Raw genomic sequence first — 138136 nt, forward strand, 5'->3', positions numbered from 1 at the left:
GTAGCTAGGACCGAACCCTATCTGGCCTTTGCATCAGACACTATCTCTGGCTCCTTGACTCCGGATGAACTCTCACTGATAAGGATTCAGTATGGGGTTCCTCCGGAGTACGAGCTGGAGCTTCCCGAGCCACCTGATCGGGCTAGCGCCCCTCCTCCCGGTCGCTTCTGCCTGTACCAGGAGGCATTCCGTGCCGGACTTCAGCTTCCGCTGCCGTCCTTTGTCGTTGCTCTCTTTTATTTTCTGAATATTTCTCTAGTTTCTGTCGTGCCGAACTCCTTTAGGTTTTTGATAGGGTTTCTTTCTCTTTATAGTTTAGCCAAAGTTCGGCCGACTCTTTCTTTGTTTAGGAACTTTTACACCTTCAAGCGCCATCTCTCGGCAAAAGATTGGTGGTACTTCTCCCCCCAGTTCGGTAGAAAGGGGTTGTTGAAAGGTGCCCCCTCTTCTGTCCATAACTGGAAGGAGAAGTTCTTCTATGTCCGATGCCCGACCTTGGAGCCAGGATTACCCCCTTGGGGCTCCCTGAGAAATTTCGTCCGCTCGGCTTCTACCCTGGAAAGGGACGACCTCGAGGCCTCCAAAAAGCTTGAGGCCTATCAAGCCCCCCTTCTCTCCGACCTTCTGAGGGAACAACTTTTGTTCAACGTCGGCCTGAGCCCCCTTAACCCTGCTGGTACCATTTTTTTTTGGTGCTTCTCCTTCTTCTTATTCCATCTCGAAGCCATGTTGATTTTCTTTTATCGCAGACATGGACGCGAGCGTGGCTCGGAGGTTGGCCCAGGGTCTCAAGACCCACAAGAGAAAAGATGCTTCAGCTTCGGGATCGGTGAAGAAAGCCAGGACAGAAGGGACAAGCTCGGCCGTGCCTACTCCGGGGCCCGTTGTCGTCGAAGCCCCTTTCAACGCCGAACCTGAAGTCCCCCGAGCCCTTTCGCAGAGCCCTCCGACCGAGGGTCTCATTTTGGAGGTTCGTCCCGAGGGGGCACCCGGGGCCGAAGGGAGGAAGAGAAAAAAGACCTTGATCCGGAGGAGTCGCAGTCGCAGGGCTGCCGTCGAGGGGGCCGGCGGCTCCGAGGAAGATCTGGGGGAAAATTCCTTCAACAACAGGGACTTAATAAAGCGGCTGATCGAAGGGTGCATTCTACCTGAGGTAGTTGAGAGGATCGTCCTCGCCGATCCCGAGCTGCAGGTTTGGGATTCTCTGGGATCTTTCCTCGAAGTAGGTTAACTCATCCTTTTCCTTCTTCCTACTTCTTTAATTTATTCTTCAGCCCTTATGTCAACTCCCCGACCTTTCTTGCAGATTGGGCACCAGCTCGTCGCCAACGTCGAGGCGGCGAAGATCGCCAAGAAGGAGGCAGCTCGGGCAGAAGAAAGTCGCCTAGCCGGGGCCGCCCGTCTTGAGGAGAAGATCACCAAGGTCTTAAGCCTCCAAGAGGTGCTGGAAAAGGAGGGACAAACCTCATCCGATCTGAGGACCGCCTTGAAGTAGGAGAGAGGGAAGGCTGAGGCTGAGATCTCCGCATTAAGGGCACAGGTCTCCGAGCTGAAGGAGCAGATTTTCGAGTTGAAAGTGCGGATTCCATCTCTAATCTCGGAGGCAAGGGCTCGAGCAGTGGAGGAGTTCAAAGCCTCCCCCGAGATGGAGGATCTGAAGGTCCAGTTCGGCCAGGACGCCTTCATCAAGGGGTTCAAGCTCTATCAAGAGAAGGTGGCTGGGAGGTTTTCTGAGTTGGATCTTGGCTTCCTGAACGAGACATCCGATGATGAAGCCGGACCATCCAAAGTCGCTGTCGATCCTCTTCCAGTCGGGACCTCGTCGACTGCCGTGGCCGCCGCTGACGATCTTTCGGGGACACCGACCCCCTCTACTTCTACCCTAGAGGTCCGAAACTTCTAATTTTTTATTTTTTCCTTTGTGGTGATTTTTCTCTCATTCTCTTGTACTTGAAATTTATTTGATCAATGAAGTCGGATTCGCCTTTACGGAGGATCCCCCCCTTTTTTTGTATTCTTTTCCTTCTCTTTGTCTTCTTGCATTAATTTGAGTCGTGGCGCTCTTGTCCTCCGATGACAGTATCCTACCGAAATTCTTCCCCTGTCGGAGGGTGTTCCTTTGAAGTCGATGATACGAGATCTCCAAAGAAAAGTTCGTCAGTTGACAAAGAAATTCGAGAAGCTGAAAGACGAACTTCACCAGCTGAAGGAGAGCCACTCAGAGGCCACCGCGGAGGCTACTCGCTTTCGGGACCTCCATAAGAAAAGTTTCATGGAATACACCAAAAGGAAAGCCGACTTCATTATGGAGCTTGAGGAACTCCAGAAACGTGCCAGCGATCGATCTTGGACTCAGACTTCCAAGATCAGCTTCCTTAAAGTCGAGCTGGCGGCCGCACGAGAGAAGATCGATCAGTTGGAAGGGAGCTCGTCCCGGCTCACAGTCCAGACTGACCGCGACCAAGACTGGTCGAAGAGATTCTCCGACCTTCAAAAACAGCTGCAGGATGCCGAGGTGACTTACGACGCCCATCGAGTCGGCTGGAGCAGACAAGTAGAGGACTACCGAAGGAGGCTCCAGACGGTGACTGACGAAGTTGCCTGCCTTCAAAGGCGGCTGTCTGAGAGAGTCCAGCCTGTCCCTGCACAAGGTTCTGATGAGCTTTGCTCCTTGAGAGGGACTATGGCGAAACTATCTGTAGCCCTTGGGCAGGAGGAAGCCAAATTACGGCGGTTGAAAGTTCAGCTGGTCCACGAGCAGCAGGCAGTCAAGGATGCTGAGACGGAGTCCGAGGTCTTGAGGAGGAGGCTTCGAGAGTCAGAGGACGAGCACCGGTGGTTCCACCGGATGCTCCAGGATATGCTGCTAAAAAAGATAGAACTAGAAGAGGAAGTCGAAAATTTAAGGCAATCTATAGCAAGGGCCGAAATCGAGAGCTCGAAGTCGGAAGAAACTGGGCTTCCTTAGAGCCTCTTTGTCTTCTTTCTTTTTTTTTATTTTTTGGCCTTTAAGGCTTTGTAACGTGTACTTCACCAACAAAATAAAAATGAAATTGTCTATTACCTTGCCCATTCTGATATTAAATGGTTGTTTACCAAACTCCATTTGTCTTCCGTCTTGTTTGGCGTCAACGTAGTTTGTAATACCTCATCGGTTCTTGCGTTGAGTCGTTGTTCATCGAACTTCTTTTGTCTTCCATCTTGTTCGTTGTCGACGTAGTTTGAAGGTTCCTGATCATCGTTGTGTCGATTTGCCCTTAGGGACTAGAGATTTTCGACAAGAGTTTTTTCTCTCATCGAGACGAGGTCCCTTGTGCCTTTGATGTAGTTCATTTTTCACCTATCACCGGTGTAGTTCGTCGCTTTTTCTTTTCATCTCCTCTTTTCTTTTGTGTTTGAGTGAGGGTCTTCCCTCTGCTCTTGATGGGGTCGTGAGAGTGTGGAGGAGTCATTGAGGAAGCTTTCCTCCTTGTCGATCAACAGAGTCTTTGTTTGCATCGGGACGAGGTCTTTCCCTTGTTCCCGATAGTCGGTTTCAGCTCGTGTCAGGACGAGGTTCTCCTCCTGTTCTTGACAAGGCTGTGGGGGCACATAAGGGCCATTGTGAGGGCCTCTCCCCCCATCCGGTCTTTAGGAAATTGGGCCTTCGACTTTGCTCATGTTAGGACGAGGTTCTCCTCCTGTTTCTAACAAGGCTGTGGGGGCACATAAGGGCCGTTGTAAGAGCCTCTCCCTCCATTCGATCTTTAAAAAATCGGGCCTTCGACTTTGCTCCTGTTAGGATGAGGTTCTCCTCCTATTCCTAACAAGGCTGTGGGGGCACATCAGGGCCGTTGTGAGGACCTCTCCCCTCATCCGATCTTTAAGAAATCGGGCCTTCGACTTTGCTCGTGTTAGGACAAGGTTCTCCTTCTGTTCCTAACAAGGCTGTGGGGGCACATCAGGGCCATTGTGAGGACCTCTCCCCCCATCCGATCTTTAAGAAATCGGGCCTTCGACTTTGCTCGTGTTAGGACGAGGTTCTCCTCCTATTCCTAACAAGGCTGTGGGGGCACATCAGGGCCGTTGTGAGGACCTCTCCCCCCATCCGATCTTTAAGAAATCGAGCCTTCGACTTTGCTCATGTTAGGACGAGGTTCTCCTCCTATTCCTAACATGCTTAATTTCAATTGCTTGAGAGAGTTATTTCATTCATAGATTTTTCGAACCCTATAACCGCGGAAGGTCTGCTCCCCACCGGGGTCCCCCCGAGATGGAGTTGATAATCCCAATTGGAGGTCGAACTTTTGGCTGCTCCTCCCTCTTTGGCGATTCCGGCTATGGCAGGGTCCTAGGCCGATCTTCCCTTCCTTCAGGTCGGTGTCGAATGAATCTGTCGAGCCGACCTCATCTGAGAGCTCCTCGATCTCATCTCGAAGCTAAATACACTCCTCCGTATCGTGACCGTGGTCACGATGATAGAAGTAGAATTTGTTCGGGTTGCACTTTTCAGGGTGCGAACGCATCCTCTCCGGCCTTGGGAGCTGCTCCTTAATCTTCATCAGCACTTGAGTTTTTGATGCGTTGAGAGGGGCATAGCTATGGAATCTCCCGAGAGGAGAGCCTCGCCGAACTCGACGGTCTGGGCTTCTCTGTTTATGAGCTCGGGGAGGAGTCCGAGCGTGCCTGTGCCCGGGAGGAGTTCGAGAGCGTGGCCGAGCTTCACTCGATTTTTTTTTAACTGCGGGCTTGCTCGAGTCTCCCACCTGTCGCTCTCTCGCGGTCTCCTCGTCCTTCATCTTGAAGGCTTCTTCTGCTCGGGCATATCTTTCAGCCCAAGCCAGCAAATCGACAAAATCTCTGGGGTACTTCTTTTCTAAGGAGAACAGAAGGTTGTTTTTCTGAAGGCCACCTTTCAGAGCGGCCATCACGACCGATTGGTCCAAGTTCCGGACCTCCAACGCAGTGACGTTGAAACGGTTGACGTAAGCCCGGATGGATTCCCCCTCCCTTTGCTTGATGTTGATGAGGGACTCCGAACCTCTCCGGAGATGCCAGCTGCTAACAAAATGAGCCGCAAACTGGTGGCTCATCTGATCGAAGAAATAGATGGTACCCGACTTCAACGTCGAGTACCAGTTCCTTGCTGCTCCCTTCAGGGTGGATGGAAAAGCTCGACACAGAATAGCATCTGGCGCGCCATGGAGCAGCATCATTATCCGGAAGGCCTCCAGGTGGTCGACCGGGTCTGAGGTCCCGTCATAGCTTTCAAATTGGGGGAGCTTGAAGTTTGGCGGGATCGGTTCCTGCATGATCATTTGAGAAAAGGGAGGGTCAGTACAGATGTCCTCACCATAAGCAGGGGGAGCGTGGCGGAGTTCTTCGATCCGTCGGTTCATCTCTTGGAGCCTTCGATCCAGGAAGTCCTCCCGACTGCGGGTCTCGAGGGTCTTCGAGCAGAATGGAGGTAGAGATCCTCCAGGAGTAGAATCGTGATCGAACTGAGGGCTCTCCACCCTCGGATTTGTCCTTCCAGGAAAGACGGGGCGACTGGCCCAAGTGGCCCGCCCTACCACCGGATTTTGGAATTCCGACGACGTTCTCCCCAACCGCACCGACGCCTGTGGCTGTTGTTGCTGTTGCATGGCCTGCACCACTTCAGTGAGGCCTCTGACCTGCTAAACCAGCAGGTCGAATTGCTCTGCGCCGACCACCGTTATCGGAGGAGGAGCTTGGAAAACTGGAGGTGAGGTCGGAGCCTGAGATCTAGCCGCGAAGGCCGTGGATCGTCTGGTGGATGCTTTGTGGGGAGGCATCGGGTGAAGATCTAGTAGAAGAAGGAGAAGAGGATGTCGGAGAAGATGACCGAAATCAGTCCCGTTGAGCACTCCTTTAAGAACAAGGGTACTGCAAAGACACAGCCCCTTCCTCTAGCACCAATTCTGTTGGTGCAGAATTTCATCGAGATCAGAGAAGCTGGAGCTGGGATGACCGCGGCCACCGTCGGGACCTGCAAAGAAAGTCTAAACCGGAGGTGGGGGCGCTCCGGCAAGATCCTCCGATGCTCAAGTCAGTACTCTGCTTCAACAGAAATGGAGTGCTCGAGCAAAAATTTTGGCAGAGTTTCAAGACAGAGTTACCAGCTTAGAGAAGAACGTATCTGGGGGTCCTTATTTATAGACGGAGGGTGTAACTGACCGACAGCGACATCTGTAACTATCTGGTAGTGGACCGCTCAGAGCCGCATGGAGTTTGTTACGGAGAGTAGTGGCTTCAGGGGTCGTTCAGAGCCACGTGGAGCTTGTTGCGGAGAGTAGAGTGGTGTCCGTTGTCGGGACTTTCCAGAGAGTGGTGGAGCTGCATGAAATCCATTGCAGAGAGTGGAGTAGGAGGGCGGCTCTTGTCGTGACTTGTCAGAGAGTGGTGGAGCTGCATGGAATCCGTTGCAGAGAGTGGAGCAAGATGGCGGCTCTTGTCGTGACTTGTCAGAGAGTTTGGATCCGTCGGCTAAAGCTCAGCTGGGATGCCTGATGGAGTAGAATAGCTCTTTACATCATCGTTCTAGGAGAGGCTCGGATGTTCTGAGGTCGCTGACAAATCTACTGTTGTCGGACGCTTCAGATGCTGACATTTCAGGCGGAAGTCATCTGGTGTAGGAGCTCGGACGGAGATCTTTGTTGACGAAGTCCAGAGAAGTCAGTCTGGGATTTATCTGATGCGAAGACTCATCCGAAGATCGTCCGTCGGAGAAGTCCAATTTTATGGGGAGCCTGGTAGGAGGTCGGCCGGCGATGGACTTCGGATAGCACTGGGGAGGCTCGGCAAACATCGGAGGTGATCGGCTATCGCAGGGACCCAGTTGCTGAAGCTCGTCCGTCGTAAAAGCTCGTCTGGAATCCATCTGCTGGAGAAGTTCGGACGGGCTTTGGTTCTCGCGAGAGGTCGAAAGGGGGCCGTTTATTGTAGGAGCTCGGGCAAGGACCAGTTGTCATGGAAGCTCGGAGTAGTGTCTCACTGTTGAAGTTTGTCCAGAGCCCACTCGCTACAGAGTAGCTCTGCTGGAGTCTACCTGCAACAGAAGTTCGGAAGAAATTTGCTTACAGTAGATATCTGGAGTAGACAGCTCGCTGTAGGAGTTCGGAGTAGACCGTTTGTAGCGGAAGTTAGGCTCTCGCTGGAGCTCGATTAAGATCCGAGAGGAGGTCGATCACCGTAGAAATATGGGTGGAGTCTGGTTACTGTAGAAATCTCATTGTCGGAGAAGCTCGGATGCTGACGAAGCCCGAAAGAAGTTCGGAGTAGGGTCGTCCGTGGCCGGAAGAAGTCTGGTAGAGACTCGGGGAATGGTTGGCTGCTGTAGGAGGTCGACTGTCAGTGAGGCCCAGAGGGCCTTTAGGGCGGTCCGGTGGGTGAACGCAGAAGTCCATTGTTGGAGAAGTCCGGACGGCCGAGGGAGTTCGGAGAGGCACCACATACAAGATCGGGAGTCGAAAGAGCCCCGAAGAGATCGGTCTTTTATAAACTTCGGCCGGGGGGTACTTTATACCCAACACTTATGATGTCCAAAGGCCACACATAAACTCAAGAGGAAATCCTCTCCAAAATAATCAAAGTTCAAGTTCCTCAAAAATTTTAACAAATGTTGGAAGAGAGGAGTTGTTCCTGGTCATTAGGAGCTGACCCTTGAATGTCCACAGCCTTAAACAGAAAGCAAACAATTTTTGAAGGTTTAGAAGTTGCCCCTAAGTATCAGTAGTTGATCTCGACACGCTTGGAGCAAATAGCACAACTTATGAGTCAATCTTAGGGACAGCCAAGTTGACCCATGAACGATCTCAAGTTAAAGATAAAAAGAAGTCAAATTTGATTCACTCATGAGTCGACCTTAGTAGGATAAAAGCCGATCCCAAATAAAGAAGAATCGATCCCAAAAATATCTTAGGATGAAGACAGAGAGTAGTGAAAAATATCTTGTTCATGAGTCGACTCCAAGATGAGATCGACTTCAAGATGGGACAAATCGACTCCAAAATAGCCATGGTTAAAAGACAGAGCTGCTTAGAGATATTGTACTTCATGAGTCAATGCATGATAGTAATGAGTTGACCTTTACAAACGACAAGTTGACCCCTAGGGAAGATTAGCCGACCACTCAGTATCTGACAGACTAATAGTTAGTTTTTCTAGAACTTCTCTAATAGGTAAAAAATATGGACAGCGGTCATTTTGAGCTCTCCAACTTTCAGTCATTTTTTATCATATTTAAGCAAGAAATTCAAGTGGGCAAACATCTAAGAACAAAAAAAAAAAGTTTATTTAAGAGAGCATGCATTCAAGTCCAATCTTCAATATATTCATTTCACTCAAAAAGAGAGAACAAAAAGCTTTGATTGTTTGAGCTACCTACTGAGTGATCATTCAAGCAACCATCACTACAATAAAAATAGTTTATAGTGACAGAGTTTTATTAACACTTAGAAAAGAGTACTACTATAAATCATCTTTAGTGATGTTTTAAAAAATATCATAAAGATATATAATATTGTAGCACTTTATCGAGAATGTTACCAAAAATTATTATATAACAATGGTATCTTATATATAATATTGTAGCACTTTATCAAAAATATTATTAAAAGTTATTATACAGCAATGGTATCTTATAAATATCATAAAAAATTATATTTTATTATAACAATTTTAAAAATTATAATAAAAAATTAATAATATTATGATGATTATTTATAGATATTATTAAAATTTATAACGTTATGATGTTATCATGTAAGAATAATATTTATAGTTAACACTACAAGAAAAAAATATTTTTGCAATTGAATTATTTATGATGAAAATAATTTTTATCATCAATAAAAATATTTATGATAAAAAATTAAATTCATCATAAATAATAAAATATTTATGATGAAAATAATTTTTTATTTTAAATAGTTCACTATCGTGATGAAAAATATTTCATCATAAATACTCATTATTTACGATCAATATTTCCATCATAAATAATACATAATTTATTTTAATTTTAAATTTTTAAATATTCATGATAAAAATATTTTTATCATAAATAAATTAAGTATTTATGATGAAAAAATATTTTTCATCGGCAATAACCTTATTTCTAATGAAAATATTTTATCATCAATACTTAAAAAAAAAATTAAAAAAATTTAAAAATTATAGATAATTTATGATAAAAATATTACATCATAAATAATTGAGTATTTACAATGAATAGATCTTTCCATCGTAAATACTCAACTATTTATGATAAAAAATATTTTATCATCAATATTTAAAAAAAATAAAAATTTAAAAAATTCAAAAATTATAGATTATTTATGATGAAAATATAATATCATAAATAATTTAATATTTATCATAAAAAATAATTTTCATCATAAATACTCATTATTTATGGTGAAAATATTTTCATCATCAATATTTTGAAAAATAAAAATTTAAAATTTATAAAAATTATAAATTATTTATGATAAAATTTTTAGTCATAAATAATTGAGTATTCACAATAAAAATTAATTTCTATCATAAATACTTAAATTATTTATGATGAAAATATTTTCATCATCAATAGTTAAAAAAATCAAAAATTTAAAAAAAATTAAAAATTACTCACTATTTATGATGAAAAATTTTCATTGTAAATAATATCTTTTTTTGATAAAAAATTTATCATAAATAATATATTATTTATGATAAAAATAATTTCATCACCAATATTTAAAAAAAGTTAGTAATTTTAAAAAAAGTTACTTATTATTTATGATGAAACTTTTTTTATCATAAATAACTATTATTTATGATGAAACTTTTATTTTCATCGTAAATACTTTATTATTTACGATGAAAATATTTTCATCGCTAATAATTAAATAAAATTAAAAATTTAAAAAAAAATAAAAATTGATTATTATTTAAGATAAAATTTTTTATCATAAATAATAAAGTATTTATGATAAAAATAAAAGTTTCATCGTGAATACTTAATTATTTCTGACAAAAAATTTTCATCATCAATAGTTAAAAAAATCAAAAATTGATTATTATTTGTGAATTAGAATGAATAGATCTTTTTGAATGCAATGAGCTATACGTTTATTTACGATATAAAATTCATCTGTTCATCGCTGTCACTGTTACTAGTGATATCAATGAATCTTTCTGATAGAGTATCTGCCTTAAGCTACATGAAAAGAACCTCCTTTCATGCAGAAACCATATAGTTAAGCAGCGCATTCTAGTATGGCTTTTATGATCTTGAAAGGTACCGCACTTCTCTTATCAATCGATGCTTAAATGTATCTCAGTAGGAGTTCCAATCATAAGAAGACAAATAATGCGAGCACTTATTTTTCTAACAATGCAAAGCATAAATATGAGCTTATGCTTTATAACATAACTGCACTACTCGCATATTTGCTTTGATTCTTGTTAATTGCTAGATCTTTGATGCTCACATAATTTCTGACAAATTTTTCAAGCTCGATACTCACATGCATGTAATATACGAGCTTCTAGACCTCTAACTTTATATTTCTATCATATCCTTCAAATCTCAATCTCGATGGATTTCTCTTACGATCTCATAATCATCACGATATTCTCGTACTTTGACTTTCGAAATGAAGACTCCAAGAAGAAGATGAGCTCTTTGGAGATTGAAGACCTCAAAGCTATGGATCTCCCATAGTGTCCATTCTATAGTGGAAGTAGAAGAGCTGTCCTTATAATAATTATTAGCGACATAAATTAAACTTTTTATCATAATTATATTTTTTATGTACGTAATTCTTTTAGAAGAAAAAAAAATTTTTTGAAGAAAAAAATCATAAATTAACTATTTATATAATTTTTTTATTAATAAAAATTAATTTTTTTGATGAAATTATTTTGAAAAAATTTTTTAGACTAAAAATTTTTTAGATTAAAGAAAACTAATTTTATTTTTCATCATGAATATTTTTTTTAATGTCATTTTTTTTGTTAAATTTTTTGAATAGAAAATTTTCTTGATAAAAAAATTTCAAAAATAATTTTTTTATCAATTTTTCTAAAAAATATGTTTACGACATAAATATATTTTTCATCAATAATCATATTTTAAAAATATTATTTTAATCAATTTTAATGAATCAAAACTTTGTTAAATGAAATAAAATTTTTTATTAGCAATGAAAATAGTTTTTATCAAAAAAATTATTTTAAAAATAATTTTTTTAATTTTTTTGAAGAAAAATTTGTTAAAGAGAAAAAAAAATTTGACAGTATTTATTAGCGATAGAAATAAAATTTTTGTTGTTAATAATTTTATTAACAATGAAATTTTTTTCTTTCATCACTAATAATTTATTTTTGGATGAAATTTTTTTAGAGAAAAAAATTTTTTAGTGAAAAATTTTTTTTAATGAAAATTATTGATGATGAAAATTAAATTTTTGTTGCTAATAAGATTATTAATAATAAATTTTTTTTGGATGCAAATAATTTTTTTTAGAGAAATTTTTTTTAATAAAATTTTTTAATAAAAATAATTGGCGATGAAAATCAAATTTTTATTGCTAATAAAGTTATTAATGATATTTTTTTTTCATCATCAATAATTTTTTTTATAGAAAAAATTTTTTTAGTGAGGAATTTTTTTTGTATGAGAATTATTGGCAATAAAAGTAATTTTTTATCATTAATAAAGTATTAGCAATGAAAATTTATACCGCTAATAGTTCTGTATTCAATGCACGTCAACTCGATATTCCTTTGCAAAAACCTCTTCCTTTTCTCCTCTCCTCTCTCCCTGAGCTTTCCCCTCTCCCCTCTCCTCTCTCCCTCCCTCTCCGAGCTCTCCCCCCGTCTCTTCCCGCCGGCGAGCCCGTCTCCATCGTTGCTGCCGCCATTCGCTATCCGTGCCATTGCCACACCATCATTGCTGTCTGCCATCCGTCGGAGGTAAGGGTTCTTCCAATCTTTTTTTCTTTTGGGTTGATCGGACCGTCGGAGGGCGAAGGGGGTTGCAGGGGGGGCTGTGGGTGGCCGGTGCCGCGACGGGGCTAGGGAGGGGGTCGGCCGACAGAGGGGGTTGCAGGGTGGGGATGGGCGGCCAAGGGCGAGATGGGGGCGGGGATGAGGTCGAGGGTGGAGGGGGTTACGGGGGGGGCCATGGAAAGCCGGCAGCACCACGGGACCGAGGAGGGAGTCGGCCGGCGGAGTGTGTTGCAAGGTGGGGGTGGGTGGTCAGGGGTGAGATGGGGGCGGGGATGGGGTCGAGGGGTGGAGGGGGTTGTAAGGGGGCCGTGGGTAGCCGGCGGCACCATGGGCCCAGGGAGGTGGTCGGCCAACGGAGCGGGTTGCAGGGTGGGGGTGGCCGGCTGAAGGCAACACGGAGTGGAGATGGGGTCGAGGGCGACACGACGGCACCACGGGGCCGGGGAGGGGGTCGGTCGGTGGAGGGGGTCGGTCGGGGAGGGGTGGGTGACGGTTGAGAGAGAGGAAGGGAAGAGAGAAATGAAGGGAGAAAAATAAATAAATAAATAAAAATAAAAAATAAAATATTAATCAAATATTTTATTATTTGATTAATAAAAATAAAATCTGGATCATGATTCGAATTGGACGAGGTCAGGATCCAGGTCGAGATCCCGATTCGGATTGGGATCCAGATTGGGATCTGATCAAGATTCGGATCGCAGGAGGTTGGAGAGGGCAGCGGCGCCGCGGGGGGTGAGTCACAAGGGGTGGGTGATGATGGCAGTGTCGCGGGAGCGGGAGTTGCAGGGGCCGAGTCCAGGCGGTGCAGGGTGGGTGATGGTGTTGGCATCGTGGGAGCAGAGGCCGTGGGCGGCCGAGTCCGAAGCTCGTTTAGAAGAAAAAATATTTTAAAAAAATATTTTTAGGTAAAAAATATTTTAAAAAAAATAAAAAATTATTTATTATTTTTAGATAAAAAATATTTTTAAAAAAATAAAAAATTATCGGGCCCTCGAGATTAGGTTTCGTGTTATTATTTTGTGTTAATATTATTTTGCATGCTCAACTACTTATAGTTTATTTTATATTTATTGCATAAATTTTTTAATGTTACTGTTGAAATTTATAATTTTTTTTATTCCACTAGCACAATGCATATTGCTTTTACTTATTATAATTTAATTATTTTGTGTGCTATTTTGTATACTTTTACTTATTATAATTAAATATAAAAAATATTTTTATTTTAGAAAAAAATTTACTGAATTTTTTGATGGAAAAATTTCAATGCAGAGTTGCTCTTTTTTGATGATTTACAAATTCATCTTTGAATGTACATTCAGAGATGATAGTTAAATTGTATTTGTTAGAAAATATATCCCAAAAGTCAATCGTCAACCTATTGACGGTTGAGCAACCAAGTATTGTAATTGATTTGTTAATAAATAAAATATATTTTTGGTATTTTCATCATAAGTTTTCATCTTCTAATGAATTCCGTTGTTGTGATGAAGTCTTTAGGACTATTTAAGTTCGATAAAGAGAAGATTTATCGATTAGTCCTTAAAACTGTTCACGACCAAATGATGAGCTGTTAATAAGGACGACAGCTTCTATCGAGCATAGATCGTTGTAGGCCATATGGGTTGGTTGTTCTCTTAACCAAAGAGTATAGAGACACTGGTATGACATACAGGTGAGATGTAAGGGTACATCATCATGGAACATGACCAACTCCAGAGCGCTCTGCTGTCGAGAATATCTCTGATGGGATATAGGTATAAGTGTCCCTTAGACCTGAGATCGCCTCAATGACTTGCAAGCAACTCACTGTGCTTTGGTACTGGACTAACTGAATTTTTAATTCAGTGACGGAAGGCTTCTGGGCACAATCAAGTACTTGTGAAGTCAGAGTGTGATCAAGATGGGATTGACCACTCCAAGAGTTGGAGAAGAATGAGTCGCTGTATTTCAATTTAGCAAAATCTTGGTCAGGATAATCTATCAGATGGATTTGATATTTTAAAATACAATGTGGATAACCTGATCAGAGTTGACAGTTGAACTCTGAGGTGTTCTATGAGCATTTTGGTCAAGGAGATGAATTATATGAAAATATTATCCGCATGGGTTCTAAGGATGTTGTTCTACACATTCGACCTATCCGACCGTCGGATAACATTGCTAGATGGTCACTTCGATTGGTACAAGAATTTATTTCTATGCTACCGACTTAGGTTTGGACCTATAAGGTCATACACATTAAAGTTCACGATCTGATCGGATGGTTGATCAACGATTAAGAATCGTTCTAGGGTTAAACGATCAATATGATTGACATTCAACCTAGTGCAAGTGTTGCAGGAGGATCGATTAGCAATTTGATTGTTAATTGGCTTAATTTGATTAAGCCAATGGGTTGAGATTAAGTCTAATTAAATATAATTTAATTAGATTTGGTTTGGATTTGATTGGATCAAGTCCAATTGGTTTATTGGATAAGCCAAGTGCAAGGAAAAACTAGTCGTAGTCCAATTAGGACTTAGGTCAACCTAATTTCTACTTTGATTAAAAAATTAAATCAGATTTAAATATAATTTAATCTAATTAAATAAAGCTCTTAATTTGATTAAGATCTATTTTAATTGGGTTGATTTGATTTTGATTTGATTTGGTTTGAGAAACCAAAAACAAGTCATAGATTGAATCCTAGTAAGACTAGGATTGCATCTTGCACCACCTTAGCCCCCCACGCCCACTCTCTCTTATCCCACGCTCACTCTCTCTCATTTTATGCGACAAAACCCTCTCTCCCAGGTCTTCATGCCTGCCCAAAACTTTTCTCTCTTTTTCTCTTACATGGAATGTGGTTGTGGATCAAGTCAAAACAGGAATTAGTTTGGATTTCAAATTCTATGAGATAGAGTTTTAGGAAATCAAAACTCTTTCCTTATGGCACTGATTTTACCTAAATTTTTTTTAAAATTTTTATGACTTTTATAGCACATAATATGTGCCCTTTGCTGGTGGTCCACGGCAGAAAAAGAAGGAGGGAACACCCAAGAGTTGGGCGCCCCTTGACTTGCCTTGTTTGGATAATCCTTGACTAGGTATTTGACCTAGACAAGGACTCTTCATATCTCTCTATTTAAAATGAATTTCTTCATAAAATTTTTGTGAAATATAGAGCATTGAGAGACCTTTGAGATATCTAAAAATCAAGGAGAAAGAGTCTTGGGGTGTGAAGATCTAATAGACACAAAATTAGGTGTCTGGGTTAGAGCAAAGAGAAGAAGAATAGGGTCTTCTTCTAGAGTTGCTGGGTTCACCTCTTCCCTTCCTCCATCTGTAAGTTTTTTGAGAGTGTCTTATCTAAAACTCCTTCTCATACTTCTCATCTTTAGAATATTCTAAATCAAGAAGAAAAAGGCATCTGATCGACCATCGAAGAAGGATTAGCTAGTACTAGCATACTGTGCTGATTTTTTGGATCAGGACTTCTGATCGTAATTCGTGGGCTTGTGTAGATGACTCCTAGAGGTCGGATGCGTGTGTAATATTATCCTCAAGCCCAGATCAGCAAAGTTAGAATGTCTAACTTGCAAGATAATAGATCTTATCTATTATATTTTACATACATTAGATGTAGTATAGAAATATGTTGATATGATCAACATGTAGTTCTTACTCTTTATATTTTAATTTTTGATTTAATATCATGTAATAATCATGTAGTAGGATATTAGATCTAGGGATTCTCTAATTTTATAAGATAAATTTTTTGATTTATTTTAGTCTTCTACTACCTGATCTTGAAAAAGGTTTCAAGATCTAATCCTGAAATCCTAGATCTGGTTCCATCAATTGGTATCAGAGCCTAGGTTGTTTATTACATGATTATTAATACATGCTTAGATTATTTTTTAGATTAGATCTAATTTATAATCTGATTGTTAAATCTAAAATTTAAATTTTTAGATCAATCACAAACTGTAGGTTGTCCTGCTGTAAGGTTTACCCCTTACATTGCAAAGGTTGTCCTACTTCGTGTAGATCTATCTTTAATCATAAATTTATTAGATGTGATCTAAATTAATTTTATAATTTATTAGATTTAAAAAATATTTAAATCTAAACTAAAATTTTTTTGTTAATAGTTTTCGTGCAAAGAACCATCATATATTTGTCTGAAAAATTTGCTCAATTTAAAGTTAAAATTATTTCAATTACATGAACCTGTTTAGATTAGATCTAAAGTAGTTTCATACTTATTTTACTTACATTTTGATTATGAATCAAACATGCAACTTGGTTGGTAGAACCATGTTGTAAAAATATTTTACAAATATAAAAATTATTTTCAAAAAGTCGAACCCCAACCCTTAGCCCAAAACTTAATTGAGAATTAAGAAGTTGTTTGATTAGGTTCTAGGATTGTGAATAGAAGAACCTAAGACACAAACCATAACACATTGGGTTAATGGGTTAGTGGGAATTAGATCCATTAATTGGGTTAGACCTAAGGTTAGGATAAAGACGGACTTAATTAGAGAATTGACTAAATCTAATCAATTGTTGTCTTAGATTAGGTCAAAGATTCTCTAGATCAATTATAATAGTAGTAGTTGGTCAAGTCCATGCCTTTAACGAGAACCAAATAGACTTGATTCTTGGCTAAGCAGTCTAGCATGAACTGTTAAGTTGATCTAATTGAAACTAATTAAACCAGTTTGTGTCTAAGGTAAACTAGACCAGTGGTTTTTAATTGGAAGCCCGCTTACCTGGCCATTTCTGATGGTGTCTAAGGCAAGCTTTGGCAGATCCTCCCACCGATCGAACTTATCTGGCCTCTTGGTGAAATTATATTTTGATCGGATCACTTGACTATTCGAGCTGACCCATGTCAGCTAGGTAAATCAGTGTGACTGATTTAGGTGCTCCTAGACCAGCTCTTTTAATGGTCTCCCTTAAGCTGACATGGTGAAGCCAGTGGGAGGATCATGATAAGCTGATTCATCTGACCTCCTTCTCTAAATTAATTAAATCTTCTAAAATTATTAGGTTCTTAAAATAAAATAGTTATAGTGATAACTAGATCATAGCCTCCCATTAAGTGGATGATAATGGGTTCATCAGTTGGATAATCATTGGAGGCCCAAAGGCCTGATGCTTATCGGCTGATGGAATTGTCATTCATACTATAATTTTTTAACTGCATCTTTCTAAATGGTGGTTAGGTTAGCCAATCAAAGTTGGATCTAATCATTCATTGGCTAGATGGGCCAAGTATGGTCATGTTAATGGTCGGACCTAACCAGACCTTTTCAGTGGAGGCCAAAGCCTACTGATTAGGGACTAAGGCAAAAATAAAATTACTAAAAATTATTTAGAGAAATAATTGGTTATGAACCTACCTTTAGATGTACATGGGTTGGCCAACCAAAGTTGGGCTTGTGTGCAGTCTAAGTGGATTCTAAAACCCACTAAGGAATTAGGGTAATTCCTCGAATTGGAGGTAGAGGCTACCAATTCGAATAAAATAGTAGGAGAACCTTTTGATTAAAGTCTAAATCTTTAGGTTTAATGAATCAATTACTAATTAGGTTATAATTTTTTTTTGTGCAGATATGGCCACTTCCCTATCGCTCCGATCATTGTTGGACATTGATAAGTTGGTGGGACCCAACTTCGATAGCTGGTACCGAAAGTTGAAGATAGTTCTGGAGCATGAACGGATCCTATATGTGATAACGGATCCTGCACCTGAGGAGTCAGCTGTCAATGCACATGGAACAGTCAAAGACAGTTACCAGAAGTGGCTCAGTGATCGGACCACGGTGCGCTGCATCATGCTGGCTGCCATGAGCGATGAGTTCAATCATAGATTTGAGACGACTCAACCAAAGGACATGCTTCAAGTGTTGGAGGATGCCTTTGGCACACCCGATGATGTGGAGAGGCACAAGACTAGTTGTGCCATCTTCAATGCTAAAATGCAGGATGGTGCCTCTATCACTGATCATGTATTGTGCATGATCGAGCTGATGGAGTGTTTGAGCAAGCTCGGCTTTCCCTTGCATGAGCAGCTTAGGAAAGATGCAATGCTGAACTCGCTGCCCAAGTCTTATCTCCCATTCCTCACTTATTATAAAATGGCAAAGCCTAAAGTAAACTACCATGGGTTACTGGGGTTGCTTCAGAACTTTGAGAAGAATCACCAACTCCATAAGGAGTCGGTGAACTTAGTGGGAGGTTCGTCTTCTGGTTCTCGACTCTTTAAGAAAGGGAAGAAGAACAAGAAGAAGAAAGTGAAGAAGGTGCAAGTTCAGACTGGGACATCAGTGCAGGGCCAGACCAAAAAGATCAAGCCCAATAAGAGTCAAGCTGAATGCTTCTTTTGCAAGAAGGGGGGCACTGGAAGAGGAATTATCCTCAGTACATTGCCTCCCTGGACCCGAACAGGCAGAGAAAGAAGCAAGCTGTTGCTGGACAAGGTATTTATATGATAACTCCTTGTAATTTCTCTATTTGTGATATAACTGACTGGGTATTAGATACCGGTAGTCCTTACCATATTTGTAATTCGTTGCAGGGGTTGCAGGTCAGTAGGAGATTCGAGCAAGGCGAGAGATTCCTGAACGTTGGAGATGGAAGATCAGTTCCAGTTCTAGCATTAGGAATCTTGAAACTTGTATTTGAGTCCCATAACGTTGTTCTTAGTGATTGTCATTTCTGTCCTAGTTTCTTTTTAAATGTCATTTCTATAGGCCTTCTGGCCAAAAATAATTATGAAATTTAAATAAAGAAAAAAGTTTGTAATATCATTACGAATGGTGTTACTATTTTTTGTAGATATTTGAACAATGGTGTGTATATGTTATCACAACCTGTTAACGTAGTCTATTCCACTGGCAAGCACCCTAGATTAGATAGTGTATCAGATATCTACTTATGGCACTATAGGCTAGGTCATATAAACAAGAACAGGATAAACAGGTTGACTCAAGAGGGAATCCTTGAAGTCAATGATTGTGAATTACTTCCAACCTATGAGTCCTGTTTTCTTGGTAAAATGATCAAGTCACCTTTTACTGAAAAAGGTGAGAGAGCTACTGAGCTCTTGGGCCTAATACATACTGATGTATGCAGGCCCATAAGCACAAGTGCTAGAGGTACATATTTCTACTTCATCACTTTCACGGATGATCTATCCAGATATAGATATGTCTATCTGATAAAACATAAATCGGATTCATTTGAAATGTTCAAACGATTCTGAAGTGAAGTAGAAAAATAAACTGGAAAGAGTATTAAAACTCTTCGGTCTGACTGAGGAGAAAAATACCTTTCTGATGAGTTTCTCACATATCTAGGAGAGAATGAGATTCTCTCCCAATGGACTCCTCCAGGAATACCATAGCATAATGGTGTGTCTGAAAGAAAAAATCGGACTCTGTTAGACATGGTCCGATCCATGATGGATTTTGCCAGCTTACCGATATCCTTCCGGGGATATGCACTCAAATCGACTTGTTATCTGTTAAATAGGATTCCAAGTAAATCTATTATTAATACTCCATATAAGATATGGACAGGGCGTAAACCAGCACTTTCATACCTTAGGATCTGGAGATATCCGGCCTATGTCAAACGGTTAGTTACAAATAAAGCGATCCGATAGAGTACCACATCAGCCGGACAGATACTACGGTTTCTTGGTCCGAGACGGTGATCCCATCGAACTCGATGAGAATGATGAGGATCTGATCACCTATATGGATGCAATGCAGAGATCTGATTTTGAGAAATGGTTTAAAGCCATGCAATCCGAAATGGAGTCCATGAAGGTCAACGATGTATGGACATTGGTTGATCCACCTGAAGGGGTTAAACCCATTGGATGTAAATGGGTCTTCAAAAGAAAGAGGAGCGTAGACGGAAAGGTGGAGACCTATAAAGTCCGTCTAGTTGCCAAGGGGTATCATCAACATTATGGTATTGACTATAACAAGACATTCTCCCCTGTGGCAATGCTCAAATCCATTCAGATAATGCTTGTAATAGCTATCCATCAGGATTATGAGATCTGACAGATGGATGTAAAAATAGTTTTTCTGAATGGAGAGCTGACTGAAGAGGTGTATGTGATACAACCTGAGGGGTTTACATCCACAGATGAGTCCAAGGTATGCAAGCTTCAGAGATCCACTTATACATTGAAGCAAGTTTCTCAAAGTTAGAACATGCATTTTGATAAGGTGATCAAAACGTATGGCTTCGTTAAGAACGGAGAAGAGCCCTACATCTATAAATGGGCAAATAATCCAGTTGTGGTATTTTTTGTCTTGTACGTGGATGACATTCTCTTAATCGAGAATAACATCCCCGCACTACAGGGAATAAAAGTTTGGTTGTCATCGCAGTTCTTCATGAAGGACTTGGGTGAAGCATCCTACATCCTAGAGATAAAGATCTATAGGGATAGATCTAAAAGGATGCTTGAGTTATCCCAATCCACGTACATAGACACTGTGCTGAAGAGGTTCAGCATGGAGAATTCCAAAAAGGACTATCTATCGATAGGCCATAAAATTTCTCTCTCTAAGAAGGATTGTCCGACAACTCCTGAAAAGAGAGAGCGTATAAGTAGAGTTTCATATGCTTCAACTGTGGGATCTATCATATACACCATGATATGTATAAGGCCAGATGTGGCATACTCACTAGGAGTAGTGAGTAGATACCAATCTGATCCTGGAGAAAATCACTGGAAAGTGGTTAAAGCCATCCTTAAGTATTTGAGAAATACTAAGGACCAATGGTTGGTTTATGGTGAGTCAGATCTGAAACTTGTGGGGTTCACAGACTTCTGCTTTCAATCTGACTATGATGACAGCAGAAGCGTGTCAGGTTATATCTTTATTCTGAATGGTAGAGCCATCTGCTGGAAGAGTTCCAAACAGCATACTGTGGTAGACTCTGTTTGTGAGGTGGAGTACATCACAGCATCGGATGCTGCAAAGAAAGTTATGTGGCTGAAAAAATTCATCACCGAGCTCGGAGTAGCACCCTCCCACGATGGTTTGGTCCTGCTCTACTATGACAGCACTGGTGCCATAGCTCAGGCAAAGGAACCAAAAGCACACAAGCGGACGAAGCACATTTTGCAACGCTTCCACCTGGTCTGGGAGATCATGGATCGAGGTGATGTCGACCTTCAGAAGATTGACAGAAAGGAGAACCTGACCGACCCCTTCACTAAAGCCCTGGCAATAAAGGAGTTCGACAATCACAAGTCGAAGATGAGTATTAGATACTATACCAAGTGGCTTTAGGACAAGTGAGAGTTGTTGAAAAATATGTCCCAAAAGTCAATCGTCAACCTGTTGACGATTGAGCAACTAAGTATTGTAATTGATTTGTTAATAAATAAAATATATTTTTGATATTTTCATCATAAATTTTCATCTTCTAATGAACTCTGTTATTGTGATGAAGTCCTTAGGACTATTTAAGTTCGATAAAGAGAGAATTTATCGATTAGTCCTTAAAACTGTTCACGACCAAATGATGGGCTATTAATAAGGACGACAGCTTCTATCGAGCATAGGTCGCTGTAGGCCATATGGGTTGGTTGTCCTCTTAACTAAAGAGTGTGGAGACACTGGTATGACATACAAGTGAGATGTAAGGGTACATCATCATTGAACATGACCAACTCTAGAGCGTTCTGCTGTCGAAAATATCTCTGATGGGATATAGATATAAGTATCCCTTAGACCTGAGATCACCTCAGTAACTTGCAAGCAACTCACTGTGCTTTGGTACTGGACTAACTGAATTTCTAATTCAGTGACAGATGGCTTCTGAGCACAGTCAAGTACTTACGAAGTCAGAGTATGATCGAGATGAGATTGACCACTCCAAGAGTTGAAGAAGAATAAGTCACTGTATTTCAATTTAGCAAAATCTTGGCCAGGATAATCCATCAGATGGATTTGATATTTTGAAATACAATGTGGACAACCTGATTAGAGTTGACAGTTAAACTCTGAGGTATCCTATGAGCATTTTGGTCAAGGGGATGAATTATATGGAAACTATATCCGCATGGGTTCTAAGGATGTTGTTCTACACATTCGACCTATCCGACCATCCGGTACCATTGCTAGATGGTCACTTTGATTGGTATAAAAATTTATTTCTGTACTACCGACTTAGGTTCGAACCTATGAGATCACACACATTAGAGTTCACGATCCGATCAGATGGTTGATCAACGATTAAGAAGCGTTCTAGGGTTAAACAATCAATACGATTGATACTTAACCTAGTGCAAGTGTTGCAGGAGGATCGATTAGCAATTTGATTACTAATTAATTTAATTTGATTAAGACAATGGGCTAAGATTAAGTCTAATTAAATATAATTTAATTAGATTTAGTTTGGACTTGATTGGATCAAGTCCAATTGGTTTATTGGATAAGCCAAGTGCAAGAAAAAACTAGTCCTAGTCTAATTAAGACTTGAATCAACCTAATTTTTAATTAGATTAAAAAATTAAATCATATTTAAATCTAATTTAATTTGATTAAATTAGGTTCTTAATTGGGTTAAGACTTATTTTAATTGGGTTGATTTGGTTTTGGTTTGATTTGGTTTGAGAAACCAAATTTGAACAAGTCATAAATTGAATCCTAGTAAGACTAGGATTCCACCTTGCGCCACCTTAGCCCCCCACACCCACTCTCTCTTATTTTGTGTGATAAAATCCTCTCTCCCAGGTCTTCACACATGCCCAAAACTTTCCTCTCTTTCTCTCTTACATGGAATGTGGTTGTGGATCAAGTCAAAGTAAGAATTAGTTTGGATTTCAAATTCTATGAGATAGAGTTTTAAGAAACCAAAAGTCTTTCCTTATGGCACTGATTTTACCCATATTTTTTTTGAAATTTTTATGGTTTTTATGGCACATAATATGCACTCTTGGCTGGTGGTCCATGGTAGAAAAAAAAGGAGGGGACGTCCAAGAGTTGGGCGCCCCTTGACTTGCCTTGTTTGGATAATCCTTGACTAGGTATTTGACCTAGACAAGGACTCTTCATATCTCTCTATTTAAAATGAATTTCTTCATAAAATTTTTGTGAAACACAGAGCATTGAGAGATATTTGGGGCATCCAAAAATCAAGGAGAAAGAATCTTGGGGACATGGAGATCTAATAGACACAATACTAGGTGTCTGGATTAGAGCAAAGAGAAGAAGAAGAGGGTCTTCTTCTAGAGTTGCTGGATTCACCTCTTCCCTTCCTCCATCTATAAGTTTTCTGAGAGTGTCTCATCTAAAACTTCTTCTCCTACTTCTCATCTTTTGAAGAGTCCAAATCAAGAAGAAGGAGGCATCTGATCGACCATCGAAGAAGGATCAGTGCAGTACTAGCATACTGTGTTGATTTTCTGGACCAGGACTTCTGTTCGTGATTCATGGGCTTGTGTGGATGACTCTTAGAGGTCGGATATGTGTGCGGCTCGCAACATCATCCTCAAATCCGGATCAGCAAAGTTAGAACGTCTAACTTGCAAGGTAATAGATCTGATCTATTATATTTTACATACATTAGATGTAGTATAGAAATATATTGATATGATCAACATGTAATTTTTGCTCTTTATATTTTAATTTTTGATTTAATATCATATAATAATCATGTAATAGGATCTTAGATCTATGAATTCTTTAATTTTATAAGATAAATTTTTGATTTATTTTAGTCTTCCGCTGCTTGATCTTGAAAAAATTTCAAAATCTAACCCTGAAACCCTAGATCTGGTTCCATCAGTATTGAGTCATAGATTTCTGTTGAAGAGTCGATCTTGATCGAGATCAACTCTTGGATGTCCCGTATTGAACTTTTTGAAAAAATAATAATCTTATTGTTGTTAATAGTTGATATTTTATTTCATTATGTGGTATAGTTATCTGTTCACTATTCTCCGGATATATGGTGGATAGGGTGCGTAGGCACCATATTCACGTCATATACTTAGAGAATAATGAAAAGATGCTGTCAAAATTTTTTTAATAATAAAATAAAATATTGACTAATAACAATAATAAGATTATTACTTTTCTCAAAGGGATAGGGCCATACCTGTTAGTAATGATTTGAAATGGATAGAACCATGTATTTTTACTTTATTAAATTGATGAAAGGAGATTTTCTGTGTTACTGTTCAGTCTATGTTCTTTAATGCATACTGTTTTGTAAAAAATGATTCGTATCCAGATCTAGGTCAAAATTTGATCCAAAATTCGGATCGAGATTCGATCAGAAATTCAGATCGAGATTCGATTCGGATGAATACCATTGAAAATTTCTTAGTTGTTAATAAGTTTCGTGTTTGTTGATAGATGGATATCAAGAAAAGTTTGATGAATGCTAGAAGCACTTTTTTACTTGAATATCGAAAAGATGTTCGAGATTTTATTGACTTTGCACGGCATAAGGCTGACAATGCTAGTTGGATAAAGTGTCTATGCAAGAGATGTATCAATATGGTATATCATCACATAACACTTGTTGAGGAGCATATGCTATGTTATGATATAGATAAGAAGTATACTTGTTGGATATAGCAAGGAGAGGGTGATCTGAATGAAGTTGTGCGTGACGATGATGATACTAAAGATGATAGTGATGCTGCTAAACCTTTCGAATATAGTGGTATAAGAGAACTATTGTATGATTTACATCAGGATGTTTATTCAAATATACACATGAGTACTAGTGCATCTGAAGGCAATTCTGATCATGAATACAATATCCAGCTTGAGGTAGAAGAGATTTCTGAACAGTTTGTAAAGCTCGTAAGGGATGCACAAGAGCCACTCTATCCAAATTGTGCAAAATTCTTCAAATTAGAACTTTTGATAAAATTACTTCATATTAAAATCGTGAACTGATGGAGTCAAAAGTCATTTGACCAAAATTTGATATTGATTAAAGCAGCTCTATCCAATGGAGAGAGACTTTCGAAATCGTATTCTGAAGTAAAAATATACATACAGGAATTGAGACTTGGCTATATTCCTATACATGCTTGTAAAAATGATTGTATATTATTTTATAAAGATAATGAACAGACAACTGAATGTCCGAAATACAGTGAGCCTAGGTATAAAATCAATAACAGAAAAGGAAAGAAGATACCTCAAAATAATTTGAGGTATTTTTTATTGATTCCAAGACTTCAAAGGCTATATATGTCAACAAAGATAGCAGAAGAAATGAGATAGCATTATGAGTAGAGAGTTTCAGAGGAGAACATACTTAGCCATCCGACCAACTCTGTAGTGTGGAAAGATTTTGATGCAAAGCATCCGTAATTTATGAGTGACCCATGCAATATCCAGCTTGGTCTAGGGATAGATGGATTTAATTTCTTTGGCAATTTGAATACTTCCTACAGCATATGGCCTGTGATGTTAGTTGTATATAATGTGTCACCTTGAAAGTGCATGAAAGAACTATTTATTTTTATGTCACTATTGATTTCAGATTCGAAAGCATCAGATAATAAAATTGATGTATATCTATGACCATTAATTGATGATCTGAAGGAGCTATAGGAAAATAGAGTACAGACATATGATTCTATGAGTCGAAAAAATTTTAAGTTGCATGCTTCAATTTTATGGACCATAAATGATTTTTTTGCATATGAAAACTTATCTGGATGGAGCACCAAAGGATATCTGACATGTTCAATATGTAACAAGGATGCATCTTCCTTACATTTAAAGTATGAATGAAAATTATGCTTCATGGGTCATCAGCGATTTCTATCTGGTAATAATTCTTGGAGGATCTGTTACAATCAATACTTTGATGGTAAGTTCAACCGACGTCCGCCACCTAAGGAGTTAGGTAGAGCAAAAGTTTTAAAACAACTTGAAGTCATTGAAAACATCCAATTTGGAAAAATATTAGGTACTCGCAAGCAGAAGCGTGCTGAAGCTGAGCTGAATTGGATGAAGCGAAGTATTTTTTTCGAACTATCATATTGGAAGTAGCTATACTTCGTCATAATCTAAATGTAATATACATTGAGAAAAATATTTATAATAATATCATCAATACTGTATTGAACATTCCAGAAAAAATAAAAGATAATACAAAAGCTCATCTGAATTTGTAGGAAATAGAAATCTGATCGGAGTTGCATTTAGTTCATCGAGGTGATAGATTTTTTATGCCACCTGCATGTTATTCACTATTTGATGAGGACAAGAAAAGTTTCTGTGGATGGTTCAAAACTATAAAATTTTTTGACGCATACGCTTCAAACATATCACGGTGTGTTGGGAATAACAACGGCAATATCTTTGGCATAAAAACTCATGACTCCCATGTGATGATGCAACGCTTGCTTCCTGTGGTCATGTGTGACTATTTGAGTGGTGATATTCAAACTGCATTAATTGAGTTGGGAGTGTTCTTCCGAAAATTATATTATTGAAAATTGAAGATTAACTTACTTGAAAAGTTTGAGAAGGATATTGTACTCATTCTTTGTCAGTTAGAAAAAAAAAATTTCATCATCATTTTTTGATGTTATAGTGCATTTGACTATTCATCTTCCAAAGGAAGCTCTTTTGGCCAGACTAGTATATTATCGATAGATGTATCCTATTAAAAAGTAAAGAAATTGTATGCACTTTATCATATCAGTTATAAGATATAAATATATTTCTAAAATTTAAATTTATTTTTATTTATAGATTCTTATATATCCTAAAAAAGTATGTGCATAATAAAGCACGATCTGAAGGGTATATAGCGAAAGCATACATAGCTACGGAGTGTGTCACATTCTACTCGATGTATTTTGATGATATCGAAACAAGATTCAATCGTATAGATCATAACGCAGACCATGAACGGGGTGATAATGAACCGATTCTATCTATATTTAAACAAATGGTTCGACCCATTGGTGGAAGGAGAGATAAATTTATGGATGTGAATGAGCTATCCAAGGTATATTTTTATATTCTAAATAATTATGAAGAAATTAAAGATTTCATTGAGTAAGTACCATCTTAGCATATTGTTCAATATTCTAAGTAATTTTTTCATGTCGATGTAAAATTAAAAATTATGATTTGTTGCAGTGAGCATAAAAGTATATTATGCAGAGAGAATAATACGGATGCTGATGATTGATATAGGAGAAAATTTACAAAATAGTTTAGTGATCTTATAAGTTGCACTAGTAATACATTATTTTTAATAATTATAGAATTAATTATTTGAACCAACATAATTTTTTATGTTATGGTGTAGATGAAATATAAGTATTTCAATAAAGAAGAGGGTACGATCGATGAGTTATATGATTTAGCATGTGGTCTCGATAGAAGGATTAACCACTACGCATCATGTATCATTAGAGGAATGAGATTTCGCATAAGAGAGCTTGAGATGCAATGACGGACCTAGAATAATGAGATTGCTACGATAGGATGTGAAGGAGAAGAAAAGATTGAATATTATGGTGTACTGATAGATATCATAGAACTGAAGTATGGATCTAATAATTCTGTATTCTTCTTTTAGTGTAAATGATGGGATATTAGCAATAAAAAGATCAGTATTCATGTCGATCTATACTTTATCAGTATAAATTTTGCATGAACATGATACCAGAATGAGCCGTATATATTAGCAACTCAAGTGAAATAAGTAATATATTTGAAAGATCTAAAGTATCAAGGTAATTGGCATGTCATACAAAAAATAATACCTAGAGGTATATATGACATACCAATCCGATTAAAGATGGATGAAAATTTAGATTTACAAGAAGATGAAGCTTTTCAAGAAGAAGAACAAATATTAGCCGAGCTTCTTATTGATAAAGAACTTGTAACAACTCCTTTGAATAGGGTTGATCTACTACCCAACGAAGTTGAAACTGATTTTGTATTTAATTTTGATGAGCCAGAGGACAACCATCAGTTCATAAATGATGATGAGATAGAAGATGACATATATGTTGATTATTTGATTCGGACGAGGATCTACATATTGAGGAAGATACGAATATTGATGAGTAGATCTAAATTCTTTGTTCAATCTTCTCTTACAATAATGGTATGTGATATAATTCTACTCATTAGAATATAATTTATTTTTTATTATTATTATTCAATATTATATTCATTTATATGTCAAGAATTATAGGTATGGTACTAAGAGATAGATGACGATGTTTGCATGCGCAATCTATCCCAGAGGCTGAGGTGCCTTCACCGATTTCCACTACTGCACCAGCTCCATCGCCAGAGGGTCCTACACTGGCAGGTCCTAGTGAGGCAGATCCGAGTGATGCGGATCCGAGTGATATTATTATATTTTTTATATAATTAAATTTATTTTTTTTTTATTTGGATAGCTATCATACTAATGATTTATTTATTGTTGTTTCAGACTAGTCTCCACCAGTAGTAAAGCGAGGGTGAGGTCCATTGAACAATCACGCTCTAGAGCATTGGAGATGTGCGCATCCGAGACAGCATCTCCGTATCGAGATACCACCCAGCTACACCAGGCCCATTAGAGTATAGTGCGAACTGTGGCAGATCGAGCTAGACATCATATACCGCAGCTATGCCCCTGTGACATTTTTCGATTGATGTCACGTTGTACCGACTCAGAAAGAAATTTTCTATACCCAGTTATATGTAAAATAAATTATACTGTAAATATTTACTTAGCATGATATTCTTCTAATATTTGTTATTGATATGATATATTTGATATTATTGATTTTGAGGAGGATCGCATGCGGCGAGCTGTGGACGCTCATTTATCTTTGCATTTTTAGCAGTATCGCCATCACATCTATCGGCATTGGTATCATGTGATGAAGATCATGGGGTAGAGGCAGCGTGGCAGTAGCTCTATGACAGCATCACTATGGATGATTAGACTTTCATATACCGACATTACGAGGATCTGACATATCAGGTTACATATCCAAATTTTTTTTTAGAGTTTAATAATTGAATTATTTATTTTTAAATTCAATTTATTATCTACTAATTTAACTGCTAACTGTATGGAGAAGATGTGCCCAAAACACCTCGAATCAGACGAGACAGACCGTACCATATTATAAAGATTCGAGGTCGTTCGCTCGTCACATAGAGCAGATGGTAAGTAATTTTTAATTAGTATATTTTAACTTTCTAACTATTTATAAATTTTTTAATTAATTATTCTCAAATTATAAAGAAATGCTGAGAGTGGCAAGTTTCCTGGTAGGATCGATATCTACCAGTGGACCCACCAGCGATGGTCAGGGGAGTGGACGACGGAGAGTCAGGAACTTTTTGTAAGTTTTCTTAATTATTTTTTTCATTCATAATTTGATTTTTAGTACAAAATTAAAATAGCTATAACTTTAATTTTCAGGACCGTATGATGACATCAAATCCCAGCCTACCCTTGAGGGCTCAACTGCACCCATAGATGACGAGATCTGTGATCACAGATGCTTGGTACGAGATCCTGTTATGTTAGAGGTCTAGGGCATGAGATCACTACTCCCTCATCCTCACACTCGTCTAGGGCTGACATCCATACTGCCTGCGATGCTCGGCTGACAGAGGTGTAGAGGCAGACTGAGCAACGAGCTGATGAGTTGACTGCACGCATCGACGAGTACCAGCACTTCAAATCTAGATGATGGAGCGAATAACGCAGATAGAGCAGATGATGCAGCTGATGAAGCAGCAGCAGGCCGATCTGAGCTCATCCGAGTACTCTCCTTCCCCAGCCCGTTTTCCTTTTACAGATGCCGACATTTGACGGTCTATTTGTGTAGTTTTTTATTTTTATTTTAGATATCTGATAATTTTAATTTAATATAATAAAATGATAAATTTTATTTATAAATTTGTTGTATAAATTTTTTATTTTTTTTTTATTTTTAATTTATAAAAATATTATAAATATAAATTATATATATATATATTCATAAATTATTTTTTTCTAAAATATGTGTGAATTATTAGTGATGGAATTATTCATAACAAAATATTGATCGCCAAAAAATATATTAGCAAAGAAAAATTGATGTAAATAATTTTTTTAATAAATTTAAAAATATCAAAATTTTATATTAAATTAATAACGATGAAAATATTTTCATCATAAATAAATAAAAAATTATTATCAATAAAAAATTACTTTAAAAATTGTAATATTTGTGACTTAAAAATTATATCGCTAATATTTTTTTAAATTTGATTTTCATAAAATTTTTTAATTAAATAAATAGTGATGAAAATATTTTTATTATAAATAATTATATTTATGATGAAAATTTACATCACTAATATTTTTTTAATTTAATTTTTATAAAAATTTTTAATTAAATTAATAATGATAAAAAAAATTTCATCACTGTTAATTTATTATTTATTAACGATAAAAATTTACTTCAGAAATTATCATATTTACGATGAAAAATTTACATCACTAATATTTTTTAAATTTAATTTTCATAAAAAATTTTAATGTACTGCTATCAAGATTAGGAGTAATAATTTTTTCCAATCTGATGAATATCTGATCCAATCCAATTAAGAGACAGGATGGGTATCGATTTTAGAAAAAATATGTGAAGTAGATTCGAATTGGATATGGATAATGATATGCTCCACTCCGAATCTACCTTAATTTATCTTTTATTTAAATTTTAACACTCCTTTCCTCTCTCGTTTACATCAAACCCACCCCCACCCCTCTCTCTCCTTTACATCAAACCAGTCTCCAACCCTCTCTCTCTCTCTCTTTCGAGATGACCCCTCTGTTGTCCCTCTAGCCCCCCGCCCCTCCCCTCTCTCTCTCTTGCTCGGTGGATGGCGAGTCCCCACTGTTGCCCAGCTATGCAACCCAAGAGGAGGGGTGAATTGGGTTTTAAAAATTTTAGGCTTAACTAATTACTTGTAAAAATTATATATCAAAAGCTTGATGAATGAGGAGAGAGACTTTAGTTTGAGATTAATTACTTAAAACAAGAATGCAAGGATATAATGAAGAATTAAAGAGAAACAATAAAGCATGCCACAAACACAATGATTTATAGTGGTTCGGTGCCAACCTTGCACCTACATCCACTCCCCAAGCTCCTACTTGGGAATTCCAATCCACTATACTTTGTATTCAACCCGAATACAACCATCGAAAACTCCGACACTAGCTATCCCAAGCTAGTCCACTTGTTTCCCGGGTACAAGCTGACCCAATACACTCCGATTTCAGGTTCGGATCAACCTTTCCTTGTTTTGGAAATCCTCCAAAACAAAAATAATTACTCACAAGATAAAATCAGTTTAGAGCACAAATAAGTACAAGAATAGCTCCTTAAGTGAGCGAATATAACAATAAATATGCTTTACTCAAATGAAGAAGCCCCTCTTGGATTTCCTCAAAGTGGATGAGAGATGAAGTAAATGCTTGAGGAGTTGGTGAGCTTGATTGATGGCTTCTTGAAGGCTTTTAAATGAGCTCTTGTATGATGTTGAGTAGTTGGCTTGAAAAATCTTCTCTTGAATGCACTTGAATGCCCTCTTGAATGCTCTTGATTTTCTCTTTTCAAATCACTTGAATGCCTCTTGGATATTTGGATCTCTCTATTTTGTTTTCCACCTTTTGAAACCTTTTATAGCCTTAAGAGACAAAGGAAAACAAACTAGGCAGAAAAAGAGCCGTTAGAGCACAAAAAGCAGCATTAAAAAGCAACCAAATCTGGCCAAAAACTAGCCGTTACAGGCAAATTCCGTCATATGAGTCGACTCATGAGTCGACTCATGCCTCAGGGGTCGACTCATGAGTCGACCTCTGTTGCAAAGTCCAGAGATTTGGTTTCTGGATTTTCTTGGCCCAAAACAGCAGAAGTCGACTCATGAGTCGACTCATGCCTTGTGGGTTGACTCATGAGTCGACTCACAGGTCGTGCCAAGCCAGAAAACCAGCGTGCCATGGCTAATCTTTGCGTGCCAATCAGCTCATAGTTTCATGAGTTGACTCATGAGTCGACTCATGAACTTCAAACCTTCATAACTCCAAAAATATAAGTCCAAAAACCATGAAACTTTCACCAATAGATTACATATCATTTGTTCTACACGATGATGCTATCAAATCAGAGTTTTGATGAAATTATGATTTTGCCCCTGTAGAGCATAAGGTCTTTTTCAAATAAAAAATATTTGTATCCCTTCAAACTATTTTGTAGTCATCAAAATCAATCTAGGAGCAACAATCTCTCCCTTTTTGATGATGACAAAACATTTGAACAAAAGCATTTTTCTGAATCATGAATTTCAACAGATTGTATTTTAGGTGCATATGCTTGAAAAGAGTATGATTCTTTTGGCATGTGATACAAATGGTTGTATGCATAAATGGTTTGTCCATTTGCTTAAATATTGGAAGATATGCTCATTGGATTATTGTTTTGGTGTTAGAGCAGAAAATTTGATTTTATTATCAGAGCAAGAAAAAAAAAATTTCTCAATTCTCAAAACTAGTCATGTGTGCCAAAGCATATTTAATAGTTGATTTGGAAAGAGTATTAGATCATTTAAGTTTAAGATGTATCAGAGCAAGAGAAATGAAAATCCTACAATGTATCAGTGTAGGAAAAACAATTTTACAAAGTATCAGAGAAAAATTTTGCAAAGTATCAGAGTAATAAAAATAGTTTTTCAATGTATCAGAGTAAAATTGAGTAATGTATCGGAGTAGTAAAAAAAAATTGTCAAAGTATTAGAGCAATGTATTCAATATATCAGAGTGGGTTTAGAATTTGAAAGCCTATCAAAGCATATTCAATGGTTTACAGCAAATCAGAGTATGAGTAATTTTAAAAGGTACTTATTTGCAGTATATTTAGCATTTGTACTTAAAATTGTCAATGTATTAATTTCTCATAATTTGTAGTGTTTGCTTTTGATGGATTTCTTTGTGTTTAATTTCTCCCCCTTTTTGACATCATCAAACAAGGTTAAGTCCTTTTTCTGAAGCATTCTTTAATTTCTCCTCTTGTAGGGTTTGCTCCCCCTTAATGAAGCAACTATTAACAGCAATCATAAAATGATAATACCATAAAGAGAAGACAATATTTCACAAAAGAGAATATATAACCAAAGTAAGATAATCATCATTCCAAAGGTAAAGCCATAATTGTTTCAGTACATAGATTGTAACATAAAAAGTATCATACAAAGTCAACTAGCTCATGTCAATACATGGCCCCAAAAATACAGATCCTAGAGAGGACTAAACACTAAGACCTAGGATCTAGAAATGATCAATGATCAGAATCATCAGAAATGTGATAAGGAGCAGATGGATCTGGATCTGAGATGCGTCCTCGACCCCGTCTGCCTCTGGCACGAGAGGAAGAACTGGCACGAGCAGGCGAACGGGAGGAACTGGGTGGCTGAGAACGCTGAGAAGCTAGGGACTGAACTGAAAGGGTAAGTCTGATGGAGTCAAGTACAGTCAGTGCCCTGGAGACAGCCTGGAGAAGTGCAGTGAACTGAGTAGTAGCTTGCTCACTTGATCTTCTGATCTCCTTCCTCAGTAACTCATAACCGCCCTCAAGAGCTCCTCTGAGTCTGTCGGCCTCTGCAGTGAGATCAGTGACCTCAATCGTAGACTCCTGAGGCTGAGGGTGTGCCAAATCGAAGACCTGCCCCTGTAACTCGAGAACTCTGCCAGTCAGTCTCAGTACAGTGTCCTCAAGCTGCTGAATCCTCATGGACTGATCTGCCATCATCTGATATACTGTGGAGATGTGGGGAGTCAAAGTCTGATCAGTAGAAGTAGCCCCTGGTACAAATGAAGTACTGCTCATCTGACTCGACATCAAAGAGACCATACGCTGTGCAATCCGCTCAATCTGATAATCGGACAGTGTGAACTCTGGCGGAGGTGCTCTGCTCTCTGGCTGATGCACAGGTGTGGGTATCCTGGTAAACTCAGAAGGGCCAGCCTCTGGATCCGGAAAGAACTGTATATCTGGTGAAGCTGCCCTGAAGTCATGAACAGGAGATGATGGACCTTCTTCTTCTTCAGCTCTGACTCCTGCTGTATCCTCAGCTCTTTCTTCTGCTCTCTCTTCTGCTCTTTCTTCTGTTCTTTCCTCAGCTCCCCTGATCCAACCACCACCACTTTTTGTGAACCCCATTCGATGCAAGGTGTGTAGGTTGAAGGTATCAACATGAGACAGTTTGGTGGGAGCCTCCCCCTCACAACTAACTCCAAACCTCCTGAAAACTCTAGTCAGGGCCATACCATAAGGCAAATGTGCCTTAGATCTGTTCAGAGTCTCTCTCATGGCCTCTATCATAAGTGCCGGGAGGTTTAGGGGGGTTTCTGTGATAATGTGAAACATAATGCATATGTCCCTGCCTGACAGAAGATCGTGCCTACCACTCCTAGGGAAGAAAAGTTTTGTGACCATTTGATGTAAGATTCTCATTTCTATAGGTAAAATCTTGGCCTCTAGTTTATTCAAAATCCCTTGGTAGGTTCCTCCAAGTATAACACTTATACCTTCTTCTTTCACGGAGAGTTCCATGTATGCATAACCTTCACTAGGTAAGTGTAAAATCTCCCCTAAAATGACAGGATCCAGACAGATATCAATCCCTTTCACAGTTGAAGTTACTGACCCATTTTCATAAATAAGATTCTGATAAAACTCCCTAACAAGGTCAACAAAGGTGACTTCTTTGAGTGAACAGTAAAAGCTCCATCCCTGATTTTTGATCTTACTTGCTAAAGAAAATCCCTCACTTTCAAAGAACCGGAAGTCAATATTTTTCCCGGTTTCTACTTTTCTATCTGAGAGAGGGTTCTTACTGGGAGTTTGAGAGGACTGTGAAGGACCTTGAACTGAAGCTGGAGCGGGAGCAGAGGAGGACTGTGCCGCTTGCCTTTTCTTTCTGACATTTTCTTCAAGTTCTCGGACAGACTTTCTCCTTTGGAGAAGCTTCATTTTTGGTGCCATACCCTCTTCAATACCAGGCGAGGAGACTTGAGGAGCAAGTGAGAGAGTGGAGGAAGGATCACAAGAGAGTGATTTGAGGTTTTGGATGAGAGAATGAGTGGATTTGAGAGGGACGGTGGAGTGCTAGGGCACGCTCCAACCGTGAAGAACAAGGGAAGAGGTCACAAAAGAACCTTTCTCCGAGTGGCGATTTGCGGTGGAGAGGAGGCGGGAGGAGTTCCACAAGCTTAAGCCTTGGAAATGGAGCAAATGGGAGAAGGGAGAATGGATTTCGGAAGGAGGAAGACGAGCGTGAGGGTCGGCTCACGAACAGTAATTCAAAATATAAACCCTTCAGCCCGTTGGAAGTTGCTGGGAATTACAAGTTTGCCATTGAGTCGACTCATGGGGGTCGACTTATGAAGTTCAGAAAATCAGGAAAAATGTGAATAAATTCCAGAAAAATTTGAAATTTGGGGAGAAGGAGTTTAGCTCTAAGATGAGTTTTTTGAATAAAAAACTTGAGCTTTTGGGACCAAGAAAGGTGTTGGAAATTGAGCTCTTAGGAAATTTTGACCATAAATCATTGAAATTTGAAAATTAATTCAGGCAAATGGATCAAGAATTCCTAGATTTCTCCTAATTTCACAGAATCTATCCTCACTAAGGGCCTTTGTAAAGATATCAGCTAATTGATTTTCGGTGCAAACATATTCAAGAATTATATTTTTGTTTTGAATATGTTCTCTTATGAAGTGATGTCTTATTTCAATATGTTTGGATCTTGAGTGTTGAATAGAATTTTTAGATAGATTTATGGCACTTGTGTTGTCACATCTTATTGGTGTTTCATTAAGTTTAATTCCAAAGTCTTCGAGTTGTTGCTTAATCCACAAGATTTGAGCACAACAACTTCCGGCTGCAATGTATTCGGCCTCAGCCGTAGACAGTGCTACTGAATTTTGTTTCTTGCTAAACCATGAGATTAGGTTAACTCCAAGAAATTGACAAGTTCCACTTGTGCTTTTTCTATCTAGTTTACATCCAGCAAAGTCAACATCAAAATATCCTAATAAATCTATTTGTGAGTCCTTAGAGTACCATAACCCTAAAGTTTGAGTACCATTTAAGTATCTAAGGATTCTTTTAACAGCATTCAAATGAGATTCTTTAGGATTAGATTGATATCTAGCACATAAACAAACACTAAACATGATATCAGGCCTACTTGCAGTTAAATATAATAATGATCCAATCATACCTCTATAGTATTTTAAGTCTACACATTTACCTTCATCGTCCTTGTCAAGCTTACATGAGGGACTCATTGGTGTGCCAATGGGTTTGGAGTTCTCCATTCCAAATCTTTTGAGTAGTTCCTTGGTGTACTTGCTTTGGGTGATGGAGATTCCCTCTTTTGATTGTTTGATCTGGAGTCCGAAGAAGAAGGTGAGTTCTCCCATCATGCTCATCTCGAACTCCCCCTACATAAGCTTAGCAAAGTCTTGACAAAGGGATTCATTAGTAGACCCAAAAATTATGTCATCAACATAAATTTGTATAACTAACATATCATTTTGATTTCTTTTGATAAAGAGGGTTGTATCTACATTACCTCTTGAAAAATCATTATTTAGTAAAAATTTGCTTAGTCTATCATACCATGCTCTAGGTGCTTGTTTTAATCCATATAAAGCCTTATTTAATTTAAAAACATGATTAGGAAAGGCATGATTTTCAAATCCAGGGGGTTGTTCTACATAAACTTCTTCAGCAATAAATTCATTTAAAAATACACTTTTAACATCCATTTGAAACAATTTGAATTTCATAAAGCAAGCATATGCAAGTAGAAGTCTAATGGCTTCTAATCTAGCTACTGGTGCAAAGGTTTCATCAAAATCAATCCCTTCTTCTTGATTATATCCTTTAGCAACCAATCTTGCTTTATTTCTAATTACATTACCATGCTCATCTAATTTGTTTCTAAAGACCCATTTTGTGCCAATTATTGAACAGTTTTTAGGTCTTGAAACCAAAGTCCAAACATTATTTCTTTCAAATTGATTAAGTTCCTCTTGCATTGCATTAATCCAATTATGATCTTTTTCAGCTTCTTCAATAGTTTTAGGTTCAAAATGAGATACAAAAGCACAATGATTAAACACATCTCTAAGTGAGGAGCGAGTTTTTACACCATGCATAGGATCACCAATAATTAACTCCTTAGGGTGGTTGTGAACATACCTCCATTCCTTGGGTAGGTCATTTGTACCTTGAGGTTGTTCTTGAATTTCCTCACCTATCTCATCTTGTTTGTCTTCTTGTTCCTTGTCCTCTGGAGTGGCTGAATCTTTCAGAGTGATCTCCTTCATACCTTCTATTAATGGATCTGCATCATCAACACCCTCATTCTTCTTTGAAAGAAGATCGTTAGATTCATCAAAGACAACATGAATGGACTCCTCAACTACTAAAGTTCTTTTATTAAAAACTCTAAAAGCTTTACTAGTAGAGGAGTAACCCAGAAAGATTGCTTCATCTGATTTTGCATCAAATTTACCAAGTCTTTTCTTGCTATTATTTAATACAAAACATCGGCAGCCAAAAACATGAAAATATGCAATATTTGGTTTTCTTCCTTTCCAAAGTTCATAGGGGGTTTTCTTTAAAAAATGTCTGATCAAAGCACGATTTAAAATGTAACATGCTGTGTTAATAGCTTCCGTCCAAAAATATCTTGGAAGGTTGCTTTCACAAAGCATGGTACGGGCCATTTCTTCTAAGGTTCTGTTTTTCCTTTCAACTACCCCATTTTGTTGGGGTGTTCTAGGAGCAGAGAAGTTATGGCCGATTCCATTCTCATCACAAAATTTTTCAAAGTCTTGATTTTCAAATTCAGTTCCATGGTCACTTCTAATATTTTGAATTGAAAATCCTTTTTCATTAGTGACTTTTCGATGAAGTTTAGTGAAAATATGAAAAGTTTCATCTTTGTGTGCCAAAAAGAAAACCCAAGTAAAACGTGAATAATCATCTATTATTACAAAACCATATCGTTTTCCTCCTAGACTTGTGGTTCTAGTTGGTCCAAATAAATCCATATGCAAAAGCTCTAATGGTCTAGAAGTTGAAACAATATTTTTGGATTTAAATGAAACTCTAGTTTGCTTACCTAGTTGACATGCATCACAAATCCTATCTTTTTCAAAATTCAGTTTAGGCAAGCCATGAACTAATTCTTTCTTAATTAATTTTGAAAGATAATGCATGCTAATGTGAGCAAGTCTACGATGCCAAAGCCAACTAGTCTCATTAACTTTAGCATTTAAGGATACTAGGCATTGCATGTCTAATTTGGCTAAATCATTTAGATCTACCATATAAACATTGCCATGTCTATGTCCTATAAATTTGATGCCATCATTAATAGGACTAGTCACAATACAAACAGATGATTCAAAAACTACTTTATACCCTTTATCACAAAATTGACTAATGCTAAGTAAGTTATGCTTTAAACCTTTAACTAACAAAATATTTTCAATATATTTGGAGGGAGTGATACCAATGTTACCTATCCCGATGATCTTTCCTTTGCCATTATCTCCAAAGGTGACCATCCCTCCATCCTTAGCATCAAGCGTGATGAATTGTGATTCATCACCAATCATGTGTCTCGAGCATCCACTGTCCAGATACCATTTCCTGTTTTCTCCATGGGATGCTAGACACACCTGCAAACAAATATCAAGTTTTTGTTTTAGGTACCCAAGCTTTCTTGGATCCTTTTTGGTTAGTCAAGATGGTTCCTTTTGGAACCCATATTTTCTTTACAGTTATGTTTGCACAAGTGTAAGATTTATGTCCTATTCTACCATATTTAAAATAAGTAGTATTGGTAGGCTTGTTACTTGAATAATTTACATAAATATTTTTCAAAAATTTTTGTTTCTTTAAGGGGTTATAGCCAAGTCCGACCTTATCATATACGGCCTTTTGATTTTCAAGAATCATATTTAGTTTGTTTGAACTTAAGGTGAATTTATCTACTATAGGTTTTAGCTTATTAATATCATTCTTTAGGCTTTGGTTCTCTTGAAGCAAAGTAGATTTTTCAATTGAAAGATTTTCTGCTTGTTTTACTAAAGACTGATTTTTCAATTTTAGTTCTTTGTTTTTCATTCCTAGTTTCTTCAATTCATCAATTAAATCATTGAAGGCTTCATGCAATTCTTCAAAAGTAAATTCACTAGGGGTTTCAGAAATTACCTCATTATCGTGTGCCATAAGGCACAGGTTGGCTTGTTCTGTTGAGGTCTCCTCATCGGAGCTTGAGTCGTCGCTCGCACTCCATGTGGCCATCATTGCCTTCTTTTTGAACTTTTTGGGACCTTTCTTCAATTGTGGACATTCGGATTTGAAATACCCCGGCTTCTTGCACTCATAGCATATAAGGGGTTGATCTTTTTCTTTCTCTTTGCTTTGTTCCCCTTTTGTGAAAGGTCTCTTTCTCATCCCCTGTTTCCTTTTTCTTAGGAACTTCTTGAATCTCCGGGTGATGAGTGCCATCTCTTCATCCTGTTCTTCATCTTCTGTGTCGTCAATTTCTTCATCAGGAGAAGCTGTGGATTTGAGGGCAATGGTTCTTTTCTTTTTGACTTCATCCTCTTGATGTTGCTTCATGCTAAGCTCATGAGTCATCAAGGATCCAAGAAGCTCTTCTAGAGGTAGAGTGTTCAAGTCCTTTGCTTCTTGGATGGCAGTCACCTTGGCTTCCCAAGTTCTTGGCAATGACCTGAGAATTTTTCTTACAAGCTCACTGTTAGTATAAGATTTGCCAAGACTCTTCAAACCATTAATTATATCAGTAAAATGAGTAAACATAGCAGTTATGGACTCATCATGCTCCATTTTAAATAGCTCATATTTATGTACAAGCATGTTTATTTTGGACTCTTTTACTTGATTTGTTTCCTCATGGGTTACTTCTAACCTATCCCATATTTCTTTAGCAGATGCACAGGTAGAAATACGATTAAATTCATTTGCATCAAGTGCACAATAAAGAACATTCATAGCTTTAGCATTTAATTGTGCCAATTTCTTATCAACCTCATCCCATTCTCTTTCGGGTTTGGTTGACTCCTCACCATCTATAATCTTGGTGGGTGTGTGAGGACCATTCACTATGATACTCCACATATCATAGTCTAGTGCTTGTATGAATATCTTCATCCGAGCTTTCCAATAGGTGTAATTAGACCCATTGAAAAGTGGAGGTCGGTTGGTGGATTGCCCCTCGGCTAGAGAAGTGCCGACGTGGGTTGCCATAGATCTTTGGCTCTTTGATTGTTAGATCAAAGAAGGGCTAGAGCACCGGGCTCTGATACCACTTGTTGCCCAGCTATGCAACCCAAGAGGGGGGGTGAATTGGGTTTTAAAAATTTTAGGCTTAACTAATTACTTGTAAAAATTATATATCAAAAGCTTGATGAATGAGGAGAGAGACTTTAGTTTGAGATTAATTACTTAAAACAAGAATGCAAGGATATAATGGAGAATTAAAGAGAAACAATAAAGCATGCCACAAACACAATGATTTATAGTGGTTCGGTGCCAACCTTGCACCTACATCCACTCCCCAAGCTCCTACTTGGGAATTTCAATCCACTATACTTTGTATTCAACCCGAATACAACCGTCGGAAACTCCGACACTAGCTATCCCAAGCTAGTCCACTTGTTTCTCGGGTACAAGCCGACCCAATACACTCCGATTTCAGGTTCGGATCAACCTTTCCTTGTTTTGGAAACCCTCCAAAACAAAAATAATTACTCACAAGATAAAATCAGTTTAGAGCACAAATAAGTACAAGAATAGCTCCTTAAGTGAGCGAATATAACAATAAATACGCTTTACTCAAATGAAGAAGCCCCTCTTGGATTTCCTCAAAGTGGATGAGAGATGAAGTAAATGCTTGAGGAGTTGGTGAGCTTGATTGATGGCTTCTTGAAGGCTTTTAAATGAGCTCTTGTATGATGTTGAGTAGTTGGCTTGAAAAACCTTCTCTTGAATGCACTTGAATGCCCTCTTGAATGCTCTTGATTTTCTCTTTTCAAATCACTTGAATGCCTCTTGGATATTTGGATCTCTCTATTTTGTTTTCCACCTTTTGAAACCTTTTATAGCCTTAAGAGACAAAGGAAAACAAACTAGGCAGAAAAAGAGCCGTTAGAGCACAAAAAGCAGCATTAAAAAGCAACCAAATCTGGCCAAAAACTAGCCGTTACAGGCAAATCCCGTCATATGAGTCGACTCATGAGTCGACTCATGCCTCAGGGGTCGACTCATGAGTCGACCTCTGTTGCAAAGTCCAGAGATTTGGTTTCTGGATTTTCTTGGCCCAAAACAGCAGAAGTCGACTCATGAGTCGACTCATGCCTTGTGGGTCGACTCATGAGTCGACTCACAGGTCGTGCCAAGCCAGAAAACCAGCGTGCCATGGCTAATCTTTGCGTGCCAATCAGCTCATAGTTTCATGAGTTGACTCATGAGTCGACTCATGAACTTCAAACCTTCATAACTCCAAAAATATAAGTCCAAAAACCATGAAACTTTCACCAATAGATTACATATCATTTGTTCTACACGATGATGCTATCAAATCAGAGTTTTGATGAAATTATGATTTTGCCCCTGTAGAGCATAAGGTCTTTTTCAAATAAAAAATATTTGTATCCCTTCAAACTGTTTTGTAGTCATCAAAATCAATCTAGGAGCAACACCCACCATCCCTCCCCCCACCCCTAGTGACGGCTCGATGGTTTGCCACTCCCCTCCCCTACTCTTGGTGGCAGCAACGGCCGATGTTGGACCGTAGTCATCTTCTAAGCTTCCCCCCATTCGGCTGCTCCAAGCCTCCCACCCAATTGAGAGTCCTGAGGATAGAAAAATCAAAGGAAATATGAGAGAACATAGGAAAAATCAATGAATGGGAAAAATTAATAGGTAAGACCTTTTCCCACATAGATTGATCATTTTTTTTTCTTTTTATTTTTTTTATTTTATTTTTTTTTAGATCTATAGAGAAGGAGAGCACCTGAGGGAGATCGAAGGGATTCTTTAGGTTTTAGTTGTGGTTTTTTCTTGGGCATACAGGATTTTGTGCAAGTTGTGGTAGTGTGAGTTGGTCCCTTGAGGTTTTGAGAGCTTAATCTTGATGGAAGCATGATATTTTTCGGGATTTACGAATGGCCAGATGGGGCCACGTATGGTAATGGGTGATAACGGAGATAGGAAAGGAAGAAGAAGAGACCAATTTGAATATACCTGAGATCTTATCTATTTTTGGAGTCCAATCCGAGATGGATATGGGACAGATACGAATATAATTCTTTTATTATTGAAATAACTATGGATATCGATCAATCCAATTCATTGCTATTCCTAATCTAGATGCTAATAAATTTAATTGCATATCTATTTGTTCACTCAAAAAAATATAAGGTAGATTTAGAATGATCCATATAGAAACCATTTAAATTTTAAAAAATATAAAATAAATATGTTTGTATGTAGATTTGGATTATTTAAAATCCAATCATTTGGAATCATGATTGAAAGGTTAAATCAAAAAAAAGAAATGCCATTGTTGGTACTGCAAAATGTTAAGTTATATGATTAATAAATAATAGGTTTTCAAAAGCAAACAAATGAATAGAAGTATGGAAGATAATGGCAAAGCTAGGACTGCAGTTGGCAGCAAAGATGAAGTCATCCTGCACTGTACGTACTCCATTTTCAAATGCATGCGAGTTTAGGACTTAAGTAGTCGTTTTCATTTTACTGGAATTTCTTCTTTATGAGTTTAGTAACTTTAAAAATTCAAGCCTTTAATCAGGGGATTGTCAGAAAATATTGTTATTTTCTTTTGATCAGGTTTAAATTTTTAAACCCGCTATTTAATAATTCCACATTGAATGTGCCAGATGCAAGTAGCCACGCAATTATGGAAGTCTAAAAGCTTCGGATCTAGTCGTACCTAATGTGTTTGGACTAGCAACAACAAGCATTCTTGCTTTCTCGGCTTGCCGTTCCATGCCATGCCATGCTGATAGTGAGACATGGAGTGCACGGTGCTTGCATGTGTGCGATGGCATGCATGACAAGAATGTGCACCTGGCTAAACTTTTTAGCCACAAGCATTAGCTATATATTTAATTTTTCATATATATAACATAAAATTATAGATTTCAAAACATTTCAAAATACTTATATCTAAATTCAGGTTGACTTGTGCATCGTTGGATATATGTTATAAGGTCTAATTGTGCAGGCAGGCCATTAAAGCCTTTATTGAGATAGTAGGTAAGGCCATTATTGGCCTCTCTTGAGGGTCGTCCAAGAATACCACTTATGAGGATTCTACTTCCCTTCTTTCGAGAGCTCGAGTGTTTTGTATCTCCACTACAAAAAATTCAAGGCTTTGGTGCTGGAAAATTTGGTCACATACTTCTTTTTTTTTTTGTTTTTTCTGCTACAAATTTTTAGTGACAAATAATATTTCATTATCAGATGGTCTTTAAAGATCCCATGGCTAAAAGTTTTATTGACCCAAACATAACATCATTAGAAAAATTGCTATATTAAGTGATGAAACATAAATGATTATTAAAAAATATTAATCTTTACCAAAAAAACATTAGTGATAAGTTTGTTTGTGGCAAAAGATTCAAAACTCACCATTAGAAAGCTAAAAAATGATACCTCGATAAAGAATTAATGACCAAAATGAACTTTTATAAGGATCTAATGCAGCCGCTAAAAACCTTTTTTTGTGACGAATTTCTATTGATCACAAAAAAATTGATACAATTAGTGATGAAATGGAAATGATTATTAAAGATACATATTTGCAATGATTTTGTTGGTGCCACAGGATTGAAAAACCGTGCGATAAAGACTTAGTGAGCAACAACGAGCTTTCATGGGATTGATGTTCATCGCCATACATGCGACTCTAATGAAAAATCTTTGTTACGAATTAGGACTAAAAATGAGCTTTCTCGAGATGTTATTTGAACTTTACAAGAGATCGAACCTAAGACCACTTTTAGAATATTCTTGCCTATTACTTAGCGATGATGACAACATTAGCTTCTAATATGAAGCTATTGTTTATGATACTTATTTAAACTTTTTAAATTATAAAATATACTCATTTTAAATGCATTATGATATTTCATATTTTAATTATTAAGTATTTTTATAAAAATTTAATAACTTATGTTTGATGGAAAATAAAAAATGAATAATTTCATTTTATTCTCTATAATATTTTGAAAATATTTTCTTACAATATTTAAAAATATCAATAATTTCAACATATTATTATAATCATATATCTTTTTTAAGTCCTTTAAAATTAGATAATTCATGATTCTTTTTATTTATCTTGTAATTAAAAAATAATGATGTTTAATATATCAATACTTTATTTTATTTAATTATTTAAATATTCTAAATTTTTATATATTTTAATATAAATCATATTGGATCAAGGATCTAAATTCTTGGTTGAATTAATCTCTATGAATGTTTTTAATAATTACATCTTATATAATTACTTGATTATGGTGCATGGCTTGCAATATTAATAGTGGATTTCATATTGAAAATTATTTTATTTTAATTCTTAAACTATTTTGACTCATATAACTTATTTATTAAATAGATCATGTCCAATCAAGTTGAAAATAACATATTTAACTTATCAAAAATTTCAACCAAAAATATGATATATAATCAATTTCATTGCATTTACTATCCCTCCAATAACTGATAATTATTTTTTTTTCAAGGGAGTAGGTAAAAGATATTATGCAGCCCTTTATATTAATAAATTATTCATAATATATCTTTAATTAATTAACTACCCCTAATGTATATAAAACTATTACAAAATAGATTAAAAATCCCAAACTGAACCCAACCTATACTTTTTTCACTATTTACCTAACTAGAGTGATCATGTAACTTGTTCGACAGACAAGTCCAACCAAATGAAGTTGAAAGTAGCATGTTTAATCTATTAGCAATTGTTAAATACAAATAGAATGTCGATATATGTATTTAGAGCTCGAAGAAGTGATAAGATAAAATAAGAAAACAAGTTTAATTTAACAAAAGGTTGATGCATATTTTAGAGGCAAAATATAAAATTCTCATTAAAGCATTGATCCACATTGATTTTGGTGTGAAAAATTATGGCAATAGACTATATCGTTACTAAAGAAATAGATTTTTAATAACTACTTTATTAGCTCATCATAAAAAGATATATATATATATATATAGTGGTCATTTCAAAATATCATCACTAAAAATATAAGTTTTAGTGATAAATCATAAAATCATCATTAGCGAGCTGACCAATATTGAATTTGACAACAAATTTATAACTACATAATGCATCACTATTAAAGATGTAGAATTTTAATAATCACTTTCTAATTTTTGGCATTAAAGGAATATATCTACCGCAATTATTTTTTCATGTGGTTACTAAAAACATAGGTCTTAGTGACAAAACATAAAATCATCATTAGTAGTTTACCAAAATTGATTTGGGGCCAAAATTATTTTTTGTCTTGAAAAGTTCTATTTAAAGATGACTTTTTTATGATAAAATAAAAAATAATCATAAAAGATCTATATTTTGTGACATCTTTTTTTTGTGATCAAAGATATTGACCATAATGATTTATTATAACTACTTTTTATTTTCGTCACTAATTATAAGATCTTCAGTAATTAGAGTTGTATTTCATCACTAACAATCTAAATTTTTATAATGCCCATTTTTTCCCTTTTTTTTAACCTATTTCCTTGTTACCCTTTATACTCTCCACTCTTGGTTGATTGAATTCATTTAGGTCCAACATTAACAAATCATGCTTGTGATAAGAGGCTTTAGGCTAAGCTGAGTTTATTGTACCTTAAGGATGACTCCATTAGATACCTATATGATGGTATGAATTTTATTCTTAAGGTAGTGTTCCTACATGTCTTATTCCATCCACACCTATATTTTTTTATATTATTTAATTTATAGTTATCTCTAAAATTAAAAATTTTAGCACATGCAATTGATTCAGAAGGGCCATTAGATTCGATGCGGACCATTTTAACTATAATGAAGAGGATTGCTCAGAATCCAAGAGCGAGGTCAATCATGTTAGGAACCTAAATAGCATGCAAATTTTGAAGGTCCTAACTTCCACATACAACATTCGATTAAGGTGCTCCATTTTTGTAATAGGATTATCTTGAGTTCTACATTTCGACACGACTCAAGGGTGTAGTACTGTATCAAGTAATCAAGATTAAATTCTATCATTTGGACCGCAAAATGGTAGTTAATAATTTTTTTTTTTTGACTTGATATATATCTCTTAATCTTGAAAAACTTAGGTGAAGTGGCTAAAGATAGAACTAATATAGAGGTTGATACCTACCATCTATATGATTTTAACCTTTTTATAGTCTTTTCATTAATCATGTCTATTTCAAGAAATCTATCCATTTTCAACTAAAGGAGTAATATCACTCAAATTATGAAATGGCAAACATCCCTAGTATTGGTAGGAGCTATATAACTCAGTTTTGGAATTTGCTAATGGAAAAAGGGACCTATAACTACTTTCACTAGTTTTTCTATTTTTCTAAATTTTATTAAAAGATTTGAGATGGGTAGGAAGCAATGATTAATTTTATTTAATTTTATATAATCATATTAATAATTTGATTTATGATCTATTTAGTAATATCTTTTTTTCATGATCATAAAATTTAATTATTCGACTTATATCCATACTTATATTCATACTTTCAGCATTAAACTTATTTCGATATCCATTTAAAAGCAATTCAGATGTGGATTTTTGCATTTGACTTGGTATTTGTTAAATAAAATAAAAATAGATATGGATATACTAATATCCGATCCAAGTTCATCCCTAACCTCAACTGACTCATGCTTTCATCTTGGATCTGTCTTTCCTTTTCTTGCATGATGCTCACACACAGGGGAGGGGGGGTGGAGAGAGAGATGCCAAACATGCTACTCACAGCCAAAATTGAAAAAAATTATTGGTTGGATCAGGTTCTTCATGGGCCATCGATATTTTATTAATTGAAAGAAGGGAAAAAGAATTAAAGACAATGCAGCGCGTGCTGTTGCAACTCCTGAAATGCAGAAAAAGAAGCCCAACACAGGAGCTTCAATGTATTTAATCCTTTTTTTTTATTTCCTTCCAATTAAAAAATTATTAGAAATATGTTCCAACTAATAATTTTTCCAAAAATGGAGGCTCCAACCGACTCTTCCCTCCCATACAAGAGCATCCATGTCAGTGGCCACACAACTCTTTCCCTCTGTACAAGAGCATCCATGCCAGAGGCCACACAACACGTACGAGCAAAACCACTTCTCTTAGCTACCTATCATGATGGGTTACGATTTGGATAAACCATATTCTTGCCATATGTTGAAAGATCGAGTCCTATGCTAAAAATGCTATAAACACCGGCAAGTTGTGGGCAGTTTTTTTTTTTTTTTATTTTTTTTTTTTCCATCCCAAGGGTGTTAGTTTGATGCTCTGTAAAGGAATGAGATTGTTTAAGGGCTTGGATCTCTCCATATGGGCTGCTACATCCTGCTTCATGAACTACACCGAGTGTACTGTGGTGGGCTAAGAAATGAGTTCATGGAGAATGGAGACCTGGTCACCAATTTGCCTGGCCAACCAGTTGTGGGGTTCCGGCATTATGCCGGATACGTGATGATGAACGAGAAGAATGGGAGGGCTCTCGATCTTCTATTGGTTATATGAGGCTGCATCTCATGCTAATTAGAAGCCTCTCGTCTTGTGGCTTACTGGAGGTAAGGATCGTTTCTTGTTCATGATACGATCACAGCTATGCTATTGAGTTGTTTAAATTTTGGTGCATGTCCGGGGTGTTCTTCTGTTGGCTATGGTGCAACGCAGGAGATTGGTCCTTTTTTTGTGAAAAAGGATGGGAGTGAGCTCAAGTTCAATCCATTCTCTTGGAATACAGGTGTTGCATTGAAAGAAAAAGGCGTACATATTTTATATATATATATATATATATATAATAATTTTGTTTTGAGTAACGAGAAAAATGCAGATTCTTGGTGATAAATAGATGAGTGATATTGAGATGAACCGAATTATTGGTTTATCTAGATGAAAAAGGAAGACTACAAAATTTCAACAAGCTAGCTATCTTGAGGTCTCGATCGAGATATCAATATATTGGTCAATATCATATAAAAACTAATATTTATGCCTTGAATTTAATATTTACTAGGTTTCCTTTCAATGGAAAAAGAACATAATAATTAGCATGTTGAAACTCATTTTGGATGGTTTGCAAAAAAAAAAGAAAAAAAGAAAAAATCCAAAGAATCATTGCCGCTCTAGATACCTCATCTGGTTTTCGCAATAGTCTTCCACCCACCTTGGTTGAGACTTGTATGTATTGCTTCACTGTTTCCTTAGCTGTTTGCAATGCATGAGGCCTAGAAAACATTAGTGGTTTCTCCATGAAGTAGATCGAATGATTTTATTGCTTGGCCGCAATCCAATATAAATATTTTGGGACCACCGCTTGCTGTTTGCATCTCTTAGGTAGCAGAAGACCAGTGTCTTTTTCTCATGCTTTACATGACCAAGATATCATATATAACTCTTAGTTTCCTTCGTTGTTACAAGAAAAGTGGTGAACAAGTATAATTCTGCATTGTTTCTAAGAACTTCATATAGGACCTTCATATAAAATTAACGATAAATGAACTAGTTTTGATTACTTTGAATTGTGTAATTAAGCAATCTTGGCCCCGTATATGTATAAATTACTAACACAATGAATTCTTATCCCACCATAATTAGTTATCTACATTCATAACAGTGAATATAGATCGTGTCAAGATATAAAATATGCTAGAATATGTTCTTTACCTGCATGCCAATCATTCACATTAACATGACACGGAGCAATAACTATTGAATAAGCATTTGTTTTTGTTAACCAAAATAAACACACTAATTATTGTTAACTTATAATTTTGTAGAGGCCAACTTACTGTTCCTCGAGTCTTGGGTGGGTGTGGGATTTTCTTACTCAAACACAACAAGACTTTGATATTCTTGGAGATTCCTTTACAGGTAGCTATGTGAACTATGCTTGTTCAAATACCCACTTTAGCTCTTCTTATGCTGCATGCATCCAAGAATGAATACAACTATTCATGCAAGCCTAAGTTTGTTAGTTCGATTTACATATTTCTTACAAGTTTTTCATGCTTCTTTTATTGAATTTGAAGGGTTTCGTGAAAATTAATATATCTAGGAACATTTAGCATCTTTTTTCACAAAAAAAAAAAAAAAAAAAAAATCATCAAATGACAAAAGTAGTCTAGAGAAATGAAGAGCGGTGTAGGTACACTTAGATGTTGGAGATTGCACTGAGAAGTTTGCACAGGTTGAATGTGAAAGCAAGCATTGCAGCGAGATGACGTGTTCATGCAAATTAGTTTATGGTGACCTTCAAATCAAAATAGAAAACAAAACCAAAAGAAAAGAAAAAGACGGAAGCAAAAGCATAAAGGAAACAATGAATTAAAAAATAAAGAAGTTAAAATTATATGGAGTTAGAGCTGAAGTCACTGACGAAGAAGTTTCGGCTCTTCTAGAATTGAAATTAACAAGTGGAATTTACATCCCTGTATCTCTTTCTTTCTTTCTTTGAATTATACATTTATTTATTGAGAAAAATAGACAGATTTTCACACATCTCCCATTAGTTATTTCTTTGGACATCAAGCTTTAAATATCAAGTCGCCAAATAATTAATATTGTACCTCCTTATTGAAATAATTCAAGTTACAACACAGGTCATTGGTTTTTTCAAAAATATTCGAATCCATTTCCAGATTCAAGGAATGATTAAAAGATGAGAAATACAGATACTAAATATACAATTTAATCAAAACATAATATGTGTGTGTAATATGTATGATCTATTAATTATAATAGATACCTGACTAAAACGAACATATTATTTTAATAGTTTACCAAATTATTGTGAGATCAGTTTGTAAATATTTTAATGTTTTGGATGTTTACAAATTTATTACATTTGACATATGCAGCAATAGCAGGTGATCCATGATAATTTTTTTTCTTTAGTTTTCCTCTGTAAAACTGCAGAAAAATATGGTATGTTTCTATTTTGTTGAGTTTCCGTGCCAAGATTTGTTCATTTAAACAAATTCTGACGTTTATTTTATACATATCCAATCTTAAAATGTATATTCTCCACTTGAACTTGACACATGACATCTTTATTGGCTATATTATCTAGCTTCATCATCCATATGATGGATGAGGTGGAAGTCTCTATAGCTCTATATGCCTTACGAGTCACAAGTTTGGTATAAGAACAATTTGGTTCAGAGAAAAGATTCAGAATTTGGAAACTGGCGTTGTGAATTCATCAATTTTTGGAAAGATTTGGATAACTAAAGTTTAGAAAAACAAAGTAGAGGCAGACAATGGGAGAGAAAAGAAACCAGACAATATTGCAACAAAATCAGCACTAACGGCTACAAATAAAATCATTAGTTTGTAATCAATAAGCTTTTATTGAATAAGTTGTACAGAAATCAAGAGTAATTGGAGAACATGTCAATAATTAGGAGAATATCATTAGTACTTTATGTAGTGGAAGCTTGTGCATGCTAGACATGCATTTTGTCAATTTGACTCTACCTATTTGCCATCATTTCCGGCTTATTGAAATTCTGACCTTTGTTCTTTGTTATTTCTACGGAACAATTGTTGATTAGCAAATGATACATACACTTTTCTGCACAACTGGTTGAAGAAGTTCCCATCTTATGCAAACCGAACCTTTTACATAGCAGGACAGACACGTATCTTTCAGCTCTGGAGTCTTTTGGTGTTTTGCTGCTTCGTAAGTCTAATCTTCTCCCACACTGCACCATCAGGAAAGTATGTTCCAGAGTTGGCTGAGCTCATCTATGACATGAACAAGAAATACCCTTCATTGTTCATAAACCTCAAGGGTTTCTTGGTACTTCTCCCCTTGTGTGTTTTATAATATATAATCTCCAGTCTGATTTCCACTCATAACAGCACTTAAAATTCCTTTATTTCTTATATGGATGTTGAGTACTGGACAACATTAGTTTTACTGCTCAAATAAGATAAACATATGCTCAACGAGCATCTATTATTAGTCTAGCAAAATTAAAGCATCTGCCATTAGTGCTGCAAAACTGAGCATTGACATGTTTCGCATACCAACCAGATAAAACAACTATATTCCTTATTTATTGATGTAAGACTGTAGATGGAATTAGGCTGATCATAAAATTCTCAAATTTTTATGGAGCATACCTTGACTGGTAGAGCCAATGGTGCATGCTTGTTTCTCATAGGCAAGGATAAAGAAACTAACAAAGCTGTAAGATTTTCTTGACCGTCTCTTGTATGTTATGTCTGCAATAATTTTCAAACATAGTAGTCTGATAGACATATGGCTCCTGATCTAACCGACTTCATAATTTGTAATTCTTGTTCCTGTCTTTTGTAGGTGGGTAATCCTGAAACCTCTGATAGCCACGACTGGCAAGGCATGGTGGATTACACATGGAGCCATGCCATCGTCTCACATGCAACACATGACATGATCAAAGATAACTGCATATTTGACAGTGACAACCCATGGAACAATAAATGTAATGATGCTGTCGGTGAAGTCCTCAAACAATATCTACAGTCTATGCACTCCAACCTGCATCCAGAACTCGTCAGGCTCCAACAATGGTGGAAGAAGACAACTCATGTTCAAGTCCACATCCAAGATGGTAAGAGGCTTGTTGATTCTAGTTGTAGTTGCTGCCACCAACGTCCGATAAATATTGTAACAGACCACCCCAGTTTCCTCGAGGATCTGACATTTTCTGAGAGTTCGCAAGAAAGACTGATGCCTGAGCAGTATTAATGACTATTTTGAAGGGAAATTTCCAAAATAAGAATGATTATTTTGAATTACCATCTAAACAAGATTATTTTGTCATATATGATATATAATTCTTCATTATGAGGTGTGGAAACATTATAGTGATCAAATAAACAGTATCAATTTCAACAATAAAAACCTAGTTTTCATAATGATTTTATGGAAATATATGCAAAGTGCTAAATCATTTCAATGTTTATCAATATTTTTTTAATATTTACGAGCTATGATACTAGGTATTCCATACAATTTTAATTCAAGAATTCCCCGTGTAAATTGTCCGAAAATCAAAACTGTTTTAAATCACTCAAAAGTTTACTTTGCTGTAATAACCCAAAAATAGGTTTTCTTTTTTTTTTTTTTTTTGTTTTGGAACTATGGGTTGATTATGATTGATTAGATGCCGAGGATCATGGGTGGCTACGATCCATGCCTTGATGGTTACACAACATCTTTCTACAACAGACCGTATGTTCAAAAGGCCCTCCATGCCAGTGATGGCCACAGCATCAGGAACTGGAGCATCTGCAAGTATTCTCTATCTCCCTTTCCATGTGTGTGTGTGTGTTTTTGTTAATTTTTGGTGATTGTGCTAATAAAAATGTTTAAACTGAGCACAGCAATCAAATTTTTAGGGAATGGAAGGACTTCATGCCCTCTGTTCTCCCCATATACAAGAAGCTGATTGCAGGAGGGCTCAGAATATGGGTCTATAAGTATGACCTTGGACCTGGCACCCCATGATCCATCAGCTTACTATGTTAGCATTGCCTTCATCATGACATCCATGAAACCCTTGTATCCTTGTTCAGTGGTGATACAGATGGAAGAGTCCCAGTGCTGTCTACAAGATACTGTTTGGGCGCTCTAGGATTGCCCACAGTTGGTCCCTGGAGGCCATGGTACCATGAGAAACAGGTGCTGCCACTGAATCATACATCACTTAATTTGTGATCCACAGATATACGCATGCACACGAGTGTCAATCGACATGAGCATGCATGGATGAAACCCACATATATACTTTGCTTATATATATATAAACTGATAGCTAGCAAAATGTTATGCATTTTGTCCCCAGGGGGCTGGATGGTTACAAGAACACGAGGAGCTAACTTTTGCAACATTTAGAGGAGCTGGTCATGATGTGCCATCATTCAAACCAAGCAGTTCTTTGGCTTTCTTCACTGCCTTTCTTGCTGGTGTAGCTCCATCGTCTACCCATCGAATAAAACTTCTCTGAAGGTTTAAAATCAATGGTTTTATTGCAAGCTACTCAGCTCAAGAATGTCATTAGATAGTGAGTAAACTTAACATCAAAGAGAAGAATGCAGTGAATAAACTGGAATTTTTTTAGAAAAGATATCTATAGAATTATTGATCTAATCCGAAGTCATTATCTTAGTGAACAAATTGTTTTAACTAATAGTTTTTGGGTCAAGAAATGTCAGGAGACAATTGAGATAATGTTAGGAGACAATTGTTGATCTAATCCGAAGTCATTATCTTAGTCACACCTCTGATCTTAGATAATATGCAACAATTGAGATAATAATTTTAAGTCATGAACATTCTTGCATACTTCCACTTTATCTTCATTTACTTCTCCATTTTATCTTAAACCGTTTTTGTCGGAGGAGAATATACTCAATATATGTGGAAATAACTAAACTTCCAAATAACTGTATTCCAGATGGTTGTTTTTCTGAACTTAACTGTACACTAGGAAATTTAATTTCAGCAAATCGTAGTGTACAGGTATTTTGAATGTTTGATTAGAGGGACATTTAGTGCTATATTGGCCCCCCTTGGAGATACTTTTAATACTTTGCTGCTCATCTCTTTCTTGTTTGCTTCTTGCATAAGACTTGAAATGCTGTTAATTGCAATTTTACCACCTGATTTCTTGACTTCTTGAAAAAAAAATCATGTAAAATCATTTGAGATTGCTCATGGAGATTAACCTACTTTAGAACTCTTCAACAAAAAGAGGGAGGGAAAAAAAGAAGGTAGTTGATGATTGCTTACATGCACTGAATAGTTCATGAAGCAATTCCATATTCCATGTTTTAGGAAGTAAAAATAATAATAATGATAACAATAATCACAGATCTTACTGTAAGGGACTTCAGGGCTAAGTTTTGTTTTCAGATATACACATGCTTTGTGTAACAAATTGTGTCTAAATGGTTCATATCATTTCCGACATGGTTGACTAATCATCTAATTGCATATCTTTGCTTAACTCATGACCAAGAACTTCTTTTCTCGAATGTTTATTGGAAAGATCTAAACAAGATGAGCTTCCATTCAGGTTAATACAACATGCCTTGGTTTCAGATAGAGCTCATATACTATTAAGGGATGTTTGGTTCCTTGAAATTGGCAGATTCCACACTTAGTTGGCTGCAAATGAGTTCCAGGCACCCAAAAAAGTATTGGATGCCTACAGTTGTAATTGCAAACAGCAATTCAAATGCGAAAAAAAAATCCCAAACTTGTAACAGGAACTATAGACAAAATTGGACACAAGTCCAACTACAAGGATCTTGTAGTTGTGAAAGCCTTTCGGAAGGAGTTCCCTCCATACTACAACAAGTCTCCCTCTCCACAGATGTCCCTATAATTTTAAAAATGATAATATAATATCACCAGTATGATAAACAATAATATTATAATAATGTTAGATTTTTGTAATAATATTATCATACTAATATTTTACTATATTATTAGTAAATTATGATACAATAATAGTAATATCATATTATATTATTATTGTAGTATAAAAATATGATTATAATATTATTAGATTATAATTTCATAATATATTACCACTACACATATTATATTTTTAATTTTATTATATCATCATTATAGTATAATATATTATTATTACATATTATAATAATATTATTTACTACTAAGTCGTAAAATATATTATATTTAATAATATCAGAGTATCATAACATTATTATAATCCTATTATTATTAGAGTACAGTAACATTATAATAATAATATTTTTAGGTGTGATTTTGTCACCAAGTAATTGATAAGTATTGCTTTTTCCATTTTAGATATTCGGTTGAGAGAAAACCAGAATTGAAAATTTTTTACTTTGAGAAGGGGGAGAAGAAATGAAGATGAAAAAGAGGAACAAAGACCAGCAACGATGAAAGCACTCAGCTGGGTTATAACTATAATATTATAATAATTTATATATAATATCAGAATGGTGATTATAAATGCATAAAATAAATAATATGTGACAACTATTAGTTATTATAACACATATGGCAAATAATATGTATATTTATTATACTATAAAATTATTTTATATTAATATAATTACTATATTAATTATTCTCTTATACAAATCCAACAATAATTTAATAGCAAATATTTTTATTATAATTAATAGAAAATAGTATAATATTTTTATGCTATAATAGAAAACCGGAACGGTTTGCAGTTTCTCAAGAAGTAATATTATCAGCTCAATAATATATGGTAACCATATCTCTTTCCATTGCTGTAATTGATAAGTTATGCCTATCATAAAAAACAGAAACAACTATCAGAAATTATTAGTATCAAAGCACCCCTTCAAAAAATCGAGTTTCCGTCATGATAGAGGGAGAAAATTTCTTGATTATTGGTTTTCCTTTTTCTAATATATTATGAGCCAGATCAACAATTTTCTTCCAAAGGACACTGCCTCAATTAAGACTCTACTTCATTGCATCTCATGTCCCAAGAGAAGAGGACCAACCGATTAGTTGGTTGCTTGAGACTCTGACTGTAATTTTGATTTTTCCAAGGGACCAAATTTAAGTCCCTTTTTCTCTTCTTTACTTCTGGCTGATTGTATGAATGCAAGTTCAATGAATTCTAGACTTCGTTTCCAGGTGATCTTTTTCACCATCAAAAAAAAAAAAAAAAAAGAGAGGTGCAGTTCAAAGTTTTGAAATACTGAGCCAAAGTAGTGCCCTATCCTGCCAAGAACAAAAACTGTAGTAAGATTTTTCCAAGCAAACCACCAAAACTAGCGAAAACATGACTACAAGTTGGTTGTACAAGGAAGCTGGATGTGACCATGACTTGGTTTGCTTACGGTGGTGTATTTATTGACATTTTAAGATGAACGAGGTGAACAAGGCAAAACATACCTCTGGTTGGGGTGGCAATCGGATCGGATCATAAGTGGATCGGATCAAAAACAGATGGGATTAGAAAAGCCCAAACTTGAACCTGACCAATTTATTAAACCTCAGATTTTGAAACCCGAGCCCGTCTTGTTTATTGCTAACGTGACCTGACCCATTTAACCTATTTAAAAAACAAGTAACCCATTTATCCAATCCAACCCGGCCTGTTTAACCTCCAGTTATCTTGGCTAAAGATTCTAAACCCTACCTCCAAGATGTTAAACTCTAACCAGACTGCAATCTTGATTCTTGAAAGAACCAAAAGTCTCTAATTCTTATAATTAAATGAATTCAAGAAAAGGAATGAAGCTAACCATAAGAATGAGAACCGGAGAATCAAAGGGCAACTGCAGTTTGTTGCCGGAGACCAATCGAGAGCAACGGCACCATCGTCCCGCATCCTCAAGCACTCTCGGCCGAGGACGACACAAGGGAGGGAGCGGATGAGGGGGAGGAGACCACGGCTGAGAGGGAGGGGCCACGACGGCAATCGGGGAGGAATGGTAGGTGGTGCCGTCGGGATTGACAGTCCAACCAGCCTCATGAGCGAGGGCGATGACAACATCGTTCATGTCTGCATAAGCGGGAGGAGGTAGTTGTCGTACTAGTGGAGGCCGACGAGCATAGGACTAGTGATGGCCCATTCGTGCCGCTTTTGGAGCTTCATCCACTCCTTCCGGCACTCGAGCAGAAAGAACTACTATGGTGGGCCACCGTCCAGCCGGATTAGAGCCCTAGACCAATCAATGTAATCCCCTCACACCGCCTGGCTCAATCTCCGAGTCGTCCAGGAGCTTTGGGGCCACCCTAATCATTGCCAAAGGACACCTGGCAGTCTCCCGAGGGTTGGTGATGGTCCAAGCCGCCTCTATTCTCGAGGTCAGTGCAGCGACATCGATCGCGGGTCGCAAGAGAAGACTTGAAATCTCCGGTGACATGGAGGTCGCAACAATGGCAGCAAGTGGCGGAGGGGCGCGTTTGCCGAACGAAGGAGGCGGCGGAGGGGAGAATAGGCAGAGGCAACGAACTTTTTGGGCTCAACGAGCGAGAGAGATAAAAAGGGACCACTTGGGTGTGGCCACGATGCGGGCACGCACTTTTTCTTCGGAAGACGCACTCTGCACGCTTTGGTGACAGCCCGTAGCATGTTTGGAAATTCGAGCGGATTTTAATTCAAAATTTAAATGGGCTCAGCACAGCGGCTGACTTTAGATTGCGGATTTTAGAATTTAAAATTTATTTTAAATGACATGAGTATCTGATTTAAATCAATCCGTTTAATAAATGAACTCAACGGATTACAGATGTAAGAAGATTAGAATCCGAATCCAATCCATCTAATCAAACGGATTAAATAGATCGAGTGATTTACGATCCAAATTTAGACCAAATCTAACTCTATTTAAAATGGATCAAACATGAATTACATTGATGGGTTAGATCACATTTTGCCAGCCCCAATCTTTGATAGCTAGTCATCCATGCGAGAGTTTAGCAGTAATCCAATTTTAGTCCTTGCGGGGAAGCATTCAATATTCAAAAGAAAATCGGTTGGACATCTCCGATGAGAAAAGAACCATCTCAATTGTATCCACCAACAAGACAGAACTCCCACCCACGCCACACTTCTTTGAGAGGGAAAACAACCTCGAAGGGTAGAACTTGGCCATAACATCATCTACAAATCCCAAGACTTTTCAATAAGGCAATATTTTCAAACAAAATACATAAATCATGTAATTATAATAATAACAAATACTAAGACTTTTCAACAAGGTAGTATTTCAAACAAAATACATTAATCGTGTAACTATAATCATCTGCTGGGAGACAATTGTGCCAAAGAAGCATGCAGAAAAGGAACGATTAATATGAGCAACTGCCAGCAGTCAAGAAAGCTATAGGGGTCTACAAACATGATTACAAGGTGAATGCTGTGCCAACGATACAAGGCATGAATTAATGTTATGCGGTATTTAGCTCATCTAAACGAAGAATAGTTTAGATCATATCAAGCAATCACATGAACTATTGATCAGCTTGTCAATATAAAAAAAAAACTCACGAAAAATCCCAGGTGCTTGGTAAACCTATCTTGGATAAGAGCGTAGCCTTAAGTGCGATATACCCACTACACATCTTTCATCACATGTCAATGTGCCTATAGGATATTTGATCCTCGATGGATCTGCTTGATTGCATCATAAAAACTAAACCACTAGAGACATCAAAAATCTCAGAATTGTAGGATGATCAGTTATAATGCGTTCAACAAACGAACGTGCTGCGTTTATCGTTCATGCTAAAGCCTAAAAATATTCACTGGAACAGCCAGAACATACCAAATTTCTGCTAATATTAATAAGCTTACCTCGTGTCATCTAACACAATTCATCAACTTTTTGAGAGAGTTCATTGATCAGATGGTTTCCCAAACAGACCTGTCAACGTAATCAATCCGAGTAAAATTGGTACTTGACAAATCAACCTCACATGTATTCAAATGATTACAACAAAGAAAATGCTATACAAATTGCAATATAAAAAATTCTTGTAGAATTGCAGGTCATTGGAGAATTGGTAATGGCAGTGGATCAAAAACCTTGGGATGAACATATTTTCACTAATATAGTCCTCCATCCATACATCAACTAAACCGCAACTGAATACACGATCACACAGAACTCAAAACTGATGGTAATTGCATTTGTTGCTACTAGCACAAATCTGTCAATATAGCTAATCCAAATGAAATTGGTGCTTCACAAAACACATGCATATAAAAATGGTAGCAGAAAATGCTATACAAATTGCACTACAAAAAATTGTTGCAGAATTGCAGGACACTTGAGCATTGGTTGCAGCAGTGCATCACACTCGCAAAACCCTCTATCATGCCTTGAGAATTAATTATAGAGATTATAGAGAAAATCATAACAATATGGCCTCTCCTGTGGAGTCCAAATAAATGTGCAGAACGTATGGACCAAATGATCTCAACCTTTGAGATAAATTACTGTTTTCTGCTCAAGAAGTAATCCCCAACACTCAGAAAGACATGTTTTCCCAATTCCAAATCAACTGCTGGCTGATCCTCAACACAATCCACCTTGATCTGCAAGGGCCAAGTAAATAACCACCCATTTATGACAGTTGAACTTTATACAAACAAAACAGGGTAAACTGATCCCAACTTCATCTGTATATATGACAAAAAAGAAAAAAAGCAATATCATGGATGAGGGGGATGCTAACCTTTCCATTCCCAACTTGGAACTCTAACTTCAAATTGAAAAGGTCCCTTGATGATAGATATATCTGTAAGTCATCAGCATGCTTCTTGTTTCCTGAGGAAAGAAATATATTAGAAGACTAACCATCTTAAAGCTTTGCATCAAGAGTGTTTGAATACAGGAAAAGTAGAACTTGAATAAAGGACCTGAAAATAATGCAAGAATAGCATCAGAATCAAACATCAGGGTTGCCTTTGCAATGCTTATGACAAACGATGCTCCAGAAACTCCATGAAACTCCTCCTGGCAAAATATGACCTGCAATAACCATAACTTCACCAGTGATAAGTTGATTTTGAATGTAATACTAATCCTCATCCAAATTTGCAGCACAAAACACCGGAAGGAAGAAAAAACAACAGGTACTGGAGCCAAGAAGACAATTGTGAAGCCAAGTTTTAATCTTAGCAGTTTGATTATAATATCAAAGGGCTTTGCATGCAATATTTGCAAATTTACAGTACATAAGGATTTGGCAGCACATATTTCTAAATTTACAAGCAGTTTAATATCACAGAAGCAGTTCAAAATTGCACATATTTTAATCACATTGGATTTCGCAAGCTGGCATTAAGATTTCTGCACCGCTATTTTTTTTTGAACGAAAAGCAAACAGAAATAGTTCCAGTATCACTCACTCATCAAAGAGAGTAAAAAAAAAAAGCTGCGAAAATTAAAGGATTTTGAGAAATTGGTGAATGTTGATTCAAGATACATTAACATAATATGGATTATCAGAAAAGCTCTTTGCCATCAAAAAAGTTTCTGTTTCTAACACTCACAGCATCTGGTGGAGTCCAAGTATGATGAAGCAAAGGACAACCCAAAGCTTCCCTAATGTATTGCTCCTGCACAAAGAGGACCAGGAAGTGAGAAACCTTTCTGGTTCACTACTTAACAATTACCATGTTGCAACAAAGAACATGCAGGATGCTACTCAAAATCACCAAGGTCCTACCTGTGAGTTTCTAACATTCTCCAGAATATTTTTGTCATCGTCCAGAGGTTTGTAGTAAACGTCCACAATATCAGTCAGTTCCAGTCCAGCTTTCTTGCGTAACTTCTGGACTCTGTTAACAACCTGAGATAAGGAAATTTACAGGCTGGTCAAGAATCAGAAATTTATTCTATCATGCAGAGCATGTAGTAATCACAATGGCATGAAAATCCTTTAGATGTCCAACCCCGAACAATATAAAAGTATAAATTGATAACAGGACAATAAAAGGAACTAATGCTAAGTTTCTGTCAAACCATATTAATAGAAAAGGAAGCTACTACAATAGACAATTAGGCAGTCATCTTGGGTGTTCTTCTAAAAGCAGAATTTTGATGAAGAGCATAACTAAACAACATCTCCACTGATGACATCAATGGGTGCTGTCAAAATACCTTTATTCTAATTAGCAACCCAAAGGTGAAGAAGAAAATGCTACGCCACCCTAGCAATCAGGATAATGAACAATGGATCCAACAAACTTACCAAGGGAATGTTGTCATATGACAACAACTAATCGTTTAAATAGATTGTGCCTTCCTCATTTTATGTTGTTAGCAAGTTAAATGCACCATTTTGTTTGATTAGTTGAATATGCCATATGGTTGAAGCTTTGAACAAGACCTATTTTAGGAATAGGACAGTGTAAATAACATTTTAGCCTCATCATCTCTCACTCAGCTGAGTACTTCCTTTTCATATTCTGTAAGTATAAGGAATCAATTTTTTGAGCTATTTACAACAAATAACTGCACCAAATAATAGTGCTAATGAAATGTAATATTGAAAAAATTAAATATACATTAATATTTTAACAATGTATAAATTAAAAGCCAAACAGATTTCTAAACAGGAAGAGAGGGGGGTGGGGCATTAACAGTTCATTCAGACTCCATGGAGATTTTTCACAAGTCCTAATGATGTCAATAAAATAAGAAAACTCACAGCCACAGACAATTAAGAAATATAAAAAAATTAAAGTGATAGAGTAGCAAGGTGAGGACATGGGAGGACCTGCAATGGAAGATGAGAAGGCAGGCAATCAAAAGTAGCCTCTGATTAATGACAAAAAAAAACAAAAACAGAACTTTAAAGCAGGGATTCAGGTCCCAACGGGACATTCCGAGATGTCCTGTAGGACATCGGGATAGGGTACCATCCCATGTGTTGGGACAGACCATCCTGCTAGCATCCTGACATCCCGATCAAGACGCCTTGGGACATCCTCTATCCCAAGTGTCGAGACGGGGCAGAATGGCGACGCATCCCGTTCCATGGGAAAATCGAGACAGCCCCGTCCCGCGGGATTTAAAACCTTGCTTTAAAGGTGGATGTATAGCCAAGTTCATTCATCTAGGAGACGGCCAAGCTAAAGCACCTTTTAAAGCATAACCCGAAAACATGTAGGCTGAACACTTTGTCTTTGCAAAATCAAAGACAACATAAAAAGAGAGAGAGAGAGAGAGAGAGAAGAAGAAGAAGTCGCTTTGCTTGGCTCAATGAAAAGCTAGTTCAGATCACAAAACAAGCCAAGCTTGAAATGTACCTAGCTCGGCTAGAACACAGCTCAAGCTTGATCACCCCAAAAATATAATGACCTTAGCAAAAGCAGCTTACTAACAGCTGGGTTTGGCTTGTTTGCATCCCCAGCTAGGTTGCATGATGAATCTTATACTAGAAGATGACAGTTTTTATAATCATTAAACCATAAACTCAAATGAATTATTTTATAATCATTCAACCAACATCTCAAATCAGTTTGCCAGGGAGTATCAAGATTACATATTTAAGCTTTTGATGTCAATCTCGCTATCATGAAAGATTCCAGAAGTGAAACATCCATATATGAAGGATCTTTATGTACCTAAGTATGTACATATAAGAAATTCAGATCCTTTTGGCTATTTACCATATTTTTGTGTCCGAAAACCAATACTCTCTCTCTCTATCATTACTAAAAATAATCTAACCAGCAATTAGACATAAGGCTTATGCCAGTGTAAGTTTACAGCTGTCCCAAATTTTACATTTAATGTAGAGTAGACTGGTTTTTTTTTTTCTTTTTAGCACCATGTAGGTAAATTCATTTCAAATCCACCAATAAGTTGCCCATCACACTGTTGTGGACCAAAAACTGTCATCTTCCGGTAGAACTAAATAATTGAATAATAATTTACAGGACTTATTAGACTATTTTGAAATAGAAACTAACTGCAGCTAAAGTTTGTCATATTTTACCTCACGAGCAACTCCTGCCTCAAACAACGACTCGTCAGCTCGTAAATCCAATACGACCAAAACATCACCTAAACAGAATAGAAGAAATTAGTTAGTACCTTAAGTTACAGTAGGTTGTTGAAAGAAGAGGAATCATCCAGTACCATCGCCAGCAGCATCTATTTCTTTCTCCTTTACATTGGCCGGACACTTGAATTCCCGCACTATCTGAAAGTGTAATAACATTTTCCATTAACTCTTCGTGAAGTTTCTACATTACAAATGAGACAAAATGTAATTAAGCATCTTGGAGATCCTCCAATTTTCTGATCACTGCACTATTTATTCGATGAAGGAGCACAATGTTGATATATTTTATGTTCCGTTAAAAATATGTGATGCCCGCATTATCTCCTCGGCAAAAGGAAACCAAATAATGACATACAGAAACCATCAACAATAGGACATAATAAATCTGTTGTGGTAAACTCAAATTTAAGCAATATCCCCATTGACCAATAACTCTATAACAATGCATGCCTGGCAGACATAAAAGGACAGGCAATAATATTACAATTGAGCAGACTGACTTTCTTAGTGTCGGTTCATTATTATGTTTACGTCCGAAACCCAGATAGAGATGAGAAATGAATAAAGCATAAACTTCTTAATACATGAAAAGAGTATCAAAAAGGGGGCCACTACCTAGTTACAGTCCCAGCAACAGTGTGTCCTGGGAGAGGCAGATGGGACAGATTCAACCTCTGGCTTTTCCTTTTTTTTTTTTTTTGTTGTTTGTTTTGGGTGGGTAGGTGGTTGGGGGGGAGGTGTGGGAGAGCACAAAGTAGCCACCCGAGGACAAAACCCCCTACCTACAGTCCTACCATTGCACTTGTCAGCCCAGGCCTTTTACCAATGCACCAAGAAATGGCCCCTTATGCGAAAAGATTATGAATCTCAAGGAAAGAACATTTTATGCTTGAGTAAGCATTGCAAACACAATTATTGATATCATAGTAGTAAAAGTAGTATTTCAACATTAACAAGTTTTTAGTTATATAATAATGTCAAACAACATCTTTTAAATACACAGAAGGTATAAAACTTTTCCAAGGAAAAATGCATAACACAGAGAAAGAAACATATGAAGAAGCCATTTATTGGGCATGCTAAACCTGAAATGGTATTTGGGCCAAAAAAAAAAAATAGTCCAATGATGACCATGAAGAATTGTAAAGTAGTACTAACTGAAAAGTCAGGATTATCTACTACTCAAAAACAATTGCAAGGAAAGATCCAAATCTTTAATGCAAACTTTGATCAGATATAAGAGATTATCTTTAATGCAAACTTTGATCCGATATAAGAGGTCTACAAAATCTTTTGAGCTTTGCATTTGGGACTTGTATCATAATGTTCCTCCAACAACATATACCGCACTACTATTAACACTTACCAAATCATGTAGCTACTGGATGAAAGATACTTATAACCCAGTGCTCAAAAGGCAAAAAAAAAGAAGGTTATCACCCAAAAGTCTCTAAGGATGTTTGCCATACAGATTATTTCTAAATAAATACAAGTTGAAAAGTAATGTATGATGATTGCAAGTATATGAGGAAGAACCTTGATATCAGTCAACTTCAAACAGTGCCCAGAGAAGGTAGCTTCTCCAGATCTTTCAAATGCTAAGATGTCGGCCTGTGACATTGCCTTGACCTCCTTGGCAACAGTGCCCATGGCTTTTCCAAGTCGTTTACCAAGTACACTAAGAAAAAACAAAAAAGAAAAAATAATATAATAAACAATGGAAAGAGCATGGAATTATTAAAGAATCCATAACATACCTGTAATCAGGCTCCGCACGTAAAGAAGCATACTTCAAAGGATCATTACATGGGACCACTGATTTTATATTGAGTTCTTCCATCACATACTACAAAGGAAACCAGATTTCAAATAAAATAAGAGTACAATCTAGAAAAAAAATAACATGACAACATCATAAAGATTGAAGAATGCAGAAGTTGCATAGTATAGAAAATTTACACAAATATGGATGTTGCATATACCGCCAGATATATCACCTTATTTCACGAGCAAAGAAGCTGCTCATTTAGAAATAAATGAAGGATAATTATTTCCTAGTTTGCTAAACTACCTAAACAGTTTTTTGAAGGTCAAGAAGGAACCATAATAGTTTTTACCCATTCTACATATAAACTGGAAACAGATTAACTGCTCCTTAGAATTAAAGAAATTGCATACTACGGGGTTCATCTTACAATGCCTGATAATGAAGATACTGGAGGATAGGAATTTCCAACCTGAAAACCAACATCCAATATAAACAACCTGTTTTCACTTTTTGCTTTATTAAATTACTATACATATACTATCTACACTATACATAAAATGAAAGTCCTGAATCAGAGAGTATTCTTTCTTCAATTTATCTGTGACTTTTTATACCAAAACTAACCCTCTTATTTATCTAACAAATGTATTAATCCTCCCACTTCCTCCCTGATTTTACTTGCACATGCACCATCTCTCTCCTTTCTCTAATATGACTCCTCGTTTGAAACAAAGGCTCGCCCTCTGCGGAAGAGCAAAGGGGGAGAGGAGGGCCTCCGATAGGGCTAGAAATGGACTCGGGCCGGTCTGACTACAGGTCGGACTTCGAGCTAGGCCCGAACAAAATCAGGCCGGGTTTGGGCTCAAAAATTTAGCTCATTTCATTTTCAAGCCAGGCTTGGGCCTACCATTGGCCCGGCCCGGGCCCGAACCCAACTGCAGCCCGACTACAGGCTACTGTTCTTCACTTCTTAGTCTTCCATAACTCCGTTCTTCATTTCCTTCTGAGGAGGTGCGTCGCTGGATGCACTTCGTCGGGCGGTGAAGTTCCGAAGGAGGACCGAGAGAGGCACGACGGACTAGAGAGAGGCACCCAGGGGCAGCAACTTCTCCGAGAGGCTTCGTCGGAAGAGAGATAGCTTTCGGAGCCTCCTCGAGATATCTGGATCTTCTTCTTCATGAGCAGGCCAGATAAAGGCACGACATCGAGCAAGCCCGAGAACGCCCGCCGCTCGATCAGCCCAGAGAGAAAGAAATCCCCATCAAGCAGCCCCGACGTGGGCCCCCACCATCGTCGGAGAGCTGGAGGATGGCAGAAAAGGATTGAGCTCCGGAAGCCGACGACCTGTGACCGGACAGCGATGGCAGCGGGACCATCATAGATCGGGAGGGGGAGTTAGCAGAGATGGAGGTGCCGGAGATGATCTCGAAGGTGGTCTCGACGGCGGCGACGGAGGACGAGACAAAGGAGGAGAGGGAGAGGGCACGCGTGGGATCGGGCCAACCCAAATGGTTTCGGGCCTGGCTCGAGCGTGGGCTTAGGCCGGGCTCGAGCCAGAATTTTTACACATTCATTAGGCCTAAGCCCAACCCGAAGCCCGAAAATATTTTCGAGCTGGGCCCAGCCCAGCCCCACCCCTAGCCTCCGAGCCCCCTCTCTTACCCTCTCCAGCATCCCTCCCTCCACTCCAAGCCCCTCTTTCGAACGAAACAAGGGCCCCTCCTAGCGGCTTGAGCAGAGGAGGAGAGGAGCTTCCAAGCCCCCTTCCTCTCCTAGCATCTCTCTCCCCCCTCCCTCTCCCTCCCTCCCTCCCTCTCTCCCTCTCTTCATTCCTGTCTTTCTTCTCTTGTTCTCCTTCCCTAGATGGTTGCTCGAACCAAAGGCCAGAACCATCTCAGTTTGCCGCCGGTACAGTTCAGCACATCTTGAACTGGCCAGTTTAGGACAGTTTGGCGAACATTGTGCGGACGAGAATCTAATAGCTGACTACTTGATGAAGATTGAAGTAGGCTTCATAACTTCAATTTACTTTGTCACTGAGTTTTCAACTCCAAAACATCCAACTTTTCCATTGATGAATTTCTAATGCATAGACCATCTAACCTAAAAAAACTTGCAGCTTTCCAACTTAATTTAAATAAATTCTAATTAATATTTTTAATAAGTTTTTCAACATAAACTATTAACAAAGATAAATTCTAATAAATTTTTAATTATGTTTTGTAATTATCATTAGAGAAACACAATGACATTATGAAGTTATATTTTGTAATTATCATTAGAGAAACACAATGACATTATGAAGTTAAATTTTGTAATCATCATTAGAGAAACACAATGACATTATGAAGTCATAAAACTAGGCCCCCTGACCAAAAATCCTGGCTGCATCCCTGTTTGAAACTGTTAAACATTTTGACATAAGATTACCATAAATTAATATTTAATACATCTATGTTCTTTGAAACACAATCAAGAATCACCAACTTAACCACTTAAGTTGACATTTCTATAATATTGGTATGCGATGATGACACAATCTTCGCATATATGATATTTTCAATCTCCCTTGATACTTTAAATCTCTAGCGGCTTCTAGATATTTATTAGCAACTGGTTATGTTATTTTACAAATTACATAATTTGCAGAAGGTATTTGGTTCTGTTTCATAAGCTTAATATTCTGATAGTAACACTTTTCTACTAGTACTAAGCAATATAGCATAGAATCACAATGACAAAATTACTACACCAATGAAAGTTAGGTAATGCAAAGGTACTTGACCACAAGATGAATGGAACAATGAATAGGATGTTCAGGTGGATTTAAAAATATAAATAAAAGTTTGAAATGAGCAAATCAGAGCATGACTGTGATGGATGTGGTGTTTCCTACACCCACTTAACAGAAGAGAGGACCAAAGAGGACTTGGAAGGACATGGAGATAAGAGATCACAAGAGAAACAATTTTAGAGGACGTTACTAGAGTTAAAAAAACAATCTATTTAGTTTCTTAGATCAAGGCTATATGACACATGCTATATATTTTTATTATTACTGCCTGCTTTCTCGGTGCATACAAATGTGCATCTTCATCAAAGCCAAAAATAAGTTGGCTAATATGAAATCTAGACCTTTGAAAGAAAACAGACTATCATACATGACTGTTAAAGAAGAAATTTTACATACATCATCTTTAGAGAATAATAATGGCCCTATGTCCAAAAGTCAAAACAAAAGAGCAATTTAAAAGAAACAATGTTTAAATTTATGAAAAAAAAAGGGTTACTATTTCTACAAACCTCTCTTAGTTTCCCTGTGATGTCTTCAAGAAAGTCAGTATCAGGATGAACAACCACCATCTCTCTGAATTTTAGTAATTAAATAAAGGTCAGTCTTAAAACAAACAAAAGATGATTGATATTAGAGTAAATATGAGAACAAGCAATCATACTTAAGTGGTGTTTTAAGAGGCTTGTTATGACGCTCCCGAATGTTGCGGACAAGATCAATGACAGTCATCATCCTTGTAACACTTTGCTCAATGCGTTCCTCTCTCTGACAACGTTGCAGGATCATTGTTCAAACACATGATAAAATAAAGAGCAAAAATTTGACAGTGATAGATGAATAATTGACAGGAAGACTATGGAAGAGCATTATCACCTTCCCTCTTGTTGAAGGGAAACTACAGTAATGAATGCTTTCCTCAGATCCGACAGAAACCTTGCGCAAATTTTGATAAAGAACCTCGGTGAAGAATGGTGTAAATGGAGCCATTGCTTTACAAGTAGTTAAAAGCACCTGTTTCGCACAATCAGAGTCTAAGATCACTAAAGCTGGTTGCCTTGTAATATAACATGTTACACAAGAAGTGATCTTAAGGGTAAAGATGGAATGTCTTTGTAGCATACAAAACAAGCATCTAGAAAAACATAATCTACTAGAAAGATTAAACAAGAATGAAATGAACCAAGTTGGGTATTGGCATAGCACCTCCCATTGCTATTTGGTATGAAACATCATCAATCTAATTCATTACTGAGAAGCATTACATGACAGTGAGATTCATAAAGTTGTCTCAAGATCATATTATTGGATTTGATTGTACACAGCAACTGATGAGAACATGTCAAAGATCATATGCCTACAGATTGGCAACATTATTTTGGAAAATCATACTACACCATTAATGCTATTGGCAAAAAATCATCCTACCCATGTGTCAATGCAGTGTATCTAACAATGTAACAGATAATTTGTTATAACAGACTTGGGCAAATTTTTAAAGTAACATCCTCTGAAAAACAACAAATAAGACACCTCATAAGGCGCAGAAATCAATAGGAACAATTAGCAGGACATTGTACCATACATAAGTGTGGAAACGATTGCAAGCCATGAGTATGCATGTCCAAACAACACAGAGTAGAAAAGGGAGGAAAATTTCTTACATGATAAAGAGTCGAAAGAGAAATCCTGCCATCCTCCTCTCCAGTACGCCCCTTTAGCCTCTTACGGTTGAAACGCACATATATATTTGTAAGATTATCGATAAATTTTAGAAGATAAGGTACAACCTACAAAATGCATAAAATCAAAAGCATTAGCTAAAAAATAAAAGAGACATTGTATAACAGTCAATAATTTAACTAAGGTAAGCATTCAAACCGTGTACAACCGATATGCATCCATCTCTTGGCGAACAAAGTGAACAAGACTTTCGGTGGCAGAGTTAATCCACTGGTCAAGCACATTTGAAGATTTTTGAAGAGTATCATAATCAATAGGAACAAATGGTTCAAAACCCTCAACTTCCAGTCTTTTTGCATTTTGAACAAGAAACCTATATGCATTATACCATGGAAGGAAGACATCTTTCACCTGCTTGAACCAAAAGAATGGAAAAAAAAAACAGAGTAAATATCTGAAAATTTAAATAACAGATAGTGACAAGCATAGTAAAAGGCATGACAGTTTCATGAAAAGACTTGTAATGAAATGAAGAATATATGGCAACACTTACAACACCATATACGCCATCTTTCTTGAACCGCAAAGGTTCTGCACGCACTACTGGTGAATTTATGAGATATAATCGCAAAGCATCCTGTAAGAAACAAATGTAAAACTAATATAAACATAATCGCGAGAATAGAAATATTACCCCCAAGAATCAAGCAATGTGCAAGATGAAACAAAACAAATATAACTATAAACAATTCTTCTAAAAGTACTATGTTGCTGACATATGCATACCGCTCCATAATCACCTATGACTTCCATAGGTGAGGGATAATTCTTCAACCTTTTGCTCATTTTCTTCCCATCCTCAGCAAGGACAAGACCATTGCATATTAGATTCCTAAATGCAGGTTTTCCAAACAATGCAGTAGACAATACCATGAGAGTATAGAACCTGCAATATCACGCATAAATAAGTATCAAGATGTAACACATCATATGTCAATGCTTGAAGCACACCATTAATCTTGCACAGATTAAAATTTATCAATCCAGGCTTTTACAGAAACAACTGAAAATATCAATTTGAAAATATTGCACGTATGATTTGATAATAATGGCCGCAATATTGTGCATGTATATTTAACAATAATAACAACAATAATAGGAGAAGACCAATAAGCAAGAGAACATGCATGGAAACTTCAACCTTGCATGCTCACTGTTAATGGAGGTGATTGGCAACCAAGTGCATATACACCGCATATACACCACAATCTCAGGTATCTATATTTGTATAATCATTGTAGCAAACGAAAATCATACAGGGGAAAGAAGATGGATCACTTGAAGGGGATTTGGATCGCCTAGTGATGATTTCATGTGTAGTTAACCTCCATTAAAATACAATTTCTCTTTATTCTTCTCAAAAGACTACATAATTATTTAAAATTTTAATAGAGGTGCTTGACTCACTAAAATATGCAAACTAGACATTCAATACTCTACAGAATCCCATCAAACCATGTCTTACGGAAATGGGATCAGCTCAAGCCATATCTTCTTATGAAATAACCGGGCCAAGATACATGATTATTGGAAAATAAATTACATCAGGAAAGGGAAAAGATAGATAATGTGACATCCCTGCTCCCTTAAACAACCTTCTTCCTCAAGCATTGTCAAAAACATCAACTGCCTACATGCAGTTATTAGCTTCATCCAGATTGCTTCAATTAATGCCAATGTTCCAAATGTTGATGTCCGGAGCTAAACTTTTCAATCATTCTTAAACCATAGCCCTTTCTTCCTTGGTGCATACTTGCAAATGTCAAATTCTTTACAGGAAGTGCACAATCCTTACACAACTTCCTCTTGAGGACAAGCCAAGAAAAATGCTAGTTGAAGAGTTATTGCTTACCACCGCGGTGGTAGCCCGCGCGGAACAGGCCTTGGCATCTACTCTGCGCGTCACAGGTTCGAGGCTATGTGCAGTCCATTAAATGAGAGGATTTATCCCCGATGCCTGTGCAGATGGGGGCAGATGCGGCATCTGGTCTGCCGTGTGCTGAGGTGGGGCTGGGGGTGATGTACTCACCCGACTCGGGGCCTCCCCTCGGACGTGGTGGGGAGAGGATTGCGCTTATTGCTTCCTGCATCGAACATTCACTCAGCGGGTTGGGAGCCCTCATGGTCATACCTAGAGGGGGTAGCTACGCTGGTTGTCCCCCCCCCTCCCCCCCACCCCATTTATCTTACCAAAAAAAAAAAGAGTTATTGCTTGAAGGACCTTCCAACCTTGATTTCATCTTGGAGACTTGCAACAAAAAATTCAGGTAACCAATTGGCGACTCTCCCTCAAATTGTGTTTGGTATTCCGAAAGAATTCCAGATTGGTGCAGCTTTGAATGCTCTTTGGGTGATCTTCAACTTGCATGGTCAAGATGACCAAATTACGTATAAAAACTGCAGTGAACTGTGGCAAAAATAGTCCTGTCACAATTCCCTATATCCACTGTAACCATGGGATGGCATCCCCAAGGAATGCAAGCCCAAGATACCATGTGATCCTTTGGAATGTTATTGACTTCCTTGAATTGTTCTGCTTAGAAAAGCCATCCTTAAAGATCCTGGCCATCAAAGTTTGGAAACCTGATTCTCATCATACCAGTTTCAAGAGCCATTCCACCATCTCCTATTCCATGCTGGCCCTAGAAACTTGATAGATCTATTGATGGTGATTAGCTTGCAACGTTTTGGGATTGATGAAGGCTCGCCATGCACCAAGCATCTAAAATATCTAGTTTAAACCCTGGTCCACCAAGAACAAGGTTGACAAGAGGACTCTGTAAAAGTCTTAAAACACTATCAAACTGAAAAAAATGCAAACTAAACTAAAACTAGAGCTGGAAACTTGAAAATTTATTCTCTTTCATCAAGTTCTATGCTTTCGGTAACAAAGCTTGATCCTCTAACTTTGCTACATCAGAGGACCAACAAAATCTCTACATGGAAGGATGTGGAATTTTCACAGGCATCCCTCCCAGGCACCTATAGACCAAGCAGAGGACTAGGGGGATATGAGCAAAAAGGGAAGCATTGTGGGAGCCACAAACAGCTGTGGAGATGTGAGAGAGGGGTTGGGGGGCCATTGTCATGGTCAGAATTCAGCAGGAAAGGGGATTGAAGTGTTACATTCAGATCAATATGCTATTATCATCACCTCCAACATGAGCATCAATATGATTATGATATTCAAGAAATTGATGGCATGCACATACAAAACCATAGTGCACTATGGTAACATGCCTGATGACATCAACAGATTATCATGAATTGCTTACGAGTTCTGAAGAAGTAAATAACATTAACTCTATACATGCATCCATGTTATGCGTTCTGGTTTATGACGTCATATAAACCTGATTCTCCATATATTGGACAAGAGTAATTGATAAAAACCACTTGCATTCGAAATCATGATTTATGATGGCATGATGTTTAAGCATGTACAAACTATTTCCACTATTTCATTCATTTTGTTGAAGTAGATAGTGAGTTTACATAATTATCAGTAATATTATAAAATCTTAAAAAATTACATTGGTTTTTTTTTAGAAGTATGTTCCTTGGTTTTAGCTAGTCAAACGAAATTTTTCAGTTTTAAGCCTAGTCAAGCATTATTAGGAAGCAAATTTTTATTATTTGGAATTGCTAAAGTTACTGTAAACTTCATTACTAAGAAGCTCCAAAGTTCTTCCTGAGAGGGGCGGCAATCCATACCTGACACCAACCCAACTTGCAACCGATAAGACAAACAGCTTTGGGTTTTGGTTTAAAGTAATCAGGTTTGTGTCCTGAACAGGTCAGCCCATTTTACTTGTTTTATTAAAAAGGCCAGGTTCAAGTTAAGGGTCCTGACCTGTCTGACCCAGCTAGACTCGTTTAATATCTAAGTTGATTCAACCCTAGCCCATTAGTTCAACACCTGGCCCATTCAATGTTTACAAGAAGATGGTCTGGGGCAGCCAATCCCTCACAGTTTTGCCTCCGACAGTCCCACCTCTCTAGTCCCATTCCTCCCACATCCCGCTCCCAAAACCCTCGCATCCCAACTCACCTCTCAAAACCTTACCTCACCTCCCATTCCTCACAAAGCCTCTACAACCCCTCTCAAAACCCTTCAATTCCACTCAAATGCTCGCCTCTCAAATCCCATCCAGCGTTCGCCATACTGGGCCGAACCGCCCGATACGGTGCGTACCGAGCCGAAACGGCGCCTTACCGGTCCGGTTCGGCCCTTTTTTTCGGAAAACAACCCCGAATCGCACTGAACCGCCCGGTTCGGTACGGTTTGGGCCCATACCGCCCGGAACCGGGCGGTATGGTTCGGTTCGGCCTGAACCGAACCATACCGGCAGCCCCACGTCAAAATGTGGGGGGGGGGGGAGGGGGTGAGTGGGTCTTTTCATGTGGGGGGAGCCTGGTGCTTTAATTAGCACCCACACCGAAGAGTGTTCTCTGAGACTTCTCAGAAAACACCCCGTGGGCTACGAAGGTCTCAACGAACCGTTGAGACCTCCAAAAAAATTAGAAAAAGAAGGCAAAGTTCCATGAAATTGGAGTAGTTCGAGGAGAGGCTGATCTTTGGCCGGAGGTAAGATAATTATGTATTTTGTTAGTAAATATTTTATTTCTTTTATTTTTGTTGTTAGAAATAGGATAAAAATGAGGTAAAATGAAAATATGAGAAAATCATGCCAAAATCTTATGATTTTGGTATGATTTAATTTTATGTGATAGATCTTTGGAAAATCTACATGATGACACCAAAATTATTAATTTTTGTTAATTATATTTTTTAAAATATTTTTATCTATTTATTCATTTAAAAATTAATAAAAAATTAAATTTAATGAAAAAAAATTTAGAGTTTTGGAATCATGTTTAGAATGATTCAAGCTACTTAAATGGTAAATGAGTCGGTAGAGACCGTGGGGAGCCGATTTCATATAGACAACAGGCTCCTAGAGGTCGTCCAATACACGATGCAGCTGCAGACGATCTTGCACGTGGAGTAGGATCCATGGATGTATCTGCATCATCCTCGCATTATGGATTCTATTATCCGCAACCACCTTATCATCCATATGGATATGGTGCATCCGAGGCATCGTCTTCTAGTGGTTACTACCTCATGCAGTCTGGAGCATCTTATGGATCAGATTTTGCTACTGGCATATTTGGATGAGCTCCTCTGCAATCGTAACATCATCCCGAGGAACTTCTCAAAGCCAAAATTTTAGTGAGAGGTCTGAGATATCTTACAATCTAGAGAGATGCCTTATGGGATAAATATTCGAGAGTAGGGTGCAGCTTGGCTAGAGGACTGGACTGATGTCCCTCCAGACGACTATGTTGATGATCCAGATATCTACGAGCGTCACAGACACTCGACAAGAAATTAAATGCAGAATACATCTTGAGGTTCGTATATCAGTTATTGCACTTTGTACTTAAATATTTAGATACATTTTAATACATATTTTATATATTTTTTCTTTAATTTTAAGATGACATAGTTGAAATATAATATAAATAAATATATGTTTCAAATTTTGGATCAAGAGTCTTTGTATCGCTACCTAACTCAAAATTAAACCCAAATATGTCAAAATATGCAATTTAATACCATTTTGAGGTTGTATTTATCAATTATTAACTTCAACATCCACCAAAAAAAAATTGAAAACCAAAAAAAATTGGGTACCGATATCGAACCGGTACGCTGACGCATACCGTGAGTCGGTACGGTATGATACCGTACCAGTCCGGCATCGGTACGTCATCCGATACTGATACAGAAAACCTTGATCCCATCCCTCCCAAACCCTCACCTTCCAAACCCAACCAAAACCCTCACCTCCCAATCCCTTCCTCCAAGTATCCTCATTGAATCTCCTACTTCCTTATCATTCCCTTCCTCTCCTACTTGTTCGTTGGATCTCTAGAACCCACCTATGAGAGGATTTGCAAGAGGACCGCCCATGATGATCTCATTGCCTTTATATTTCAACCGGCACCCATGCCGATAGGCCAGCGATATAAAATGGTACTATGCCGTGTTGTTCCAGCACATACAGACAGAGAGACCAGAGGGGGAGAGAGAGGGGGGGAGAGGGGGAGAGAGAGGCCAAGAGAGGGAGGCTCTAGCACTGTGTAATAAGATCTCCACCCTTATTTCATTTAGAGAGAGAGAGCACAAGGGAGAGAGAGGGAGAGAAAGGAAGGGTGAGGAAGAGGGAGTGGAAGAGCGAGGTGGGGGGGAGAGAGAGAGAGATAAGCCAAGAGAGCGAGAGGGAGAGGGCTTTTGAGCCTCTCCTCCAGCAATGGATAATAGGGGCTCCATCCCCTTTATATTTTTTTGAATTTTTTTTTAAGTCAACAGTGATCGTGGAGTTCACCTTTTCTTTTTGAAGTTTTTCAAGTGAAGTTAGCGGCATCTTTTGACTTAAAAATTTTTCAAAAAACAATATAAAAGGGATGGACGAGAGTGGGCTCAAAAGCCCTCTCCCTCTCTCTCTCTTTCCCCTCAGTCACCCTCTCTCTCTCCCTCCCTTCTTTTTCTCCCCCTCTCCCTCCCTCCCTTCTATTTCCTCTCTCTGTCCTCTCCCCCTCCCTCATCATTGTCTCAAAATTTTGGGTGGAACCATGCCAATCAACCCACAGGGCCAATACAATATGGCACACCATGAGCTAGGCCGTTCGGGGTGGCATGGCAAACTCTGGTTTATTTCCTTTGGTTTCCCACCACACCTTCCCCACTGGCTGCACCACTTGGCCCTACCAATCTGACATCTAGAGTAAAGATTAGGTCTTTTCCAAGATGGGAATCAACTTGAGGTATGCTACCAGTCAAATCCAATAGATTCTAGAATTAGGGTTTGGGAAAAAGGGAATTTAGAGTTAGAGACATAAAGGGGAAAGAACATATTAGAGCAATCAAACCCCACCCAATCTGTTTATTAAAAAGATCATGCATGTTGGGTTGGGTTACTTGCCTAATAGACAAATCAAGTTCAGATCATAATGTTAAACAGCTCAAGGGTTTATATCTTTTTCATCCTGAGCTATATCTAAACCAACCTGCATCTGAACCGACCTATATCTGACCCAATTGCCATCTCTACTTGCTGACATATATGAATTGGATCAAGGATTCAAGTCTCTGCGAGACACCAAGACAGGGTACCATCCCATGTCTTGAAACAGAGCCGTCTCATTAGCGTCCTAACATTCCGATTAGGATGTCTTGGGACATCTCCTATCCCAAGTGTCGGGACGGGGCAGGATAGTAGCGCATCCGTTCCATGAAAAAATCGATACAGCCCCACATCCCATGAGATTTAAAACCTTGGATTAGATATTGATACTTGGCTTGGTTCAACAAAACACATTATTATTGCTAAACAAATTACAATACAAGAAAATTTTGAACCACAGTTCGCCCATAAAGCTCCAGACCAACCATCCTTCCACATCACAGTATAAAAGCTAGATAGTTGGCCATAATCAACAATCTAGCAAGTAAATAAGTGGAAAATCATAAAATGCTAACAATTAATTAATTTAATTGTCAATTTTTTATAATTTAACAAAATTGTTCATTACTAGAAAAATTGAGAGCAAAAATAGTGCTGTGTCTGTGATCGTGTATAAAAGCCACAACACTCGGAATCATCTAAGTAACAGCTTCTGATACAACTCAAAACTAAGCAAAAGGCCATACAGAGGGGAACTATCGAAACACAGATAAGGCACATTATAAGGAACTAAGGAACCAGACAAATTTTCAAATTCATTAATTTAGGACTAAGAAACCAGGATCTTAGAAAAATGTGAGAATAATAAATACAACCTGCAGAAACTACTGCAGTAAAAGATGAAATAGAAGACTTGCAACGACATAGATGCCGCTGCAGTAAAAGATGAAATAGAAGACTTGCAACGACATAGATGACAAAGGGAACCATGACAGACACTTAAAATCATTACCCCTATTGGAAATAGATTTCTTATGTCAAACTTGAAGGGAAAAGAAACCAACCATCCACGAGTCTGGTCAAGGCCCTCAGCCACAAAATGTCCAGGAAAATTCTTTTCAAAGAGTTCAGCATTCTCAAATGGATAATGAATATATGCATACGGCATGGAGCCACTCTCAAACCAGCAATCAAATACCTGAAAAGGCACAAGCAGCCATTTCTTGTATCAATCTACTCCTGATTAAAAAAAATAAGAGGGATAAATCAAATGACAAAAAAAAAATAATACACATAACCATAACCAAACATTTATTAGCTCTTGTCCCATATATAGACATCAGCTTTATGATTCTCTGCACTCATTTTTATTAAGGGCTAATCTGGTGCTATTGGAAGCTTTTTAAAATCCTTTTTCATAATTTCTGATCTAGGTATTTAAAATTTAATGTGCTAGACTTACTTGTATATGCAAACCACTAAAAGGATGATTTTCAAATTATGCAGGAAAAACAAATTTTAGATGCTTTGAGAAATCACGGATAGAAAAAACAATGATCTCAGCTGATATCCATCCAGCATTGAGGGATTGCTACAAATCATGATAAATGAAACAAAGAAGGCTACCAAATTATACAGCAAAGGGCACCGTGAAGCTATGTTCAATGTGTTCAAGATCCATTTCTTTCACCAAGAATGTTGCCATAAGATGAGCATCAAAGCTACAGTTACACTTAATCCATGATGGGAGCATATATAAGAGCATCACAAAAATACATGTTATGACTTAAATGAGAACCTACCACAAGAAAACCTGGGTGGCCACACATGTTGTTACCAATTTCATGAAAATCGTAAAAGATCTACTTAATGCAAATTGTGCAAAATTAAATTTGCAAAAGGTAAATAAGTAGCCTATCCTCAGTTCTCATAAAGAAATAATCAAATGAGTTCATGTGGTATCAGATGGCATCAAAAGTAAAATGTACAATGAATTCTGGAAGTAATGCAGGAGACATTGTAGCAAATGATACTTTAATCCACAAAATGGAAAGGAAGAGGAGGGGAATATTAACTACAATATAACTTAGAATCAAAGTGTATAAGCAGATATAAATATCAATAAACTCACTACAGGAACCCCTCTCACAAGAGCGGCAATATGTGAAACAAACAAAGATTCAACATACTATACAGCACCTGAATGAAGCGGGTCAAGTTTGCTCCTCCTTTTGTCTTTGTCAAAAATAAAAAATAAAAAACCATGCCGCGAGACCATGGTTCTGGACTAAGCCCTACTAGCAGAACTTTTAAATCAGAAGTTTCAGTGGAAAGAGAAGTTTCATTTTTAAAATGGTTGATTGTCTATATATTACATCTCTTGAATGTTACCCCTGGGCATACCATTTTCAAGAACTGCACATTGATCAAGAATTTCCAACATTTACACATGCAGACAACAATGATTCTTTGTCATTCATTAAAGAAATATTTTTCATTGTATCTCTACTAACCACCTTCATTCACCACCACTGATTAACAGAGAACTTTGAACAAAAAGGGACCTGTAAGGAACTTTCTAGTTTTAAAAGATTATCTCATAGTGATTTCTCAAAGTGGTATACTGAAATGCTCTCCTGATCTGAGTCTGGAAGCTTGCCTTTGGAGTTCACATTAACTGTTAACAGAGATGGTACGATGCCACTAGAAATTCTAAGGTTCAAGAAACTCACATCCTCAACACGGCGAAGCACACCATACTCAGGACCACGACCATCAGGAATTGTAATATGATCAATAAAGTGACGATGAAGATCTGTAACCTGAACCAAAAGCAATAAAGATTGGTATGATATAGATATCCATGTACAAAAAATCAAGTACACAACCTGAAAAGTGAAACACTAGAAAGGAGAAAGATGAAACACAGAATATAATTTAACATCAAAAATATACTTCGATTTTCAATTTTTTTTTTTTGTGACAGAACAAACAAAAGATACAAAGAAAATTATGTTGAGCTTCCAGATATATCAAACTTATGTAAATCAAGCTGGCACATTTACCTTAACATGCCGCTTCAAATCAAGAAACTTGAAGGGGGAACAATGAAACACAAAATCAAACGTACGTAAGGACAAACCTTAACATCAGACTTCTCTTCAAGTTCACCGATGGAACCAATAACAACTTTCTCCTTACCATCCTCACTTATCCATACAGGAAGAGGAGTACCCCAGAATCTACTTCTACTAACAGCCCAATCTCTAGCATTTTCCAGCCAATTGTGAAAGCGTTTTTCCTGCAGTCAAGTTCTCAGGGTAAGGAAACATAAATACATAGAAATTGCAATATATATTGTGCATGCAAAAAGCAAACAGAAAGGCACAATCCTTGTAGCATTGAAAATGGAAAAGATATCTGACTTCAAATCTGCTTCAAACCACTTAGGTTATCAGGTAAATGAATACATGATCATGACTATAACAAACACATGCTATCACATTCTTTTGCTTTTCTGGTGATTATCCCAACTATTGACCATAATGTGAACCATGTTCTATCATGGAAGATAACCGATGTGCTGTTGCATTATTCAGGGACAAGCCAAACTTAAGTACCATCCTCCTTCAGGAAAGAAGGGTAAGCAGCACCTAACACCTTCCCTCACACTAAATAAGGCACCTATGATGTCCATATTTCATTAATTTATAGGAGAAATTAGAGTAAATATGGATAGTTTCAAAAAATTAAGGTACTTTTCCAACAATGTAAGAATTTCTCAAAAAATAAGTATGTCGCAGTGGCACAGTTCTCTTATGGTGCTAGGACACAGACATACAGGAAGCTAATACATGTGTTAACAACGGATAATGGGAGAGGCTAATACAGCAAAGATTAACTCACTAGATGGATCAAGATTTGCTGAACCAAACCGAACCAAACAGTTTGGGGTGTACAGAACAGAACCGATCTCTAACTAGAATGATTCGCCTCATCAAAACAGTTTAAGAGGCGTTCGAGGGTTTGTGCCTTTCCAATCTTGTTCGCTTTTATTTCTTCGTCTCCAGCATCCCCTTACACTCATCTCGCCCTCGCAGACCGACACTTATATAGTTGCTCCCAGGTAAGCCCCCCTTCCCTCTGTGTCTCCCTCCCCCTCTCTCTCCATATCAATCCGTAACTAGGACGATTTATCTCATCAAAATGGTTTAAGAGGCATTTGAGGGTTTTTGCCTTTCCATTCTCGTTCGCTCTTGTTTCTTCATCTCCAGCATCCCCTTGCACTTGTCTCACCCTCACCAACTGACACCGATACAGGTCGCCCCAAGGTATGCTCCCCCCCCGCACCCCCCCCCCCCCATTCTTCCCCCTCCTTCTCCCTCTTGCCTGATGCAGTCCAACAAGGGATCCTCAACACCATCGTCTTCTTCTTGAGCACAATCTAGGCATCCGCCACCACATCTCTGCCCTCCAAATCTGAGGGGTTTCTTCTTGCTGGTGTCCCAATCCCTCCCTCTCCTTTCCCCTCTCCCTCTCCTCCTCCTCCCCCCCACCCCCCAACACCCCCTTTTTAACTATTTCAATACACTCTGGCATAGTGTAATACAGACTCATACCATACTATATTGACAACCGACCGGTACATATCACAATATCAGTTCAGCGAAGATTGAGATGGACGATCTGCATTTACCACCAACGCTGATCTAGTATGATAATTTGGTTCCAATAGAGCTAATTATCCAGCAACAAGATAGGGCCAAGGATTAAGATCCCAGTTGTGCCAAGTGGCAATGAAGCAGCATGTATCATGTCTATGACTTCTTAGCTTGTCACATAGCCATGTCCCAAGTTGTGTCCAAAGCATGTCAAGCACTAGCATGGCATGAGGCCTATGATGCCAACGCCAGGTTGTAATAGCAGAGCAATGCATCGCTTTAACTCGGGCAGGGCATATGCAATCGATGGTACTCACAATGTTCAGGAAATAGGAAAGATTAATATGGCTTCACGATGAGTGAATGTCAAAAAGGAATATCAAAGAAACCCATAAGGCGCAAAGATCTAAAAATTAGACAAGATGATACAAGACATATAAACCTCTACTACAGTCATATGCAGGAGAACGGAGTAAGAGCTAGGAAAGAAAGATGTTCCATAGGGGAGGGGGATACTAGGATCATCAAAGCCTCCAATAATAGGATAAAGTAGGGTAAGTGAAGCGGAGATCTTCTGTGATGTTATTGGATTGGCAATCAACATTTGAAGTCCACAAAAAAAATGCTGTAAACATTCCAGAATTAATTTGATGGAATGCATCCAATTGTTATATAGCAAGGAGGTTCCGTAATCCGTATGCATGTGAAGATGATGTCTGTGTGGTGAGTCAACGGCAAATCAATGGTCCCAACTTCCAGCTCAAACAATAACATTTTAGGTGAAAATGCACCGGTGTTGGTTAGAAGCAATCTGAAGCCAGCCTAATTCCACAGTTCCATTGGATTCTGGAACAGCTCCAAAAACAAATCAAATCAAAGAACCAGTAGAGCTGAATTAAATGCGTATATGCCTCCTACCATCACTTTAAGTTTTATCTCTATGTTTTTAACTCTGGTGAGGAGAAATTAATCTTGACTTTTCCAAGTTTCAAGTCATTTTCTGAACTTTTTAAATTGCCCATAATTCCTTAAAATAATAAAACTGGCAATGCAACTTTGATGTACAAACTCCTGACATATTCAGGAAATAAAAGAGTGCAAAAATTAAAACCTTGACATATTCAGGAACCCAGTATGTCTGTTTGTTACTCTCTAGCAGCTGCTCTTTGATGTTTTCAACAGCAACAAACCTGCAAAATACATTCTTAATAAAATCAACATCTAGTATAGCAAGAAAGAGATCAACATCTATTAGAGGGATTGTGATAAAGGAAACAGAAGCAATAGGAAGTTCCTTCATGTTCTGATATTGGTCTTTTAGAAAAGTTTGGTCAATGATAAATGTAAAAGTCCAATTCAAAACCACCCACACTACAGACTTATTTAGAAGAAATAACCAAACATTTCCACATTATATACCTGTTAAAGTTTGCCAACTGCTCAATTTTCGGATTGCACAATTGTCAAAAGCTTCAAAAGCGGATATATCCAAAGAACAGGCATAGAGAAGAAAAATGAAAGTGTAATAAAAGAAAATGACTAAGCTTACAAACTATTACCTAGTTCACTAATACAATTTTATTGAAAGGTTTGACAGTATATGCCCACATGTAAGTCATGAGTACTTTTAAAAAAAAATGAAAAAAAAAAGTGTAATAAATGCAAATGACTAACATTATAAACCAAGGTTTACCATGCTAGCATCGGAGCCTGGGCCGATCGGCCAACAATATGGTTCAATACACCCCCGTACCTTTCTGTACAAGGCTCGAACCAACACAATAGGGTGGGCAGAGAAGCAAAGGGAGGAAGAGAGAGAGAGAGGGAGAGAGAAAGAATGGGGGAGGGAAGGAGAGGGAGAGAGAGACTCCGGAAGCCCGCCAAAGTCATTGAAGGGCCACTATGCCTGTTGGAGGGCCAAAGGAGGACCGATGAGGAGGGGGGAGGGAGAAGGAAAGAGAGGGGGGATAGGGAAGGAGAGGAGAGCAAAGAGAGAGCATTTGGAGGTTTGCTAGTGGCCGCCAGAGTTAGGTAAAGTTGGCACCATTGTTGCTGACTTCGCTCGATATCCCCAAAACAAGAAAAACACACGAGCCTCCGGCCCTCCAACAGCCTCGGCAAGCATCCGGAGGCTCTCTCTTTCTCTTTTCCTCCCCCTTCTTCTTCCCTCCCCCTCTCTCTTTTCCTCTCTTTCCTTCTCCACCCCCCCTCCTCGCTAGCTCTCCAGTAGGCACAGCAGCCTTGGCAGGCATTCGGCAGCCTCTAAAAGCTCCCTCTCCTTCCCTTCCTCCCTCTCTCTCTTTTCTTCTCCATCCCCTCCTCACCAGTGTCTCATTTCGAATGTCGAAACCATCGCAATTCGCCACTGGTACAGTTCGGCATGCCTCGAACCATACGATTCGAGACAGTTCCACCTTCCTACTATAAACTATTGCCTAGCTCAGCTATACTATTTGTTTTACAATGTCTTCCTTAAGGAAGATGATAAATGTGAATTTGAGAGGAAAAATCATCATACTATAACATGCATGATCTCTTTCTTGATGTAGGAAAACATAGTGATAAAACTTGAAGTCCATAGTGTTATGTTCCAAACTAAAAGTCATATTTTATTAAAAAAAAAATCCTTCAAGCTATATGCCTTTACATGGATACAAATACTAAATTGAATTTTATGATCAATGAAAGACCACATTTATTGGGTCAGAAAATACAGATATGTGAAGTATAGCTGATCAAGCGTCGGGCTAGGCAGAGCTTAGGCCACTCTGCAAGGCCCAATACTTATCCTCAGAACCAGCTCAGCCCGAACATCAAGCTTAAATTTTTGCCCAAGTCCAGCTCAATATCGAAGAGCCAATCCCAAGCCCGCCACCAGCCCAATCTTCTGTTTATATACATGAGATTAATTAATTTTTTGACTACATAACATATTATTATTTGATTATAATATATAATTAGTTAATATTATATGTGTGTGTGTGTGTGTAATCTCGAGCCGGGCTGGATCATTTTTAATTTTCCTAGGCTGAGCCTAATTTTTAGATTGGGCATACCTTTTTTCCAAAGCCCATCCCACCCATACACATGACAAGAACCAGTAAAAAGCGAAAGCAATACGGGCCAAGCTTTTCTTTTCTAGGGGAGGGTTTGGAGAGCAGAAGAAATGCACATGCTAATCAAACTTTTATTTTCTCAAAGATTTCAAGCTAGCACATAAAGGTAACCATCTTTGTTTCAATTTCTTTGCAATATCTTTTTTTTTTGGGATAAATCTTTGCAATATCTTTTGGAAAAACCAAAACTGTGTCCTTTTTTTACAATTTAAATCATGGAATGCCGTACCATCACGTACCGCTTGGTACTGAGCATACCATACCATACTGATCTCGTACTGGAACGCCATTTCGAAGCATACCGATACTACCATATCGTACCGAACCGAATACCGATATTATAACAGAATTTACTGATACGGGATTCGGTACCGAGATGATGAATCTTGATTTAAATGCTTGAAATTGTGACAAAGAATACTTGAACTAACTAATTTTGGCCAGCTGATAATCATGCATGGTGCTATAATGATAACATATGGGAAGGGACAGTTTTCACCCAAGTACTACCGGAGAGCAATATATACCAAATCAAAAAGGCTAACTTAGTCACATTCGTTATGGTTGATTTTGGACTGTCTACATAATAAGAGTCAGTCTTCAACCTAACCAAAAAGATTTAGTTTTGAATTTAAACCCAACTTCAAAAATTAATATCAGAAAATAATTACTAAATTTCTAAAAAAAGTGAAAATATTATGACACAATTGTACACTAATAGCTTACCAAAAATTGCTAGTAACAAACAAAATTTGGGTGCAAAATAAGTTTAGAACAAATCTCCCCCCCCCCCAACAAATTAGAACAAATTGAAAAAAATAAACTGACTAAAAGTTATGTACTTGGGATGATACTATTATAGTTATCCATAGCAGACAGTGACACCGAAATTTTCAGAACGAAGCAACAATTAAAAGGTCAGGTTAATATAAATCATTTTGATTGCATTTAAGCACAATGAACAACTGAGACATGGAGCCTTGTTGATTGGAGTAAGACCAACATGAAATATAAAACTATAGCGACCAATCTAAGTCTAGAGGAAATAAAAGAAAACAAATAGCTCCAGAACCTTTACTTACCAACTTGGAACAGCCCTGTAAAGGAGAGGAGTGTCCGATCTCCAGCAGAAAGGATATGCATGTGTGATACTTCCTATACTGACAAGTCTTCCTTTTCCCTGTTGAAATTTCTCCAGATGTGTCTTTCAGAATGTAAAAGATGCTCAAAACAATCGATGCCAGTAATAAGAAACGATCAACATCACGACTAATGGTTAGATAAAGTGGTATGAGTTATAACATGAGCTCCACTTAGTTGGAAAAATCTCGCACGATACTCCATGAGGGTTGGACAGGTATCATATTTTCTAGCTAGTTAATAAGCCCCTGCTTCAGTGAGGCTGATTAATAATGGCAGATCTTGATTGATAATAAGGTTTTTACTTTTTAGTCATTTCATGTTATCAATGCATCACATGCTATATTGAAAATGGTCCAAGGACCTTCTTTGTATGGACCATCAATTGCTCAAAGTCACAGGTGATGGCAAAGTTGACAAGGCATTTTGTTGTGTTTCCACTTTTCCACTTTCATTTTTCCTTTGTCAAATGTAAATTCAGTTGTACGGAAGAAAACTACCACAGGGAAGGCATGCATTGACTTAGACTCTCCATGTCAGAATAAATATATTGTCAGAATCCCATTAGTGTGAGGTTTCAGAATTGCTAGTTATAGGGCCTACTAGTTTGATCTTTTTAAATACAGTATCGTTGAACGAAAAAAGTTCAAGAAAACCATTTCTGAAGCTATAAAATATTTTGATTCAGGGAAGAATTTTTACGTAATAGACCTGGCATAGCAATACATGCTGAACATCAGCAGGCAAAAAAATTACAGAACACAAATGATTTATGGGTGATAAAGAGGATTGCTACTGTGCTTTCGTCCTAAAAGTATAGCTTGAGTAAAAAAATATTTGCTATTCCAATAATAACAAGTAATCAAATAAAATATACAATTTTAATTTGCAGAAAAAAAAAAAACTAATTTTCGGAAACTCACTATCTATATGGTTGAACTTAATACTCTGTTACTTAAATAGTTTTGATCATTTTACTTGGCATTCTGTACTGAAAAGGTTTGAAATACCCAAAACAGGGGAGTACTAGTCATGTCCTGGTACGGTACATATGCCAGTATGACCCTGCATCTACTCCTGGCTTATCAATGGGTACACACTACAGTACATCTTGATACACCCTCGATGCGCATTGGTAGGGGGAGTATCATGCAGCAGTGTGGTTGGTTTTTAAACCCTTGCGCTAGAACTATATAATTGAATCCAAACTATAAATCAATAATAAATAAAATAATCTTAAATTTATTAAATTCATTTGTGGAAATATATTGCACTAGAAGTCAATTATACTTCATTCCAATTACTTTTGATTATTTGTTTAATCTCAATAATCATATCATGCAGACAATATGTTTCTCTTTGATATGACATTAAGTGCAATTAGAATAAAAGGTCAATTGTCAATGATGGAATAAAGAAATATATGGCACAAGAAAAGGAAAGAGACATCAGTGAAGTTGCTCACTTCATATTTTAGTGCACTAAATCTTACTCAATCATATTAAACTTTTTAAAGAAAGCTTGGAACAAATAACAGGCACCAGATTTTGTTCTGTATATAAGATAAGTTTCTCAAGAAATACACATGCAAAACAGATCTGACTCAACTTATGAAATCCAAAACAGAAAATGGAAAGTCCAAGTTACATATAATGAAACATCCAAAAAAAACGCATAAGAATTTTCTTGATTTGTATAAGAAGCACCAACTTCTTTATAGCAATGTTGTTAAGATCAGGACCAAGATATAAAGGCAAAGGGGACTACATCGAAAAGACTTGTGGATCGGATCATAGATCGTAGACTTTTCTGATTTCTTTTATAATGTTTAAAATATAAAAGACATGTGAAATTGAAGTATGAGTAACTATAAAGCAAATGAATGGAGAATAGCACGCCATATGTACAAAAACTCTACTTTTCACCAATATATGGCCATATATAGCATGTTGAAATAAATGCTTTGTTCAGTTACTCAAGAAATTTATACATTTTCTCTCAATTTCATTATCCATTTAGGTAGAACATTTAGGAAAAAGATGGACTAATCATTACCATATGGCAGTAAAAAGACAAATATTTGCAACTTGTTTTTAACTCTATGAACTCCAATAATCAACTTGCTAATTTTACTCCTCATCATCAACTGCTGATAAGTAATTTAAAAGAAACATAGTCACATAAATTCTGAAAAACGAACACATGCATAATTTAATATGTAAATATTAAATTAGCAATTTAGCATAATCAAGCTGGATCTATGATCCAAGGGACTGTATGGTCCATTTAGCATAATCAAGCTGGATCTATGATCCATAGGATTGTATTGTCCATTGTATGGATCTAAATCTTGCGATCATACACTAATCCCCATCCAAGGATGGGTTCCGGATCATTTAGAGCTGTTTTATTCAGGATCGTAAGTTCTGGATCATGAACCATAAGACTTTAACAAGATTGCTTTATAGTACATATAAATCTTTAAAATGAAATAGCAAAATCATTATTCCTCTTAAGGTTAACTTTACTGGAGTTGGAATGGACATTCCAAGAATAGATTTGACTGACTTTTGATTACCAAGGCTGAAACTTCCATGCTAATCTTACCCTCACGAACTATGAGGACCTTTTGCTCCTCCTTTTTCATAAATCAAGATCTACTAGCAACCCAAGTCATATTCTCGCATCTAGCCTTGTTCATTGATGAACCCTCCAATGAGAGCAATCACAAGGTGCAGTGAAGATCTTGTCTCCCCCAGAAAACGGAGGGATTGATCAGGAACTAGAGGCCTTTGCCATACTAAGATGCACCTTTGCTCCAACTAGATTAAGACAAAAAAGAGAAGCCTTTCTTTCCTCATTTTAAGAGATGGAGATTTTAAAAAGCCAAAACCCAAGCATCAATTCCTCGAGGAGTTGAAAGGGTAAACACTACCAAGAACTCTAAGGTTGTTTTCTTCAAGATGAATGGATTGAGACAAATTAGGAGTCAAATCACAGCTTTGTTCTTCAAAAGATAGGTGAGGAAATGGAGGGAATGAGGCACAGAGGAATCTAAAATTTTACTTTTGGTAAAAAAGGAGTGCAAAGTCAAAATTCTAATTTAAGAGGTTTCAAAGGCCAAATCTCAGTTACCAAAATCAGGAGAAGGTATGCAGGCAAGCAGATATTTTAAAAAAACTTTTAACAAGAAGTGCTTAGGAAAATGGGTGCGGGCTCAAAATTACAGGAAGATTCTGAAGCGTGTGCATTACCATGTGTTAAATATTCCATCTAATAATGATGAAATAAGTCAATTCATCAATGAACCAGCCCTAAATAATACCAGGTTAAGGTGGACAGTGAAAATCACAAACAAGGGACATAAATGTTGAGATTTTGTAAAGATTGGAGGCTGTTAAATAATTCTAAAAGATTTCAGAAAAATATACAAAAAATAAACCCTACAAAAGATACAACCACCAAAAGCACATCTTAGTATTTGAAAATTATATATACAGAGCAATGCAAACCAGTTTTTCCAAGTTATACTTTTCGTTAGTGCCAACAAGCTTCTCATTTATTTCATGTTCCCCACAAATAGAAACCTTTAGGAATGCCGATCTTGTTCTTCCCATGTATGCATCATTTCATGCAAACTCTTCTGAAATGGACAGTTATCTCCTGAGTTCAATTTTAGATTCAAGTTTTCAAAGGGTGTAAGATTGATAATTAAACTTTTTGGTGGGTTAATAATTATTCATCTTCGAAAATGTATGTTTTGAACAATCCACTTATTATGATGTTTACTCGAGTGGAGAACTACAAAAAGATCATTTCTATTCTTATCCATAAAACAGATTACAGTTATGTATTAATCAGAGGGAAGCACTCTTTCAGGTCGGATTTTGCTGCTACTTTTGGTGGGCAAAGAGGTATTTCTTGTATACTCTTGGGTATCCATGGTTCACATTATGCATGACAAATCTTCTTGGTTAAAAACCACAGCAAGAATTGTTTTTTGTAGTCTAATAGTGAGGGATTCGTTGTACATGAAACTCTTGCACTTGGACCTAATTCAAGAAATGATGAAAAGCAAAGGATCAATAGCTTTTCTGCAGTCTCTTTTATTTGAACATCGAATCCCTATATGGCATAGGGTGTCATCCGCATTATGCCATACTTTCATGAGCAACAAAAAAGAAAAGAGACATCACAAATAAAATTCAAAAAAGGCACTTGGTGATGGAAATCTGTTGAGATTACAGAACATGTCCATTATGGAAGATAATTTACTTTTCTACTGCATGTGTTTCATTACTCGAATCTTTATTTCACACCATCTCTTCTTGTTGTTTGTTCTAGAATTTATCAAACTAGAGCAAAGTGCTTTCTTTTGCAAGTTGCAACAGATATGGAACAACACAAAAGTAAAAACTAACCAGAAATTCAGAACAATAGCAAAAATATACAAAAAGTTTATCAGCCGCAATTCATAAACCCTGCAGTATTTTTTTACTATTCTAGAATAGTTTCAGAGAAAAGCATTCATGATGCTACCAGGCACTGTAATACTAGTTGAGGCAAACTTAACTCAAACCATCCAAAATTTAACATATTTGTAACTGAGATACAGAAGCATATGTATCAAGTAATGTTATAGCTCATTCTGCATATAATCTTACTTTGTAAATTGCAGTTCAAAAAAAAAATGGGAGACATGCATATGTAAACAAACAGAAATGAAATTTTCAATAAGATAGTATATGGATGTCAGCCACAGTTCTTGCCTTAACCACATTTATGATATCCTTATCAGCATCCTTGACATAGTGCCCATGGAAGTCAGAAACCTTCTCAGTAAAGCAACCATCGGCATCAACTGCCACAATAAGATCTTCATCCTAAAATGTGGATAACCAGACAATGGAACATTAATCAAAATCACAAGCTGATAGTCAGAATTTTAAATAGAAAGCAATATCAGTTCTCTTTTGGCTGCAAGGATATAATTGAAGAGGATAAACAAAAACTAACACAAAGATATGCCCATTAATATATCTCTCATAGTAATAAAAACTCAAATTGTAAAAAATTGGAGATAATATCGAAACATGTTTTTCACAAACTTTCTTGTAGAATGATGGCCAGCTCATTACAGAAAGTTTACAAGTTTAGCTTCTTCATTTACAACATAAAGCTAGTACAGAAACTGTCAACAATATGCAAAAGACAGTTATGCATTCAGAGCAAATTAACAACTCTCAAGATACCATAACTATAACCAGCCAGCCTTAACCAACTATTGGAGGTTAGCTTAAATATATAAAATTAAAGAACTCTCCAGGTCATATGGTGAAATATTGGACATACAGAATATCTGTAGATGATTAGAATGCTAATATTCAATCTAAAACCACAAGGTTTGTGCATTCTCTGGGAAGCACATACTGATGAGAAGCAAATACTACTTCAGAAATATGAAGTACAGCTTTGGAGATTAAAGTTTACATACCTTTCATAATATAATAAGAAATACACTGACTTCAGCCAAAACATATGCCAAGGACATTCTCTGAAATCATCTTCTATTTTCATTATCCTAGATCTATCTTCGACCTTATTGATAAAATAAAGTGCCGAGAGTTGAGTCAGATCTTTAACAGATGTTAGTTGTAGAAGCCACACTGCAAATGATATGATGCAGACTGATAAGAATAGGAAATGTGAAAGTTTAGAATGGTGTTCAACAAGAAAATAAAGAGCGAGTGACGTTTTATAGGAAGCCCTGAAAGAAAGGTTACCAAACTCTCCTTCCGTTTGTTCAATGCCCTATTAGGGGAGGCAAACAGTCACAAATGCAGCATCCTCTTGGATGTTGGGCTGCTATGCCTTTTGCTGCAGAGATGCCTTCTTTGAAACTTGTCCCTTTCTGACCTTTCCACAACCATGATGTGCTGTTTTGTCTGAATGGTCCAAAAGGTACGGTATAAGCACTTAGACCAAGGCAAGATGAACTCCCATCATCTTTTATAAGGCTGGCTAGGATCATTGCCAAGTAGCATGTGAGTTCCCTGAGGGTAGGACTAGAACAGAACAACGCAACATGCTAGGACATGCTGGTGCTTGTTGCCTCTTACAGTGTTACCCTATCCTTAGCTTTTACAGATGGAACTGTAGATTATCACGCACCCTAAGTTGGATGGTGCCTGGAATCCCCAAGATCAGTGTGATGGTCTAAGCCATATTATACAGGAACTTGACAGCTTGAGCATTGTCGTTGGTTGCTCTCCCGTCTCTAATGCTGCATGGATTGAAAAGGTGCCATGAATGACATCAAGGCCAAGGAACTGCAGGGAGAAGTGCGCTGTAGTTAGGTACATCAAGGCTTATTATGGGTATCCCACCACCCCAAATACCATTATTGCTAACTTCAGTAGTCTCTTGTGGCAACCTTCAAAGTTCAAAGGTTAAAAGTCAGTCATGCTCATGGGAAGTCCATTTCTTGTTGATTGACTCTCCAAATATGGTTAGCCCATTGAGACAAGGCAGACCAGCTGGGCAATTTTCCTGTTCAGCTACTTAAGGTTGCTGCTAGCCTGCTACTATTCAGGTGCCACACCACTTCCCCATGACCAATGTAAGTATGTAACTACCATGTAATTGTTTACCTTCCGTGCAAGAAAGAAAAGAAGGGGGAAAAAAGGAAGGAACCAAGTGATGTGTTACCCACTGTCAAAAAGCATTATAAATCTTAGCAAGGGCAAAGCTTAGGTTTAAACATTGGTACCATAACCTGTGCCGTTTTTTCATTGGAACCGTACAGTACTGGTACCAACGGTACAAAATGAAAGTGACATCATCAAAAATATTGAGAATAAATATTTACTGATTACATTATTACAGTCAATATACACCAGAATGGATCAGTCAGCCAGTACATGCCATCAAAAGCTGATGGTTTCAATGTTTTGGCACCCATACAAGTGCCAATTTCGTGTTGGAACAGAAATGGTAGTAATGGTACTATACCAATCCACAGACTTTCTCATCCATGGGCAAAGCAAAGATGACAAAATCCAATCACAGAAGCTGAAAAATACTTCTTGGGTGTAAAATTAGCATATGAATATCATATTGCAGGTAGAATCCCAGCTTCTAGCCAAGACCTTTGAGGAGGCCTCCATGAGTATCATTCAACACTAGATGTTGATGTGGAAAAGAATCAGACACAGATTAAGTACCCTACGCAACAACATACAGAATGTCTGAAGAATAATTGTATCAGAACCCCTAAGCAAGGTTCCAAGAACTGGTACCGAGACCCATATTGGTTCCTGCTCGATATGGTACGGTATGGTATCATACCATACCATACCGATCCATACCGACATTAAAAAAATCAAAAAAATTCCCACCCATCACTATTAAAAAAAAAAACCGCGCTGAACCGTACCGAACCGGATCCGTGCCACACCGAACCAGACTGAACCATCCGATTTCGCACGGTTCGGGCCTGTACCATCTGAACCGACCGGTACAGTCCGGTTCGGACCATGTACCGAAAAACCAACCTGAACCGTGCTGGTTCTCCGCTGGTACGGTACAGTACAGGATGTACCGGCCAGTTCGGGCTAGTACAAAATACCATACCCCTAAGTCTTCTTTCCTTTCAAAGCTCAACATTCTACAGCAAATTTATTCAAGGCATATTTTTACATGCTTACTCTCAAGTCAGATGTGCATGGCTAGCTATCCAATCCATACTTCCCATGGCAAACAACATTCAACAACATTCTGAAAACTTCAAAAGAATCAAAACTATATATCGTCTAGTCAAAACCAAGTGATGGTTAAAAAATAGGCAATATTCAATGACAGGATTGATGACCTGTTTTAATCCAGTTTATTGTCTCCAAACCACTTGACTTTGGGACATATATATTTGGAGATGCATGGATTCCAATGAACATTCTGGATGGATGAGCAAATATGCATTTTTACACCTGAGGTATGCATTTTTACACCTGAGGCATGCTAGTTATGCCTTAAGAAACATTTAAGTCAATCCTTGAACGTAAAAGATATATACAAGCATGCACACAGAGACACATAAATATATTTATATATGTATATACCAAGGTGCACACATGAATATCATGTACGGACATATATGCATGCATGAATAGATAATCTGTGTATATCTTTTTGTCTGCATTCATATAGACATGCATACGTACACGCGTGTGTATGTACAGACAGAGAGAGAGGGATAGGGATGCCCATAATGATAATCTAATACAAGGCATAAAATGTCTGGTAAATGTTTTTTGTTCACTAACATGCATGCTCCAATAGATAGTAAACGATCTCATGAACTCTTACATACAAGATGCGTACCATAAATGCCCAAGGATCTAACCTTTTGAATTACACCCGAAGCAATGCAAACACGATAATCGTCTTCACCAAATGCAGGAGCACAATGGACAACACCAGTTCCACTATCATCAGTAACATAATTGTCTGCAACCACCTGGAATGCTGTTTCTGAAAACTCTAAGAAATAATCAAACAGTGGCTTATATCTGCATTAAAAAAATCTTAGTAAGTCAATATACTACTTTGTTGATGATAAAAAGGGATGATAGAATCATAAATTTATTTAGGAAATCATACATTATCTTATTATGTTTAAAGAGATGAACTTTAATGATTTATTATCATACAAATAGAACAAGTGCTCTGAAAACAAATGTAAATTTGTTTAAGCTACAAAAAGAGATATTTGCATATTAGTTTATTTAAGTAACATTCTTGCAAGTAGATCATGCTTAAATATTATATAAATTTATCAAACATGCTGGCTGACACACTCCACTTTTGGTTCTCTTGAAGCATCAAACTCTTGAGACGATTTAACTCACCAAATGCTCATTGACACTTAATAGTATCATACAATGGCAACATAATCCATGTAGATGCTACAATTTCTTGTTAGCAGTCTCAGATGTAGCATTGCTCCTAGTTGTCAAACATTTGAGTCCAACAGCAACTGTTCCAATTATTGAACAGTATACACACATCCATATGCAAATAGTTATAGTTTATAAGTTCAGAAATGCATTAGTATCAAATTTCTAAAGATTTTTTCATGTCAAATATATTATGGAAGATTGACATTGACACCCATGCAACATGTCTTGGTAAGATTTAATAACTAAAAGGGGCAAATATTATGTGACACACTACTAAATGAAAAGCTTGTCTGCTAGCAGATACTAAAGAAAGAAAGATCAGGATTCTGTCATTGAAATTTTGTAAATGATTCACAAGTTTGAAAAGGTCCCGCTATTTTTTATAGAAAAGGATCACTTCAAGAAAATCAGTCTTGCCACATTCTCTGTTCTAGCACATGACAAATTCAAATTATGCTCTCTATTGCAAAGTAGAATTACTTCAAAAATAAATAAACAAGATTTGTGGGATGATGCAGTGAAAAAAACAGTGCTTTCCATCTTGTTCACTAACAAGGAGCTTGCAGAGAAACACAATTGGGTAGTTGAGTTATAGGATGCACAGCACATATTATGCATTTTTTTCAATAATTTGGCCTTCAAAGATTTGTGATGAGTAGTCATGGTTATATTTAGAAGAACATAATATCCTCAGGGAAAGAGACGAGAAAATCTCAGGAGGGCTGAATGTCCCTTTCTCAACATGCATATATCACTCACCATGAGTGCTACGAGGTTCATAGCAGCATGAAATCAAAGGTCAACCCCTCAACGGTGTGTAGCTTCTTCTGAGAGTAAGTTATTCTTACACTAAATTAAAATTTCTGTTCATCCTCTAGATAGCATGAACAAAGATTCGTTTGTTAACAATTTTGGCATTGGAAGATGCCACTAGCTATGTCATTTCCAATTTGTGACAGATCAACATGAATGGGTAACTATAATGAGTAGAGGGGTGATGAGGTTACTTGTCCTATCAGAGCTTTACGTTTACATGGGTTCTTCTCCTTCAACCTTCAGAATTATTTTTTCTCCAACTGTAGTCTCATTTTCATATCAAGTAAATTGATCTTCAACAAATAAAAGAATGAATGAACAAAAAGATACTGATATGCAAGATAATATTATGATTATTCACACAGGATCCTTGATACGAGAACACAAACAGATGTGTACCTAGAGCCCACCAGGGAAGAGCCAGCAATTTTCTCAAGCAGTTCATATGGCCCAGTGTCCGGTATACTCTTAGCTTTCACATCCTTGGTTCCTTTACTCTTAGAGTTTGAGAGTTTTAAATCTTGCATGGATGCAACTAGTCCATCTGCTTTTGATTTCCTTTTGGGCAACTCTGATAATCGAGACTCCGCAACAATATAGACTGCTCCAGAAAACTTGTCACGAACCTGATGATTTTAAGGTGACGTGAGATCCCAAGAGAAAAGGATGCCGTGAAAAGCACATGGAAGATAATATAAAAGGTATCATAGTGGACTCAACAATATGACATTTTAAGCCGAGTAAAAGAAAGCTAAGTTGCATATGCTAAATGTCATACATAAGAACAACCTTCAGAAAGCAATTTAAAAATGAAGGAAAAAAAATAAGAATACAGCCATACATCATATTCCAGATGAGCATCATATTCAAATGGGCTCATTACTGTATTGCAAAAAACTAGCAACAATTTATACTCCATCAGTGCATGTCATGGGTGAGGACATATAGCTCATCTATATCCATCTATGTATTTGCTTTGGTCTTGGATAACAACAAAAGATCAATTTAGAGTATATGATATGGTTTTTAAGCACAGGTCATGAGTTGATCGAATTGCACAGGTCATAAAGACAGATTAGTTGTATGTTGTTTAATAGGTTTGCTCTGCCTTACATCTGGAATCTGGATTTGAAAATATTATTGAAGTTAAGAAGTCAAAGTATCCTTTTGCAGAGGATTCTGCTTTTTTGTTCTTTCTTCTTAGTTCTGCTAACCTCTTCACCACTCATCCCAAAATTTTCCTTTCTCAACAAACTGATGTTTGTTTATCCATTCAAAAAAGATAATCTCATATACTGGATTTTCATACGAAAGTCACATGAAATGATAGGATGGTGTGTCAAATCTCTAGTTTCTGCCAAAGACAGATGAGCTGGTGTGTCACATTATGCAAACATAGGTTTGTGACCAATAATGACTACTAAATAAAGAGGCATGTGCTAGAAACCTACATAATGGTCATCAGACAGTATAATCCGAAATGGCTAGTCTAGGAAATCATATGCAACAAACTCAAAATCTCACTATTGTAAAACTGACCTCCTCTCAGAATGATTATACCTAACTTCTCAACCTTTACATCTAACAACGAAGGTCTCGAAAGATCCACAAGACAGAAAGATCTGCAAGATTCAGACATCCAATATGCAAATGAAATTCTGCATTCACAGCTTAAATCTGTTGTCAGTAAATCACATTGAGGGTACAAATTTCATTCCAAATGGCCAGGTACAACCTCCTCTCTGTCCTTACACTGTTAATAAATCAGGTACATCATATCAAGAGTTCCTGTCCGAGACCTACGGACACTAGACAGAAATTTATGTATTTAATTACCAAAATCAAACAAAAACAAACCATAAGATCTTTGTCAACATGAGGGGAACTCAGTTGATGGCTTACAAAAATGTGCGCTATTTATGACAACCTCAGTAGGCATAAAACATTTTGGCAAAAGGTGAAGTCTATTCTAGCAAATTGACAAGAAGAGAATCCACTACAAAAGGCAACAGCCATATGCGGACAGGTTGTGGTATGATAGCAAATTGTTTAGTTTTTGAATATTAAATTATGAGTGTATTAATAAATAGAAGTTCTGCATGTTCTATTTTTAGGTAGTATCTATGTTGCTGATTTTTTCTGAATCTAGATAAATACAAAGAAAAGAAATAACTTTGAGCCCAAAAAAAAAAAGTTGAGCAATCTTGTTTTGCTAACAATCAAAAGCTTCAGGATCAACTCAGGGAAAGAAAAAAAAACAAACAGGACTTTTGACCCTATTTGTTCAGATGACCTGGATTGGCATAACAAGTGGCTGTTTCAATACCTGATTTGAAGAAAGAATGTGTTTTTGGTAGGGGTGTGCAAAACACCAGTTGAGCCACAAACCTAAACTGATCTTTTCGGTTCGGTTTGGATCAGGTTTTCCCACATTCAGTCTGGTTTCAGTGTGAAATTGTTTGGAAACAATAAAAAGGGGTTCAGTTTCAGTTCAAATGTCCAAAAAACCGACTTAAACAAAACCAACCCATATATATGTTACGCAACTAGAAATGGATAAGCCAGCCTGATGTGCCAATCACACCCAAACCAACCCTGCATGGCCCAACAGCATAACCCACTCGGTTGGCCCTCTCTTGTGAGGATTTTATTTTAAAGGGAGGAAGTTTCGTGTAAATGGTCGATGTGGAACTAAATGGAACCGGCACCCTTCGGCCCTTTTAGATCATATCATTCTGATAAAACATCAACAGCCATCAATCGTCAAAATTGAGATATTTATATGATGTGGTTCACTTCATTTCAACCCTAACCACCCATCCACAAAAATTTAAAAAAAAAAAAGAGACTACCCCCTTCCACCCTTCGTGGCTTCATGGCCGTGCTCACGCTTGTCCCTCAGCTATCCATCCCCTTTGGTTTAAATAGAGAGGAGCAGTAGCAATGGAGGTCTAGGATGATGGATTCGATGTGATCATCATTCATGCCGAGATCATCGGGAGCTACACGTAGAGATGCAAATGGATAGGGTCAGACTGGGTTATGAGTGACCCCAACCCAACCTAATTCCTTGATCGGGTCCTAATGTTGGATCCAAACCCAATCCGATAAAAGATCAGCTCCGATCGAGTCAGATCCATGTTAAAATTCTTGACCTAACAAGTTATTTGGGTCGAATTGGGTCCACGTATAACCTGGCTCCAACCCAAACAATTTAATCCCAGATTAGGTCTAGTTTGGGTCCAGTTCAGGTCTGGTTTGGGCCAGCTTTGGGTCCTAGCTACATTGCAATGTGTTCAAACAAGAGTTACTACTTCAATGATGGACCAGCAATAACAAATAAGAGAATCAAAAAAAAATAATAAATGAAGATACAAACAAGATGAGCATGAGATGAGTAACATTAACCTCATTTGCTTTTGAGATCCTCAATTCTTACTCATTTCTTGATGATAATGAACGAACCAAAAAACGAGTACGAACCTGAATGGTCTCACATTTGTTACTTGGTGGTAAATCAGGCCATAACTTGTACCACAAAGTTATGACATTAAACAAGCATTGACTAAGCCAACAACATTGAAGATATAGATTTTTTCCCTTGTTTCCAAATGGAGCCCACCACTTGCTCCTGATGGCTACAAGACATTCTACTCTCCATAGCTATGAGACAAACTGTGATGAGTTCCATTCTCTAAAGCCATACATGATAAGAATTGAGACCTCACACTGAGATGGTGAAGATCCAATCAGTTCATGGCAGGCATCTATTCCCATGGTAGTTCCCTTGCTATGGATAAATACATTGGTTTTTTGCTTGTCACAGGGCCACCATTTGCTGCCACTTCCCTTGTGTCTTATATTCTTCACCATAATGCTCGTCCTCCCATGTCACAATTAGCATTGCTTTCATCGTGCTGAATAATTGAAGTGCAGTGTTAAGTTTATCAATGACTGATACACTAGGTTCGGTTCTGCTCGGGTCCCAAATCAAAAGATGAAATATTGATCCAGAAATCAAATGAGTCAGGTCGGATCAAGTCTTCAATAAACTAAGACCCGATCCAGAAAATTGAACAGGCCTAAGTTTAGATCCCAACCCAACCCAGCCCCTGGGGTCCTTTAAAGCGATTTGGATCGGTTCTAAGCGTGTTGGATCAAGTCAGCTCACAGGTCAACCCGATCCATTTGCAACCTTAGCTGCACAGCCACGGCCTACAAGGTGGCGACACACAGCCATAAACTGCTCCTTCTCGAGCAACTCAACCTCCTGCACCTTGGCCTGTCCCATGGCAAGTCCCAGATGATCCAAAGACTACTACGCTCGATGATCCTTGGATCCTATCATCTCTAGGAAGAAGCGCAACCAAAGATCAGTGGATTCAATCTCCTGCAGCCAGATTCCAACGAGATCTCAACCAATCTGATCATATTAAGGGTGAATCGAGGCTCTCATAGATATGTTCCTCATAGATTGGTTCTGCAGCATGCTAGCCTCACTCGAGCTCTAGCAGAAGGCGGACAAGATCTTGCTCCTCAGGCTTGATAATGCTAGGAAGACCATGCTGCTTCATATGCTCAAAGATGACGTTTGATTTGAGCCTTTGGTTCTCTGATTATTCAATTTGTTTGTCTGATGGATTGATTTGTTTTCCTAATGTAATTTTTTAGGAATTTCTTGACCTTTCTGATGATAGGTTACTTTTGTAAAATTGGGTTGGATTTTGTTCTCTAGTGCATTCCAATTGCTCAACTAGTGGATTGAGGTGGTGAGCAATGTCAGTGGTGTGATCAAGCCAATGAAGCTAGTCGCCATGTTCCTAGCATTGGCCATCAGCAAGCCTGAGGTAATCCATTTCCCTGGAGAATATTTGTTTCACGGTCAATAAATTTCCTTTTTTGTCTATACACAGAGTTTATTCAATCCAATAACCTGAATTCAACCAAACCGATTCTTTTAGGTCGGTTTGAATCAGTTTTCCCATGAGATTGGTTCGGCTTTGGTTTTGGTTTTAGGAAACCAATTTTGGTCAGTTCGATTTCAAAAATGTCCTTATACCAAACCCGAACCATGCACACACCTAGTTTCTAATGATGATGCACAGGATGGGCTCACATGGGCAAAAATTGATGAAATTTTGGATGCTTCAAGCAGTGTTGTTAAAGGTGCATGTGTAGGTGCATTTACTAGTTGATTCACTTCCCAAACCACTTCAAATGCCCAACTCACTTCCCAATTGTTCCAACAATGCACGCTCTTTTCTATTAGCTTCTTTCATTGTTTGACTCTTCATATCCCCACTACAGCCACCAACCCAATCAGCAACGAGTAACACCGACTCATGCAATTGTGGATAAATCACAGGAGCAACCCAAGCTTCTTTCTTCTCCATACTTTTCCCATTCTTCTTTGTCCTGCGGCTCCCAGTTCCATTTGTATATGTCTGATGCTATTATTCTGTTTCTTCTTCTTCTTCCTCCTCCTCCTCCTCTTATTACTGCTGCACCTCCATCTTCCATATGTTCTCTTTCATCATCATCTTCTTCTTCCTCCTCTTCTTCTCCGCGTGCTGTTGCTCCTAGTACCCTTTCTATCTGTTTGTTCCTCTCCTCCACCTCTTGCTGCTGCTCCCCCCAGTCTTCCATCTGTCCTCTTTCATCATCTTCTTCTACCTCCCCCTATTCTTCTTCTTGTTCTAATGCTCCCAATGCCCTTTCTATCTGTTTGTCCTATTCTCTCTCTTCTCCTCCTCCTCCTCCTTCCACTGCCCCTGCTCCTTCCATTCCTCCATTCATCCTCTTTCATCATATCCTTTCTTCTTCTTCCTATTCTTCTTCTTCTTCCTCCCATTCTTCCTCTTGTGCTGCTGCTCTGACTGCCTTTTCTATCTGTTTGTTTATATCCTTCTTCCTTTTCATCTTTGTTTATTGTTTTACTTATCCCAGCACAGATTGTTCCTCTGTTTCACTTATCCCAGCTCCTCCTTCTATTGCATGACCCGCCATCCAAATCATTGTTTGCTGTTTTATTATGCCAGCAAGGGCATTCAATATTACATGCTCGCAACTGCTACTTCATCTTCTTTTCCTGCATACTAGCTGTCTAATTGACTATAGGACTACAATTTTTACTACATTACTATAATTCTTCTGTTTTTTTTTTTTTTTTGGTGCCAACAGACCCTGCAGGCAGCAAGCTGCGGCTTAGTGCTGTTGCTGTTGTAGGCAGCAAAACTTTTTGGCCAGCATGCCCAGTATGTAGCAACCTGCTGGTTGCTGTTGTAGGCAACAAGCATATTTTATATAGACATTTTGCATCTCTTGATTTTGATTGTATACTCATGTTTTTGACCTTTTAGTTTATTTTGTGTCGGTTTGCAGTATTCTAGTGTGGCATGTGTTTTTTACCAACTAACTTGACCATTTTTTCAGAATCATGACTATGATCTATATTCATTTTATGTTGATTTATTTATATTTGATATTATCTTACATTTTATATAGATATTTTGCACCTCTTGATTTTTAATTGTATACTCATGTTTTTGACCTTTTAGTTTATTTTGTGTCAGTTTGCAGTATTGTAGTGTGGCATGTGTTTTTCACCAACTAACTTGACCATCTTTTCAGAATCATGACTATGATCTATATTCATTTTATGTTGATTTATTTATATTTGATATTATCTTATATTTTATCTCACATGGTTGATTCCTAGTTGCTAGTAGTTATAATATTATGTACCTATATAAAGCTATATTAATATTATTTTCAATGTCAAACAAGTTCATGATTTAATTCACGTTTTCTCAGCTTTTTTAAGATTTGATGATATATGGACTGTTTTGAATTTGAATAGAAAAATAGCATGCATTTTTTATAACTTCGTAGGCTGTTTCTTCCCATGGCCGCCTAGTGCTGTTCCTCTGTTTCACTTATCCCAGCTCATCCTTCTTCTATTGCATGACCCCCCATCCAAATCATTGTTTGCTGTTTTATTATGCCAGCAAGGGCATTCAAAATTACATGCTCACAACTGCTACTTCATCTTCTTTTCCTGCATACTAGCAGTCTAATTGACTATAGGACTACAATTTTTACTACATTGCTATAATTCTTCTTCTTTTTTCTTTTTTTTTTTCTTTTTTTTTTTTTTTTGCCAACAGACCCTGCAGGCAGCAAGCTGCGGCTTAGTGCTGTTGCTGTTGTAGGCAGCAAACTTTTTTGGCCAGCAAGCCCAGTATGTAGCAACCTGCTGGTTGCTGTTGTAGGCAACAAGCATATTTTATATAGACATTTTGCACCTCTTGATTTTGATTGTATACTCATGTTTTTGACCTTTTAGTTTATTTTGTGTCGGTTTGCAGTATTGTAGTGTGGCATGTGTTTTTTACCAACTAACTTGACCATCTTTTCAGAATCATGACTATGATCTATATACATTTTACGTTGATTTATTTATATTTGATATTATCTTACATGGTTGATTCCTAGTTGCTACTAGTTATAATATTATGTACCTATATAAAGCTATATTAATATTATTTTCAATGTCAAACAACCTTCATGATTTAATTCATGTTTTCTCAGCTTTTTTAAGATTTGATGATATATGGACTGTTTTGAATTTGAACAGAAAAATAGCATGCATTTTTTATAACTTTGTAGGCTGTTTCTTCCCATGGCCGCCTAGTCACCTAGCACCTACCTAGGCCATTGTCGACTAGCCCCTCCTAGGCTTATTAACAACCTTGTCTTCAAGTACACTTTAAAATGCCAGGCACTCTAGAAGATCATGTACATCTATAATTGCTATTAGGAGTGAAAGAGGAAAAGATGCATCTTCCTCATCTTGGCAACCAGTTCCAATGATTGAAGAGGGGAATTTGCTATAGAAAGTGAAACACGAAAAGGCAGAGGAGCATATTAAAAAAAAAGGAAGAAGAAGAAGAGGATTCTAAGGGATGATCCTTAGGTTGGTAGCAAGGAACCAACTTCCATAAACTGGATGAAGGAAGATGAGAAGAAAATCCACTTGGAGGATTGGTGATGACCATTATTTTCTATAGATATTTTGGACCTGTTGGTTTTGATTATATACTTATGTTTAGACCCTTTGGTTGTATTTGATGATGGTTAACTGACATCCTATTTTGTGGCATGTGTTTTCCCAACTACTATAACCTAAGTCTTTTTTCAATCATGATTATGATCTATATTCATTTTGTGTTGGCTTATCTGGACTTGGTACTATACATTTTGTCTTGTATGCTTGATTGCTATTTGCTTGTAGTTATAGCATTATGCATCTATACTATAAATCTTAATATCAATGTTAATAGTGTTATCAATTTGTTTCATCAATGTTTTGTTAGCTTTTCTGAGATTTGATGATATATGGACTGTTTTGAATGTGAAAAACGGATATAATGTGCTTTATATGATTAGAAATAAGTTTATTTAGAGCATATTCAGTAATATAAACATAGCATGTATTTTTTTACAGCCTTCTACGCCTTCTCTCCCCAGTCATCTGAGCAAGTATTTTTCTGCAGCCTTCTAGGCCTTCTCTCCCCAGTCATCTGCCTAATCCCCCCGGAACCTGCCTAGGACATACAGGAGGCCCACTGATTAGTCCCTCCTAGGTTTTTTTTCACAACCTCAATAAATATTAAGCACCTTTTGCTATGTGAACTTGGCATGGTCACAAGTACTTTAGAATCAATTCATCACTTAACCTTGGTTTCATAGGAAATGCTCTGATTAGTCAAACATATGCACCAGGAATGCGCATGTGCAAAAAGTCATCTTTTCAAATCCATATCGATGTTTTTTGCATCAAGTACCCAAAAAAGAAGTAACCAACCTTCACATAGACAAAATTGGCATTGACACAGAGAGCAAGATTGCTGGGAAGTGTCCATGGAGTCGTTGTCCATGCAACTAGAGCCGCATTGTCTGGATCACCAACTATAGGAAAAGACACCGTGATAGCAGGATCCGGCACATCCTATGAACCAAGGAAGTTTAGACGACAGGAAAAATACGGAAACAATGTGAACAAACAAAACAAGAAGAAGGGACTTGGTTCACCTTATAGTTCAAACCAGCTTCAAAATTAGAAAGTGGAGTCTTGCAGCCAGTGCTGTAGGGCATAACCTGCATGAAAATGAGACAGACGATAACAACCAAGTCGACAAATATTACACAAAGCATTAAAAGGTCTTCTTTTTCTTACTTTGAACCCTCGGTAGACGAGATCCTTATCATGAAGCTGTTTAAAGACCCACCAGACGCTCTCCATGAACCACGGATCCATGGTCTTGTAATCATTCTTGAAGTCGATCCACCGCCCGGTCCTGGTGATGATATCCTCCCACTCTTTGACGTACCTGGTGACGATGCTGCGGCACTCCTCGTTATATTTATCGATGCCCATGGAGAGGACGTCGTCGCGGGTGCGGATGCCGAGCTTGGTGTCGATCTCGAACTCAACCGGGAGGCCGTGGCAGTCCCAGCCGAAGCGGCGGGTGACGTGGTGGCCGGCCATGGACTGGTAGCGGGTGACGACGTCCTTGATGGTGCCGGCGAGGATGTGGCCATAGTGGGGGAGGCCGGTGGCGAATGGGGGTCCGTCGTAGAAGATGTACTCGGGCATGGACTCGGTCCGCTTCAGCTGGGTCTCGAAGGCGGCGACCTCCTTCCACCACTGGAGGATACGCTCCTCCTGGCGAGGGAAGGAGAAGTCCTTCCCCTCGCAGATGTCGTCCATGGCGGAGGGCAAAAGAATTGGGGATGGATTGGCTGGCTGGGAGGTCTGGAGGAAGCCGGCGCGAGGAGTAACGGGAACGAAGGGAGAAGGGTTTTATTTCCACCTAGGGTTTACGTCTTTGATTCAGTTCTTTAAAGCCCAGTCCGATGGAATGGTAACTGTGCGCCCATTAGAAATTCTTTGTGCACCGCAGGCGTTGTAGGAAATCCGGCGTCCAGCGCCCCGTCTTGTCCCGATTGGCTCGCGTGGCCATCCCTTGCGTATTTAATATTAACAGGTCAATTTTTTTATTTAAAAATTTTATATAATAAAATATTTTTTAAAAAAATTATGATATTTTTTAAAAATTATAACACACCCCATTTTCTGCATAAATATTAAATTGAAGTGAGATATCATAATTTTTATAAAAAAAATATAATTTTTATAAAAAAATATCATAATATTGTTTCCATATATATTTTATTATTTTTTCCTCTATATTTAAGAAGAGGTGTCATAATATTGTTTCCACGTATTTAATATCAGCAGATCAATTTTTTTATTTAAAAATTTTATATGATAAAAATATTTTTTAAAAAATTATGATATTTTTTTAAAAAATTATAATACTCTTTTATTTTCTGTATAAAATGCTAAATTGAAGCGAGTGTCATAAATTTTTATGAAGGGATATCATAATTTTTAAGAATGAATTTCATAATACTGTTTTCGCATATATTCATTATTTTTTTTTCGAGCAGTATTATGATATTTTTTCTTAAAAATTATGACATCTCTTCACAAAAATTATGACACCCCGCTTCAATTTAGCATTTTCTACAGAGGTGTCATAATTTTTATGAAGTGATATCATAATTTTTAAGAAGAGATGACATAATTTTTAAGAAGGATATTTTTGTCATACAAAATTTTTAAACGAAAAAGCTGACTTGCTGGTATTAAATATACATTGAAAAGCGATGGCTACGTGGATCAATCGGACAAGGTGGTGTGCTCCACGTCGAATTTTCTACACTGCCTGTAGTACACAAAGAACTTCTCGTGCACCCATTGGACTAGTAATTGGGCCAAGAAGCTTGAAGGTGTCATCAACAGGATGTGGTGGAGAAATTTTTTATACACTACACCTGATGTAAAAAAAATACATCATCTCATCTGATTAGACATGTAACTATCACTTTTCAATGCACATTTAATGTTTATAGTTTCACATTTTTATTTGAAATTTTGAATAATGAAAATACTCCTCCTCTTTTAAAAAAAATTATGACATCCTGTGATCATATTATAACATCCTATAGTTAAATTATGACTGACCAGGATGTCATAAAGAAAGGAGAGATATTTTCATCATTTAAAAATTAAATTTTTAAATAATAAAAATACTCCTCTCTTAATTTTTAAATGATAAAAATATTTTTTCTTCTTTATGATTTTTGAAAAAAAATTATGACATTCTGTGCAGAAAGTCATAATTTGACTGAATAATATCATAATTTTTTCAGAAGATGAGGAATATTTTCATTATTCAAAATTTCAAACAAAAAAAAATAGAACTATAAGCATTAAATGCGTGTTGGAAAGCGATGCCTATGTGGCTCAATTAGATGGAATGGTGTATTTTTTTAATATTGATTGCAGTATATGAAATTTTTTTTTTGAGCGATGTCATATTATTAAGCAATTCTTTGTCCACCATCCCTCGGTGGAGAAAAGGTACACCATCCAATCATATTGAACCATGTAATACAATTAATAATGGAACAGATTGCTTAGCTTTTTTCTAAAATTTTTTCTAACGAAAATACTCTCTCACTTCATGAAATAAAGAAAGAATAGTATTATTATTTTTTGATATCTTATATGACTTCATGTGAATATATATGACATCCTGATTAATATATATGACTTTCTGTATCTTGATACGATATCCTATTAGTTATTATAATTTTTTGATACTTTGTATGACTTTCTGTGAATATATATGATATTCTAAATAATATATACGATTTTTTATAAATATATATATGATATTTTGAATAATATATATTATTTTTTAATATTTTATATAACTTTTGATGAATATATATAATATTTTAAGTAATATATATGACTTTCTATGAATATATATGATATTTTGAATAATATATATAATTTTTTGAATAATATATATGATTTTTCATGATTATTATAATTTTCTGATGCCTTATATGACTTTTTGTGAATATATATGACATCCTGAATAATATATTTGACATCTTATAAAGTCAAACATATTGTTCATGATATCATATATATTTACAAAAAATTATATAAGGTATCAGAAGGTCATAATAACCAACATTATATCATATAAAGATACAGAAAGTTATATATATTGTTCAGAATATCATATATACTTATAAGAAGTCATATAAAATATTAAAAAATAATAATACTATTTATTCTTTGTTCTATAGAAAGAAAAGATATTTTCATCAGAAAAAAATTTGAGAAAAAAAATGGAACAGCATTAAATATCTATCCCATTATTAATTATGATATGTGATCCAATATGATTAGATGGATGCATTTTTTCTCCTTTGGGGATGGCAGACAAAGAATTTCTTTATGTTATTTTATAAATTAGGGTAAGATGATGTGTTGAAACTTAAAAGTATCCAATAACCAGCTTAAAGGTGGAGGCAATTAGTTGATACTTGTTAGACAAGGAAAACAGAAATAGATGGAAGTGGGCAGGATTTTGTTGATCCTTTTCTTTGGGGCCCAAGTTAGTTTAATTTTATTCATTTTGTTGAGTTTAGACTTTTGACTATCCAGTTATATTGTACATGCATAAAGATGGTGTTGGAAAAAAAATTACTAATGAATTATTATTTTATTATTAAATATTTCTTGGATCCTTATGCACATTGAGTGACGAAATATTCACCAACCATTATGTATATTAGTTAGATCAAAGATGGTTGGTTATTCATTGTGCAATGTCCCATTTTCATAAATGAGCTAATAGATTTCTATTAATAAAAATCTGGATCATGAAGCTTATCTAGGATTTTGCTTTTTCACATCCATGTCTTATGGAAAGAGTTGCTAAATCAAGTTTTCTTTTAGATGAAGTATGACCACTTTACAATTTATATTCCTAAGTCTCTAACATTAGTATTTATAGATTTTACCAACTTTACCATTAACAAGTATGATAGAGTAATTAATAACTATATATTATAGGATAAGCTCAATTAAGCTTTTAATTATACCAGATTTCAAGATAGGATATTTGCTATAACAATAAGAAAGTAGGATTTTAGGCTAAATATTCTTAAATGAAGAAGTTCAAGTCCCCAATTGGTAAAAACTAGTCTAACTAATCTAAGCTCAATCAAATGCCAAATTCTTTTACATAAAAAATGGTCGTTTATATAACAAATAATGAAAATAAAGCATATCTAAGCTACCTTATTTTATGGTACGTGACATATTGGTATAAAACATTATTTTTATATTAAATTTTATTTTCTTTTAAAGATATGACTAAATAAGGTTGTTTGCCATACTCTAAGAAAATTATGGTTAAGTTGCCATTCACATGCGATCAACGATAATACATATTGTTCAATATGCTATTTATGGTCTGATATATTAGTAATTCCAAGACTTTAACACATGGATATAATATCTTTTCTATATGATTAATTGCTCAACTTTTAAATGAAAAGAGTTTTATTTTTTTTGTTGTACATTGAAGTCTAAGATAAAATGAATTATAAGTAAAATTCATGATTTTCTTACATATACCATTTTATTATTTGATTCATTTATTAATTGACTATTGGCATACAATTATCAATCTTTATCTTCATGAAATAATTTTGTTATTAGAAAAACATATTATCTAGGATTTAGGATGACAAATAATTAACTTTGTATAGTGAATAACTTGAATAAGTAATTCGCTACAAGGCGATAAGTCAAAAAAAAGATAAAATATAAAATAAATAATAGTTTCTATGAGATATTTTTGGTTGTAGAATAGATTTTTCACTATTGAGTTAAAAATTTTATATTTATATTTTATTATTTATAATAACATATTATTTTTGAAGTCAACTATCATAAATCATTTGATATCTTCAATTAACAACACCAAAAATTTATTTACCTATTTATTTGTACCATTGCCATTGTGGTTAAAGGATAACTTTTAAGGAAAAAAAAATCAAGTATTATAACAAGCAAATATAACATAGGATACCCAAGAAAAAGAAAAATAAAGATATATTGATATGGTTAGAACTATCATAGTTCAATAAAATTTAAATTGATAATTTTTTAAGAAAATATAAATCATTTTTTACATGCTAAAAAAGTATTTCGATTATGCAAGTATATGCAATTTTATTTCTATCTCAAGGATGCTCCAGTTCATAGTTCATGGATTGTTTCTTCACTAAGCGCCATCTATGTCCCTTAAAACTTATTATTAGATATAGATTGGGCCAATTGTAAAAATAATTATCATTCCATATGACTACTACATCTTTTTAAGATCCAATTGTTGCCGAACCATTTAAGTAATCACACATGTCTCTTGTAATACTTTAGTTCTCATGTTATTTTTTTTCAAGTATCAAAAAGATATAGAAAAAATAAAAATAATCTAAAACGATAAAAGTTCAAATAGATGGTAAGCAACTTCCAATAAAGAAAATAGAGTATACAAGGATCGATGTTGTGAGGAAGTTGAATAAAACTGATAAACTAAGATTAATTTTTGATGATCCTATTAAATAGAGAATAAATAACTTGTGTATCCGATCCACAAACTAACTCAGATTCAAGACATAAAGGCTGAATAATATATACTAGATTTTAATTTCATAAAAATGAAATCAAAAGTTAAAAAAAAAAGAACCTCTAAATCTATAAGTCAACAAAGTTCTTGTTGAGATTGAGTTTGGAGGACTTAATTCTATTTCAGTGAAGAAGAGGCTCAATACCATGATAACATCGAGAAGATAAAAACTATTATTTACATTAGATCATCGAGTCAAATATAAACACTTTGTATAAGTCTTATACAGTGTAAATCTTATACTCTATAGCTAATATATATATATATATGTATGTATGTATGTATGTATGTATGTATGTATGTATGTATGTATACACATACATCTAGAACCAATCTATCTCTTGGAGTTTTAAGGAGTAAACCATAGTTGCAAGTTCTAACATTAATAAAAGAGAAGGTAAAATTTCAAATTTGAAGCTTTTTAGATAGATGCTCTCTCTTATCCGATCACTTTTTGTCTATTCCTTCTTCACTACTTATATATTATATTATTATATTCTTATTATATTTTTATGTTCATTCTTTCAAAGCAAATAGATATACCTATTTCATTATCTAATGAAGTAGGTGGAAGGCAACTTTATTTTTATAAAAGGTATAGAATTGAGTTCAGGCATCATGGACTTGCTCTTATTTTGGCTAAATTATTATGTATCTAATATAACTTTCACGAACTTAATGTCTTCATCTTAATCCATCAACTATGTGGTGTAATTATCTCACTATTAATTATCTCATTGCTATTTTAATCTTTTTCACCCTTTATATGGAACAAGTTAATATTGATTTTTATTTCATTTAAAAAAGAATCTCTTCTCTTCTACTTTTAGATTGCAATAACTTTCTCTCTGTTTTATTAGGGAGGATATGAAAGAGGGTATAAATCAAATTTAAATCCAAATCAAGTTTAAATTTAAAACTTTAACATCATAGAACCTTTCCAACTTCTCTTTATTAATTAAGTTGTACCATTCTAATCTTTATAACAAGTAGTTTATTTTAGATCTGAATTTAATTGTACAATATTATAAAAGAAGTCACTCAGTACTCAAAATTGATGGAGTGCAATTACAACATAACTTTTAATCTTTAATCAATTCATCAATCACAATTCTTGCTACACCATTGTCAAAATATATCTTTCTTTATCATCTCATTTATTGATAAATAATCAAATACTATTTCTCCCTCATTACTTCATTCACCTAAGGGTGTAATCTAAGTCAGCTTCGATCAATTTGAAATTTGTTCAAACTCAATTTGATATTAATTTTAAAGTTAAACTTTGAGATCAAGCTTGATTTGTTTATCATTATTTTGAGCATAATTTCATTTTCAAACCAAGCTGAACATAAGCATAATTGATTATCCTTGATAATCCTATAAGTTATATATATGATTATATATAATTTTAAGGTCGAACTTTGAGATCAAGCTTGATTTGTTTATTGTTATTTTGAGCATAATTTCATTTTCAAACCAAGTTGAACATGAGCATCCTTGATTATCCTTGATAATCTTATAAGTTATAGGATTATATATGATAATCCTAGAAGACACACACACACACACACACACACACACACACACACACACACATATATATATATATATATATATATGATGTAAAGATGTAAAGAGAGGTGTTAGCTATTTGTTTATTGAATATATAAGTTATATACAATGGAGGATATTTACTGGGTTCTCATGCATATGATGGCTGAGTTTGCTAATGGCATGTGAGCCTGAATAGTAGTAGAAAAATTCTAGCTTATGCATAAGACCATGTGAGCATTCTCATGCATGTAAATTAGAGTTTTTTTATATCTTATGGTCCAAGTGAATTTTCTCCAGTAACTAGACCCTTCACTATTTTGTGATAGTTTGTACAGATCTAGCTTTCAAGTAAAAAAGAATATTGTTGGAAGATTTTTGTGAGATAATTTGCTTCGAAATAAAAGATTCGTTGGTTTCTTTCAATCCAGACGCTTCAACAAATAAGGAAGATCTACTACAAGAAATAGGAGATATAGTAGCAGTCAAAACTATTGGTGCAAATAGGAACAACCACCGAAAAAATCTTTATCAATGATTTTTTTTTACTGCTACTATGCCATTGGTAAATGGTCATCATTGTTTTCCACAACGATACTTTATACAATCACTGGAAAAAGTAATATTTCGTAATAATTTTTTTTAAAATTTATTAATATTTATTTTTCATCGTAGAAACTTTCACCATCGATCAAAATCTACTGTCAATAATTTTTAATGGTTACTAGGAATACACTTTTAGTAACGATTTTGACTACTGGAAATAAACTTTCAATAACAATTCTGACTGATGAAAGTAATCTTTTACCAGCAGTTATGATCACTTGAGATAATATTTTAGTAATGGTTCTAATCATCGAGAATAATATTTTAATAGTAGTAATGATTGTTAGGAATAAATTTACTGTAGCATTTATGACCACTGGGGATAATATATTGGCAACGATTAGGATCGTTGGGGATAATATTTCAGCAATAGTTCTGATCGTCAGAAATAATATTTCAACAGCAGTTTTGATTAATAAAAATAATTTTTTTACCATATTTATGAATGTTAGAGATAATATTTTAGCCATGATTATAACTACTGAAGAATAATTTGGCTGCAGTTTTAATTGCTAAGGATAATCTTTTATGGCAGTTATTATCTCTTAAAGCCATATGATATACTAAAAATAAATTAACATGAATTAAGTAATCAAAATACTGAATTTAACTTTTACAAATGACTAAAATTTATTACCCCATAAGTAAAAAAACAGTTTTCAAAAGAAAAACTTTTAATATAAAAAAAATGATCAATTTTTAGCTCTCTTAAGTAAAATAATAGAAATATCCCTCAAGGATTTAACAAAAAAAAATCTCTCTTGTCCTAGTTATACAAAATAAAAAAGTATATAATCAGTAAGAGGCATACACATCATTTATTAGTAAGTTCAATTTGCAAAAAAAAAAATCATAATTAGCTCATAAGTCCATAATATGTAAAATATAATAAAAGTTAATTAAAAAATAATAATAAATTGCAAGACGTATAAAAGTAGAAGGCCATGCAACCGTAAATCCAATAGTATAGCCAATCACTTTCTATGGTCCATCAATCCTATTTAGATGTTTACTTTGCACCCTTACAATACTAATATAGATCTCCCAATATTCAATCTCTAAATAGTACTTCCTATCATCTTACTTATAAAAGTTCCACATGCCACCTCAATTGTATATAGCCATCTAAAACTCTTCAAGATAATATTATCTCCTTCCTATAATAGAGTTTTAAATTTATCAATATTTATAAATTTCAAGTAAATAAATATCAAAAATATAATTAAATCATATCTAATAAATTTAAATAAGTAGTAGAGGATGATTAGTTTACTTTGATGATTTGAGCTAGTTGGGATCTTTTTCTTTTATCCTGATTCTTCTATAATTAAATAAAGAATATAAATTGATGGTTCCTTAACAAGCATGAATAGTCAACTCTAAAATATATAATTTAAAATAGTAAGTAATAAAATCAAGTTTCAACAATCAATCAATCAAAAAATTAATATATTAATCCCTACTAACTATGAAACATACTTAAATTGAATCTTTAGATAATGATTCAAATATTTTTTATAGAAACTAGAAAAGAAGAAGAGACTATTAAAACTATGCAAGTAAATTAAATATTTTTATAAGAGGTCAGCATGTAATTTAAGTTTATGAAAAACAATAGCAGAAAAAAATAAATTATAGGATAATGACAATAGTAAGTTAGTAACAGGATAATATGAATGTGATTATAATGTAAATTATAGATCTTAAGAATAATAGTACAACTAAACTATATTAATTCTCTTATAATGCTATTAGATAATTTTTTTTATATTATGAATCTTATCTTGATTCTTACATCAAATCATAGAAAACAATCATAGTTATATTTATTATAAAATTATCCATAAATATTTATCAATTAAATATTATCTAATGTGTCGGAATAAACTGACTTGATAATGATGAGCCAATTGGATGTAATGGTGAGCCCTCATGATCACTACACACATCATTTACCTATACAAAATTTTCAAATAAAAGATAAAATATTATTTTCAGATTTAGAATAATTTTTATATTTGATTCCATTGCTGTGTACTTGTGTAGAATGAAATGATGGGGCATTCATCCCATCATATTTGGGCTCTTAATGATGCTACTTTTGTAAGTTCTCTATAATTTATTGCATCAAAGATTGCTCGAATTATACTTAAAAATATTTATCCTCCAATTAATATTCTTTTGAGTTATAGTGCATAACTTTTTCTCCACTTTCTAAACCTTTTCTTTATCCTATGTAGCATTCCTCATATACTCAAAATGATTTGTTGTGCCTCATATATCACTAGGTGCTACACTCTTTCCTACCATACAAACTCGTTCATTCTCTTATGTCCAAAAATTTTCAAGTAAACATCATCAAAAATACTCTCATACTTCATTGTATTTAGGTGTTTGTCTAACTGCTATGCATTCATGAAGCTGTTGCTACAATATATAACACATCGATTTAATAATGATTCATTGAATACAATGATAACAAATCTACAACATATTCATAAGATTCACAAATAATAATTTCTGCTGCTCCTTATTCATAGGTCTTGGATCTTTATGTTAATGTGTTAACATAAAAAGCTCAGCTCTTGTAGGATGCAAGCCATCAGACCTCTTCTATGCCTATAAATAATAAATATTGTATTAGTACAATCGATATATTAGTATGTCAAATAATTCATAAGAAATTTGAAGTATCTTTTCATGACTAATTGTAGCAAAGTTTTTGACTCCTGTAGCATGCATCATTTTTTGCATTGTATAATTGTTCCTACTTGTCTCAGTATGTTTCTTTTATGAATGATAAAATTTTAAAAATTAATTACATATATATAATCCATTAATAAATATATACACTATTTTATAATTACCTTCGCTTGATTTGAGAGGAAAAATTATAAATATGTATGCCATTGACCTTGAAAAACTCTCAGATTAGTGCATACAGCATTCCTCTTCTCCTCATCACTCTCATGTGTATCAAAGTAATATTGCTTAAGTTCATTTTTTTTCGATCTTTCCACTTTGTGGAAAGAGAAGATATGCTCCAAACTTTGAATATCGGATCAATTTAGACCTTAGTCTACAACATATATAATAACAAAAATAAACACAATTTGAACTAAAATATAGATTATGTTAAAAAAATAATTAGAAATATGTAACATACTAGCCATATCTTCTCCTTTAGATTTAATGGTACTACTCTACAATTTGTATATGTAAGTGAAGCAGATTATCTCTTCGAGTAATTATGCCTAAGAACTTAGTATATTTTACTATATTTTTTTCTATGGACTAGCCTGATTCATTTACATCAATAATCATATACTCATTGGACTTTCACAAATTAACACATCATATAGGCCCTCATCCCCTCTTCCTGTTATGTATATATTATATTCAATATCTCATATATAGACATAAGTTAGGTTATGTAATGACATGTTGAAAATTGTTAGTATTTAAAAGTTTAAACAATGGATCTAAATAAAATATAATTTATATCAAAATTTATTTTAGTTGGTTGATATGTGGACAATGGAACTATAGTACTTGTTTGGGCTTGATGTTTAATACTTTGAGTGTGTTATTGATTGTATGCTTGTTGTGAATGGTTGCTATCTAATATATTTGGTTATTTTCATGAGCTACTGTCGGACTCTACTGGAATAGTAAGTTGTTGGCTAAAATAACTATTCATACATCGTGCAGGTATTTTAGCTAGATATTTATATGGTATGACAAATATATCTAGATATCCTATAACAAAATTATATATAAAATGGCTTATATAAAAGAAAAAAAATTAATATCAAATTTGTAAATGATTTAGTATTAAAATTAGAAGATAACAAATTTACTATTACAAGAAAAATGGATAAATGAAATTTATAAGTTTAAAATATAAGAAAGATAAGCTAAATTCAATAAAATTATCATCATCACTACCATTGAGATGTTTGATTACAAATATAATAGTAAGAAAAAATATAAAAATTATAATTCTTTTCTTCACTTTTTCAAGTATTAACAATCTGGATATTTAATCATCCTTACTAACACCTAATAAGTAACTATCATCTTGTCTTACAGAAGTATGAACAAATGATGTACCAATTATTGTTCCATCACCACCCACTCTAGCCCATGTTCTTTCATCAATAACAATGACTAAGTCATCATCTAATGGATCATTTGTTAGATATATATCTTAGAAGTCAATATGACTGATACATTGTAATAACTTTAAGACACAATTTTGTACTTAATATATTGATTTGATCAATAAAAAGATAAATTCATTCAAGTGTGATGTGTCCTTGAATCATCCATGGAATTAGTTTCAAAATATATTCTCAAAGTATTGAGAATTAGAGATATGTATTTGATTCCTAAATACTCTCGATCATAGGATCATCATGAGGATGGTGATTGATCCGAATAGACTGACGCACGGATCGCTTCCTTCGAAATAGATGAGTTTCTGATTTACAGTGTAGAGTCATTGGACAATGAGTGCGGATAGTTTTAGAGAACAATTAGTACTGAATGTGACCATACCAGAGATCATTTGGATTTCTATTCAATCATCAGTGATTGTCTCGATACCGTAGTTGTGTGACTAGTCTTTTGATCTGAGATGGTACTACTGCTCGCAGTGAGGCTACTGGCATTTGACTGACATATAAACATGGATCTCCATGAGCCCTTGTAGTAGATATTGATGATAGTTGGTTCACTATAGGAGTAGGGTGCACATTAAGATGGGATCTATCAACCTTGATAGAGATGAGTAGTTCTATGAAATTTGAAAGGCTAAGTCCAAGAATTTATGGCCATAGTAGTATGATTGATAGAAAAGAGTTTTCATAGGAATTATATTTGGATTTGAGCTAATTAAATCTATTATATAATTGATGTTGAGGTTTGACAATTTATCCATGACCTGCCATCAAGTTGGGACTCACGATAGAGGGACTGAATCACACATTAATTATACCTAGATGTTCATTTCAGTTTTACTGGATTATCACTATATACTACTAGATGTCACTGGTAGATTATGAGAGCTCACTAAGGTTATTCTAGATCGACAATCCTTGATGAGTTAGAGTAAAATTGTTCAGATCCACTGAAAAGAGTTTCAATGATACTTTGATAGAGATCATTGTATATCTCACTATTAGATAGAATTGAATCTATGGGGTCACACAACAAAGGAATTAGGCCTGGTATTAGCAATTGAGCTTACGAAATATCAATTAGGTTTAAAAAAATTCGATTGGATTCATGGTAACCTTGCTAGCACGTGGTTGGACCCAATTCCTCTTTTCATTAGAATTTTTTATTTGATAAGATAATTCAAACTTAATTACCTACTAATAATCTAAATGAATAAGATTCATTGGACTCCAATAGTTGGATGTCTAAGATTTTGGAACATATGAATTAAGAGTGCAAATCTCTTATTAAGTTTCTTGATAGTTATTCTTGGGCGCCACCTTGATTTAATCAAGTTGGGCATGTCCTATGATTAGAGGGCCTTTTGATCTTATATGGGGCATCCCTTGGGTGCAAAAGAGGATGTGTTTAATTAGATGCAAGGGCTCTAAGAGTTGGTGTCTAATAGAATTCCTAATGTAAGTTAAATAACTTAAGTTATTAGGAAACCCAATGCAAGTATAACTTGTATTATGAGATTGAATAAGATTCAATTCTTATGCCTATTTAAAGGGATCTCCCCTAAGGTCTCAAGTTCCTCACACCCAAGACTATTGGGCATCCCATCCTTGCTGATTTTTACTTGCTGGTAGCAGCATAAATCAAGGAGAGAAAGGTTAGAGAGGAGGAGAAGAAGAAGATCAAAGAAAGAAATCAAGTGTTGATCACGATCCGACGTTGTTCAGATTCAGCAAGTTGAATTTTTTTAGAGAAAAAAATTTTAATTCTAGAGGGCCGATCCAGACTGATTTCGAGTAGATACTCGTAGAAGTCGAACATTTGTACGGTTAGAAAAAAAATCTCTTCTCTCTCATATTCAGATTCGAAGAAAGAAATTACGAAACAGGTATGTAAATTGATCACAATCTGAATTTCAACATATGTCAATTTCAGCACATAAACTAGATTCTTGTGGTTTTATAATTTTATGCATGCATGATTCAGATTAAAAGTATTTTAATTTTATATTTTACTATGATATTTAGAAAATAAAATTTTGAAACACACATGCATGCCCCAAATCTCGAATTCCAACAGTGGTTTGAGAGCCACGAGTTTCATTTTGCTGAAATTATCATACATATTTTGAAAAGAATTTTAAAATCTGATTTTTCTTGATACATGAGATGTATAGATAAAATTTTAAATCTAAAATTTAATTTTAGATTTAATTTTAAAATATATATTTGATATGTGAAAACATGCATAGATCTGAATTTTGATCTAGAAAGAGTTCTAGTTCATGTTTATATGATACATAGATGCATGCATGAAATCTAAAATTTTATATGATCTAAATTTTAATTTATATATGTGATATATGATTACATATTTAGATCATAAATTTACTTTTGATATGATCCATGATTAGTATATGGGATATATGATATCATATAGTACATCTGAATTTTATTTAGATCTGAATTTTACATGTATATATGTGATATATATTTGTATGTTAAATCTGAAAATTATTTTTATGATTTAAAACTTACTTTCATGCAAAGAATTTAGATATGAAATTTGATTGAATCTGAAATTTATGTTTGTGCATGAAGATTTTGGTCATGAAAAAATCATTAGGTCATGTAACAGGATTGCATCTAAGATTTTTGATTTGAGTCATATGGATCTAATTCGATTAAGTAATTGATCGAACTGAGTTAAGTGTTGATTAAGTTCAGATCAATTAAGTTAAATGATCATGTAATTATTGTTGATCAAATTGATTGAATCCCATATGTAGAATTGATTAACCTAAAGATCTAATTTGGTTCGACGGTTTAAGCCTGATTCGCTTGAGTTAACCTATTTGGACCAATTGACCTATTGGTGTCTAAGGCAAGTTAATGAGAGATAATTATTTAATTAGTTTCATTCGCTTATCTAGTCAATTTATTGGTGTCTAAGGAAAACAATGGGGAGACCCCCATCGATCTTCACTTATCAGGCCAATTTAGAAGATTGGATCTTAAATTGGGATGTTTAGTGGTTTGGTTTAGTCTATGCCAATTAGATCGATCATATGATGATTGATTAGATGAGACTTAAACCTAAACCTTCCCATAAATATTAAGTCCATAGGTCTTCCACCGTTGTTGATGCACAGATGTGCTACCGACGTTGATTATTTTCGGCTGGTCACAGTGATTTAGTTGTATCGAGAATACGCAATCACTCTATTAGCAAAGAGTTGCTCCAGAGTAAAGATGGGGTTGGGCCCAATAACTATTAGATGAGGGACCTAATGATGACTTTGTACCTGCTTGTGAATGGTGGATTGGGCTTAACTAAGAAGTGTGGGCAATAACTGTTAGGTGAGCCCATATGACTTGGAGACCAAGTCACTACAATATGCTTAGAGAAGCATCTGGATAAAGAATTGCCTACGCATTGGTGTGCATGTTACCAATAATTTTAGATGAGATACATATCATCGGTGGGATCGTAGCACCCACTAGGAACCTTTATCGCATTAGGATTTCTGTTTCCTTTCCAGGGAGTGGAGGGATCTGATAAATTAGTGGAAGTCATTGATTGCATCTTAAAATCCTTAGAAGTAAATATAACATTAGTATAAAAGTCTAACTGAAATATTTACTCTCACAATTAAACTATGTCAGCCTCAAACCCTCTAGCCTGCATCCTTGAAATTAATCGTTTGGCCGGTACCAATTACAAAGACTGGCTCAAAAATCTCAAGATTGTTCTAACCTCCAAATATACTCGATCAGAAACCTATAGTGTTACCAAACTATCCTACTGCTAAGCAAAAGATTACTTTTGAGAAGTGGACGGATGAAGATAGTCGGGTTAAGTACTATATACTTGCTTCTATGTCAAACGAGTTGCAAAACCAGCATGAGCATATGCCTACTGTCAGGGCTATGATCACTCACCTATAAGAGTTATATGGTGAGCAGAGCCGTACAGTGCGCTTCGAGGTATCCAAAAGACTCTTCAATCTGAAGATGCACGAAGGACAGTCAGTCCACGAGTACTGTATGATAGTGATCAAGGACATTGAGGAGCTTGGGAAGCTCGGGCTAGAAATACAAAAAGAATTACTGATGGATCTAATCCTTCAATTCCTTATAAGTTTATATGGTCAATTTATTGTAAATTTTTATATGAACAAGCTCGATTGCATTATACTCGAACTGATCAACATGTTGGTCGAAAAGAATCTTGAAGAGTTCAAGGGGTGCTGTTCTCGCTGTGGAGCGGATTTCTTCCAAGAGAAAATCTATTCCTGTGGAGCAGACTTCTTTCAAGAAAAAGTCTATTGGAAAGAAGAAAGCAAAATTTACTAAGAAGTAGAAAGAGGAGAATAGGCCAAAGAAGGAAGTTTCTAGCAAGGTCGAAGCAAAGAAAAAATGTTTTCACTATCATGATGAAGGCCACTGAAGAAGGAACTGTTCAAAATATTTGGAGAGCTTAAAGATAAAAAAGGGGGATAAATCTTTTGAAGATATGCTCGTAATTGAATCTAACTTTACGATTTTTTCTACTTTTAGTTGGGTATTAGACTCTAGCTCGAGTGCTCATATATGTATCTCAATGCAATGTCTGATAGAAAGTTGGAGATTGAGGAAAGATGACATGATCCTTCGAATCGGTAATGGAGCAAAGGTTGCTATAGAAGCCATTGGCACTTACCCTCTTCGATTACCATCTGGTGTTAGATTATATTTAAAAGACTGTTATTATGTTCCTATAGCTAGTCGGAATTTGATTTTCGTATCTGTGCTAGCACAGAAAGATTTTAAAATTTATTTCAATAAAAATTTTTATTCTATTTATTTATAAAATAAATTAGTTGCATGAGATCTTTTAATTGACAGTCTTTATCACTTGCATGTTGATGTAAATGTGAACTTAAACAAGTAAATAATGAGTGCCGTAGATCAAAAAAGATGCAGAGATAAAATTAACCAGAAGTACTTGTGGCACCATAGACTAGGCCATATTGGAGAGGATAGGATAAACAGACTGAAAAAAGATGAGATCTTTAGCTCTCTTAACCCAGAGTCATATCCGATCTGTGAATCTTGCCTTCAAGAAAAAATGATCAAGTTATCCTTGGTAGGACATGGGGAAAGGGCCACTGAGTTACTTGCCCTGATACACACCGATGTATGTGGGTCATTTGATGTACAGGTCAGAGATGGTTATACCTACTTCATTATCTTGACCGATGATCTGTCTAAGTACGGATATGTGTATCTGATAAAATATAAGTCTGAAGCCTTTGAAAAGTTTATGAAATTCAGGCATGAAGTAGAAAATCAAACAGACAAATCCGTTAAGGTTCTTTGATCTGACCGAAGAGGTGAATATCATAGTAAAAAATTCTTAGGTTATCCTAAGGACAATGGTATAGTCTCTCAATTGATGCCTCCTGAAACACCTCAGTTCAATGGGGTATCACAAAAGGAAGAATAGGATCCTATTGGATATGGTCAGTCCATGATGAGCTTCACTGATCTACCCTTATATCTTTGGAGACATGTCTTGTTAACCATAATTCACCTATTAAATAAGATTCTATCGAAGTCCGTTCTTTCCACACCGTATGAGATATGGTTCGATAAGAAGTCGAGTCAAGGTTATCTTAAGACTTAGGGATGTCCGACCTATGTCAAGAGACAGATGGCTGATAAACTAGAGGATAGATCTGTAATAGCTCATTTTATAGGGATCTAAAAGAATCCATCGAATACTACTTCTACTTTACACAAGATCACAATATGATTGTGAGTCAGAATGCCATATTCCTAGAAAAATAGTTTATCCACGATGGTGGCAGTGAGAAGTTAGTTGAGCTCGAAGAAAAAATCATTAAAGAGCCAAGAGCTATAAATCCTCAGGAACCTATTATCCATGATCTAGTAGTAGACGTTCCTCAACCACCTCATAGATCTAGTGGGATCTTCCAACCTCCTGAAAGGTACATGGGTATGCTTACGGAGGAAATAAAAAAAATATTCCTTATGGGAGATAGGGGTTATGGTGATGATTCTAATACCTTTAACGAGAAGATGTCTGACATCGATTTTGAGAAATGATTCGATGCGATGAAGTCAGAAATTGACTCAACGCACTTAAATCAAGTTTAAACCTTAGTAGATCTATCAAAAGATATCGTACATATTGGGTGTAAATGGATCTACAAAAGGAAGATAGGTGTCGATGATAAGGTAGAGACCTATAAAGCTAAGCTTGTGACTAAATGTTATAGTCAGTGCGAGGACATTGACTATCAGAAAATCTTCTCATCCGTAGTCATGTTGAAATCTATCCGCATTTTGCTTGCTGTTGTAGCTTACTATGATTATGAAATCTGGTAGATGGATGTAAAAACTATCTTCTTGAATGAATATCTTTAGGAAGATATCTATATGGAGCAGCCTATGGATTTCACATCTGATGATGGTGATCACAGAGTCTGCAAGCTGCAAAGATCCATATACGGATTAAAGCAAGTTTCTCGGAGTTGGAATCATAGTTTTGATGAAGCAATCAAATCATTTGATTTTATAAAAAATGAAGAGAAACCATATGTATATAAAAGGATCAATGGGAGCGTCATAACATTCTCCGTATTATACGTGGATGATATTCTCATTATTGAAAATGATATTTCCATGCTGACCACGATCAAAATATGGTTGTCCAAGAAATTCTTCATGAAAGACCTAAGGGAAGCATCCTATATTCTTGAAATAAAGATCTATACGGATAGACCTAAACGGATGCTATGTCTGTCACAAAAGCTGTACATAGAGAAAGTGCTGAAGAGGTTCAGTATGAAAAATTCTAAAAGAGGACTTTTACCTCTTAGGCATGGTATTAGTCTCTCCAAGACGATGTGTCCGACCATGTTTGAGAAAATACAACGCATGAATAGGATTCCTTATGTCTCGGTCATAAGAAGCCTCATATATGCTATGCTATGTACTCGACTTGATATTATCCTTGCTGTGAGTGTCACGAGTAGGTATCAGTCGAATCCAGATGAGGAGCACCAGATAGCTGTGAAGAACATCCTTAAGTACTTAAGAAGGACTAAAGATTTGTTCTTGATCCTTGAAGGAGATTCTGAGTTGTGATTCGAGGGCTATACTAACTCAGACTTCATGTCTGATCTTGATGATAGAAAGTCTATGTCAAGATATGTGTGTTGGGAATAGTGTCCCAAAGCCAATCGTCAGCCTGTTGACGGTTGTGCTCCTTTTGTATTAGTACATGAATTATAAATAAATAAAAGTTATTTTGATATTTTTTCATCACAAATGTTTCATCTTCTAATGAACTCCTGTGTTGTGGTGAAGTCCTTAGGACTATTTAGACTCGACAAAGGAGGATTTATCATTTAGTCCTTAAACATGTTCGCGACCAAATGATACGTTGTTACCAAGGACGACAATATTTATCGAGCATAGGTCGTTGTGTGCCATATGGGTTGGTTGTCCTCATAACCAAAGAGTGTGGAGACACTGGTATGGCATACAGATGAGATGTAATGGTACATCTGCACTGAACGTGACCAACTCCGGAGCTATTTCTGCTGTCAAGATTTGCTCCGATGGGATATGGGTATAAATATCCCTCCGACCTGAGACCGCCACGGTGACTTGCAAGCAACTCACTGCACTTAGGCACTGGACTACCTGAATTTCTAATTCAGTGACGGAAGGTTGCTGGGTGTAGTCAAGTACTAGACTTGTCGGTGCGTGTGTCAAGATGGGATTGACCACTCCAGTTTAGGAGCTGTGTACAGTCGTGTTTCAATTTAGCAAAACCTTGGCCAGGGTAGTCCTAGTGAGGAGTCACAGGACTAATTGAGTTGAGCACGATTCGGATGATATCATCAGGGTTGACAGTTTAACCCTGAGTCATCCTAAACACAGGGGTCAAAAGGGATGAATTATACGGTAACCATATTCACGTAGGTTCTGAATGTTGCGATTGCGATTATTCGACCTATCCGGTCGTCGGGTACCATTGCTAGATGGTCACTTCGATTAGTACAGAAATTGGTTCCTGTGCTACCGGCTTAGGTTCGAACCTGCGGGGTCACACACATTAGAGGTTCCTTTCTGATCTGATGGCTGATTATGAGTCTTATCTATCTGGAACTCTATGATTGAGAATTAGGATTCTCTAATCATGAGTTCCACACATTTTGGGTACCGGGGTCAAAATTTTGAATTTCGAATTTTGAATTTGAAATTTGAACTCTTTGATCAGGGTTTCATATCGATGGTCTCTGATGCCTGATTGCCCATCGGATTTGGACTCAACATTTATGAGAGGTTTAATTAGTGATTTAATCACTAATTAACTCAATTTGATTGAGTAATTATTTTTGGATCAAGTCCAATTGAATTGGATTCAGTTTGGATTGACCCGATTAGGTTAAATGTTGACCTAATCGCTAAGGTGGTTTAGTCCTTGATTTGATCAGGGGTTAGGTTTAGTTAATTCCTGATTTGATTAGGATTTTATTAAGCCTAATTAAGCCTAATTATGTTGGGTTTAATTTGGTCTAATTGTGCTCAACCTATTTTAAACTAGGTTGGCTCAATTTGAATCAAACCACCTTGTTTTAAATTCCCTGCGTCACCCAACTTCCTTGCACCCATTTGAATTCACGAGAAGAAACTTCTCGTGAAATTTTTCTCACGCAAAACCCTTCCCCACGTCCTCATTTGTGCGTCATATGGATGGATAAAATAATTAGTTAGCCATTCAAATTCAAAGCATGTTTGAATTTGAATGGATAACTTATCACTTGCCCTTTCATCCTTATCCATTTTGTGCGCCACATTACTTACACGAGAAAAGGTTTCTCGTGAAACTTTTTCATGCACAAAGTGCCATGCCCCTTCTCTTCTCACGCCCAAAAGGATAGGGATAAGTTGATTTTCATTTGAATTCAAATTTGATTTGAATTCAAATGTGTAACCTCTTGTCTTTATCCTCTCATGCGGATAAGACACGTTCGACGTTGTTTTAAAAAGAGGAGAAAGGTGGGACGTGTGTAGAAAAATTAGGAGAGAAACTTTGGGGCATGAGGAAGGCTTCTGCGCAAGGTGAAGGTCCAAAACCTTCCGAGAGAAAAAGAAAGAAAAGAGAGAAAATTGGGCACAGGGTTTTTGGTGTGTACCCTAGGGTTTCTACCTAGGGTTCGGGAAGTGAGATTGGTGTGCCACGAGTGTCGTGAGTCCACCAAATTTCAGAGAGAGATCTATCAGCCTCTCAAGTAACTGTGCAGACGATCCGGAGCATCCGAGAAGTCGGCACACATCGATCGAAGGAGTTCGATCAACATCTGCCATCAAAAGGGTGAAATCACGAACTAGCATTCGTGAGGAGCTGATCAGACGGGAGCTTCGTGTGGACGATCCGTAGAGGTCAGACAGTTGGATGGCTGTGACGTGATGATCAGAGCCCTCCGACGGTGATCAGATTGCAGTGATCGACTACCCGCAAAAGTTGATGTGTTCTGAACACAGTACTGTAAAACGTTTACTGATTCAAATTTGAATTTCAAATTTAAATGCATGCTGTTGTATCATATTTAGATCCTAGTGTAGGGTTAATTAGTATTAATTAATGAGATTAATTAATAATTTCGCTGTAAAATAGTAATTTTGAAAAAGTTTTAAAATTACCATTTTGCCCCTGCACTAAATTTTCGCTTCAATTGGTATCAGAGCAGGTTCTAGAATATGATATACATATGCATGCGTAGATTAAGGTGTAATCTATAAGTTTAAATTTAAAATTCAAAATTTAAAATTCAAAATTCAAAAAGATTTGAAATTTGAAATTTGAAATTTGTTAGAAGCTTCAAATTTGAAATTCAAAATTTGAAATTTAAAATTTGGTTGAAATCTCAAATTTGAAATTTAAAATTCGAAATTTGAAATTCAAAATTCAAAATTTGAAATTTAAAATTTGGTTGAAATCTCAAATTTGAAATTTAAAATTTGAAATTCAAAATTTGAAATTTGAAATTCAAAATTCAAAATTTAAAATTCAAAGATTGAAAATTCGAAATTTGAAATTTGGTTGAAATCTCAAATTTGAAATTTAAAATTTAAAATTTGAAATTTGAAATTTGAAATTCAAAATTTAAATTTTGAAATTTATATATTTAGATATACATGATCCAAGTAGCAAGTAATCTAATTGGGTTGGTTGTCATAGCCGTCCGGTCATAGGAGAAAAGTAGGGTTTAAAGGCCCTCTCTTCCCATTCGATGGGGTCTCCTATGGCGGTAGGGGTGTCGATGCAATTATATCCCATGCCGATGAAGCAGCGAAAGGACTTAATTAAGAAATTTATCATGAATGTGTTAGATTAGATCTAAAAAAAAATTTATGATTTATTTTGAGTTATTTTCTGTTATGAAATGAGCAATAGAATTGCTATTTATGAAATGTGCTGATCCGTTTGTGAAATGAGTTAACACATTTGGTGAACAGAAAAATAAAATCTTTCAAATTTAAAAATTATTTTCAAAATGCCAAACCCTGACCCATCAGCCCAAGCACTTAATTAATAGAATTAAGTGTTGTCTAGTAGGTCTAGAATTGTGAATTAAGACCTAAGACAATTGCATAAACTTTTGGGTCAATGGGTTAGATGAATTAGGTCCATAATTGGGTTAGACCTAAGGTTAGTTTAAAAAAATGGACTAATTGGAGTAATTGGTCAAATCTAATCAAAAGTTGAATTAGATTAGGTCAAGGATACTCTAGACTCAACTTCAATAGTTGTAGTTGAATGGGTCCATGTCTTTAACTAGACCAAGATGGACTTAATTCATGGCTACGTGGTGGAGCTCTATTTACTAAGTTGATCAAAATTAAAACTGATGAACCGGTTGGTGTCTAAGGTAAGTTCGGCAGTTTTGACCAGTGGTTCTTAAGCGGGAGCTACTCGCATTGATTCGATCATTGACGAGTTAATGGCAAATCTCCACCACTGATCTCACTTACCTGGACAATCTGGTAAGTTAGATTTTGATTAGATCACTTGGTGATTAGAGCTCACCCATGTCATTAGGTAAATCAGTATGACTGATTTAGGTGCTCCTAATGCCAGCTTTAATTAAATCCTTTTTAATCTGACTTGGTGAAGTCAGTGGGAGGATTGAAATTGGCTGGATGATTTCTTCTCTACTATTCTTTAATAAAATTCTTAAAATTATTAGGTCCCTAAAATGATTAAGTTATAATGATAACTAAGTCATAGCCTCCCATTAAGTGAATGATAATGAGTCCATTAGTTCAATGATCATTGGAGGCCCAAAGGCCTGGTGCTCATTGGCTAATGGAATTATTATTCATAATATGATAATTTGATTGAGTCTTTCTGATGGTGGTTAGGTTGGCCGGCCAAAGTCGGGCCTGATCATTTATTGGTCCGATTCACTAAATTAAGTCATGTTAATGGTTGGACCTAACCAGATCTTTTCAGTGGAGGCCAAAGCCTACTGATTAGGTTCTGGGACAAAATCAATTACTAGAAGTTGTTTAGAGAAACAACTGGTTAAGAACCTACCCATAGATGCACATGGGTTGACCAACCAAAGTTGGGCTCGTGTGTAGTCTGTGTGGATTCTAGTACCCATTAAGGAATTAAAGTAATTTCTCGAATTGGAGGATGAGGCTACCAGTTCGTAAAAATATTGGAAAAAACTTTAGACTAAAGTCCAAGTCTTTAGTATTAATTTATGTACTAATAGAGGTCTCGTTTTCCTTTAAGCAGCTATGGCCACTACCCTGTCGCTCCGGTCATTATTAGATAATGACAAGCTCATGGGACCCAATTTCGATAGCTGGTATCGAAAATTGAAAATCGTCCTTGAGCATGAACGGATCCTTTATGTAGTAACGGATCCAGCACCTGAGGAGCCAGCCCCGAACGCTAGTAAAGCGATCCGAGACACTTACTTGAAGTGGCTCAATGACCGCACCACCGTTCGATGTATTATGCTGGCAGCAATGAATGACGAGTTCAGCCGAAGGTTTGAGAACGCCCAGCCACAGGAGATGCTTCAAATGTTGAATGACTCCTTTGGCACGCCTGACGACGTTGAAAGGCACAAAACTAGTTGTGCTATTTTTAATGCTCGGATGAGGGATGGGGCCTCAGTCACTGATCATGTACTGTATATGATCGAGATGATTGAGCGCCTAAGCAAATTGGGCTTTCCTCTGCACGAGCAGCTCGGTAAGGATGCGATCCTTAATTCCTTGCCCAAGTCCTTCCTCCCATTCCTTACTCATTTTTGAATGACAAAGCCTGCAGTAAACTACCACGGATTGTTGGGGTTGCTGCAGAACTTTGAGAAGGATCACCAACTCCATAAGGAGTCGGTGAATGTAGTGGGAGGATCTTCTTCTCGTCGTCAACCCTTTGGGAAGGGGAAGAAGAACAAGAAGAAGAAAAATAAGAAGGTGCAATCTCATGCTGGGACAGTAGCACGGGGTCAGACCAAGAAGCGCAAGCATGACCAGAGCCAGGCGAAGTGCTTCTTTTGCAAGAAGCACGGGCATTGGAAGAGGAACTGTCCTCAATATATTGCCTCCCTGGACCCGAACAGGCCAAAGAAGAAGCAAGGTAATTATATGATAACTCCTTGCAATTTTTCGATTTGTGATACTACTGCCTGGGTATTGGATACCGGAAGCCCTTATCATATTTGTAATTCGATGCAGGGTCTGCAGGTCAGTAGGAGATTTGATGAAGGCGAGAGGTTCTTGAATGTTGGAGATGGAAGCAAAGTTCCAGTTCTAGCTTTAGGAATCATGAGTCTTGTAATCAATTCTCGTAATGTAATTCTGAGTGAATGTCACTATTGTCCAAATTTTTTATTAAATATTATTTCTGTAGGCCTTTTGGCCATGTACGGTTATGATTTTTTAATAAAAGGAAATATTTGCAATATCATTTTGAATGGTGTTACAATATTTGTTGGACAATTAAATAATGGAATTTACTTACTATCACAGCCTGTTAATATGGTTCAAAAATTCGATAAACGCTCTAGAATAGATAATGTGTCAGAAGTCTACCTTTGGCACTGTAGGCTAGGTCATATCAATAAGAACAGGATAAACATGTTGGCTCAAGAAGGAATTCTTGAAGTTAGTGATTGTGAATCACTTCCAACCTGTGAGTCCTGTCTTCTTGGAAAAATGACCAAGTCACCTTTTACTGAAAAAGGTGAGCGAGCCAGTGAACTCTTAGGTCTGGTACATTCTGATGTATGTGGACCCATGAGCTCAAGTGCAAGAGGTGAATTTTTCTACTTCATAACCTTCACAGACGACCTATCTAGGTATGGGTATGTCTATTTAATGAAGCATAAGTCGGAATCATTTGAAATGTTCAAACTATTCCGAAATGAGGTAGAAAAACAAACTGGGAAGTGTATTAAAACTCTTCGATCTGATCGAGGAGGTGAATACCTTTCCAATGAGTTTCTGACGTATCTAGGAGAGAATGGGATTCTCTCTCAGTGGACTCCTCCTGGAACACCACAGCATAATGGTGTGTCTGAAAGGAGGAATCGGACCCTATTAGACATGGTTCGATCCATGATGGGATTTGCTGGTCTATCGATCTCCCTCTGGAGATATGCGCTCGAATCGACTTGTTACCTTCTAAATAGAGTTTCGAGTAAGTCTGTAGCCAAAACGCCATATGAGATATGGATAGGACGTAAGCCAGTACTCTCGCACCTTAGGGTTTGGGGGTGTCCGACTTATGTTAAACGTTTAATTACAGACAAGCTTGGACCTAGGTCTGACAAGTGTAATTTTATAGGGTACCCAAAAGAGACCAAAGGATATTATTTCTACCTTGCTGATGAGCAAAAGGTGTTTGTCAGCCTTAAGGCAATCTTTTTAGAAAAGGAGTTCCTTAGTGAAGGAACTGTTGCCTCTAAAGTCGAACTTGACGAAGTTCGACAGGTGGAAAAACCGACACATGTTACTGAACCTGAACCGGATTTGATTAGATCAGATCCGGAGCCCATTGATTATGCACCCTTAAGGCGGTCTGGTAGAGTACCACATCAACCGGACAGATACTATGGTTTCTTGATTCGGGATGGTGATCCTATCGAACTTGATGAAAACGATGAGGATCCGATCACCTACATGGATGCAATGCAGAGACCTGACTCTGAGAAATGGCTAGAGGCCATGAAATCCGAAATGGAGTCCATGAAGGTCAACGATGTGTGGACATTGGTTGACCCACCCGAAGGAGTAAAACCCATAGGGTGTAAGTGGGTCTTCAAAAGGAAAAGGGGCGCAGACGGAATGGTGGAGACCTATAAAGCCCGTCTGGTTGCCAAGGGATATCGTCAATGTTATGGTATAGACTATGACGAGACGTTTTCTCCTGTGGCAATGCGCAAATCCATTCGGATTATGCTTGTGATAGCTGCCCATCTGGACTATGAAATCTGGCAGATGGATGTGAAGACAGCTTTCCTAAATGGAGAGCTGGACGAAGAGGTGTATATGATACAACCTGAAGGGTTCACATCCACAGATGAGTCTAAGGTGTGCAAGCTACAGAGGTCCATTTATGGACTTAAGCAGGCATCTCGGAGTTGGAACATACGTTTTGATAGGACGATCAAAACGTATGGCTTCGTTAAGAACGGAGAAGAACCCTGTATTTATAAGTGGGCTAATGGTCCAGCAGTAGTATTTCTTGTATTGTATGTGGATGACATTCTCTTAATCGGGAATGATGTCCCTGCATTACAGGGAATAAAGATTTGGCTATCGTCACAGTTCTCCATGAAGGATCTGGGAGAAGCTTCCTACATCCTAGGGATGAGGATCTATAGGGATAGATCCAAAAAGTTGCTTGGCTTATCCCAGTCCACGTACATTGATACTATGCTGAAAAGGTTCAGCATGGAAAATTTCAAGAAAGGCTATCTACCGATAGGCCATGGAATTTCTCTCTCGAAGAGGGATTGTCCGACAATACCTCAAGAGAGAGAGCGTATGGGTAGGATTCCATATGCTTCGGCAGTGGGATCTATCATGTACGCCATGACATGTACACGACCAGATGTGGCATACTCACTAGGGGTAGTGAGTAGATACCAATCTGATCCAGGAGAGAATCACTGGAAGGTTGTTAAAACCATCCTGAAGTATTTAAGAAATACTAAAGACCAGTGGCTTATATATGGTGAATCGGACTTGAGACTTATAGGGTTTACAGACTCTAGTTTCCAGTCTGATCGCGATGATAGCAAGAGTGTGTCAGGATTTATTTTTACCCTTAATGGTGGGGCTGTCTGCTGGAAGAGTTCCAAGCAGCACACTGTGGCTGATTCAGTATGCGAGGCGGAGTATATTGCTGCATCAGATGCTGCCAAAGAAGCGGTGTGGCTGAGAAAATTCATCACCGAGCTCGGAGTAGCACCCTCCCTTGTTGGTCCAGTTCTACTCTACTGCGACAGCTCTGGAGCCATTGCTCAGGCGAAGGATATTCTGTGCCGCTACCATCTCATCCGGGAGATCGTGGATCGAGGTGACGTCGACCTTCAGAAGATCGACGGAAAGGAGAACCTGGCCGACCCATTCACTAAAGCCATTGCGGTGAAGGAGTTCAACGACTACAAGTCGAAGATGGGTATTAGATACTGCACCGATAGGCTTTAGGCCAAGTGGGAGATTGTTGGGAATAGTGTCCCAAAGCCAATCGTCAGCCTGTTGACGGTTGTGCTCCTTTTGTATTAGTACATGAATTATAAATAAATAAAAGTTATTTTGATATTTTTTCATCACAAATGTTTCATCTTCTAATGAACTCCTGTGTTGTGGTAAAGTCCTTAGGACTATTTAGACTCGACAAAGGAGGATTTGTCGTTTAGTCCTTAAACATGTTCGCGATCAAATGATACGTTGTTACCAAGGACGACAATATTTATCGAGCATAGGTCGTTGTGTGCCATATGGGTTGGTTGTCCTCATAACCAAAGAGTGTGGAGACACTGGTATGGCATACAGGTGAGATGTAATGGTACATCTGCACTGAACGTGACCAACTCCGGAGCTATTTCTGCTGTCAAGATTTGCTCCGATGGGATATGGGTATAAATGTCCCTCCGACCTGAGACCGCCACGGTGACTTGCAAGCAACTCACTGCACTTAGGCACTGGACTACCTGAATTTCTAATTCAGTGACGGAAGGTTGCTGGGTGTAGTCAAGTACTAGACTTGTCGGTGCGTGTGTCAAGATGGGATTGACCACTCCAGTTTAGGAGCTGTGTACAGTCGTGTTTCAATTTAGCAAAACCTTGGCCAGGGTAGTCCTAGTGAGGAGTCACAGGACTAATTGAGTTGAGCACGATTCGGATGATATCATCAGGGTTGACAGTTTAACCCTGAGTCATCCTAAACACAGGGGTCAAAAGGAATGAATTATACGGTAACCACATTCACGTAGGTTCTGAATGTTGCGATTGCGATTATTCGACCTATCCGGTCGTCGGATATCATTGCTAGATGGTCACTTCGATTAGTACAGAAATTGGTTCCTGTGCTACCGGCTTAGGTTCGAACCTGCGGGGTCACACACATTAGAGGTTCCTTTCTGATCTGATGGCTGATTATGAGTCTTATCTATCTGGAACTCTATGATTGAGAATTAGGATTCTCTAATCATGAGTTCCACACATTTTGGGTACCGGGGTCAAAATTTTGAATTTCGAATTTGAAATTTGAACTCTTTGATCAGGGTTTCATATCGATGATCTCTGATGCCTGATTGCCCATCGGATTTGGACTCAACATTTATGAGAGGTTTAATTAGTGATTTAATCACTAATTAACTCAATTTGATTGAGTAATTATTTTTGGATCAAGTCCAATTGAATTGGATTCAGTTTGGATTGACCCGATTAGGTTAAATGTTGACCTAATCGCTAAGGTGGTTTAGTCCCTGATTTGATCAGGGGTTAGGTTTAGTTAATTCCTGATTTGATTAGGATTTTATTAAGTCTAATTAAGCTTAATTATGTTGGGTTTAATTTGGTCTAATTGTGCTCAACCTATTTTAAACTAGATTGGCTCAATTTGAATCAAACCACCTTGTTTTAAATTCCCAGCGTCCCCCAACTTCCTTGCACCCATTTGAATTCACGAGAAGAAACTTCTCGTGAAATTTTTCTCACGCAAAACCCTTCCCCACATCCTCATTTGTGCACCATATGGATGGATAAAATAATTAGTTAGCCATTCAAATTCAAAGCATGTTTGAATTTGAATGGATAACTTATCACTTGCCCTTTCATCCTTATCCATTTTGTGCGCCACATTACTTACACGAGAAAAGGTTTCTTGTGAAAATTTTTCATGCACAAAGTGCCATGCCCCTTCTCTTCTCACGCCCAAAAGGATAGGGATAAGTTGGTTTTCATTTGAATTCAAATTTGATTTGAATTCAAATATGTAACCTCTTGTCTTTATCCTCTCACGTGGATAAGACACGTTCGATGTTGTTTTAAAAAGAGGAGAAAGGTGGGACGTGCGTAGAAAAATTAGGAGAGAAACTTTGGGGCGTGAGGAAGGCTTCTGCGCAAGGTGAAGGTCCAAAACCTTCCGAGAGAAAAAGAAAGAAAAGAGAGAAAATTGGGCGCAGGGTTTTTGGTGTGTACCCTAGGGTTTCTACCTAGGGTTCGGGAAGTGAGATTGGTGTGCCACGAGTGTCGTGAGTCCACCAAATTTCAGAGAGAGATCCATCAGCCTCTCAAGTAACTGTGCAGACGATCCGGAGCATCCGAGAAGTCGGCACACATCGATCGAAGGAGTTCGATCAACATCTGCCATCAAAAGGGTGAAATCACGAACTAGCATTCGTGAGGAGCTGATCAGACGGGAGCTTCGTGTGGACGATCCGCAGAGGCCAGACAGTTGGGTGGCTGTGACGTGATGATCAGAGCCCTCCGACGATGATCAGATTGCGGTGATCGACTATCCGCAAAAGGTGATGTGTTCTGAACACAGTACTGTAAAACGTTTACTGATTCAAATTTGAATTTCAAATTTAAATGCATGCTGTTGTATCATATTTAGATCCTAGTGTAAGGTTAATTAGTATTAATTAATGAGATTAATTAATAATTCCAATGTAAAATAGTAATTTTGAAAAAGTTTTAAAATTACCATTTTGCCCCTGCACTAAATTTTTGCTTCAATGTGTTCATTTGCAATAGTGGCACAGTCAGCTGAAAGAGTTTCAAGCAATCCATGAGGCCGAGTATGTCACTACTTTAGATGCTGCAAAGGAAGGCTTATGGTTCAAAAAGTTTGTTGCGGAACTTGGAGTTATGACATCGGATACCATACTATTCTACTGCAACAACAATAGAGCCATAGCATTTGCTAAGGAGTCGAGGTCTCATTAGAAATCGAAGCACATCGAGTGGCGGTATCATGTCATACGTGACTACCTCGAAAAGAAATATGTCGAGGTGTGAAGAGTAGACTCCGCAGATAACATGGTAGACCAGCTGACTAAGCAGTTGAGTGAACCAAAAATGGAAGTCTACTTTGAGAAGATAGGACTTAGATTTGTGGCTAATTGGCTTTAGTCCAAGTGGAAGATTGTTAGATGTATGTCCTAAAAGTCAATATGGCTGACATATTGTAATAATTTTAGGACATAATTTTATACTTAATACATTGATTTGATCAATAAAAGGATAAATTCATTTAAGTGTGATGTGTCCTTAAATCATCCATTGAATTAGTCTCGATATATATTCTCAAGACGTTGAGAATTAGAGACACGTATTTGATTCTTAAATGCTCTCGATCATAGGATCATTATGAGGACGGTAATCGATCCAGATAGACTGACGTACGGATTGCTTCTTTTGAGATAGATGAGTCTCTGATCTAGAGTGTAGAGATACTGGATGATGAGTGTGGGTAGTTGTTAGAGAATAACTAGTACTGAGTATGACCATACGAGAGATCACTTGAATTTCTATTCAATCGTCAGTGATTGTCTCGATACTGTAGTTGTGTGACTGATCTTTTGATCTGAGATGGTACTGCTGCTCGCAGTGAGGCTGCTGGAGTTTGATTGACACATAAACATAGATCTCAATGAGCCCTTGTAGTGGATGTTGGCGATAGTTGGTTGACTGTAGGAGTAAGGTGCGCATCAAGATGGGATCTATCAACTTTGATAGAGAGGAGTAGTCCTACGAGATTTGAAAGACTAAATCCAAAAATCTATGACCATAGTAGTATGATTGATGGAAAAGAATTTTCATAGGAATCACATTTGGACTTGAGCTAATCAAATCTATCATATGACTAATGTTGAGGTTTGATGATTTATCTATGACCTGGCATCAAGTCGGGACTCACGATAGAGGGACTGAATCACACGTTAACTACACTTAGAGATTTATTTCAGTTCTACTGAGTTGTCACTACATACTACTAGATATCACTGATGAATTATGAGAGCTCACTAAGGTTGTTCTGAATCGATAATCCTTGATGAGTTAGAGTAGAATTGTTCCGACCTATTGAAAAAAGTTTCAATGATATTTTGATAGAGATCATTGTATATCTCACTACTGGATAGAATTAAACCTATGGGGTCATACAACAAAGAAATTAGGTCTGAAATTAGCAATTGAGCTTATGAAGTGTCAATTGAGTCTAAAAAAATTCGATTGGGTTCATGGTAACCTTGCTAGCACATGGTTCGACCCAATTCCTCTTTCCATTGAAATTTTTTATTTGATAAGATAATTCAAACTTAATTACCTGCTAATAACCTAAATGAATAAGATTTATTAGATTCCAATTGTTGGGTTTCTAAGGTTTTGGATTATATGAATTAAGGGTGCAAGTCCCTTATTAATTTCTTTGATAGTTATTCTTAGGTGCCACCTTGATTTGATCAAGTTGGACATATCCTATGATTAGAGGACCTCTTGATCTTATATGGGGTGTCCCTTGGGTGCAAAAGAGAGGGTGTTTAATTGGGTGCAAGGACTCCAAGAGTTGGCGCCTAATAGGATTCCTAATGTAAGTTAAATAACTTAAGTTATTAGGAAATCCAATATTAGTAGGACTTGTATTATTAGATTGAATAGAGTTCAATCCTCATATCTATTTAAAGGAAGCTCTCCTAAGGTCCTTAAAGCATCCAAACCAGCAATCCTCTATACCCAAAAGGTCCCCCATGCTCTCTCTTCCTCTCCCTTTCTCTTCTCCCTTGGCATCCCACATGCCCCACCATTGTTGGACGTCCCAAGTTCCTCATGCCCAAGGCTGTTGGGCATCCCATCCTTACTAGTTTTCACCTGCTGATATAGCATAAATCAAGGAGAGAAAGGTTAGAGAGGAGGAGAAGAAGAAGATCAAGAAAAAAGATCAATTGTTGATCACGATCAAGACTTTGTTCAGATTCAGTAGGTTGATTTTTCTTAGAGAAAAAAATTCAAATTCTAAAAGGCAGTTCCAGGCTAATCTCGAGTGGATACCCATAGAGATCGAACATTTATGTAGTTAGAAGAAAATCTCTTTTCTTTTATATCCAGATTCGAAGAAAGAGATCATGAAACAAGTATATGAATTGATCACAATTTAAATTTTAACATATGTCAATTTCAGCACATGAACTAGATTTTTGTGGTTTTATGATTTTATACATGCATGATTCAGATTAAAAATATTTTAATCTTGTATTCTGCTACGATGTTTAGAAAATAAAATTTTTAAATACACATACATGCCCCAAACCTTGAATTCCAACATCATTATTGTATGATTTGCTCTCGATTGATGTCTTAATACCATCAGTATTTGATTTTGCAGTCATATCAAATAAATCACATGGCTTAGTTTTGACAACAACATACTAACCTTTATCTATCAGATCATCAATATAGAAAACTTGCTTTGCTTGAGATGCCAGGATAAAAGGTTTATCTGATAAGTTCTCTCGAATATGAATTAGCCATTTGAAGTTGACAAGTGTAAATTCAAAATCATTTTTTATTTCTCTCCCCAAAGGTGTAACATATATCTAATCACATTTGAATTGGACAAATTTAAACTATCCATAATAATGTAGTTCAATTATATCATTCAACGAACCATTGTAAGTAACATCTTCCATGATTGAATTTTTGTTCCTAGTGCTTGAAAAGCTTGATGTCTTTGCGGTAACAATCACCTTATTATTTTGAGGTTTTCTACTTCGATCACACTTTTTGATATGAAATCTAAATCCATTGATTATAAAACTTGTAAATCTTTATGCCACCTCATTTGGGCCCTTCTGATACATGCTCACTACTTCTTTCGAGCAACTTTTGACTTATTAAATCATACAGAATGTCAATTAAAATACAATTGGAATTATAGATGTTGTCAATATGTATCAACATTGATCATGTTTGAATATGTAACTTGTACTTACATGGACTTTGAACCACTCATGGAATGAATTGTTGTGTACACGCTCTATATAATTTTATCATGCATCACGATTCTGCATCTTAATGCTAATAATATACTTTCTGTAATTCAAAGGTACTAAAATAACTTGAAGGATTCTTGAAATTTAAGAAATCAGATATTACATTTACAAAAATAGCTTACTCCTAATATGGGATGATTGCATAGTAATTAAATAGAATATATTGATGTACTTATATTCTTGTTATTTGATCAAGCATGCATGGTTCAACCTTCCCTAAGGTACAATCAGATTGGAAAAAAAATTGGAATTCTTCTTCTAGTTCAATAATACAATCATCGTAGTTCCTTCTCGGTTGATTGAATTGGGTCTCTGTATCACATAGATATTTGAAACAAAATATTGCACATTCATCTATTATATACCCTTATGCTATTAAACCTTTTGGATGACTTCTATTATGCACATAAGATTTAAGTTTATGCAAGTACCTATGACATTTGTGTTTACATAATTTAGATATACATAAATCAAGGTAAAAATTAATAAACACAAAAATAAATATTTTAATAAATTACGTCAAATCTTCAATAGGATACATTCATTGATACTGCATTGGTTTAATAATCTTGACCTCCCTTGTTAGATGTATAGGAAAATGTATG

The 138136-nt window shown here is 36.5% G+C and overlaps 2 protein-coding genes across 2 annotated transcripts; one reads left to right on the forward strand and one right to left on the reverse strand.

Moving 5' to 3' along the window:
• Positions 1-12104: 12104 nt before the first annotated feature.
• On the forward strand, positions 12105-53426 carry LOC109505845 (serine carboxypeptidase-like 32). Its single transcript, XM_073257446.1, is given in 12 exon segments — positions 12105-12447; positions 47738-47925; positions 47927-47996; positions 48065-48172; positions 49209-49269; positions 49271-49302; positions 50985-51232; positions 51755-52084; positions 52584-52714; positions 52804-52899; positions 52996-53101; positions 53265-53426. Coding segments are annotated over 12 exon segments (1875 nt in total).
• A 5547-nt stretch (positions 53427-58973) lies between these two features.
• LOC105045400 (isoleucine--tRNA ligase, cytoplasmic) lies at positions 58974-104944 on the reverse strand. Its single transcript, XM_010923667.4, has 27 exons — positions 104191-104944; positions 104046-104111; positions 103819-103962; positions 95352-95578; positions 93581-93746; positions 89949-90062; positions 85122-85219; positions 82035-82113; positions 79405-79563; positions 78995-79084; positions 77327-77460; positions 70015-70174; positions 69782-69865; positions 69427-69639; positions 69210-69335; positions 68422-68559; positions 68210-68313; positions 68058-68121; positions 64744-64832; positions 64523-64664; positions 63061-63124; positions 62918-62985; positions 60641-60763; positions 60465-60530; positions 59829-59940; positions 59645-59736; positions 58974-59504 (listed from the first exon to the last, which is right to left on the reverse strand). Exons 1-27 carry the CDS (start codon positions 104722-104724, stop codon positions 59403-59405), a joined length of 3558 nt encoding a protein of 1185 aa, XP_010921969.1. The 5' UTR covers positions 104725-104944; the 3' UTR covers positions 58974-59402.
• Positions 104945-138136: the final 33192 nt, after the last annotated feature.

The sequence above is a fragment of the Elaeis guineensis genome, chromosome 5 (genome assembly GCF_000442705.2).
Source record: "Elaeis guineensis isolate ETL-2024a chromosome 5, EG11, whole genome shotgun sequence".
In the NCBI taxonomy this organism is placed as follows: domain Eukaryota; kingdom Viridiplantae; phylum Streptophyta; class Magnoliopsida; order Arecales; family Arecaceae; genus Elaeis; species Elaeis guineensis.

Excerpts from the sequence above, each read along its gene's own strand:
- LOC105045400 (XM_010923667.4), bottom strand. The coding sequence starts at position 104,724 with ATGGACGACATCTGCGAGGGGAAGGACTTCTCCTTCCCTCGCCAGGAG. Across the intron at positions 68,314-68,421 it reads TCCCTTCAACAAGAGGGAAG|AGAGAGGAACGCATTGAGCA; the intron begins GTGATAATGCTC and ends CAACGTTGTCAG. Across the intron at positions 60,531-60,640 it reads AGAATGTTAGAAACTCACAG|GAGCAATACATTAGGGAAGC; the intron begins GTAGGACCTTGG and ends CTCTTTGTGCAG.